Source organism: Chaetodon auriga, chromosome 13 (genome assembly GCF_051107435.1).
Source record: "Chaetodon auriga isolate fChaAug3 chromosome 13, fChaAug3.hap1, whole genome shotgun sequence".
Taxonomy (NCBI): domain Eukaryota; kingdom Metazoa; phylum Chordata; class Actinopteri; order Chaetodontiformes; family Chaetodontidae; genus Chaetodon; species Chaetodon auriga.
In genome coordinates this window covers 15056070-15200248 of record NC_135086.1, presented here as the reverse complement: position 1 = coordinate 15200248, position 144179 = coordinate 15056070, and the positions used below count along the sequence as shown (strand labels likewise).

The window sequence follows — 144179 nt, the reverse complement described above, 5'->3', positions numbered from 1 at the left end:
ACGAATTCTTGTCTTTTTGTTATATGATGAAAGCTCAGATTCCACTGTTTTTGATGTAATGATAGCACCAGAATATTTATTGAAGGATGCAGGATTTGCTTTTAGATTCCTTTGAAACCTGAGTGATGGAGTCAGAAGACTCCAGAAGAGAGAATTAAGTTAGAAAAGTGATGGTGTGTTTGACAGCTTAGCACTGCAACTCTATAACCTGCACACATTCATACAAAAAGACACTGAGGCTGCATCAGGTTATGTTGGTAAATAACTGTAAGAGCTCCTTTTTCTCAGTAGGGGGCAGTGTTTATTAGCTCTTACCTCTTGTCATGGACTGATTTTTTAGAAATGAGTTTTTTGCAGGGCTTAACACTGAGCTGGTTGAAGGACATCTTCAGCTACAGAGGCAAGCTTAACAAATACACAGGAAAATGTGATGGCCAAATATATTTAATGCAGAACATCTGAAGTCTGATACGTACAGATAAATATTACTTTGAGTCCAGGGCAGGGTTGTTGATGAGGAGCTGTGAAAATGTGTGTGAATGCATGTGACTATACAGGCTCAAAGATGGCATTCAGAGAGACTGCTGGTGCAGTTAAAAGAAATGCGCACTGGACAGTTGCATTACATTTTGGATATCAACAAGGTCGACATAACTGCAAAACAGCGAACCAGCTAAAGCGCGCTGTGATGTAAATGCATGAAAAGCAGGTTCACCCACTGCTGCATGACAAGCGGGTGTAGATTTCCAAAGGTGCTGGTTGGGCCATGTGAGAAAGTCATGCATGATTAGTTTAACCTCTGAGTCACAGAGAAGTCTGTGATCTGCTACCACCTGACCTGTGGGTTCAGGGCACAAGCAGAGAATGAACACTATCGTATTTCTGTGGTCGCAACAAATACCAAGGGAATATTAGAGGATTGAATTATTTGTGGGGATCGGGGCTGCGCCTCCTGAGACGAGGGTCACAATGAGGTTCTGCCGAGACATCGCTGATGTGTCGATGGCAGCAGGGACATTCACGCGTTGGCTCGGAGTCTTCCAGTGGAGCGATGGTTTCTCCATGCCTGCATGTTTTCATATAAGCATCTTGTCTCAAGGTTATTACACCAAAGAGGCTTTTTCGATTTTTCTTCTGGAATTTGGAAAAAAAATAAAACATGACAGCCGGACTAGCCGGTGCACGTCTTTTAAAGTAAGATACTTGTTTCCTTTTCCACATCATATGGTTACATTACACGGGTGTGTAATGTTCCTTCAGACACAGGCCCAATTACACTTCTACTAAGATTGTTAAGGTCCTTTATAGCCTTGCTGCAAAAGGAGAGAAAGAAAAAAAGAGGAATGGGCCACCCTCCAGAACTGCCTTTTATACCAGGTTGATTAGCATGCTGGGTTGTTTAAATTGCCTCCTGGAGGGCTGACGTGAAATCGAACAATATCCTCTGGCTTTAGAGACTAGCCCCATAGCTTCTCATTTATTTTTATGCAGAGTTAGGACAGACCTTGGCACTACTCCACTGAGGAAGCTGAGCCCGGGGAGGCCAGGTCCGGGTAGGTCAGGACAAATCAATTAATATCAGCTCAATAAAAGTTCTTGGCTCTCTCTGGGCCATACTTTACTGTGACAGTGCAACCTGGGTGCCCACCACAATTATGTGGATAAATTGTTAAGTGTGGTTGAGGCATTATAATGAAATAATATCCCCTTTCCTATCTCTATAAAAGACCTCCATTAAGGCCTGATTTGTCTTTGGACCCTGCTTTTATGAGAAGCGATAGCAGAGCATTGTTTGTCATTGTTATTATTATACTATATTAAACAAGGTTTCTCTCCTGGGTGATGATGTTTATGACTGTGTGTTTGGTTCCAGCTCAACCTTCATGCTTTTATTTTTCTGCTAACATTTGATCATCATGTAAAATTCAAGTGTGCCCAAGGCAGAAAGATTATTACACCCATGGTGGCAACCAACACAGTGGAAACACTTATTAATGTACTACTTATATAGCTATAAATGCTACAAAGGGGACAGATAAAATAGGTGTAGGGTAAAAGATTGAAAGTTGTTCGACTGTCCTCTCTGAACCAAAAATGAGCTCAATCGTCAGAAATATCTCCAATAACCTGATCTGATCATTGTTGAGATTTATACTGCTGTCATGCTGTCATAACGCCACTAATGAGGAACTTAATTAGAGGATGTTATCTGCTGTTTGAATAGTGTTTGAACAACACAGGGTCTGTCAAACTGCACCACTGTTGCCATGTTCATATTTGGCGAACGCAATATAAACACTGGTTTTCAGACCCCCGGGCTGAGTGAAGGTGTGCGCAGCGGCAGCCATGTTTGCGTGAGTCTCACGGTGGATTCTTTAACATCAGGACAGCTAATTACGATGTCTCAGACATCTCCTTGTTGCCTAACAGGAGCTTGGGATTCGGCCACATCTTTGTGCCTGCACAATTTCTCTATCACACAACATCTTGGCAATAATTTCCCTGTGAAACATCAATTGTTAAGTCAATAAGTAAATATTTTCCTTTGCATGGCCAGGAAAAATCTTGGAGTACTCACATGTTTTCGTTATGGTTTCTCTTGGGCATTTGCTTTGGAGACGGCTGTCATCGTTGCGGTAGTGACACGGAACCTGGTTTAAGTTGAACTTTGTATCTAAACAGTATCGGTACACAGCTTAGCATGAAATGGAGACAAACAATATGTGGTGTAAAACAAAAAACGGACTACCTCTTTTTACCAGACATTAGAAAACAACAATCTGACTGCAGGAGCATAATGTATGTTGTTTTAGGGATGTCAGTGGCCGTTGTTTGTTGCACCACTTTGGCCCAGACTGAAATACCATGAAATGCTGCAGCCTGCTGACATTCATAGTCCCCAACAAATCCTAATGACTTGAGTGACCCCTTGATTTTTCCTGTAGCGTCACCAGAAGCTTGACATTTCTATTCTTTGTTGACATACTGTATGCCCTTACAGCTAATGGATGGATTGCCATGAAATTTGGTTCAGACATTCAGATAAAGGCCTACTTACTTACACCTGCAAAACAACATGTCATTGTAAGCATGTTAGCTGACATTAGCATTGATCTCAAAGCACTGCTTTGCTTATGTAGTTACAGCCTCACAAAGCTGCAAGATTCTGAGCTCTTCAAGTACTTTACTTTCATATGCACAGCAATTATAGTGAAGAAGTCATTGGCAATTGAATTCCTGTGCTATTAGTCAAGAAAATCATTCATTTCTAATTGCTAAAAGTCCTGCAAAGGACGGAGTCTTTTGAGACAAACACAATTGATGGAGACACATTTGTATCTTTGATTTACATACAGTTTTTTCTCTTGCAATGAGCACCACTCATCATCTGGTTTCACGCTCTTGTGTCGAAAACAACCAGAACCATGTGACGCTATTTGTCAAAGATAAGCTCCACACAAGTTGTTGAGCACTCTTGACTTTGCATAGGCAAAGCTGTCACAAAAGCTTGTGTTTTCCATTTGTTCACATTTTTTAACTGCTCGGTAACCATAATTAACTTTAGAGTTGAAAAAGTATGCATAGGCCTTTTCAACAATTGGAAATATATCCTTTCAGCACCATGGACAGACAGTTTCTGAGAACCCACAGAGGGAATTGCTCTGTTTTTGTTTTCTGTTGTCATGTGCATGTGTTTCTGTAAATACTTTTCTCAACAGCCGAGCCACTCAGTTCAGAGCTTTGTCAGTTCTTTATTCGAACAAGCTGCCTGTCAATGTGCCACGCTGACGTATCTGCGCTTGTGCACTTGCAGAACCTGACACAATTCTCTTGCAGCAAAATGGAAAACACTCGCAGCACACCGCCTGCCTCGCGTTGTCTGATGGGAAGATTAAAGCCAATCCAAACAAAATTCACTCTCGTCAGCTCTGGGTTGGTCGATGATGAGACCACCAGAGGGGAACAGCTCGCTCAACGATGTCATCAGATCACATTATCATTGATCTCAGTCTCCCGCTCTCCTGTCTGTCTTTGCCTTCCTGAGTCTGCCCTGTGCTGTCAGTAACGTTTCTCATTGTGCGCTGTTACCTCTCATCTACTGAGTGTGATACAAAATCATGATGTCTTCATCAGAATAGCATTCTGCACAGAGATGCACTTAAAGCTGTTTTTTGTCTCAGGTTTTGAATAGAGTCACCTTTACTTGATTCTAATTTTCAACAACCCCTGTTAACAATGACATTGAATACTGTGTTGGAACCACAGATCGAGCTGACTGTTGCCAGTCTGCTGGTCTATTTATTGTCCTCACACTTAAATGATGCCATGGCTTTCTGCCACAATCATAGAGCCCCTGTGTGTATTCACTTATACTAAGGAGCACTGTTCACAGCAATTAGGTTAATTCAAAAGCCTTTAAGCATAACTTCTACAACCAGGAAAAGGCTAGATTTTTACAGCACGGCAGCAGGTAAAGGCTAAAGGTTTGATATGGAGGTCACCCACATTTAAACTGTGTCTTGGTTAATTAGTTTATCAGAGTCCTCACTATAATAAATCCTTGTTGAGCAATTAAGATCTGACCCAAATGACAAGAAATCCATTTTGAACTGCCATTATGTGAATGGAAATGATGAGAGTCACATGCTTTTCAGTTTTTCAGTTAAAGCACATGTCCAAAATGACAATAAATGGAGTCAAAATCAGTTTCAGTATTCAGTGAAAAAACAGTGAAAATAACAAATGAATAACTGCATTAAATGTGTTTCTTTTAGTAAAAGAGATCCAGAATTTTGTGGACAATTGTGGCTATTTAAGATTTTTATGAAAATTAGATGTTACCAAAACAAGATGTACAACACTCTGTCTGGTTCTGTTGTGGTTGATGTGGCGTCCAAATGCTCTCCATATGTCTGGCAACTCCGCTGACCCCTGTTACTTAAACACTGCCAGGGTGGATGTGCTCCATACTCAGCCAATGCGGGGTGAAGTTGTTGTTTTACTTTACATGACTATCACAGCAGTAAAAAATTCCAATGAAACCTAAAAGGGAGATATAGATCTTCTACTATGGCTTGTCTAAATTTGGGAGAGAGGAAGCTCGCCACTGATTCAAATATTATTGGCAGCAGAGGACTTTTTATGTACTCCATAACGATGCATAGGTATATGAGGGGAAAAAAAACCCCTGCTGTTAAAGCTCACTCTGTGAGACAGAGGGTTACTGTGAGTGAAAGCAAGTGTTACAGCCAATGTTATAATTGTTTATTTGTGTCTGTTCAGCGTGATGGCAGCGTGTCACTTCTGTTTCCCGGATCTGTCTGTGCAGGAATGATTCATGCGGACACCACCGCAGATTGTGCTGGTGATTAACCAAAATAGCCCTGGCATGCAGCGTTGTACATGCGTAGAGGGGTGCATGTGCGTCGTCGTTCGTGCACAAATGTTTGTTCATGTGTCTGTGTGCACATGAAACATGGCTGCTAGTGTGGGCGCATTCCTGCCTTCATGTGCATGTAGTCTGGGATCTGGCGAGTTCCTCTCCACCCATGGTGGGCCTCTCTCAGCCAGATGGATGGTCTCAGCCAGTGTCAGAGAGGTGACAGCTGGCTGGCCTGGCCTCTCCTGGCCAAGGGTCTGGATCCTGTCCTCTGACAGCTCCTGACAGCTCCTGATGGGTGACACGTCTACCGCGCCCCCCCACCCATGAGCTTGCATCATGGAAACTCCTGGTTTACTGAGAAATCAATGATGTCTCACAGCATGCTTTAATGAAATGTAAATGATATGAGCCACACCCTGGTGAGATGACGCCTGAACTCATAAGAGCTCTAAAGGAAGTAGCCACCCTACTGACGATTGAATAATTAGGCTTTTTCAATGGCTGTAAAACATGCTTTACAGAGGAAAAGAGTAATAGCTGCTCCGCTCCAAGCTGAAATAAGACAACTGGTCATGTTTCATACTGAAAAGCTAAGAACTCATGTACCATGTCAAAAACCTCATTAGGTAAGCTACACAAGCTGTCAAAAGAATCTCTCATGAAAGTCATAAATTAGATTAAGCTACTTCTTTTAGTTCACATAACACCCAGCTCTCCCTCCTGGCTCTCCCGTTCTCCCGCTCTCGCTCTTAAGTGGCCGCAACATCACAGTCATCTCGTTAGAGAGGCTGGAGGTCTAAGTTGCAGCGACCTGGGGAGTGGTGGCTGGAACTCGGGGACTGTGTGCAGGGACTTTGCGATGTGTGTGAGTCATTATTTTCAGCTTCCATGCAGCACGCTGCAGGTTTCAGCAGGACAGGGATGGGGCTATGCTAAACCAAGCCCGCTGGGTTGTGTGTTAATGAGACAGCTCTGCAGGGATGAGAAGAACACACACGGAGCAACTCAGGAGACGTCTGCTGGCCTCCCAAAGGTAATTCCCTTAAATGAAAAGCAGACTGCATGCTAGTCATTGTTGCATTAAGGGGGTGAGGATGAATAGTGACGGGGTTGTATTTCAACACACCTCCCCATGCTCTTATTATGGGGCTGAGATGAGTGGAGGCAGGGGTACCTTGTTCAGACACTCCCTGCCGATGCTCTTTCTTACCCAATTATCCTTGACTAGAATGACTTGTGTAACACTGGCTGTGTCACGCAGCTTTGGAATGGATGTTTTATCCTATCAAGGCCTTTTCATTTTTCAGATTAAGAGTCTCTCTTGCTTCCAACCAAGGACGCCAACAGGACTGAAGTACATCTGGGAGACATTAGAGACACATGGAAGAGGCTCATTTAAGGCTCTTGTTAGCTCACCTGGCGCCTTAAGTAGGACCATTAATATTGATCTACTTAAAATATGAACAACCTCGCTTCACACGTGTCTGTTCGGTGAGAAACACAGTGTCCCTCAGTGTGCACCAGCATGTCAGTTCCAGACTTGCATCAGCCATCGCTATCAAACTGGCCCAAGCTGTGATTCGGAGCTAATAGGCTTTCCAGATGTTCTCCCTTGTATTTCATTGAATCCAACACCTCTGCAGGCCACTGTCCAGCCGTAAATCACAGCCTGCGTGCTGCATGAGGAGAATGAGGGGATGTGGCTTGATGCATAAGTCACATGCTTGATTCATGAGCTCACTGTGAATATCTTCAGGACACAAGCGAAACAATTAACTGTTACCTTAACCCCGAGGCCACAAAGTCTCTTAAAGGGATTTAGTATCCCCTTTATAAGCTCTGAAGCCCCAGCTCAAAGCCGTGGGGACAGCAGAGCTTTATAAGAATGATTTGGTTTTATGTGGTATTCTTGGATGACAGTCCACCACGAGTCACTGTGCAGCGTTAGCAACAGTTCACGGCTTTATTTGGTCCTGCGAGCGAGCTTCAGTTCCAACTGTCTGAGATTAGTCGGGTTGAACAGATGTCTGATAAAATGCTCTGCTCTCATCCGTCTAATGTAAATGTACTGTGTGACCAAGGTTGTTATTAATCTCTATAAAGCATCAGGCGATGTTTACCTTCTGCTAGTTGAGCCAGAATCAGGTCCTGGTAAGAATTACATCTATACATCATGTGGGCTGATCATTTGTCTGTAAACACAGTTTTCCTCCATCCTTTTGTGCCTAATTGAATTCCCCAGTGTGCAATTTGTTGATCCTCCTTAGCCGTGCTATCTAATAAGCATCTTAACCTTGAGCTGCGTTCGTTCATCTGAAATGTTACGAATCCATACAGAGAACAAATCGCACAAACTCAAGATGCTTATATTTCACTCTGAGTTTTCTCTCCAGCTGCCTTTTGATTACTGAGGCCTTTGGAAAATCATGCCATTTTATATCTTTCTCCTTCCTAAAGGGATCTCGTCTCCATCCCACTGTTTTTACCCTTTACAAATGGCCCTTGGCGTGTCTGAAGTCTTCTAATGTGCAATCCATCTGCTCTTTGGCTCATATGGAGGAAATGAGCAGATCCGTAATCTTTACCTGTGCCGGCAAGTTGATCTGACACGGCGACGAGTACGATCGATCTGGTGTTAGGGTTTATCTTTCCAGGAGATTTTTTGTTTTTTCTTGCTGAGATATCTCAGTGGAATCACGGGGTGAAAAAAAATAAATAAAAAATTCATAAATTTGCCTCCACTATCTGAGCTCTCCAATATCATGAATCATCAAACATTAAAAAAATGCCGCCACAGACGCAAAAGTTTATGATCCGTCACTCGCACGCTGTTAGACATTTCCCAAATACTTCCCCACCCTTCACGTGTGTCTGTGTGTGAATTTGAAGTCATGTATAACTGTGTGAATATTTTCATACCCCGAATTCTCCTCCTTCCTTGACATCCTCACTTTTGTGGCCTCAGTCTCAGCTGAAGAAACTAAAATTATACGGTATGTGAAAGGTAAAAGTGCAAGTTTTGGCAAAATATTGGCACTTTGTTAGTTTCATGACTGTCCTGCCCAAAGGCCTGATGCTCACAGGCTGCGTGAAGTCCTGAGGTCATTTTGTCTGAATAAGACTGTCTTAGCTGGAAAAGACTTTAGTGTAAATCAGTTGCTAAGAAACATATGTAGTGCTGTCCAATCAAAAGCCATCTAGTGTGTAAACAGGAAGTCATAAGTTGTAACATCCAAAACAGTTGTGAGAGGACATGCAATATATTAAATGTGTTTATCCCTTAGCAATATTAGCATACAACATTATGAACGCCAGTAACAGCAGGCAGTTAGTGTGTCTAAATATTAGTAACAGATCACACTAGATAGACACGAATGATGCATAAATCCTCGCTTAGTAAACCAGAGTTATATGAAGGCTAAGTCTGATCCCCCGAAGATTTGGTGCAGCGGCCTGCAGGTCTCCACAGTGACAGCTAGAAGCCTGGCACTGTGGCCTCCAGAGAGCTGCCTCTTCTAAGCCAATAATAAAACCCAGAGCAGCTGCTCCGACTGTCATAAGATCATCCTGTTATTTATTCTATAGCCTACAAATTACTTTCATATGTTTGGCGCTGCCTTGCCCCCCAGGTTAAAGCTCTCATCCAAGCCCGAGGAGGGATACGGAGAGGACCGTTGGCAGAGTGATAGATCTCAGCTGTAGCCACTCCACCGTTGTCTCTCGTTTCCCGTCCACACCTCGCAGCGAGGTCCGCACGCCGAGAGAAATGAGTTCCAGAGACTTCCATGTGAAATGCTGGGCCGATTCTTGGCCTGTTTGCGATCACACCTTCAGATTCAGATTAAAGTCAAATCAGAAGTAACTCGAGCGAGCACCTTCACATGGCAAACCATTACGATCAATGTCATTTGTCTGAGTTGAGCTGCCTGTTGCGATGGGAAGCAGAGAGGGTGACGAATTGTTTTGTTTCCGTATCAAAGCAGAGCTCTTAGTTTGAGGGCGACTGTACATCGACAACATGTGGTGAAGGGTTTGACTGATAAATGAAGAAACTAATTAGAGGAAGTCGTCCTGTGGTGCTACAAGGCGGCTGGAGCTCCAGGTCTGGACGTCATGTCACCAGGTTTACAGTTCAGGCCTGTCAGGATGCTCTGTGGTTGGGTGAGGTGCTGGACAGCCTGACGTTATGCCCTTCCCGGCACCCTTCATGTGAGAAGATGAAGCATGCAACAGCTATTCTCTTTCATCACAGACCTTGTAACTGTCAGCACCCAAACTGCTGTCGACATGACATGCAAACGAAGGTGAATCTAAACAAAAATAGGTCATAATCTGGATTCCATTACAAGACACACAGCGGCCTCCTGCCACAGTTACTGTTTAGTATCTGGGCTGTGCTGTTGCTCCACTTACGTAGCTTTGGCTGAAGTGGAAGATCTGTTTATAACCTTTAATATACTGTACAAAGGTCATTTGTAGGAAATAAATCATAATCTTAACTTTGGTAATGTACCAATTCAAAGGTAGCAAATGTTAATGACACCATGAACAATAGCACAGACTGGAAACCAGCAAAAACAAACACTTTTATTTCACTTCCGAGTTGAGTTCCAGGAAAATTTTATGACACCTCAGGTCACTGGCACAGTCTGCTAGTGAACTTTTCATATTTAATAAAATACATTGATAGCAAAAAACCATTCAGGAAAAAAGAGCTGGTGCACATTTCTGCCTTAAAGTCTGGCCTGCTCTCCTGGGAATGGTATATCCACGTGTTCCTATCCTTGACATTCTCCTTTGCTTTTTAACAAGCTGGCAGAGACACATAAAGCCCTCATCGTCTATCCAGAGAACAAGGTTGATGCAACTCTTCTGAGCAGGTTCTCAGAGGAATTCTCCTCCCCCCAGATGCAAATGCAGACTGGAGGAAAAATAAATCATAAGGTAACCATCATATCATGCACAGTGGCTTTAAAAAGATTTGAAATGTCCACAAGCTGTGTGGCTTCAGACTAACCAGGCATACTTGCTGTTATCATGAAGCAACTATCCACTAAATGGATGCTAATCTGTGTTCTGCTGTATCAAGTATCACCAAATCCTGAAGTTGCTTTTGTTCTTTCATGTTTTGAAGCTCGTTTCCTCATCCGAACATAATTCATAAACGTTGTACTGACTAGGATGTAATGATTAAGATAAACACTTTGATGGTTTGCTTTTGTTTTGAAATATGGATCTATTATAAATGGGCTCCTGACAAACAAACACATGCCTGGCTTCCCCCAGACGTCCTCAGAGGCTTGCAAAGCTTAGACAGAAACAATGCCACAGCGATCATGAAAGGGAATAGCAAATCCTCTGCATGTCATGTGCTCTCACCATGTCCATCAGCTTGAAAGAGCTGCTTTAAAAGGGGTGGACAAAATATACATATCCCTGGATTTGACATGGAATTATTTGAACCTCCGCAGGGCCATAAATCCACCCTCTCCTAATCCTGCGGTGACTTGTAAACAGTCTGCTGCTCACATGACGTACCTCAAACCCACTCAAGTATTTTTCAGCGTCTTTCAATATGTCACGCTTTTATAATCTGCCTCTATGTAATTCCGACGTAAAGTCAACAAATTGTGGTGGTTCTCCCACGGGCGGTGCCAGAGGGGTGGACAGAGGTGCCACCGCCCCCTCAAAATCTGACTGCCCTGCCCATGCTGCCCCCATCCTACCCAAACACACACACACACACACACACACACACACACACACACACACACACACACACACACACGCACACACCAGAGTCAAGTAGTTGGTTTAAAAGTTTCATGGATGGACTACTGAATGGGCTTAAGGGGTACTGGAGCAGGATCCCTGGACCAGAACCTCTGCATGAAGTGACTACTAACATTTGTTGTTGTCCATCAAACAACTAAAGAATCACGAAACCAGACTCAAAATGACTAAAACACTGCAAATTTAAAACAAGTTTACATACAAAATGGCAAAAAATATACATATAATGACCAAACTGATTCTTCTAAATTGTTTATTGTTTCAATTGTATTCTGTATTGTATTATGTATATTGTTTATTTTATATTTTTTGCACTATTTAACTTATTGTTCAGGTCCTTTTCTCCTATGCTGGTACACTGAGTGCAGTGTTTAAACTGGAGTCAAACTCCTTGTATGCGCACTCATGCTTGGCCAATGAAGCCAGTTCTGACTGATTCTGATAGAAACTTTACATTTGAGTCTCAACACATTTTTCCTAATTTTACAAAACTGTGGCCTAGTCCAGCCTCTCCATTCAAAAGTTCCTAACCCGCCCCTGGTCTCTCACAAAAACATGTGTTCAGAGCTGCTTTGAGAGGTGATTGCATGCTGTGTGGCGTCCAGACTCCTTGGCCCTGACCTTGGCTCCATTCATTTGAATCAGAAAGAGCTTTTCACTGGATGGCGTTGTAGTCGCAGAGGAGCTGGACTCCGCTCTCCTCTCTCTCTTTGCTTGGACTTAACAATAGCTCTGTGCCAGGGGACAGATATTCTTTTTTACTGCAAACCTTATATAAGCTGGGATAAATGATTTTCTCGAAGAAGTTAACGTATGTCTGACTTTTAGGATTTGATCTGAAGCACATGTGGAGCACACCTACGATTGTAATGCCGTAGTTGTAAAGTGAAACAATGCATGATGTGTTTTTTTTTTTGTGCGGTCACAGATAGAGATGTCATCTTTCCAGTAACCTACTGAATTCCTTTTGTCTCCAGCTCTGTTGATTTTCAAAAAGCCTCCGTCTCCATGACAGACGGATCGACAGAAATGTCTGCGTCTGTCGTTTAGATGTGACGAAAGCACAGTGTCACTTCAGGCATGCCCTTTTTCTGCGAGAGTCCAAGGCTCGGATCAGCTGCACCGTACGCTTCTTCCTCAATATATTGCACAGGCGTCATAGCGCAGGCCCCTCTGCCCTCATAAACACATCCAGAAGGGAGTGATTATTTCTCAAGATGTGGAGATGGAGGACTTGCCAGTTCATGCCTCTTTATGAGTGTTTTGGCATGATGGCCTGTTCCGCTTCACAATGCTTTTGTTCCTCTTGTTAGAAGAGATGCTTAACCAAACCACCCTGTGGGCCATGTGTCTCTGTCACCTTGAGCTCAGCGACGGGCTTGAGAGAAACAGCACTGTGGCTTTCCATGTTTGTGTCTCTCTCTAATGAAATGCACTGTATCAAGTGTCCCCAAATTAGTAACAGTTTTGCAGGTCATAAAACATGGCATCTCCTTTAATCCACAGTGACACGACCGTGCCCGCATTCTCTCATGTTGCAACATCAGGAATGCATTTTCATCTAATATGGGGCTTCTTAGCCATGTTCATGCATTTTTGAGGAGACCAATTTGTCCCCAGATTGTGAAATTTGAAGATGTAATAAATCAGGAGTGTGGGCTTTGGAAAAGGATAAAAAAAATATGTGCTCAGTCATAAGAAAGTTTTTTATTTTTCCGTTCTTGGATAGGACCTCTGAAAAGGTGCCAAGAAGCAAGTTTGTCATTAGAAAGGCACAGATAAGCTTCAGTTCTTAAAGCTGTAACGTCTTACTTCATCTTCTTCCCTTCTGATCTGCACTCAGTGATCAAATCTAATTATCCTAATGCTTCCTACCCAACACAAGAAAAATGTCATATCTTTTTATGAAGCATTATTTCTGATTATTCATCCATACACATACCTCCGATTCAAATCATGCTCTGGTGGAGGAAAGGGAAATTTGAACAGCTGCAATTGACAGCAGGGAAAACTCCATTTCCTGATGAAGCGCATATGATGTGACTGAAAGCTCAAAAACAGCCACTACTAAATGGACCTTGTGGTAGAATAACGTCGGGGAACAGCTTACGCTTTGAATAGTACAAGGGTTTTCTATTTTCCATTCATGAAGTTGAAGAAAAACATCAGCAGTGTAGGATGAAAAACATATAAGAAATCCATCAAATTATAGTATTTATTTGAAGTAGCCCAGTGTTTATTCCTCCTTTGTTTATTTCCTGCTTTACTCACTGTACTGCAGTGTAGTCTCTCCAGAGTCTGGAGTCAACAAGACTGAATAATGAAATCATCACTACTCCTCAAAGAGCAACTCATCTCCTGAATACCTATCATTTTAATTATATTGTAGAAATACTACTGGCTCTTTTCCCAGACCTATACGTACAAAATCAGTCACACAAGATTGGGCTTGGCAAATGTTTATTTTCCCAAAAACTAAATGGGACCCTGGGGATATTATGCTTCATTCCACTTTGTCTCTCACTTCAAAGACACTGCTGGGAATCAACTGACATATTTGACTGAGCCCACTGGTCCTACGAGCAACTGCAAGACACAGAACTTATTATATAACATATTCGTCAGGGGTATTGCTGGATAATTTTCAATTCTTGAAAGCGTTCTCTATCAAAATTAATAGAACAAATCCCTACAACCCAACAAGCAATAAAAACATCATTTCTGATTGTACTTAGGGATCTTTATTTCCCGTGGCCAAGAATTATCCCTTCGCATCAACATCAGGAAGGAATGCGCTGGCTTCATACCTACAGACCTCATAAATTAAAATGTGTAGACAAATTATACACAATGGCAAAAAAAAAAAAAAAAAAGAGACGACAGAAATGTGAGCTGTGTATTTAACAGCATGCTGTTTGACTCTCTGGCTTTATAACAGGGCTTTTATTATTGAGCTGCTTCCCGGTACTCCTCAAACAAACTCTCACACTCGCTTAATTAAATCCTCGATTGAAAATGTGTTTGTGGAAAGAAAGAAGATATTCCGTGCAGAAAACACTTTTGCAGACAATTCACGGCCCTTTGTTTTCCCAAAGACGGCTGCGCTCACTCCAACCCAGATTGTGTCTGTGTTTGTTGGCGTCTAAGTGGGTGAATTTATTTCCAGCAGGCTTTTTTAAAATTTCTTGTCAGTGACTTGCAAGGCTGTGGTGGATTTTTTACACTGCTGTGAGCTGACACTCAGAAGGAGACCCAGCTCATACGAGCAATTAAATTACTCAAGGCATCCAGGATTCCATACCTGACACTGTGGTGGGATTTTATAACACTAATGAGGCATCCTTCTTACCCTGGTCAGGAGGTATTCTTTGGAAAAGGTTGCATTCTTGGTTTGTTGTCAGCTTTCATCGCCTCTAATGATTCATGTTTCCAGAATGGTTGTTTTTGAGAGCTGCCTTATACTCGCACCTTATTTTGCAGGACACATGCTGGACATTACTGTCTGACTTCTTTCAAAATGATTTCTCTCGCCCGTCTCTCTAGCAGGTTACTCTTTGTCTTAGCTTACATTGAGCTGTAAATGATTTGGATGTCGTCACATGCTAATGCAGACTAAAATAATTGTTTAAAGCCACTTGATTTGAAGTTTAAACGCATTCCTCCTGTATTATCATAGCGGGGGTTTGTTCCAAGAATGAAAAGCCACAGACTAAATCACGCATTATGCTGCTTTCTTGCACATGTTTCATGGTTTGGGATCGTTTTGCAGACAGGGGAGCCCACGACAGTCTGTGATGTAGTAGCAACGGGCCTGTTATGATTGACACATTTCAAGTGGGGTTTTGTGGGACTGGAAGACCATGAGTGCATTAGGAGTGGAGACATGGCGCCAAAGGCAACACCTGTAATATGAGTTGCATGTTTCGAACGAAGTAGCATTGCAGTCACTTTCAATCTGCGCCCTGCAAGAAAAGCGAGCACAGCGGCCAGTTAAATCCAGAGAAATTTAAATCGACTCTGTCATTCATGTTTCTGGTGATTTTTATTTACCAAAACAGTGAGACGATGGGAAATTTGTCTTTTCATTCCATGCATTTAGGCTTGTCTTCAGAGGCCAAATGCTCTCCTTTAGGTGGAGCCCAGTGGAGCAGAGAGCAGGAATGCAGGAGGGATGGTAGCTCTGAGAGTGTATTTACTGTAATGAGAAGCAGACAGGAGGAACTCTGAGCTGCTATTGTTGCACACAGGTTTGCTTTGGATTCCTGTCTCACCCCTGCAGGCTACAGACCCATGAATATTTAAATAGGAAAGGGACTTCCTCTAAACATCAATCAAAACCCTATCTATTCAATTACTGGCCTCAGATCTGAGATGTTCAACAGCGGCTTCAGATGGGAAGAAATTCTGCCCGTGGCAATGCCCGTGAATATACCAACCATGTGGACAATGAGTCAATTAAAAACAGCCCCTCTGTGAGTGGCAGACCTTCAAGGGAGGAAGGTCGCTGGATATTTGTTCAGTGACACTGCACTTGGTAGAAATTCATAAGAAGTTTCAGTCAATTGAAAGAGGATCAGAATACAGCAGAAAAATTGCAGTAAAGAAATATAATCCCTCTTTCTTGTGAAAAAAAAAAAAAAAAAACTTCCCCAGTATGAAAGATTAACTCAATTCAATATTTTCTCATAAAGTATGTTGAATAGGCTCAAATTCAAAGGCACTTTCTCTCTCTGAACACATTTCATCCTTGATAAATGCCAGAGGCTAACACTATTTCTTTTGTATGAAAAGAGCAAGCGAAAAGCAGCAGAGAACGAGTGTGTGGGTGTGTGTGAGAGAGTGGGAGGGGTGGACGGAGATGGGATCAGATACACAAACGGCAACCAAAAAAACAGAAAAAACAGGAGGGGAAAAAAGAAGCGGTGAGAAAGAAAAACAACGGCTTTGGACACCTGTTCAAAGGCATTCTAGCAGGCCTTTGCCATGAGAAAAAGATGACTCACACTGGCAGAGGATCAGTTGATTGGAGGTGTGTCATTTAGCAGCTCCGACGTCTCTGTCAGTGAGTGATTGCACACAACAGACCCCTGATCTTTTTTAACCACAACAACAACAACGGCTCAGCCTGCAGAGAAGCCGTGCTTGACACAAACCTATCCTCCGCTAACAAGAGCCAGACACATCAGCCAGAGTGCTATTCTTGGCAGCCAGCGCTGGTCCTCTATGAAAGACAGATCATGCAGCAAGGCCAGAGGACTACTAGAGGGATTTTGCAGCAACCACTACAGTGGTTAGTTAATATAATGTTTGCTTTTTGTATTATCTTTACATACTGTGGCTTCCTCTTCTTGATTTGGTCGCATTAATTGAGTTAATCAAAGATCACAGTGTTGTGCCCTGCAGCAAAGGCTTGATTTAGTCTCATGAACAGAAACAGAGGATTTCATAAAACAAGAAGATGAGAGTGCTGAAACACCGCATGAATTAAACACTGTACTTTGATTAAAGGAATAGGGATGTACGCCTATTTGCTTTCATGCAGAGTTAGATGAGAGGATCAGTGGAACTCTTGTGTTTCTATGCTAAATTAAGCTGCAGCCAGGAGATTGTTAGCTTAGCTTAGCTCGAAGGCTGAAAGCAGGGAGAAAGTGCCAGGTTGGCTCTGTCCAAAGGTAACGAAAGCTGCCAACAAGCACCTCTGAAGCTTACAAATGAACATGTTATGTCCCGTTTGTTTAATCCTCACAAAAACCAGAGTGTTAAAACAACAAGTTGTGGTTAGAGGCTTTATGCAAATAAAGATTAGTATTATGCTAAGCTAATCATCTGCTGGCAGTAGCTTCAAAGTTAGCGTACAGACATGAGGACTCTATCAATGTTCTTATCTAACTCTTGGCAAGAAAGCACATTTCCCAAAAAGTGGAACTATTCGCTTTTTTCGGGTGATGTCTCTGCTGATGTGGGCAATGGATTTATGTCTCCAAAATACTAAAAAATATACTTTTGAGGTTGTAAAATGCACTCATGAAAGCTCATATTGTAAGTGTTCATCACCTGGATAATGGTTTTGAGTGTATAGTGCATTAGTGTGATTGGAGCCTAACCTATAGACACTGTGATACATAATTCTGCAATTTCTGCATCAATTTATGGCATTATTTCTTTCCCAAAAGTAACATGAGGTTGACTTTGTTGGAAACAAAGCATAATAAGATTGCTTTTACTTAAGATTAATTGAAACACAATCCAGAAAGCCACTAAAAAGATGATGGTAAAATATTGTCAGAGCTGAAAAGAATCTGCAACGCATTAAGAGCCTTGCTTGGAGGAGCAGATGAAAGGCGCTGCCCTTATATTAAAAGAACTGCTGGGGAGGTGAAGGATTCTCCTCAGGAGAAATCAAAAACACTCTTTTCCCACTGGCGCACTGACAGTAACTCACCGGGCTGTCAATCCATTTTAATCAAATTACTGTGATGTTTCAAACAGTCTATTTTAAAACTGGAATGACATAAGTCTGAGAGACTGCTAGTTTCACATTATGAAAGCTGTTTTCAATCAGATCTGCACAATATTTCATTGTCTTTGGAGCTTTGCTTTAAAGGACTGTGAATATGAGAAGAGATGAACACAGAGATGAGCTGAGGGGGATCTTTGGCAACATCAGACAGCCGCCGACGTGAGAAGAGAGAACGCTGAGAGACACGGCACAAATCACACGAAGCAGTAGATTGTCTCTGAATTGAAAAGAGGAAAACGTTTGTTTGTTTAGCGCATATGGCTCTTACAGGAACCATGTGGTTTTTCAGGAATCCTGACAGCTGATGTTTCATAAAACAGAGTCTCGTGTGTGGAGTAATTAAACATCAAGCAGTTAAAAAACCCCAAATATGCTGCTGCAGCCGTCAGATGTCAGTGTGAAGGAATGGAGAGTGAACTGAGCCTGGAACATGCGCTCTAGGTGTCTGTCATCAGCGATGAAAAGCAGATTGTCTCAAAAAAAAGTATCAGATAAGTAGCTGATAATGTCATTTATCCCAATGGTGGGACGTGGTTAACAGCCACTTACCATCAAAGCGCGGAAAAAGAGAGATCATCCGTCGTTTAGCCGTGCTGTGCAAACCTTCCTAACATGAATACCATATGTTTTTTTCTCCTCCTGAGTGTCATAAACGTGTTGCAGGCTGCACGGGCACAGCGGCCTGCCCTGACACTGAATCACAGGAATCCCTCGGCTCACCTAAATCTTCGGTCCGCTCAACACCTCAACACAAACGGAACTGTTTATGTTGCAAACAGCCTCCAAAAAGCATACTCGCAACGCTGCATTGAGACAAGGGATTTATGATCAAGATGTCACTGTTCTGTTTCACACGTTGATCCTCCCATTGTCCCGCTGCAGACATCCCTGCTATCCTTTACTATGCGTCACTGTGCTGAAAATTTGGACTCTGACGAATGCTTCGGTGGTGTGGCTGAGATATAGACCATCATGCTCTGCTCGCCATCGCCCTCGCCCTCTGAGGCAAACAAGACACAGGAAATGGTCAGCCATCACTGAGGTCATAAATTGAAGTTATGAGAGGATGAGAAGTGCCTTGAAATGTGCATTATGTGGTGATAAGGTGCACTTTTTTTTAATGGTTTTTAATGCCTTTGTTAAGGATTATAACTCTTTAATGGTTGTGCCTTATAGATCAGTAGTAACACATAATAATAATAAGAAGAATATTTAACGCCAGAGTTGAAGACTTATTGGAACGTTTTTAAAAAGCTGTTAACCTTAATGACTGTTGTAGCAGCATAACTGTCGAATGAATGGCTTATTCGTAAGTGAGTAAGTATTAAATGGTTATTCTGCCATAAAAGTCCAAGTTTGAGGGTCTCTCTATGGATTCTTTTGATCCATGACCTGAATGAATGAGAATCTTCAGAGACACATTTCAGGGCTTTTTCTTTTTTAAATTATATTTTTGGACCTTTTAATGCCATTCTTGGATAAATGACAGCAGAGACATTACAGGAAATGAGGAGAGCGTGATACGGTGAATGACAATATATGTATACATTGACAGCCAGAAGCAAAACAGGGACTTTAAAGTTCATGTTAATAATAAAGAGTGGTGCTATGAATTTATATGTATACAGGCCTACCCGTGTAAAAGTATGATTTCTTTCACACCCAAAACCATCATCCATGTCTTTTTTTTTAATTTTTGATCCTTTGCTGGACATTACTGACAAAGCCAAACTATGAAGTGAAGCAGGTCGAACTCTCTCTCGGTGCGGTTGGCGTTCGTATGGCGAGAGACACCGATGACCAGAGAGCGAGAGTGTTTGACTCTGACCAGCCAGGCCCTCTGTTTGACATCATGTTTTTTTAACGAGAGCCAGCTGCATGCAACATCAGCATTCAACTTCATACCAGCATCAAAAAAAAAACAAAAAAAAAAACATGAAAGTTAGTGCTTTAAACATGTCCAGATTCCTTTGTACGCCACGGGCAGAACTAGCCTGCTCGTCAGCATTACAATCAATGGTGCCTGTGATCATCAACGGTGGAAATGAGCTCTTAGCTTTGGAGCACACACACACACACACACACACACACACACACAGAGGCAGGATGAAATACTGCGTATTCATTATATAAACATTGTGGTTTGCTGAGCCATGTGCTGGCTTTGTTTTTAATGTATTTAGATCATCATCTTCATACAAAATGAAAACAAAAAATCATATTATCCTGGTGCTAATTTATCTGTGGAGTCAATTGCTGTCCCGTGTTTTCGGGGCCCCGTAAAAGCTTTTGCCTCTATAGCTGCAGTGATTGCACGTATAAGCTGTTCTTTTACAGTGTAATCAATTTCATGCTCCCTTTTCAGCTCATGCCTCATTTTGGTTTTCTCAGGACAACAAATGGATTTAACAGAAATTTGGAAAAACATCCCGATGGCTTCACGGTGAGGAATAATTACCTCTGATGCCCTCTTTGTTTATGTAAACAAATGGTTCATTTATCATTTTGGGTATGAACCAGATGTGAATCAATAGCAGTCCTTCCAATATGAAGAGAGAACGCAGACAGACGTATGGATGGACTGTTTAAATGACCGTCTGTGCCAGTTAAGATGGACACAGAGCAGATATTCCTCAGAGAAATCTCAAATTGAAATGTGCAGCTGTGCTTGAGCTGAAGTAAGAATCAGACTTTTTGTTTAATATAAAAAGAGCAAGATGAAATATGTGGATTTTAATCAGAAAAAGAGCCCGCCGAACACACTTTTCACTGCTCTTTTCTCTGTCACGCAAGTTTCTTTCGACATGGCGAGGAAGCAGAGGCACTGAAGCGTAGTGTTTACACATCACATTATGTCTGTCATAATTTCCACTTGTTCTGTAACTGCCACTTTGGATGGCACATGCATCATCTTATTAACACCTCTGAATTAGCGCTCAGAGCTGGAGATGTGTTTACAGTCTCTGACTCTGCGTCCGCCTTGTGGAGTCTTCAGCGGCAGGAAAAGCGGAGGAAGCTCTGTTCTCCCCTGACAATATCTATTTCAACATCCTCTGTGTGGATTCCATCTGAACTCAACCCCTGACCCCTTCCCTTGTCCCTGAGCGTGGGTCCTGCCCTCACGCTGCCGTCCATCCTCCTGGGTACATGCTGACCTTTGAACTCTGCCTCGCCTCTGAGGCCCGGCTACCGACCCCGCACACCGACTTCACAGGAGAGGAGAACACAAGACGGAAAGTTGCCCCTCATCACTAGTCACGCCTGAGGGTATACGGCGTTGTAGAAAAGCAGACACCACACAGCGATCCCACCTTAAAAGTATCGGCTGTTGTATTTTGAGTTATGACCTATAAATTGTGCCATTAAGAGCACAGTTTACCTCAACACACTCAACACTCGTGTAACACTGGATTGACCACGGTGAATAGTTGATGGCAAACTTCCTAACTTCATTAATTACGAGTGGGTCACTTGGGTCAACATCTGTTTATTCTCAGGAAGGAGCATTAAGGGGATTAACACTAATCAGAGGGGATTATAAACAGCTATTACCCAGCTGGATGGCACTTTCCTGCCCCATCTCTTCACTTTGTAGGCCTGTGGAGAAGGATGTTTGGTTTGAAGGATGTTTGGTTTGGAAAGAGGGGCCTGGACACTGATTCCTCTGCTGATGTTGTCTTTGTAAACACAAACATGCTAAACCTGTATGCTTACCTTTGACCCAAACTCCAAAGAATGGCCTTTGAACAAAGTGTGTTTCAGGTCAGGTGAAGGGTCAGTGTTTGCACGATGTTTCATACTGAAGGTGAATTCGTTGTGAGGATCAGCAGAAGACTTCATACCTCATTAGATATTCTGCCTATGGTTTTATATGCTGAGCAGGTTATGGGGTAAATCTGTACAATCCAATGCGACAGCTCTGATAAAATGTTTAGATTTGCTGATGGTTGTTTCAGAGAGGTGTTGATTGAACTGTATGGTCATTTTTGAGGCTATAGATAGCATTGTTGTTGTACTGCATTATACATGTACATGTACACACTGAACTTAGGTGCGGTTTTAGGTACGTGTCCTTTAGCTGAACATTCCAGTTTCATGCCAGCTTTAAACCTCTGCTCCTCTGCATTTCAGCAGGAAACATTGTACTCTTTACATTCATGTGGCAGCTTGCAATTACTAGTTACTTTGCAGATTAAATGCAATACATATGAAAATACAGCATGAAGCATTGTTGTAGATCAAATAATGGTATTATACATATTATATATCATACAACAAGAAGCTGCAATCTTAGATGATGATGATGATGATGATGATGATTATTATTATTATTATTATTATTATTATTATTATTATTATTGTTGTTGTTGTTGCTGTTGTAGCTTTTTTTTTTTTTTACTTTTCATACTTTAAGTACATTTTGCTGATTATGAATCTGTACTTTTACCTGAGTAAAAGCTTTCATGCATGACTTTCACTTGTAATAGAGTATTTTACGATGTGGTATTGATACTTTTAGGATCAGTACTGGCAGTACATCCTCCAGTACTGATCCTACAGTACCACTGAGAGGCGATTTAATATTTTACCTCCCTCAGCACGCCTCTCTATAATAGTCCAATATATCTCTGCTGCAGCTGCCACAAAGTGACCACAGAGCTGCCTCAACAGCTCGCTGACACGGTGTCAACACAAATGAACATTATCAGGCCTGAGAGCTGTTGTGCTGGACTTCATTTGATTGCACAGGTGTACCTTGTAAGCTGGTAACTTTGTTTATATGAGGTAACTCTGTCTTGGTATTATTATAGCAGCTCAGCCACGGACTTGTACAACCCACAATGGCACATCTTCCATTTCATCCAAAATATACACGAAAGAGAGCTTTTCCAGGCGCAGAGACGAGGAAATCAAGTTCCCCCGTGGAGCCACATGAGCAAAGGAAATTGTTGCTAAAATGAAAGGCAGAGAAAATAAACACAGCATCTGTCTGTCTGTGGATGTTTTCATTTCTACGTCCTGATAGCGCTGCTTTAGAATCACAGCACACACATATGCTTATCAAGCTTTACACTTCGCCAACGTTTATAGGACAAGAAACGAATACTAAGCTTGTCATCAGCGTTGTAGCTCGTACAATGTGTGGCATACATGTTCTCAGGTCTGTTCATGTGTTCTGGTCTTCATTAGACTTAGACTGAACATCTTTGCGGCCTGACAGAGAGATCCTTTCATGTGTCCCCTGCCTGGTCCCACTCACCAGAGCCTAAGCAGAAACATGCCACTGCCCAGGGCAAGGTCAGATTTCTCACCATACCACAGCATTAAAGCAACATTGCTTTCCTAATGGAGGGGGGAAAACACTCTGGTTATTTTTCATCAATCTCACAGACAATATATTCCATCTCATCATATTGAAGGAGTACCAGAGCAAATGGATGTTCTCCATGTGGTAGTAATCTGGAGCGAATGTCTGGCTCTGCTCGATGATCTCACTGACCTGAAACTCACATGAGAGTACAATTTCAAATTGTTCAGGTTACGATAAGTGTCATCGGAAAAGGGAAAGTAAAGTCCATCCATTTTTTTGCCTCATCCTTCAAAGCCACGCTACGGGTAGGATTAGACTGATCGTCAAAACCTAACTTGAACCCGTCCTGTAACGTCACAGTTGCTCTGTCAACTATCACAGCATGACCATAAAAGTGGTTTAAATTTGATAAATGCTGATGCACGGCTCATTGCGATGTTTATCTGCAGGATGGGTGCGAAGGGGTCAGAGGAAATGTGTGGGAGAACAAACAGTCCATCTTTGTTGCATTTCACTCAATGGACTCCCTGTGTTATTCTCATAAAAACGAGGCCTAATGTCAGCCAGAAGACGGGTAAATATTTACCCGACCGGGATTATTCAAAGAGACAAATTAATTTTCAGAAATGTGTTAAAATATGAAAGCAATATCCCCCGCCTGACTCTCACAAAAGGGACGTAATGTCATGCAAAGTGAATAAGCCCTCAGTGGCCTTGTACCATCAGAGACAAAGCTTTTGTACTGACGACTGGCCTATTATTTAGTTGTTGCATTTTTTTTCCCTTTCTTTTATGTCCCCGGAGACTTGGACGTCTTGCAACATGCCTCAAAAGAGGCTAGAGGCCCTTTTGTTTTGAGGTTTTCACACTTGAGGGCCATGGTATTTGGTGTGTGTAGAGAGGGACTGTGACAGCCTGAAAGGGAGAGGGGCTGGGCTGGCTCACACAGAAAGGAGCCTTGGCTAAACACTGGCCCCGCTCCTAGAAAAGAGAGAGGGATTAGCGTGCACAGACCAAGAGGAACTAATCTCCTGTGACATAATAGAACTGTACATAAACAACATCCCTGAGAAGTGAGTGGCGAAGCATTGACTGACTGAAGAGGCTGAGTGTGTGAAAACGAGGGCTCGCTGCATGCGGAAAATGGTGATGAGAGCACAGACTTCAAATCTAAACATCTGGGCAGCAGCAAACATTGCTCAACACACACAAATATACAAACACTGCACCCATTTCACAGAGACACAAACAACACAGTGCATGATTTATCATTTTTCATCTGACACTGACATATTTGCAATGCTGAATTGACATTGATTAACCTCCAACAGCCGATTGGGAAACGATGACTTTGCGAGTGGAACACTAGAATAACATTTGCCTATTTGGTGACTCTAATTTTCCTTAAGTGTATCAGAGGTGAGGCAAATTAGAATTGCAATTTCAAACAAGACGATGGCTCAGGGGGAAAGAAGAAACTCATGAAAATGCATCAGTCTGAGGCTGGGAAGCAAACTGCTCCAGTTGGAGAAGAACAATTCAAATTCATCAATTACCATTTTCTTGTCTTTCTTGTCATAGTAAACTGCTAACTGAGACACTATTTGATTTCTGTTTGTGTGCATCCTCCACTGCACACATTTCTGTGGACCGAATTAATTCTACAGTTGTTTGTTTTTTTTTGTTCTTTTTTATCTGAACTGAATCTATGCTGTCAGTTTCATTTGAAGTCCAGAATAGCAGGTTTGGATATCAAGCACAGTTGTGGGAAGTGAATGAGTGAATCAACAACTGATGAAGATACTGACATTCATTAATGCAGTGCACTGGAAGGTAAATGCACTTAAAGTCACTTTGGTCGAAAATGTTTGCAAAATGAACTGAAATGTAGTGACGATCGTGTGTCAGTCAGCACGTCTGTGGTGCAAATAAACCTCTGTGTCACTGAATCCTGGATACACATGATGAAATACATCAGCCGTGCACTATTAAATACTATCCTGCGCGCACTCCTTTCAGGATTATGGTATGTGTGCTAAAAAAAAAAAAAAAGGTTTTAATCTAATGCACACAAATAACTCAGCTTGCGGTTTTTACACAAAAATCACACACTCTGCACACACAGGCTCAGCTCTCACAGTGTCACTCTTAACTTTATTTTCTTGTAAACATTTCCACTTTTCATTTTACGAGGGTGAAAGGCTGCTGAGCAGAGGAGGGATTTAATGCTTTTCAAACACACAACTGCTCTGAGAAGCAGAGCATTGCGTTGAGGGGTGCACAACCTCAGCGATGGTAAATTCACCCGGGCTGGTGAGCTAGATGACCTGTTTATTTGGACTTGCAGAGCGCATGTCTCGGGCTCCTGGGCCCATCAGTGAATATGCTGTACACAGTCTGCCATGACAGGTCTTACAGCCAAAATAAGCAACAGTAACTGCCAAAGAGTTGAGCACGGGGAGGGGAAGCATGTCTATTTACTGCTCATAGAAGCTTCAATTACACAAACAGCAAAGGGAACTGGTTAAGGATTATTTTATTACTTAGCATTTTGTACAGTTTCTACCATGGAAAAATAACATGTAACATAAGACTGTATTTACAATTCCATTTTTACAAAATGTCTTTACAAGATTTTCTGACGGTTCAAAAACTTGAGACTAGAACACACAAAAACATACACATTCACACACATCCAAACCAAACTTTGTAATACACACATAAATAAATATAGACATTCACTGACTGCGCCACGACAAAGATTTCTACAGCCAAGAACATGTACAATTCATCATTTCCACACAAGTTATAATTTCAGTAATAAACATTACATATTACTCCCAATATAATTCTTTGTTAATCTGTTAATGAAATATTGCTAATATACTGAAAAGAGGTAACACAGACATTATTTCATGCCAACAGAATGCTAACGGTTGTCATGCAAAACCATTACGAGCTTTCAATTTGAAGCAAGTAATTCATTTACAGTTCAAAAATCAAATGTACTACATGCAACATACTATGTGAAATATTCTGGGTTAGACAACAATGACTTTAGTTACATTATCCATCAGTACTGACTGTATGCCTAAGCGCCTCTTTAATGGGTAACACAAAATAAATAGATGAATTTCAACTTTTCTTTCTCCTTGAATAAGCAATTGTTTTACAGTTCTGACACTTCCTGCCATCCATGTTCAATCATCTTCAATCAAGTTGTCAACATAATTGTTTTTCTTTAAACCATGAACTAATTGCTTGCCATTAATCATGTGATTAAGTCCGATCGAAATTTTGTTGCTGCGTACAATGACAGCCGGATCGCAACCATTTTTAGGACTTCCTTATTTTTGCATTTCAAAACTTCCTGGTGAGTTGGGGAAGGGGGGGGGGGGGGGGGGGCGTGCTGGGAAGCTGTGTGCTAACCAATGCAGAATATGAGACCGTGCGGCATAAATTTCACGGTACAAACCGACCCGTCCGGTGACATGTATCAGTCAGGAGGGAGGGTTTAAGAAGGAACAGCTGACATGTTGTGGAGCCAGGAGAGGATGGACCCATATTTCACGAGCAGGGGTGGGGAGGGGTCAGTTCATGGTCTGGTGCGCTGTGTTTCTGTTTGGTTCCACACATTCCTTCCCTGACAGACAGGAGCAGAGAGCCACGGGTACTTCTCCCTGTTGGGTTTGCTTCTACTTGCAACTCAGTGTCTCTCTACTGATGGCTTCTGGTGGTGAGAGTGATGCTGCCGGAGTCTGGGTCCTGGGAAAAGAAAGAGCTCTGTCAGATGCCACGTCAGAGATTTGGGTCTTAGCAATAGCTGTTTTTCAAACAATATAAATGGGCTCGTTTTGCTACTTGCTGTGGCTGCTGATACATAGCAGGGATTAACCTGTTATCTAGGTCATAAACACTTTTTACATCCTCTCCTTCTGCTGAGCCCAACACTCACACACAGTGTTCAATGGGTGTTTTCTGGAAAAAATATGCTGCCTAACAAAGTAATGTGGCGGAAGCACAGCATCTTTTCTTGCTGATTTTTTGGCTTAGGGGCAACGGAACCAAGCTATAAACACAACATTGACATATTATCCTCTCATGAAGTTGTATTCTGAATTTGTTGGCAAGCAGTTGCCTATTTTACACATCGAGCAGATGCAGCATGTATTTAAAGTCATGCTTTTGGCAACCTGTTGCGTGTAAGATCAATATTCATGAATGTAAGATCAATATTCACTCTCCTTTTACGTTCACTTTGCTCTCCAAAGATTCATGAGGAAAATATCCGACTCTTTCACTGTTAAATGCTCCATTATGTTCACACCAGCTAGCATTTGGTGTGAGACAGATAGCGTACATGCTATAGCATCTGGACACGATGCTTATGAGAGCAGTGAGAGTGAAACAAAATAGTAAGTTGCCATCTGGAAAACCAAAATGGTGAGCTGAAAGATGGCAAAACACTCTGTAGAACTGAGGGGATCTGCTGTAATTCTCTGCGGGTTCATCACTTTGAGCAACCACTTTCACACACAAGTACACATGTGATCCGTCGTTGTTATTAAAATATATATTCATCATACTTTAAGGTACGGTTTTAACACATCATATCTCATTTGTTTAAGTGTAAAAATCTGCAGTTTTACAGGGTGTGTGTGTGCCAGGCTATTTCTTGGCTCTGAGAAGTTGCCAGGCAACATGTTAATTAGTGAGCTTTCACACATAGTTCCCGGTAAATTACTGGGGCAACCTTTCAGGCTCTGCCAGTGATTTTCACATGCAGCTACATTCAGGAACATTTCTGCTTTGCACCTTTTCACACATGGCATGGCAATGCCAGAACAGATGGAGCAAGACACAGTCCAGCAGATGGTGGTAATACAACCCTTGTGGATGCCAACCGCCATAAAACTCAAGAGAAGAAGAAGAAGATGAAGCAAGGCTGGATGTATGCGCATACGACGAAGACGCCGTTTTTGTCTATTGCAAATACATTTTTTAAATCCAGCTCTTGAACTGAGCCAATGAACATACAAGCCGTTATTCCTCAACATGTCAACATGACATAGCAACAGGTGACAGCAACTTACGGTGTTGAATGACTGGTAAAATGTTCGGGGTCTGGAAGGTCTTGACAGTGGCAGGACCCTCTCCTCCGGTTGTTATGACCTGCACCTCCAGCCTGTAGTAGGTGGACGGCCGCAGGTTGGACACGACAAGCAAGTTATGATCCTGCCAAGTGAGGGGGGGGAGAGCAGCAGAAGACATGCAATCAGTTGAAATACGACAGAGCGTGCCATTGGATTTGAAAGGGCTTGAATTTGAATGGGCTGTAAACCAGGGGAGTATCAACTGCATAGCTGTCTGTGCACAAGCCACAGACAAAAACAAAGACTTTGTTTTCATAAGGCTTGCTGTCTCTCTTTCTCGCTGCCAGCTTGATAAAGTGTGCGGTGGGTGGTTTTATTTATAGACAAGCTCCAGAGGCTGGGAGGTGCAGATAGGCGGAACGTGTTGTTGATGGAGCAGATTATGTCAAAGAGCGGCATTTTCAGAGCTCTCACGGAGGATGAAAGAGGAAGACGTGAAGGCAGATGAAAAGGTAGAGGAGGAGAACTTCAAGCAGGACACAACACTTCCTCAGATCTATCCCTGTGTCTGTCTGCACACCACCGCTTATCACAAGATTCATGCAAAGAGGCCACAACAGTCTTATCCTCAAATCACCCTCACCTCTGACAGATGCTGTGAAATGAAAAGCTGAAGATAGAACATACTGTCCTACTGCAAGGGACAGTTTACTGACTATAAATGACAGAGCCTGGTCCCTGTGGTGGAAACATGTTCTATCTGCAGCATTTGAAAACTACCTTTAATCCGTGACTCTCGGAATGAAGACAGACTTACTGGAGGCAGAATCTGGGACTGGGAGATGATGCTGTTGGGCAGGCTGTTTTGCCGGCTTTCAGTGGTGATCTCAGCCCAGGTGACCTGGAAGCCCGTGATTCGCTGATTTGGAGCCACCCTGGACACACGCCACAGGAAGTTGCCGGTGATGTTTCCCTCGTTGATGGAGAAAGAGGCCGTCAGGTTCTCTGGCTTTGCCAAAACCTTCGGAAGCCCCGTAGCTGTTGGGAGAAAGGTGGTCTCAGTCGGGGGCATTGATATTCAACATTTTGGGATATACCGTTGGCATATTTGTTTTCTCGCTGAGAGTTACCACCAATTTCCACCTGTCGATGACCCGTAAGACAGAGCTGATCGCTGCCATTCTATTCAATGAGTGCATTTCCACTGGGTGTGTAGTGTCTCCTTTTCAGAAGTGTTTACTAGTGAGCTTTAGAGGTGTCGGTATGTGGATTTTGTTAACTGTTTCCCCTGTTTCTGGTCTTTGTGCTAAGCTAAGCTAACTGGCTGCTGGCTGTGCTCAGACATGAGAGTGGTGACTCCTTTTTTTCATCCGACTCTTGGCAAGAATACGACTATTTCCCAAAATGTGGAACTCAGGATGATCATCGTGATTATAAGTCCCTACGGTGTCAGATTACTGTGTCTACACTAATACAGATGGATCTTAAAATGCCCTTTACGCGTCAAACAGCTTAACACTCACCTCCCTCCCCTGGGCAGGGGATGTGTTTGTGAGTCTTGCTCCGGATGGTAGCGCAGGATGGGGTGAGGAAGGTGGTGCTCTCGTCCTTGGAGCGTCTCTTGGACTTGAGCATGTGAACGGTGACTTTGTACTTGCAGGAGAACAGCAGGCCTGGGAGGTTGATGTAGTTCTCCTGAGCCAAGAAACACATTATTCAGCCCTGATGACTTTGACATGTCACCGAGGTCAGGTCCCATGGAGCTTCAGAGATAATTAAATACACAGCGCCGGGGCAGATCACTTTCCTGCTAAGGCCTCAGGAACATGCCCCACATTACAGGACCACTTTGAACACTCACATGGTCGGGGTTAGACCACTATTCCTCTATTCAACTTACAATAGAAATGATTTTTTTATCGCTTCCACATGTGGCAAAACACAAGAAGATCTTAATTAAGAAGCAGCAACCAAAGTGAATTCATGTGTAATTTTAAAAGAGAATGGCCTGCAAATCCACATTATTGAATTCTGTGCCGCGGTCTTACACTTCACACTCATTTCAAACTTTAATCATCTATTGATCTGACCAAAAAAAATGGCTTTCTCATCTCTTATCGAGGAAACAAAAAAAAAAAATCACGCTGACTAGTGGATTTAGATTTTGCATTTGTAATAAAGAGGTTCTACATTAAGAGGCAGTCCCTTGAGGGAGGGTGTGTGTATATTCTCTGTGATATGGAACAGCTTTGATTAAAAGTGAATGAGGCGCTGTGCTCACATGAAAGCACAAGCCTGGAATCCTTCCCAGTGATCTATAGAAAGTGGATGTATATTCCCTAGCAACTGGAGCGCCAGTCCCCAAAGAATGTGTTGATTGCCAAGCCTCTGCCATCCTGTATCAGCCTGAGCCCCAACAGTTAACCCCCCCACCCCCAGACTCTCCCCCACAGACCCTCCTGCACCCTAAAAGAAAGCCCCATGCAGGAGCACGGCTTGGGCCGTTGGAGGTGAATGATCCTCCATTCCGGGAAACATTGTTTAAGTAAATGCGTTTTATTGGCCAACACACCACATGCCTGACCACATGACTGACTCATAATATTCAAAACAACAGCCAGCGATTTGCCCAGTGCAAATCCAACTCAACAGGGCTTCAGCTCACTCAGTGGAGTGGTTTTCTTTAGCCGAGCTGTCTTTTCTAAGCGTCAGACAAAAGGTTAGGCACGTGCTTTGCATAGCACAGAGCTGCTGATCGAGCCACAGCTCTGCGCGCTGCACTCTGTGATCGGACCCTCAGTTGGACGGCGCAGGAGACTAACCTGCGTGACGGATTTCTCTGGTCCTCGGGTCTCGTTGTGGCTGCAGTACTCCGGCATCCACTGGACATGGTAGCGACTCACGGAGGGGTCTGAAACAAGGGGAGGATGAGATGAGAGAATGTCGCACAACTCAGCATTCACATATTTCACTTCTTTACATTTTTATGTAAAAACACTCCATTACAAGAGCACGTCCAGTATCGTATGGGAATATTATGAGCCACAAGTACTGAAGTGGTAAACAAAGTACTCAAGAAACAGCAGAATCTGCATCAGTGTTTCACAGTTGCAGTTGTCATTGTATTGATTTCTACTTCATGTAATATTTGATTCATTCACAAAGTAAAAGTTACTGGTTCAAGGTTGAGTTCGAGTTAATTATTAATAAAGATATTGCTTAGTTTAATCACTGGTGGAGGCAATTCTACTTACTTTATATCCTGTTGACTAGTTTAACCTAGCTAACAGTATATTAGAATCATGTATTCATAAGAACATCAGAGTTTTACCTGTGAAATCTTCACAGGTAACTCAGACACAGCAAACTCATAAGTAACAAGCAGCTCTAGCATATCTGAAACCGAATGGTTGGTGGTTGAATCCCTGAGCTCGTCCTCTACATGTTAAAGTGTCTTTTAGTGAGACGTCAAACTGCTCTAGATGTATGTGTCCATAAAAGTTTAACTGGCTTTAAACAGATTAATACAGCGGTCAAATAAATGTAGTTGAGCACAGAGAAGAACACTTCTGCTCCTCTATCTCCTGAAATGTGGAGAGGTTTAAGTATAAAGTAGCCTTAGATAAATTAAAACTGTAATTTAGTACAGTACTTGAGTAAATGTGCTTAGGTATGACAGCACTGCACTCATTGAACATCGATATCAAAAGACAATCCGACAGGCTGAAATGATTAACTGATGGCTATCTCACAGATTGCAACACTCCCTATCTGAGATCACTATTTCCATCATTGATGATCGTGATAACTTGTGTCTCTGAAAATAGAAAGAAACCACTTCCTTCTTTGTCTTTGCATTAGTTTATTAACATGCTTTTCCTGTTTCCTTTTGTCCGCTTAAGGCTCAATTCCCAAAACAAACTTTCCTGCTTCAACTTTAAGGATTTGCATTCTCATCAGTAGCGTGGCAGCCTTGGTCACGCTGGGACACAGCGACTCTCTACTGTACAGTAGCCCCCCCATGAGCTCATCAGCAGTGTTTATCCGCCCATCACCCTCATCTTATGTTACTAGATTTATTATTCATTCCACTGTGTCGCTTGGATATGTGAAATACTTCTCCGATTAATAATTGAGTTATGCTACGTTCGCCCCTCGGCGCGGGGCCTGGGTTGTAGTGGGGAGATAAAAGGGGTCCTTTGAAGGCTTAGACACAGATCTGGCACTAGGAGCCCCTGAGGTCTTTGGAAGCAGAAGAGAGGAATTACAGGGAACCAGGAAATCGGGAAAAAATAAACAAGATATGCTTAGCCGGGTCTGACGGAGAGGGGAAGTGGTATGTAAAACAAGAAACGGGACATGGAAATCAGGTAGAGAACAGAGCCTCAGCGGTGTTCGATAAATCATGACTGGAAGCGAGCCTAAGAAGTGCCGCCACCGTCGGACTGCTCTCTATTGTCTGGGTGGTGTTCAGACAGTGATATATTATCTGAGCTGGTGTACAGTAAGGCTCTCTTTCGTCTGCTGGAGACTACCCAGAGGTCAGGCTGCTTTGGATCACAGAGACAATGACTGAGAGTTTAATCACGGTTCGGTTAACCTGTCCCTTTTGTCCGTCACACAAACCAGATGTCCAGAGACTCCAACTCTCCAGGCCATCTGCATGTCTGTATGTTTACAGTAGTGGAAGCCAGATTGCCAAGAGTCAAAACCCCGGTCATCCCTCAGACTAATGAGTGGCAGTAGCACATACACATACTGCAGAGCAGCGCTGCAAACAAGAGGCAGAAAAAGAGGCTGGACCAGGATTAACTCTGCTCTGCAACACTATGATCCCCCAGCTATGCTTGATCCCCGTCAGCATCACTCAGCTCTGAGTCCAGGCCAACCTCGCTAACAGCCCTGGGCCAACTCCATCTTCCCCTTCTCTCTCACTCTGATTCAGCAGTTGGTGTCTCACCAGGCCTCTCCTTCAGCCAGGGTTTGCATTCTTGACTCTAAGATGTGGAGTTTGGCTGAGGCGATGACATATATTAGTAACATAACATAGACCAGTGAATGGGACTTGACAGGTTACCCTGAGAGCATGGCTTTCAAGGTTTCCATATTTCCACTCTGGTATTAACAGAAGGGCTGGGGAATGGACGCTGCTGGGACAGGCATTCCTATAGGCTTTAACCCCTTGCGGTGCTTCAACCCATGACCATTTCTGTTCCCTATGACATCAGGTCTTGTAAAACAAAATGGGCTGCTAATGCGAGGGTGAGGATCTATTAAATACAGCTGTCAATAAATCCCATCGCACGGCGAAGCTCTGTGTGTTTATTGTTCTTTACTAAACAGTGGCTGCACTCTACCCGTCTGTGCGCAGGTTTGCTCCAATTTGCTCGAGCGTTCATATTTCCCAGCTCCCACAAAGACACACTGTTTCATTTATTTCATTTGCACCATCTGATATCACATCTATAAAGGGAATCACCCATTGTTTGAGTGACTGAGAATCAGTCATAACACTTTATTACAATGTGCATGAGTCATAGTGATTGATGGGCATAATGGAGTGCTAATTGGATTCAAACAAAGCTATAATTCAATACAGTAGAGTGCATACCTCCCCGGTTCTTCCAGTAGACACGGACCTGCAGCTGGCCATCCTGGTAGAAGGGCGTGCCTACCTCTAGAGGGCCAGAAGGGCGTTTGGCCAGGGTCGAACCAAGAGGGGATATCTCCTCCTTCTTTGACTTGAGCACTGATTTTACTGGGAAGAGAATGAAGAAATGTTTGCTGCTGTAGCTAAGACACAACAGTGACTGTGTTGTGGCAAACTCTCCAGCATGGAAACAGAAACACAATTATTTCTTTGTAAGATCACAGCAGTTACAACACGTTCTTTATGCATAAGTGTGGTGTAACTTCATGGGTACACACAGTGCTAACACTGCCAAGGTTAGAGGTTCAATTCCCTTCAGAGCCACACATGCTTAAAATGTACACACTCATAGCACTGAGGTTTGGTCTGTGTTTCCAGAACACACAGGAGCCCCGAATGAATGCAGATGTGCCGTCTGCGTACCTTGGCCATTCCTGCTTTTTACAATTCTCACGATGATTGTTTGCCTGAAGAATTTAGGAAAACTTAACTCTCAAGGAATACAAACAAACAAGAAGAATGTTGGATTCTGCTAGGTGGGTTCAGCTAATCCCATGTGGATCAGCAACAACAAAACTGCAGCTCCATCAGGTTTTTGTTTGATTTCAGGTCATGCATGACCCTGCATGTGACTCTTATGGGCACCTTCCATGCCTGGGAAGCATACTGTAGTATATACATATATATATATACATACATACATACATACAATAGCTGTTGAGAAATATCCCTCAAAAGACACAAATTTAACTTCATGGTGGCGCTACAGGAAAAGTCAGGGGATCATCAAATCAAATTTTGTGCCAATGCATTAAGGAGATGTTGAGATATTTGACTGGATAAATGAAATCTTTGACCTGCAGGTGGCGCTGGATGAAAAGCTGGAGGATCACCGAAGTAATTACAATTCTGAGATCTTTTTCTTTCGGGCCCAAAATAGAGGACTGACATTGCCATATAGTGACTACAAAACAGAAAAGGTCTGACAGCTGAACGACCAACAGAAGCACCAGTGTTTACCTGACTCATTATTCTGGGTGGTGCTGAAGTGGAGAGAAGCCTTGGAGCTCTTCAGGCGCACCTGTCCCCAGTATGTGACGGCCTGCAGCTCCACAGTGTAACTGCTGTTTTGTTGCAGCCCCTCCAGATCCACCCAGCTCTGAGCCTGCAACAACAGAAAACACTTGCATGTTGGCATTTCTGTGTTACCACACTGTCACTTGAGACCCCTTCCAAAGCCCTGTCCCAGTCACAGTTCCAGCTCAGCTCAGCCTGGGCCAACCCGGGTCTGTGGGAAAGCCCTGCTTATTAAGAACACATGTGGAGCTGAGGAAGGTATCATGGAGAGGAGATAGCCTTCAGGGCCCCGCGAGGGAGCCATGTTATCAGAGCCTCCCAGGGCTTCCTCACTGTGTTTGACTTGCAGCATTCCACCATCAGCGTGAGCTTGATGAGTTCTTGTTATTGACTGTGTGTGTTTTGACATTCCTCTACCAGCAGGCTGCTTTCAAAGCCCCGAGGTGCCAAAGTGGAAACCAGTAGTACGTGTGTCAATAGGTGTCTGGTGTCTCCCACCTCTTTCTCCTCTGCGTTACATCTGCTATGCATTTCATAAGCTAATTCAGGAGAAGACTCTGCAGAGGTGTGTGTGGACTGTCTAGACAATCTGTCTTTCTGCTCTTCGCAGATACTGCACCACAGGTACGTCAGGTCACGTGTTACCGGATATATTGTGCAAATGGCTCACTAAACTGTGAAATGCCAAATTCATTCAGTTATTCATAACACAGTCTGTGATTTGTTTATCAGTGTCTTGTCATCTGATTTATCTATAAAGTCAATTCAATTTATGTGTGTCTATGGGCCTATTGCTTCAATGTCACAATCCAATTAATGCTTGCCTGCATAATTGTGCAATTTTCGGTGTGAAAAAAAGTAATACTGTTAAAATATTAGTCTGCGGCTTTCCGAGCCAGCAAGTCTAACTTTGTTAGCTCTTAGTTTGACTGATTGTTTAGACTTTTATAACCAAATTACGTTTATCTTTCTTTGTGATTGTAAGTGGGTCTATGTGACATCCCAGACAAAGGGCCATAAAAACTCTACTTTCTGGTTGAGCCAAATAGTTGAGAGTGTTCCAGTATGCAAACTGTTCCAAGGAATTAACTGTGTGCTATTTTCCTTTAAACATGATATTTATGTCATTATTAGAGAGAGTTTCTTGGAAGTCTTCAGCCTTTTTGTCCTGTTTTTACTGAGTCTCCCTTTGGTCTAAATGCACTCTGTGCATTTGTGTAAAAGATAATAACAGGATAGGAATTGTGAGTGTCGTTATATAACCACTTGACTTTGGAACTGCTGAGATCTATGTTAAAAATAAGACAACTAAATAAATAAATAAATAAACCAATGTAGCACTTCAGAAACAGCTGAATTACACAATCAAAAACTGAGTAGGAGAAAGTGTAAGCTCCAAAATACCAACTGCAAACAAAAAAAAAAGAAAACTGAACAACACAAACTGGGATATTTAAGAAACACGGACCTTGAAATTTGATTTATTGCTATAAAAAGGTCTATTTATCACTCTTAATATGTTTCCTTTCAAAGCTAAACAGAGCGTTTTAAGGGTTCTTTCATCAGTATAAGGAATTAAAACAATGAAGAACACATTGTCTCAATCTGTGTGTGATTGATAGCCTTGCAAGTATATATAAATAAATGCAACTACTATGCCATGCTTATCCCGTTTTTCCACTGCAGGGCTGCATGGATATTTACATTGATGCGTTGAGACTAAAGGGGAAGATGCTGAGCTAATCCTGTGCAAGACTCTGTACTTTAAGAGAGTGGAAAAAGGCGAGAAAAAGAAAGAACAGATCACCAAGACAGGGAGAGAAGATTACCCCGTTGGTGGTCTTTCTCCTTTTCTTCTTGGATGGCACCATGGACTTGGTGGGCACAGTCCAGCTCCAGAACACTTTGTAGTGATGTATGGGGATATCGGACTCCTCTGGCAGGGTCCAGTTGAGACGAGCTGTCACCAGGCCTTCGTCGCCCAGCGTCACGTTGGTGACACGCAAACTGGCAGGGCTGGGAGGCGGGGAAGGATCTGGAGACATAGCAACAACATGAAGCAACACTGTCAGCGGTTCAATTTTTAGTGCATCTGCAGACGTTTAGAGAGGAAGACAAAGGGCCTCTGCTTCTTGTATGTGACAAATATCAGGCCAAGGCGGTTTTGTTGTAAGCATAATCTCAGGTTGAACGTATTACGGGCCAAGACACCTTTCAACACTTGAGGGTCAGCACTGCAGTTGAGGAGGGGGACCAGTATGACACTGTGTAAAGTAATTAGTCCTCCACTGACAATCTGCCATGAGATGTTATGACAGGTGTCATGTCACGTCTATGACAGCGTTCGGCAGGACCGAGAGCGCGGGTCAGGGGTTAACAAACACATGCTGCTCACTTTGGCTCCACACTCAACATTCCTGTACTCTAACTAATGTGTGTGTGTGTGTGTCCAGAGTGAAGCTGGGTCTGAAAGTATCCGTGTGTGCTGTGACCCAGCCTGCTGCCGGCTGCTGATGTCAGCCTGGTGCAGGAGGAGAGCCATATGCCCGACGCCAGGGCAGAGGGAAAAGCCCTTTAATGAGAAAATGATTCACGCCACAGCTCAGTTGGCTCTCCTTCTCCCCTGCCCTCTCCGACCTGAAAACATTTAATCTAATCCAAAAACACAACCGGACACATTCTTTCTCCATTCTGGTGCTCCATACCAGCCAATGTGGGCCGCTCAAGATAAATAAGCAGTCGGTTCCTACAAATTGCCCTAACAAAGTATAGTAGTGCAAAATTGCAATCAGATGATATGGCCGTGCTATATAAATAACAATGGCATGACAGAATGGCCAGGAGCTCATCAAATTCGTGACAGCTCCCATCAATCTATCAACGTTCTGGCACTGATTGGCCTGATTGGAGATCGGTTTCCATCCCTGAAGCTGAATCCTTTTCCCACCTGGTGTCTGACTCTGCCTGACAGCCATCCAGAACGCTCTGGGGAGCAAATGTATGACGAAGGCTTGACAGGACAGGTCAGCGCGCATGCACACACACACACACACAAATACACTCACCAGCACCACCACACACATGCTAAAAAGACAGGTTTTTAACATTTGGCAGAACTTGGAAAGTACTTAGGATGTCTGCCAGCGTTCCACTACCAAACAGCTTCATACATATTAATCAATAAAGAACACAGTTTTGGTAAAGTGTGCCGACATGCCCTGCGCAATGTATAGAAAAAATGAAAAGTGATCCACACAAGGCAGAAACTGTTCTACATGGTATGCGACTGTGTACAGCCGAAGCGGTGGGCACACAGCTCTGCCTCCGCATGTCAAACAAACACACTGTCAAGATTAAATCAGATCCAGATCACATTCAATCGAGACACAATATTATATTCACAAACCTGTAATGCCTGGGAACCGCACAACAATTGGCCGTTGCTTTAACAAATGCCATCTGCAGCGCAGCACTGTGATTTAGTGTCATTCAACACTGACCGTGTAGGGCAGAAGAGTGGAGCGGCAACACAAGATGCCATCAGAGCTCGTTCGCTAATCTGTGGCAAAGATCTGAAGCGGCCTTGGTTACGTCACCCCCTCTGGGAGCAAGACAGCACTTGCGTTCATTTGAAACCTGCAATATCCTGACTAATTCAGACGTATTACATTTTATATGACTGTAAAGAGGGGGAAACCCCTCCTTTGAAGACATAAATGAAGATCTGGTTGCAGCACAGAAAAGAAATGTTCTGCGCACCCAGTCCCTCCTCATTACTCGAATTCTACTTGGCATAAATTACCCGTTCCACTTAGCTCACTGGGTAAATGTGTGGGAACACTTATTTACAATTCAAGTTAACAAGGTAAGCAAAAGAGTTCAAAGGCTTAATGCCTGAATATATTTTGAAATAAACACGTCTGAGCAGTGTCTGTCATAAGTGTTAACTGTACGTTTACGGGCATATTTCAGTCATAATCAGTTTGCGGCTGCTTTATGGAGTCATGGGGTTGAACAGCTTAAGAGTGGATCACACAAAAAGGTAAACATGACTTGAGCTCTCACTACAAATCTGCCTTTTAATCCTCTAAAGAGATGAAAGGTGCAAAGCGCAGAGGAATAAAAGTAACATTTTTTACAACAGTTTCTTTGAGTCAGAGATAACGAGCGCTTGGCTGAATGTTCAGCACATACACTTTGTTTGCATGATCAGATAAGAAGTCACATCAGGTTTTAAAACTCTTTCCCAAAGGCTCCACCTGTTCCAAGGTCTTAACCATAACAAATGGAGGGCAATGGGTGTCAAACAGGAACTCAGTCACAAAGCAAGGCCACACACACACACGCAGAAGTGCATAGACACACACACACACACAGACCGACCTCTGGAGGAGCGGAAGTGTTTGCTGGGTGCAGTGAAGCCGCGGGTCCCGTGGACATTGACTGCAGCAACTCTGAACTGGTACCATCTGCTGGCTCTGATGTCGGCCAGTTGGACGCGCTCCTCTGCAGTCTGCGGGACAGATGGGGGGGGGGGGGGAGTAAACCACAGGGGTCAGGGTTCACGTAGGGTCACATCCCCGTGCGAGTTTGCTGCCACATCAGTCATCTGTGTGTTTCTTTTCGCCAAACTTTCAAAGACACTGCAGCTGTGAGGAATGTGCAACCGCGTGCAACAGTCTGTCAGCGCATTGCGGCACTTTCACAGCTGTAGCATGTGGCACGCTGGGACACGTGAAGCTGAAATGTCTTAGTGACACAAACGTCTGATCAAAAGAGACACTCACATACCAACATCTGATGGCAGCTGAAGACTTTTCCTCTTACTGACACGCTGCAGTATCCTGCATGTACAGTGTGCTGACTCCTACCTGCGCCACGGTCTGCCACTCTGTGGCGTCGTCCTCGCTCGGGTGGATGCCATAATTCCAGCGGCGCTGCACCACATAGAGGACGGGCTCCACAGAAATGTTGAACTTGGAGGACCAGCGGATCTCCAGCTGACCCGACGGCTGCTCCAAGAACACCAGCTCTTTCCTCGGCTTCAGGGGGACTCCTAAAAGTGCACGCAAGGAAGACGATACCGTGAGAGGAGTTAATATCACCACTGTGTGGAACCTTGTAGGTGAACGTCCAACATGAAATTTGTTGTTTTCCTTTCTTGGGTGGAAAGTGAAATGACACCATCAGAGTTGGACAGATGCAGATTTGAAAATGAGACATGAGCTCACCGCAATAGACTTAATACATGCTGCGGGTCAACAGCATCATCTTTCTACTGTGACAGATTGTGATATTTCCTGGCGAGAGTGATGTGTTTTAGTTGCTGCGCTTCTTAGCAATGACACACGTAGTTTATATCTAGGTATGTGAGATGGCATGCGGAACGTCTCCCTCTTTTTTGTGGACACAAAATACACCAGTGTAAACATACACACTTACATGTTAAGTTCATCTCCATCACTGCGCTTCACATTCAGCCTTTCAAGACGAAGCCGATGTGGCCATGTGCAATAAATTAGAGATTTATTAAGCGCAGGACTGGGCCAAATGCTCAGCCAAGTAAGACTGACTCTCTCAAGTGAATTTATTGCAGTGGAGACATAGTGAGTTGTTGATTGAGCGTCGGGCATAGTGATAATGAGATGGAGATTGGAAAAGCAAGTTTGGAAGTACAGGAGAAGGCTGAATACATCCCGCAGTTCTCAATAAATCAGCCAGCACTTCAGACCATTATGTTGGACCTGTGTCGCTGCTGAGCGGCCCACCACTGCTTAGCATTTATCAACAGCATCAACACACGCTCAAGGCTACTGCGCTTCATGTTGGTAAACAACATAATCAAGACTGTGTTTTGTATGCAGAGCATTTCATCTACTTCTATTCAGTCCTGATGCAGGGCATGCTAAAGTGATTGATTGATGCATACAAAATCGCGTAAGATGGAGGAGGGTCCTTGAGCCACATGCATATGGAGTCAGTATTTTGTTTTGTCCCGCTGATAACAGCTTTCTGCATACTAACAGCTGGGGGTCATTGTGCTGTGGTTTCACAGCTCCACAGCCGAGTGTGCGCGCGGGATGGTGTGTGTGCGCGAACGAACGTGTCACATTTCCTGCGCAATAACCAACACCAAGGTAACCACAGCATTCCTCTTCTCCCTCTGCCTTAGCTCATCTTCCCACAAAGTCACACAGGCACTCCTGCAAATCACAAACCACACACACACACACACACACACACAACATCATTCTTCAGCAATATGCAGGAGGGCAGCGAATACACTTTCTCTCAGCTTGCTCTTTCCAAAGATAACTTTTGGGCCAGTTTTGGTCCAAGAATCATACAGCGTTCATTTTTCAATGGCCGCACACTTACTCCAAGCCATGATGTAACCGCTGCTGAGGCACGATCAAGAGTACGGCGTCCATTCATGTCTTAATCATGCCAGCAATTACACTCGCAGGAATATAATTCTCAAAACTCACGCACATACTGTCATAATGATTGCTCTAATTACAGGGGGTTGGGGGAAAACACTGCAAATACTGCTCGCAGCACAGGGATTTACCGTAAACTAGGGGTGGCTGATGGACCGGTGCGCTATCTGACTTGTTGCGACAGTGTGAGGATGACTCTCAATGAATCTAATTTCATTCTGACATCTACATTTTTCACATTGTTTGTTCTAACCACCAGCCAGGCCCTCTGCCAGGCTCGCTCACAGTATAGTGCAGAACTGTGCGCTGCTTTTGATCATAACAAGTTGGGTTGCATCACATGTGGTGTTATTTCTTCCAAGGAATGGAGAAAATGAGAGAGCGAGAGAGGAAGATATGAAAATGAAAGACACAGAATAGCCTGATAAGGCACTTATTACATACATGCACGGCTTATTTTATCTTATTTTATCACCGCAAATAGACTGTGGTTGGTGTGTAACAGCACCGGGCTCTATTGATGTAAGAAAAAAAGAAGACGAAGCTTCGCTACACATCAAAAGCCCAGTGGGGGTCCAGTGTTTCAGACGTCCTTAAGTTTTTCTCTATCATGGACATACACATGGGCTGGGGACCCCAACCTGAGGATACACACACATCTGAGAGTGATCTCAGTGGGGGGAAACGCTCCATTTCTCCCCGCTTGTGTTTGCTAATGGCTTCCAGCATCATGGCTCATCATGGCAGAGCCTACACACTCTCACACACACACACACACACACACACACACACACACACACTGGTGCACACATAGAAACAATTACGCTCTCAAACCATGAGCAGCTAATTAGACCTTTAACACTGAGGACTAGGACAGGAATTCCATCCAGACTTTCACCAAAAAGCTCGGTGTAATTCAGTGTAAATGCAGTGCTGACGGCGACCCATCATGCTCAGTGTTTGGACTAAATCAACGGGCCCGCTGCTTGATTTGAAGGTCTCACGGCGCGGTGAATGGTTTGCATTGACTGGGTCACTGTATTGAAATTTTCAAGGTTACGCCTGCTTTCATCTTTCCCCCGATTAACGCGCTGCTCACCTTTTGAGCGTGACATCCACCATGAAGTCCCTCAGGATTTTTTCAAAATCAAATATAAACGCTAACATGCTCTTGTGTGTGTGCACAAGCTCAGACTCAAAATCACATGCTCTCGCCTCACTCAGCTAAATCCCGTACACAGAGTAAAACACGCTTGCGCATGCTACAGTGTGATTCAAAGCACACACAGCTACAGTCTATCACTGCTGCGGTTCAAAGCTTGATTTCAACTCATCTTCCACTGGTCTCACTTCAACATCTCCCCAATGTTATGGCCCCAGGCTGCCAGCAATTGTGTGCTGATGGTGTATATAATGTAGTTCCAGCTCCCATCTCCAAGTTCAGAGGCTCTTGGTTGTCTCACTAAACGACTCAGCACCCTCAGAACATCAGGCCGCCTTGGGCAGCGTTATTAAACTATTTTACTGGAGCAAAGATTCTTGGGTACATCTGTGTCTGCGAAACCCTCGAGCTAATCCAGCAAATTCAAGGCTGGAGATTTATTCCAATTTACAACAGAAACAGCATGAGGGATGTGTGGGTGAAGTACAATACACAGAGATGGAATAAAGATTTATGATTCTCAGCCAGTTGTCAAAAATTGTCCAAGATAATCTGCAATTTGCGTCATTGAGATTTAAAATTAATGTTTCACAGAGAGGGATTAATTGGTTCAACACTATTTATGAAAATTATGCAAACTGTAACAGTTGATCACATTAAAACATGATGTTTGCTTTGGATCATTACCAGATATGAAACGTCATTTACTGAACAGGATAAATAGAGAGGGAGGGAGGATCCATGATTCAGCTGACGAACCGTGTTAATTTGCTCTCTTGTAAACAGCACTGAGAAATAATTAAATAAGGAGGACGAGAAGCTGAGCGCACGGACAATTAGGCAACTTTATCAGTGCGCACAGTCCAACTCTTAGACACTTTGAACATCCTCATCTGTCAGCCTCCCTTCTTCCTCTCATTAATATGATGTTTCTAATGTGTGTTTGACATCGTAGTTTTGCAGCGCACTTCCATTTACCTGCCACAGACTTTTTTGGCCACTTAAACAAGTTCTAAACACCACATCAGCACTGTTCAAGTAATACAGTAATACATGATATGGCGAACTTGTTAGCAAACAGTTGCTTATTTAAGCATCCATCTTATCATTGAATTGGTGTTTCTGTCCACCTGGTGACCATCAGTATAATATTGACTCTCCTTTAGCTCTGTCTTTGGTCTGCTACGTGCTAACCTGTGTTCAACAGCCTGTCATTAACTGTGTCTAGCTGCAGTTTGGTGCTGAGCGGGTAGCGTACAGTAAATGTTTAGAGCTCTTTTGCTGCCTGCTGCGGCTGATAAGGATGCTATGAGAGCAGTGAGAGGGAACCAGCAGCTAAACAATGAGCAGAAACTCGCTGCACAGCCGAGGGCAGCTGCAGATTCAGGTGACAATTCTCCTCAGGGTCATCTCTACAAGCGACCCCTTTCAGATTGTCACACTGTTTTCAGATTTTCATTTGATATGTTGTTATGATAGGAATATAGATTGTAGCTGCTTTGAGGTAGTTCCTCTATCTCTCTTGATTACTTGATTCAATCTCTTAAACTCCACGAACCTGCCGGTGGCTCAGCCATTAAGAACTGTGGCTCCTGTGCAGCCAAATTTTCTTCAGACACTGAACTTCATTTAAAATTCTAGTTAAGATCCCAAAGTTTTCAAAGATTGCAAATAAATCAGGCTGAATTTTAGGGATAGTCCTCGAGGTCTGAACATTTCATTCAGTTCAGACATCATACACCTTCAATAAGGACTTGGAGAAAGTTGATATAGAATATATGGGGTAACATCTCTCTCTGATTTTATGAAAACAAGGGCTTTAAGATTATATAAAATGTATACTGATGATGATACATTGAGACATCACGAACTTCACTATTATTGTTTATGAGATTAACAGCATATATATTAATGTAGTGTTTCTTATTCTAAATTAAATGCAACACAGTAACATAGGAAAGATTTATGAAATCAAAGCCTGTTTTTGGTACCATTTAGTGTTTTCAGGAATAGTTACTCAGTGCATTTACATTCTGAAATCACCTCTCTGTGTAGTAGTTTTCGCTGCCTGTGGCGGAGTCTGCCATTCCCCCACTCAATTCAAATTGCCTTCACGAGGGACTCCCATGAAACGATGCATGTATGTAATCCACCATTCATTTTATCTCATTGATAACAGCCTCTCTGTTTGCTGTTAAGTGTCCTACCGGTGCCGATTCACATTAAAAGCCTTCAACTGGCGAAACATGGGAGTCTTTTACTGTGAAGCTATCACAGGAAATCCAAAGTATTTGTCCCCAAAGTAAGAGCCGACAGCTTATGTTCATCAGCCGCATCTGCAGAACAACAATCAGATTTAACTGCTGTAGGGAGCCAAAGTCCAGTGGATGAAGAGCTGCAGGCTGCAAATCTCAAATTCTTCAGCGAGGTAACCAACTCCTCCTTCCCTGTAGTTACATGGAAAACTACTTACATGAGCTTGTTTGGCTGCACTTCAAACATATGCTCTTCTGATGTATTTCTGTGTTTGCATTAGTAATCATTAAACCGTGCAGGTACCACCAGTGACCATGGGTGTCGCTAAATCAACCAGGACTAAAATCTTCAGGATTAAAACTTTCAAAAACAATTGCTGCTGCAAATCATGTAGGGCAAGTTAGGCCTTCAGCATTACCTTTGTAGAGGTTCTTAGGCAGCTGGCAGGTGTGGCCACAGCCGTTGGAGCAGCACTTTTTCACAGCTGAACACTCTCCATCCTCCTCACAGCTCTCCACGCAGGCTGCTGCAAAGCCGCTGGCCTTCTCTGGGGCAGGACAGTCGCCTTGCTTCACTCCCTCCACTGACTTCAGGAACTCGCAGCTCGTAAGACACTCGTAGTGCTTCTTGGGAAAGAGGGGCTAAGGGAGTAGGAGGAGGATGAAAAGGAGAAGGAGGAGGAGGAGGAGAGGAAAAATATATGTCAGATTACTTTATAGGACCAACCTGCCTGGCTGCAAACAGGCAGCTCAGTGAGCTAACAGGGAGCTGTCCTGTTTACATTTCAGCTCATGACTCACTGGAGCGGCGAGGACATTAAACAGCTTTGATTCAGCCTCACAGAGAGTGTCATTACAGTGCAGAGAGCCTTACTTCACACTCCTCTCAAACTTTCCTCTCATTGAATTTTCCCACAAAGTATGCAAAGCTCAAACACTTGTGTCTAAGGCGACCACGGTATTTGTGGTAGTGACATACCTCGCATAAATCCTGGCACTGGTTTTCCTTCAGGTCCCAGGATTCCTTGCAGGGCTCCAGGCACTGTGAAAAGGAGAAGGGTGTCAGTTCTTCAAAGAGCCAGCCACATCAAAGAGCCACTGCTGTGGAGATGGTGCTTTCTGTGCTCGGGCCCTGGCTGTCTGACAGGCACTTCACTCAGCCGCTATCCGCGCACCTTCACAACAAGCAGTCACGCCTCTTTTCGCTACAGACGCCCGGCATACCTTCAAAGGACATAAACAATCTTCTACAAAAGCAAACACGGGGCAAAGGGCTTGTCAGTTATGAGGCACCCCTTGTGCTGTGTCTAGAAATCTCCTGATGCTTGGGTGTACCCTGGCAGATTCCTTCTTCATGCCTCAACACTACCAGCCTCCCATACTGTCTATTCTCTCATGCTGTTGCTTCTCCCGCTCATGTCTGGGCCTGATACACTCTGGCACTGGCACCAAACTCCCCTCTCTTTACCAAGCTGAAACAGAGAGCACTTAATAAATGATACGCTTGGTTTAATGTTCTTGGGATTCCCTTTTTTAACACGTGGAACAAATTTACTGAATGCTTGGCACAGGCATAGGCAAGTCATTTCGCCAAACATAATGGGATGATAAAATTTAAAATGAAAGTTTACCAATCGAGTAAAAATCCTCCTGCTTTAAACACTACACCCCAAATGAATCAAATTCAATAAAATGTAATGCAACACAAAAGCTCGTGCATGTCGAATAGAATCAGGCAGATGCTGCCGCACGAGGGGGACTGTTCGGATAGAGGCGAGGGTCTTCCACGCTCCTGTTGCTGGCCACTCAGAGCTGGTGTGAAAGAGAAGAGCAAGCTCAGTCAAACCACTGCCAGGCTGCTTCTGTGCTGCACTGGGAGCTGCCCAAACCACACCAACCAGAGACCTGCCAAAGTCACTCATTCAGCTCCATTTAATTTAAACTCCTGCACCGGCTACAGTACTAAGGCAAGGCAAAGCAGTAAATTTTCAACAAATTTGCCTACATTCCTCATCTGGGACAGTCCAATATGTTCAGTGAGTGGGAGAGGGAGGTACGATAGAAGAGATATGGAGGTCTGCCATCAGTGGAGGTCCACTTTCGGCCAGAGTAAGAGGCTCCTGAAAGAAGATCATCAGTACAATATGCAGTGTTACGTAAGGTACACTACAGAGGAGTGGTTAAATGAGGGCGCCTACTGTAGAGAGTGTATTTAACACAGAGTTGATGTAAGAAATTTCACATCTCAGTCACAGGGCCGGGATTGTATTTATGACTTTAATTCGCTCATTAGCCAACTCTGTCATTATTATGCCATTGCCAGTGAAAAGTTTATTTGCTTTTTATGGAGTGTGGTGTACGGGCGCATGATGAAACGTAAACCTTGCTTCTGGAGGAACACGCTGCAATCAGGACCATGCACCCGCCTGCCAGCACTCAATTACACTCAGCCTCGGCGCTCTGCCTTGCCCAGCCTCGTCTCAAGCAACCGACAAGTCCTGTGTGGACAGTGTGTTGAGTGTTCAACAGCCGGCTCCAGAGGGCGGGAGGGAAGGTATTTTCTTAATTACTTCATAGCAATATAGATATCTCTCTTGTGATGATATAAAATACAACATGCCAAAGGGAAAATTGGACACCTTGGCAGGAAAGCGCGTAGTTATGACAGCTGAGAGCTCCAAAAGAAACTAATGTGGTTTCTCCAGAGCTGATCAGGTGAAACCACTGCAACACCTCAGAGATTTAAGATGACATATGAGCTCAATTGCACTGTCCAACTTCTGCCTCACCGTCCAGAGAGTCTGTGCAGTTTTATCATCATCTGCTATTAATAATATGGTGACCTTACATCATTAATTCTGTTCTCAATTGTGTCCTCTGAGAGGAGAGCCTGCGGCGAAGACGGGCAGTAGCAGCTACCTCAGCATCTCCGCCTCGCACAAGCACCGCGCTGGAACAATGAGGTGTTGAGGCAATAACTGTGTGCTGCACCAGTGTCTAAAGGACATTCTGCCAGTAGACGCACATGTTAAAGCCCCCAAATCCCTTCTACAAATCACTGAACATACACACATAAGCCGAGGGATCAAGCTCATTTTACTCATTGAAAGATCTTGTGTGCACGGACTGAATGCATTCCATGGGCTTTTCTTGAGGATGAATCTTTTTCTGGTTCAGCACAATCGCGACTATACAAGTGAAAATAGACTCATCGCTACCTCGAGATGCTCGGGCTTGCATGCCAAGCAGCATGAATTAACACAGCACACTGCGTACCAAGGATATTGCAACACAGATCAGAATGCTGGCTGTGTGTTTAGTGTTGTCTCACCCTCCAAGTCGCAGTTTTTTCTGTTTTGCTCTTCAGGGCAAAAGTTCTCAGCTAACAAAAACTGCTGAATTCTTGTAAGGAAGTTGTATTGAAAGAAATGTTTTAATCAGGACGTTTTTTTTGCTGAACGAGCGGATTTCTTGTAAACGGTGCTCTTAAAAAAAGATAAGCGTTTGTGTGGAGGCAGTGAGAGCTCCCTGCAGGTGTGCTGAAAACTGACAATCTGTCAGCGTTGCTCCCCAGCCACACCCACAACCTGACATTTAAGTAGGGAAGAGGAGGACCGACGACAGATGTCTTGCCAAAGCAAATAGGACGGCTGTATATAATTACAAAGGTGCTCTCATCAATCAAGCGCCTGATTCCTATTTACACAGTTTGGTGCTCAATCTAAACCATAGTACTGATGCCGCCAAAAGAATGCCTGGGAGAGTGCCATAACATGTTTTCTATAAGCTCTTGTGCAACTTTTTTTTTTTTTTCGTATGGGGGTGTGGGGTGCCAGCTCCACCCGATCACATGCAGATACACACCCTCATCTTCTTGAAACATTTAGTTCTGCTTTCCCATGTTGAAATGTTAAAAAAAATGTTGTATTGGCCTTTGCCCATAAGCATTGTAACACTAATTGCTAATTATAACAAACCAAAAAAATGCTAACTCTCTTCCAAACCATGTTTGAGACTTCCCATATGCATGAATGGCACATAAAACTGACACTATCCTCCTAATGGGATCACATCAGGAGATATCTGTGGTCTCACAGTTAGTATTAGTGGGTCCCCTTTGAGGCTTGGAGGCCTCAAACATTTGCACATCTTGTACTGTCGATAGCTACGCTAGTGTTTGACTTCTGAGATCTAATCTGGGAAAACACACCATGGAACTGGAGCAGAGAACATAATTGAGCTGGACATAGTGTATCTGCTGGGTTTGAGTGCCAATGTCTGGGTCTCCCTCAAGCAAATCTCTCCAGCTGGCAACACAGCTACCATCTGTTTGAATAGCGCAAGGAATGCATGTAATTATCCTATGTGATGTTAACATATTTCTGGACAAATTTCACCGAAAAAGACACAAATGGTTTTACTCTGAGAGGTAAACAAGAGCATGGGGTTGTTTCTATGGACTTGAGCTCTTAGTCTTAACAAAAGCATGTGATTTCCCCTTTGTCCTCTTATCTTCCTGCCCAACAGTGACACATTCTGCATGGTTAAGTAGGAACATCCATAGCGGTCTTTCACTCCCCATTTCACGCTGTAATAAAACGCAGCAGTTGTTACTCTGGGGGACCCTGAAAGGCATTCTGTGGGGCCGATGAGAGAGTCAGGCTGAATGGCAGCCAATGCCACAGCCCATCTTCACTTTGTCAGGGCTGGGACGAGGCGGAGAGGAGGTGGAGGGAGTGAAGAGGGGGAACCCGGGGGAGGAGAGGGAAGGGAAGGGAGAGAGACGGGGGGTCGGTTGCTGAGCACAGAACTGCCTTTCTCCATCGTAGGAGCATGGTTATCTCCACCCATTGTGAAAAAGGCTTGCCGGAGTGAGTGACTGGAATAACATAAATGATTAAAAAAGTGCAGATATAAAATGTCGCTGAAGTGTTTTGTTTTAGTTAATGAAGCATGAACTGCTACCAGTCGAGACTGCCCCGGGCTCAACAATACACAGTGTATACAAAATAAAAGACAGGCTATAATTCATGCTGATGCAGATGACACACGTTTGTGCAGACGTGGGGAAATGAGTGAGACAGCTACGACTGATCCTCTTATTTTGTAAATGAAACTGAGCAGACGCAAACCTGTGCTTTCCCTGCATCTACACAGTCACCTCCTGTTATCCCAAAAGCTTGGAGATGACATCTGGGAGGCGAACGCATCGATCCTGGCGCTGGCGGTCAGTGGAGAGCTCGAGTGGGGCCAACAGATATTTACAAGGTGCCTTTGCTGCCCCTTGGGATGGAGCAGCTGCTTTCTGTTTCTCTGGGAGACTCGCATATGGGGGAATCTCTGCTGTTGATCATACACATCGTAAATCTCACCTCCAATCTCATTGAGTTATAGCTATTTTCTGCTGCCCTGGCGCTTTTCACACTCCCGCTGACCTGACTCAATTATTCCAGCGGCTCGCAGCTCTCTGCTCATATCTATCGACCCATCCAGGAGCAAGGCTCCGGGCTCTGCTCTCTGCTGTACTGAAACAGGCACTTGCTCCACGTATTCACTCACTTCTCACTCTATTTCACTTTCATTTGGCTGTCGTCTCCCGTCGACTTCCCCAGGTTTTTTATCTGCCTTTCATTCTCGCTCACTCAAACCATGTCCGCTCTAATCCAGATATATTTTAAAACTCATCTCTTTCTCTCTGTTTCGGCCTTCCATCTGCACTAAGCCAGCATGATCACACTCAGAGAGTGGATGTTTTCCAAAACTCTCTCCAAAGTAGATAGATTTCAAAACATCAGGCTCACGTTGCAGCTCAGACAAAGAATGGGCTTTTTATCGTGTGATATATCTTTCGCAAACACGGCCAATGCACTTTCACTTGCCAGCAATGTTATGAGGCCATGTTTCTGTATCCTCAAACTCTTCTTTTTTGTGTGTATGTGTGTTTTCCAAGCCTGTGGCCAAGCACACAATACAGGTGATGTCACTGACACATGTTTTGTGTCTGATGAATGACAACTGCGCAAGTGGAAAAAAAAGTCATTTAATGAAATATGCCAATCACAGACTGTAGAAAAAAATGGGTTCTCAAGAGACATTTTGCAGCCTGGATTTGAGTTGACCGTTTTTTGCAATCTTGGCAGTTGCTGGACGCAGGAAGTCGAGATTTGGTCAAAGTGGAGGAAGGGCTGAGCTGAGGTGGGACATGGAAGCAGCAGTGCAGCCATGTCTGGCTGTGTGCAAGCAAGCAGTCACACCCCACATACCTTTGGCATTTCATCAAAGACAAGGATTTTTTTTCAATGGAGGTGCTCATCTTTGGTACTAATGATGGCTAGAAGAGTTTCATTCCCTTTTGAAGCACTCCAACAAGCCAGTTACCCAACACTGTCTATGCAGAAAGCACTGCATTGCCCTTATACATGTTACTATTACAGACAGCTCTGAATAGCACACACCAGCTTATACAGTACTCTAAAGCCCATTTCTTTCGAAATTAATGGTGATTTCAAACAATGAAATGCTGCTGCACCACCACCACAAATATAAAACAAGAAGAAAAAGTAGAGATTTCACAGTTTTTCCAGTTCTTTCGGCATTCAGCGTGAATGGGTACGATTTAGAGAGCAATCTAAAACACTAAGATGAATGAAAAACTTAAGATGTAAACAATATTTTCAGATTTATCTGCAACACAGCCTGCCCGTCACTCGTTCCCTTTCTCACCCTCAGTGCTCAGTGGAAAGCCACACAGAGGGCCATTACTCTTGATGATTTCCCTCTTTCCTCCCCATTCTCATTCATGGCGCAGGCCTCGCTTCAGGCTGCCGTACAGGATCCAAAGTCAGCTTGATTTCCATTCAAAATTTATGTCTATTTTTGTAAACACAAAACGAGTAGCACGCCTAAAATCTTTGTAGTTGCCTTCCAGATGATGCCCACAGAGACGATGACTACAGGTTAACCGGGCTGAAGCATATTTCATCAAGTGCTGGAGCTGTGATCTGAATGAGTGTAAAATCATATGTTAGCGAGGCTTTCCAATATGTCTCTGACGTGCCATTAAGTTTCACAGGACTGTAAAAAATCTAGCGAGTAAATCAGGAAGAAGATATCCCCATCCTGAGCAGTTATAAAGTCTAGACACACTATTTCCTCGGCCTTACGTATAGAGTGTTCAGTCCATGAGATGTTGTGTATTTAATTTCTGCACTGCTGTAAATCAGCACAGGTGTGCCTTGAGCAGACAGTGGGGTGGATCAGGTAGATCAAAAAGATCAACGGCATGCTGACCTGGGGTGCACGTCTGCAACTCTACACGCAGTGCTCTCACATGGCGTGCTCATTAATATGAAATGAGGCTTTCCAACGAGCGGAGGGCAACATTTACCAGAGAGGAAAAATGGAAAAAGGGGAATTTAGGAATCGTACAAGAGCTGTTGGAATTATTCCCAGTTGATGTTGATGTTTTCATTTGCAGCTTAAACTAACAGAAAGAGCAGTGTGAGTCAATGTAAGTGCATCTTAGATATTTGTACAGAGTCTTGCTCTGACATATATATATATATATGTTTATACCGCAGCAGTTGCTGTGGGATTTTAAATTCTGTAATTACAGAGCGCCTCTGCACACTAACAGCAAATGGCTCGCAGTGTCAGAGGAGGATTGCTGTATTCAGGGCCAGAGAAGACAACAATTACATCTTGTTGGTGCTCCTGCACTTCATTTGCTCTCACTGCTGAAGTCCTGCCGGTACATAATGCCTCTGCCTGCACAGGTAATCGACATTATGTGTGCGGAGCAAATTGGTGGCTGTCTGCTCCTCCGTCTCCCTACAGGCGCAGGTATCCAAACTGTATGGAAATTCAGCATTAGGTGCAGTAGATGCCTATCATCCCTGTATCTGTTCATCACCTCTGTCATAGCCAGTCTGAGGAAGGACAAGCTGTCCTGCCAATACCCTGCAGCACCTGAGACATGCAAAGTATGTTTTGACCATATCTGCTAGAAAATATTGGTTGAAAACAGAATGAGATACAAGGCTGCCAGCGACTTGCACCATTTGTACTATCATAGCAACCGATAAACACTTCACTGCAAGTAATACAAGATACAGTTATCATAACAATGCTAATTAATGCAGACTCATGTTGATGCAGACGTCTTCCAATTACTCGTAGACGAGTAATGACGCACTTTCCAAATCTCCAAGTGTTTTACGGCTCTGAGAGGGACGTACACTGTGAGCGCTGCCAGTGTCATAACTCCTTCATATTTACAACCAACTAAAACACTGTAGTATTCCAGCTCTGGTGGGGTGAACTGAAATGTATACGGCCCGACGCTTTCTATTTCGTTTCTCAAACCGCCGGCCTCGTAGACGGTGAGTAACCTAGCAGGTGGTGTCACAGACATTCTTTGAGCATCACTTTAATTATTAATTTAAATGCAGTTGAGGGTGCAGACAACAAAGAGCTGAAAAGAAATAGCTTGGCAGAAAGTGAGAAGAAAAAGAGGAGGAGCAGGAGGGGCAGTGCATGAATTATACATTTACCCCACAATCAGAGGTGCCTGCCTTATTTATGAGCATAAAGCCCACACAGCTTAGCCAGAAGTGTGCTTTTGTCTGCTGTGGAATGCAATAGCAGTTCGCTTAATACTTAATGACTCTGAAGTTTCACCCACACACTCCGGTGACCCCCTCCTCTGCGAGGGCTCCTTCTCTTACAGGTCCTCTGCCATCTCATGTTGTTATGTTCTGCGGCGACAAGAGTCAGAAATACAGTTGCTGTAACTAGAGCCTCAGTTATCACCTACCTCTGGGCTCAGTTTACATTTCATGACAATTAGACTCAACAGGATGCATCCATCACGCGGGGTCAGATTGGCGATAAAGAGGCCAGTCGTGATGTGGCATGGGAAAACCAAAGCCCTCTCCACCGCCACAACTGCCCGACACATGATTTACTGTATTGACTCCCACACCATGACGCTGAATAATGTTATGACGACAGTCGCATGGGAGCGGAGTTGAAAACGGGATCGCACGATAAAACACTTCCTCAACGCCGAAGCCCTTTACTCAAATTGTCCATGGACTTGATTTACAGCGACGATAAAGAGGTCGCATTTTCCACGCAGAAGATGAAAAATGCATTTCTGTCATGGCGCCGTCAGTCACTGCAGATCGAGGAGATTATAAACAAGATAAAGGAGGTCGGGCCCGGCCGGCTTGTCCCTACAGTGACCACTCAAGCCGTCTCAATCCCTCCTCATCTCCAATGAAATGAGACCTGGAGATTCTGTCAATGTAGGCCAACAACATGTAGAACACGACACGCCGTTGAGGGGAGCAAAGCCGACCTAATCCCGTGCTGCAGCCACATTCCACCACTATCTCCGCTTGTTTATTGAAACACTTGAAATTCACTAATCCTACTTGCCCTCTCCAGCCTCCACTGACAGCTCCTTACACCGGCCGTTCTTTCCAGTCTTCAACTGCAGCACATTGCACACAGCAACAGTGATATAATGCGCTCTATCGGCTTGAGGTGATGATTGATCTCTCTTTTATTTTATTTCTAAAGCTGAGAACAAAGACTTCACAAAGAGAGGGCAAATCTGGCGGAGCTGAGTGGGAATTTTGGATTTATATCGATGCAGAAAACAAACAAAAGGGCCAAAAAAAAGGCAGTTTTCTTAATTTCTGATTCATGTGCAGTCTGGAAATCTGGAGTCTGGAGTCAGAGGTTAAGAGAGCTGTCGATCACTGAGTCTTTGACACAAATTCTGCTTCTCCGTCATCCTGAAACTGTCTCACACGATCTTTGGGATTTATCTGCAGGGTGCAGCAGCTTTGAGTGAAGCTGGGATAAATTGATAAGCCCACATCTACTAAGTACATCAGCTTTAAGATTCTTACATTCTAATCTTCCCTTTCGTCAATGTGACGGTTGGCGCGATTACTTCTGTAACGACATGTTAGCCTGCATCATAAACAAAGCCGCAGGATCATTTCCTGCTTTAGCACCTCTCAGCACGTGAGGCTGGGAGGGAAAGTCAACATGAAGGTGTGCTTTCATCTATGATATTCAACCGATCCATCCTCAGAATGAGAATAAACACTTGGATGACAGCAGATTGTCTCAGCGTGGCTGGTCATTATTGCTAAAAGAGGATTTCACAGCAGCTTTGATTACATTAATCCTTCAAGAGAATAAAATCCCTTCTGACAGGGAGAACATGTGAATCCAGGCTATCTGCGAGTGGTTGATTATCTCCGGAAATAAATCGCTACTATTTAAAAGGCCCCTGTGCTCTGTGGGATCAATAAAAACACAGGTCGGTATGAGGAGGTGAGATGGAGGATTTCCTGGTGTTCATCACTCACATACTGAACAGAAAGCTGCTTTAGATGTGAGCTTTCACTGCTGAGGAAGTCTAAACTGCCTCCTCTCCTATGGCCACTTCTTTTTTTTTTTTTTTGCTGTGGGGGGTTTTCATTCTGTGCCACCCACCATGTGAATAATGAGCTCCACAGATAGCAGCCAATGAAGCGACCCCCCCTTTAGCCAATGAAACTTAACAACCATGTCCAGATCAGGTCCTTCCTGCTGGGACTGACCAGCCCCGCTTCACACTCCTCCGCCACCCACACACACACAAACACTCACACTGCCTCAAACTATACAGAACACAAGAGGAAGGGCCACAGAGATGACTTGCTTCACACATGCTTCACACACTCTCAGAGTTCTTCCGGATATATATGTGAAATTAGAAAATCAATTAAGTCAGACTGGCAAGGAGTGTTTCTCTCTGCTTAGCAGCTACACTGACAGGCAGTCCAGACATGCTGCCCACTTGAGGATTGATTTCTAGTCCGGCTTGCTTTGAGGTGTTGCTGCTGGTAATGGGGCTAACACAGGGAGGTGAGACCAACGTCTGGCCTCAACATGACCAAAAGGTGCTTTGAAGTCTGTCTAAGCGCCTAACAATCCCAGCCATGCCCACCCATAAACCTGCACAAGCAGCAACCCACTTCATCACATCTTTTCAGTGCGCCTTAAAATATACTACCTACCGCCAAAGGAGAGATGGCCACACAAAAGACTTGCAAACTGCACCGTCACACCCTCGAAGCTTCAAGCGAAAGTGATATTTGCCCAGAAAGGCCGAAGAATGAGGCTGTGCTTCGGATTCAATATTTATTGGTGCAGCTGACCCTGAAAAGAGAACTAAAAGGGAAGTTTGACCATTTTATTTTGCCGTGAGAAAATGTGGGGGTTGGTACGGGTGGTGGGAGGCCTGACAGTGGGCTCTGAAAGACACTTCTGAATGAGACATAGTTGCATTCCAGCGATTGTTATTCAGGCAAACCGCTCCAAAGCTTCAAACATGTGAAGATAGGGCGCATGTCATCCAAAAGAGCAAACACTTCTTCGTCTTGTGTTGGTATGTGCAGCTCAGGGTGTGATTGGTAAGAAAAGAGCCACCTGGGACATGTGAGACATCCGTGAAAGACATGCACGGCTCACAGCCGTCAAATGGGGATCAGACAACGTTACTTTCGCAAGCTTTTCCCTCTGGAAACTCTGGATAACTAAAAAGGGCAGGGACCTGGCTGATTCCGAGAGGTCGACACCCCCCTGCTCAGAGATGTAATATTAATGACATTTTAATTCTCCTCTGCTCATTGTTACAATTGTTACTTTCATCCTCAGGAACTATAAGCGGTGGACACGTTCCAAGGACACACCGCAGGCCAACTTATCCAGGCATGATGCAAATGTCCTTTCTTCCCCTCCTTCCCTGAGAGGAGTTTGAGTAATGAAGCGCACTGCTTTGTTGCAGACCGGCATTTAGCTGCCTTAAGTCAATCCCAGCATTTGATTTTGAGCCTGGATCACACCCATGGGGGAAAGCAAACCCTGCTAATATCAGCCATGCTCTGAATGTGGAAAGCTTCTTGGCTGCTTCTGCGCCCTCTCCCATGCACACGCACAAAATCTATTTTCTTTGCACCGGCAAGAAAAGAGACACCCTGGAGTTTTTTAAACTTTCAGGGAACGCATCCAAACTACTCAAGTGGGGGAGCTCTAACAGTAGGGAGACAAAATGACAATGGCTCATAGAAAATGCTGCCGCTGTCTGTTCTCCTGGCGTCCCCCCGGCTGAATGGAGTTTGTCTGCTGGTCCAGCGGTATGGCATGATAATGACTCCCTGGCTCTCCAAATGCCACCTCGCCGTGCTCTGAAGAGCGGGGCAAGCAGGTTAATTACCATGACAATGGGGACACTGAGAGCGGGGGCCGACTCTGGACAACGCATTCGAGATGACCGCGATGACTTTCTCATCACAAATGGAAACAGGAGGCTTTGATTTCCTAAAACGTAGACAGATGGACGGGGTCAGAGCATCTTTGTCTAAGTTATTAGGCAGCCCGTCCTAGCATTTTCCTCACAGGCAGGGAGCCCTCTGTTGCTCTTTAACAGAGCTCTGGGTGGACAAACCTTCTGCCCTAACGCACTCCCCGGGAGCCACTGCCTTTGTCTCTCTGTTTGAGTGTGCGCTGTTCATGAAGTGAAGAGGCTAATCAGCGGCTGTAGAGCTATTCACAGGGAACCACTGTACAGCATGGGCCCATTTGGTACAATTGTTAAGAGTGGCCACAATGGCTCCATGTTTTGACACACTACACACAGGCACTGAGTGTGCACTCAAGTCATTGATGTGGATATGAAGTGCGGCGATGTTTGCTACCAAAATATTGACTTCTGGCCGCAAATTAAACCTCAGCGCCGTCCCCTGGCCCGCAGCCTGAATGGCTGAACCAAAACCTGGGACACAATTAAATTAATTAAATTCAGAGAGCCCTTGAAACTATTTGGACAAGCAGAGCAGCAGAGCAGAGCAATGCAGTAATACAGCAGTAACACAAGCACATCATTATTTTTAGTGGGCTTACATCAAATCCAGTCTCATTTATTTACAGCCTACAAGTAGGGTTAAGAAGTGCTAACTGACATGCTTGTTACAGCGCGGAGCTCAAGAAGTCCACTGAAGAGTTTTTGGACATTTGCAGAGTTTCTGCAATGTTAGCTGGTTGATTATGAAAACAGTATGCTGTGCCTGGACTAACAGCCAGCAAAAGCCTTTTTCAAACAGAAAGCTCTGCCGAATGACTGGGGAACGACTGGTGCCAAGAGCCAATGTTGGCCATCACAGTGGAAAGGAGAGAAACAAGTTTCACAGCATTATGGTGAAAACAAGGGAGGTTTGCCTTCTTAAGTGCCTACACATTAACTTTTAACTTGTCACTGAGGGTTTAAAATAATGCAAATGACATTTTCTTTGGCACACTTTTTGTTTTGGGGACAATCAGACCAACTTAAACTGTGCTTTGCCTCGAGATGCTTAAATTACCACACTGAGTTCAATGATAGAACTTAATCATTTGAAGTAATACAACAGAACAACATCTCGAAATTTACACACAGATTATGACACACTCACTCAGGCAGAACGTGTTGTAAACATGTGCTAATGTGGGGAAGGGAGTGTAACCTATGCAAGCGCAGATGCATTAGAAAGCACAAAGCACAATAGCTCCGCTGTATCCCAGACAAATGCAAATTGCCAAGGAAACAATTTGAAATTCAAAAAAGGAATTTAGAAAATCAAACACAAAGGCTCATTTAGGCAGCTGATAGGAGACACTGATTGTGATTAATATGTACACCAAAAGTAAGGCAGTGTTAAGCAAGCATGAGAGAAAAAAAAAAAAAAAAAAAAAAAAAGCAACCCATCTGCATTTTCCTGAATTTCCATTTAATCACCGTCACTGCAGTGATTTGCCCGAACTCTCAGCATGCATTCCCCTATAAGCACAACAAAGTCTGTGGACTGTGGAAAAAACAATAAATACATACAGGCCATACATGTAATATGTCATCACCTGGGCAATAACATACCTCCTGTATTTTATTTAGACAATGAATACGTGCTGCCTGTGTCCTATTTTGAGTCCTCATGGGTACAAGCAATAAATCCTGGTTTCACGGACCGTGTGTGAGGAGATGAGAGCCTTGGACAGCTACAGAAAGCATTGTTCAGATTTCTACTTGGAGCGGCCTTTGCTAGCGTATCATCCTTATTATTTCAGCCCCATAGTGTTCGCTGTCTACAGTCTATACGGCACGTCTCAGAGGGCCTTGTCAACAGCTCCAGGAGAGTCTGATAGAGTATGTCAGCGCCATCTTTTTCGAAGGAGCCTGTCAACACCAGCTTTGTATCAACCCTCTTTGGGACAGGGCACAAAACACAAACAAGCCCTGCGGGAGACGTACCGTAATGCATCCGACTGAAATTCCACATGGCGAGAGTGGGAAAAACAATAACGCTTTGCTTTTCTTAATTGACAGGCATTTAACCTCTTCAAATCTTATTTCATTGGATCTCATTTACAAGAGCGAATGAGTATCAATGAAAGCAGGACTAGCTGAAGAGAAAAGAGCTTTTTTCATGAAAGACTATGTCAACAGCGCCCGAAGGCTCCCTTCCTGCAGGCATGACAAAACTAGTCCTGTCGTGACTCGTGCACTTTGTGTTGTATTATCCTCTGATAATGAGGCATATATGCGGCATGCCTCTTACTCATGAAAGAAGTGAAACCACACTACCTTGGAGCACTGCTTGTGATTCTGGCACCACACCAAGGATCCATTATTCTGGAAAAGAGAAGGAAAAATATCATCAGAAGATGCTGTTGAAAATTCATCGAATGAATGTGCAGCTTTGACCCTCTCTCCTCCTATCACATTACATCTTAATGCCACCTTCCTAAAGTCACTGCCTTTGTGAGTAACAATAATGCTAACAGTAGACAAAAATTCAAAGGCGGTCTTTGAGTCAGCTTTGTGTGCATGTAACCTCAGCAGGAAAGTGAGGTCGCCGGCACCAGGGCCAGGGCAAACCTCTGGTCAGATGCAGCAGAGCATGGTGACCTCAGGGCCTGTTTGATCTCTCAACAGACATCCCCAAGGCCACTGAGGTGGGAGCTGATGTCAGCACTCCTGCGCAGACTGCAGATACTGCCAATTTCCTCTAATTGCTGTGGAAGTGCCACCTTCTGCGCTCCGACGAGGCAACCATTTGGTCCTAATAGTGCTGTGCATTTATAAACCCTCTACGTGTAAATATGAGAGTTGTGCAGCGAAGGACCAGCGGAGGTAAATGGCTTGTGCAAGTGGTCATTTCCTGAATTCCATTAGGGTGGAGAATTATGCTGTCATCCTTTGCAAACATAATGGTGCTTGGATGGCAAGTGCAAGGCTAGTGCTTCATAATGAAAGACCAGTTGATCAACATGAAAGAGATGAAATGTTTGAATGCGACATGAATAAGAAAAAGGCCAATGTTTAAAACAGTTGCTTTTTTACACATCTGGCAGACACGGGGCAGCATTAGCATGAATGTGGAGTCGAGTGTCTGGCCACTTGATGAATGTAAGGCCAATATTCAGTTTTCTTTTAGCTGTTTTGGGGGAAATACTTGGCTCTTTACCTGCTAAATGCTCCACTGTGTTCACCAGCTAACCGCTAACTCTGTTTGTCTGCTGCTTGGTGAATACAGTCCGGTTTCACTGAAAACAACGCTATAGGAGTGGTGAGAGTGAAGCAAAACAGTTGATTTGCATGTTGTAAAACCAACTGGCTGAATGATGCTAAATCGCACAGAGCTAAGGGGAACTTGTCGCTTTTGTTTTCTACACCTCTGGAATTGTGATTAAAAACCTAATACATATATTCTCAATGGAGGCTCTGCGTTTCATTCATGGAATCCATCCCAGTTGATGACCTGGATCGTAGCTTCCCTTTTAGAAGTTCCCTGCACTTCTTAATGAAAGCAATGAAATGGTAGGATACAGCCAAACTTTAGGGGTCTGAAGGCAAAAAGTCTGCTTAAGTTCAATGTCAAGTTCAAAGCCTGTTCTCACAATGTAATCCAGAAGAAATTTCCCATGAGACCTTAGGAGAGAACTTATCATTAAAGGGTTTAATTTGACATCCAGTACCAGTAAGTGCTTTGCTTTTAGTGTCAAGGATAATGGTCAAATGGCTTCAAAGGAATCCATGATTGTATGGTCATGTCTTAGGAGAATCTCTTCGACAAAAAACTGCAGATAAGGATGAAAAATATATGAGTCTGAGCGCCAAGGAGACTAGGAATAGTTGTTTGATTTTGGACCAAATGAAGTGGAAATGAGTGCTAACTTGGCTGAGGAGTTTGGGCTGCATCAGCAAGTTTTCGGCCCTGTAGTAGAGCACCTTTAATCTTTTCGGAAGAATGTTGATTGAAATATGAATTATTCCTCACTGGTACATCATTTTGCAGCGTATCAAATGATTAAAATCCTTGTGGAGTTTGCTAACTTCCAAAAAATTATCAATCCAACCAAGCCAAACCTCCTGGTAGCCCGCTGTAAATAAAACCTTGACATTTACACTGGCAGCTGATGCACCAGGACAATTTATACAGATTGTCACAACTCTAGACCATGTCCTAAATCATCAATCCTGTTTTTGACACCTTTCTTCGCCCATCCATCAATGGCAACGGGGCCGGATCCACAGAGGAGCTAATTTTGCTGTGTGACAGCATCCCTGCAGCAGAGAAGCTCAGCAGGATGTTGCCCCAGCTGTCCAGGCCTGACCCCACCATGTCAGGGACCAACGGGGGAATAATTATAGGTCAGGACTTCATCCCTCTGACTCACCATGACATTCCTCTGCAGTCTGAACATTATGCAGTGCTGAGGACTGTCAAGGACTCCAGTGAATGAACGCTTTCCAGATATCTTCCGGAGTTACTGGGGTCAAGGAGAGTGGCCCAGACAGTGGTCTACGAGTGCGTGGCTACGGCGAACTCGCTGCTTTGTTAGTGACACTGGCGGAGTCATTCGAACAGAGAATTTATCACAGAGGTACATGATGGCTGTTGTCAGCAGAGAAGTCAGAGCAGGTGGCCAGGGGCGTGTTGTATTGTCTAGACAACTGAGAGGAACATGGACAAAACCCCTTTTATCTGTGAGGACAGCATTCCACCTTTAGAAAATGGAAATCCTTTGTTTCCTCTGAGCCTCCGATTTGGATTAAATGGATGTGAGTTTTCTATGATGAATCGCTTTTGAATTGTATTCAGTCTTGTCTGTATGTTTTCCAGCGTTGAACTACTTGAGAATACAGCTGGGTTTATGAGACCTTGTACATGTCTGACCCAGCTAACAGGAGACAGGACTTCAAAGGACAGACTGGTGTCTCTGTGTGTCCTTTGACAGCCTCGGGCAACACCAAAATAACTGATCCTTAAGGGCACATATGCAGCACTAAAATAAAGGGCCTCAAGATTTAGGCTTTGACTTGAGTGGGTGTGAGGGCTGTGGTCATTCTACTCATCAATTATTCACTTTATATGAATTATTTGACAGGGGCTCTGAAAGTGAGCTAATGTGTTCAGCGCACATCCAATGTTAACATAAAAGGGTGTTTCAGAAATCTCAAACAACACTGGCGCAAAGTTGTCTCCACTTATGGAATGAGGGCTATTTGTCAAATGAGGTAGCTGAGGGTGTAGCAGCGCTGGAGATTTACAGACAGGACTGTCATGGTTTAAAAGCATTTACAGAGAGGTGAGGCCAAGCTACATAGACCCCTATTCATCCGCTGTCTTCACTAATGAAAAACTCCACACATGAGACGAGCACTGGCTGAGGTTTGATTCCACCACACGTTATTTAATATCAAAGGCAAAAACAAGGGGACACGGAAAAACTACTTTCCAATGTTTTTCCTTCCCTTCGCTTAAAACACAAATCTCTCAAGTAAGATGCTTAGACTTTACTGTGCAGCACATTAGAAAAGAATGACTGAATTTAAAATGTTCGATTTTTATTGCTTTGAATGTAATAACAAGACCTCATGGACACACCTTGTTTTTGGCTTCACAGATCCCCACATAAATAATCCACTACAAGGCTGATGCTTTCAGAATACATTATTGCACAGGGCTCCCAGCTCGCTCTTAATATTTTAAAGTGTCCGAGGCTAATATTTATGGTTGGGTGTTCCCCTCTGTCTATTGTACCGGGGTGACAAGTTCCCCAAATGTAGAGTAAAATGTCAATAAATCTGTATTTGGAAATACTATTACATCAATAAATCTACAGTTGCTATAAATCTGACAAGCAATGGACGACCCGTGGGTTTCCCAACTCCACAACTCTGTGCTTGTTTCCATTTCACACTAATTCATAATTGCCGCAATTAAAACAAAGTCTCTGATTTGTCCAATGATTCAGCCACATAAAAAGGAAGGCCGTGTGGGTGTTCACAACATCTGCAAGTGCTAAATTCTCCAAGTATCCTTCCAGTATTCACAGAATGTTCGTATTAAAAGCTGATATGAAAAACAGGGTTTTTAAATTCCAGCTGCAGAACGTGTTAAGAAGACAAATTGTCTCTTGCACCATAACCAAAATAAGTAGTGGTCCATATAGATTACTAGATATTGAGTAGACATAGTAAAATATTGAGAAACAGTAGGCAAAAGTCACCACTTTGACATACAGCCCAGACATTTCATTTCCATTAAAATGGAAAGTGTTGTGTGTCTTGGTTTCCCTATCAGGTATTAAATGACCCCTGAAGGATGTCCGAGTTGAACTCAGAGGTCTGTCGTCTCAATCATGGAAGTGGAGCTCCAAGTCGCCCGCCGGCCCGTCGCTGTAATAAGATCTGCCGGAGGAAGCAGATCCACCTGTAGGTTGTGCTGACTGAGCATGCTCAAGTGTTGTGGCAACAGTACATTAGAGCTTATCACATTTAGCACAATTAGGCGCCGGCGTTTAGCAGGAAGGTGACCTCGGCGGAGCAGTGTCGGTAGCTCAGTGTGTATCCTCCACATGCCTAGGAGGTGTGATGCTGGCATTTATTGGCAGGGCCAGGGGGTAGAGGGCAGGAGGGGGGGTGGCGGGTGGGGGGGCATATGTTTTTGCAGCTGACCAGACCCCCCATTTTCACATGAAAGGACTGTTGAGAACACAGTGCATAAGACAGTCCTTGCAGATTATCAACAATTGCCTTCTATTCTTAGACCCACAAGCTTGCTCCAGCAACCTTGCTTATCTCTAACCACAAAAATGCCCCTCTCTTTAGACAAATACCTCCCCTCTCATTTTCCCCTCAGTGAATAACGCTGCCTCAGACTCTGAGGCTCTGCAGCCAATTATATAGACTATTAGCTGTTCATTAGAGGTGAGACTTCCATCACTTCTTTGACTTCTTAGTCAGCTGGTGACTAATTTCATTCCCAAACTTTGCAACCGGGGGCAGCAATATACCCTTAGAGCCTCCTGCTTTGCCAAGTTATGAATTAAGAAACACTGTTTTCAATCTGTGCCCTTTGGAAGCAAAACACTGCTTTTTTTTCTACCAGGATGTTAATTCCAGTTAACCACATTCATTCTTCACCCCAGGTGTATATTCTCCTTTAATAAAATTGATAGAATTAACTGCAGTTGGTCTCTGTGTCCCATCCAGAGCCGCCACACTGGATCAATAAGTGCTTTCAGAGTAAAGTTAATTGGTGACAAAGAAACAAGCCGCACACTCTGTTGATTCACTGCCTAATTACAAATTTACCTTACTCCACAATGTTTCCTGACAATCAGGGATTCATTAATGCACCTTGAGAAAGACAAGCCTTGCAAATGCAAATGAGGTGAGCACAAAAGGCGGTCACCAGATAGATAGCTGGTGAAAAGGAGCAGAGGGGAGAAGGATCAGTGACCGGTCCTTTTCTCAAGAGTCCTGGGAGGGAACAGTGTGTCCGGTGAAGGGTGAAAAACAACTTCTGACACCACATACCAAATCAGCCAAAGAATACAGCTGATTTATAGTAGCTTCAAACAGGGTCTGCATCACAGCAGCATGTCTCGTGGGGACACGAGTGTAAAACCCCACCTAAATGAATAAGAGGTAGTGGAGCACAGACTGCCTTTAGCAGGAAAAAGCAGTATATAGAGTCATAACAGGAGTTGAGTGCATCACATTTGTACTAACAGATGTCTCATTTTCCAGCAAATATGAAGAAGTAAATAGAAACCGGCTCCACTGAAAGGCGTCCTTCATGGCTCACTATCAAAAATAATGCAGTGTGTTCATTGGATTTTTAAGGGTCCCACTCTTCACACTCAGGCGACCGGTGACACAGGCTGCTGGAGGCTATGTAGCAACTTTGCATTCAACTCAAACCTTCACACAGATGCTCTTATCTGCAACTGGTGCTCCTGTTTCGGCGACACAAAGGTCTAATTTCCTTGTCAGTGACAAATCCTGACAGAACACAAAGTCTTCCAGCACCATCGGTGACCTGCTGCTGTCTGCTCACAACGGACTCAATACAAAACAGGTTCGACAGGCACACATCCATTCATTAAATCACACAGCACCGCGTTTATTTCTCATTTCAACACATGGCCAGAAGTTTGGCGAGTGTGCGGCCACATGCGCGTACCTGAGAGTGCTTGAAGAACGCAGAGATGCGAGTGATGTGCAGACTGAGGCATCTCGAGGCGCATCTTGCTCGGTAAATACTGGCAGTGAAGAAAGAGTCGTCCTGCTTCCTCGCGCACACACTTCCCGGACTCATTAACGCTGTAATCCACAAACACAGGGTCACACACACGTTCAGGCTCCTGGAAAACATGGTCCCGCGGCTGTGTATTTTAATCCCTCCACGGATCGGACAATACTGCGTGCGGGCTCCGCCGGAGAAACTAAAGAAACTTCAATTATACACTGGGGAGGAGTCACGGCCTCACGTGCGCTGCGATTGGACGCTCGCGCGGTGACTGACAGGCGCGAGGAGCGTTAAAGCAGGTAGACTGCTGCATAGAGCCGCACGCTGTTCGCACAGCGCGAGCAGGTTGATCGGAGAGCAGGCTCACAAACAGGAGGAAATGGGTGTATGAATGGAAATCAGTGTATAATCAGAGTTTGGAGAGCAATCTCAACCTGTGATGGAACGAGGGTAGAAATTGAAGCTGATAAATGATTATTATGTTAATTACATTTTAATCTGCATAACATCACTCCAGCACCTTGCTGTGTAGTACAGGATTTACACTTTTAATGTGCAGTGATTCGTTACTGGGCACATTATCCACTGTCTCTATTAGTCTGTTAGTCTCTATTCTCAGACATGTGCTATTCTAATGTATTGTTGAGAATGGGTTTTTGTTGTACTTGTGACATACATACGTCCCTGTGTCTATCTATGTATTTGTCAACTATAATAAGTATAACTATTACTACTAACTATATAAGCAGGAAGTGGAAGATAACTGATCTGATTATATTCTGTCTCTGGAAAAAAATCTGCATTACAAGTAAAGGATACAGCAGCAAGGAAGTACTGCACGATGTAGTATTTCAAGTATTTCTCATCCATGAAGTTGGGGGACTCATAAGGTAGGCAGGTTAAAGGAAGGGTGGTCAGAATCAAAGCAGCAGAGACCAAGACGTCCTCATCTTAAGCCCAATACAGTGTGGACATCCTACATTTCCTATTATGCAACATGATGGCAGTAAAAAGTAAAGTCCAGTCACAGATAACCTCTCATGATGTCATCAGGGTCAGGTTTTTTTGTTTGTTTGTTTTGTTTTGCTCAAACTTAGGAAAACTTCCCCCAGAGCCACAGAAGATTGCTTCCTTCCTTCCTTTCTTCCTTTCATTTATTCATTCATTATTTGGTAGTGCACCAGCTTTTCCCTTTTACCAAAATGCCCCAACAATATACCCAAGCATCATGCACAATGGAAATCCAGGTACACACCTGTCGAAGTATGAGTAGGAGGCTTAGACCCACAGCCATTTACTGATGACACAATTCATCAGAAATGTGGAGAAGCCAGCTTTTCTGCATCAAACTCTCACATATGGCCTTGGTGGAGCTTGCCAACATCCCAGGGAAGCCCTTTCCTTTAGCTCTCACCTCCCAGTTTAACAGTAGCTTGGAAAAACAATTCTACTTGGAAAACTATTAAAACCATCCTTCCTAAATTCCTCAAGATGGACTCCCAACTTCTGGCATCATTTCATAGCCTCAGGTATGGAGAAAATATGACATGTAGGAAAAGCTTGAAATCCTTGCTATTTATTGGTGTTAAAGAGTCAGTATTTAATTAGAAAGATCCCTCAAGGGGTTTACAAGACACTCCTGCTTTTGTCAGCTCATGGAGTACTTCCCTGAACCCCATTACAGCAGCAGCATAATGAACTTTTATAGGTGTTGCTCTTAAACTGTGCGCAGAGTGGGAGTGAACACACACTCACACACACCATCATTAGGTTTGGTTAAAGTCGCCATCTTGCTGGGGGCCAGTTGCAGACTGTGCCAAAGAGATCGACCCTTGCCCCTCCACTGAAACGGTAATGTGCCCATATTAGCACATCCTGAACAGCATAAACAGTTTCTACGACGGGGATCGTGAAAATCAAACCAACGATTCCCATCAGACACATATTCCCATGTCAGTCACGAATGCACAGCATCCTGCTCGGTGAGAGTAAGCAGACCACTGGAACAAGAGGAATGGCCTGTTCCAGCCACGTGAAAGCATGGCTGTGCATCATACAAATTATCTCACAGCTCCCTAATGATAAGATGGGTCTGCGTTCGTTTCCCTGGTGGTCTCAGACATACAATGTAACTTGGGGTGAGAGATCCCTTGCTACTCTTAAAACATTTAAACGCGGATGTCTGTGTACCTTAAAAACAGTATAATGGCTTAATTTGTTGGCTTATTACAGCCATGTGTGGTGGGGGGTTTTATGGTGTGCAGTGAAGGAAACACACTGTCTGTGTGCGGTCCTGATGTCTCCTGCAGCCTGTGGGACACGCATCCCTCCGACGCCATGCTTTCATTGACTGGGAAAAGCCTCTGCCAATTGTTAAATCAGACTATAAAGATATCTAGAGAAGGCGTGCTCATCTGACTGGATTTCATCTCTAACTCACGTCACTGCACTAATTCACACCTTTATTTACAGTCAGTCACCATTAACAACATGTGTTTACCTATGTAAATAGTCCTGCATGTACATAAACTGACTCATTACCCAATAAAACATGTGCGTAACAAAGCATACGGTTCTCAGATTGGCACACCCAGTCTTTTTGACTTCGTGTGACTGGTTTTTGAAGATATATTGCTCACATCTGCAGACAATAACTGATATTTGAACAACAAACAAGTGACTCAGTGCTGCTTTTTAAATTATGTTATAACATTTAGCCTACATTTGAAGCTCAATACGTCCCTTCTTTCAAAATGACATCAGCAACATTAGTGTAAAACAGCTAACCTGAGCTGATAGTATATACTATTTTTTGTTTACATGCAGTCATCATCAATACGTTGGGGGTTGCAGCCCAAAAGCTGGAAAAACATGGGATTCTCTCACATGATGTGACAAAAGGCATCTCAAAAGACAACACCCCAGTATCGGTTTTCAGCCTGCATACTCCTGAGAAAGAAGGTGTGTGTGGCGATCAAACACTTTGGTGCAGAAGCATCTTTGATCCTTAAAGGTGCAGGTGGACTCATAGTTCACAGCTTTGATGGGAGGCCACCCGGATCAGAGGAGAGAGCTTTTGTTGCGAACACTAGCAAACAAAAGAGAAGATTAGTTCAGACGAACAGCAGAGGCGGGATTCCCACACAGATCATTTATGTATTATGAACTGGGAGTATGGTAATAATGTGGATGTCAGAGTCAATTTCTATAAAAATTTGGTGGGCTTCTAAATTAAATAGAATGAAACAGGTATTAACAGGCCAACAGTACATTAAGAAATGTCTCACAGAATAAACAGGCACACAGATATTTCAAACTGTGTTGCACAGGTAAGATTTTATAGTAGTGTTTTCGCAGGTTTATCACAGGACAGGACAGGTTGATACCCGCTGATAGACGAGACAGAAAGTTCAAAGATCTCCCATTTGATGACTGAAAACAGTGAGTGTATAATTCCACAATACCTGACATTATCACTGCTTAATCTGCAGAGGCTGTGACTTAATGTGAATTAAATTTCCTGAGTGATATTAATACTGAGAAAATGGCTTCAGGCAAATTGGCAGCCAACGTTTAATAAAAAAAACAAAAAAAAAACACAAGGTCTATCTCTAAGAACAAGCTACAACAATGACATCATTGCAACAGATATCTTCTACAATATCATCCACCAGGTAGAGGCGGAAAAACACTGAAATCTTGCCTAAACACTCACAGGAGCAACGTTTGATTAAACACCTTTCATCACATGCCAAGTTGAGAAATTGCTATTCTTTCCTTTTGTTCCATTTTACCAAGTCAAATAACATGCTATGGCAAGACAGAATTTCAGTAGCAGGCTTCAAATGAAGGCAGTATATTAAAAAGTTCAGTCAGCGTCTGTCATATTCCTGTCATTTCATTTGAGATAACCGGGGCAAGGCCATTTGCACGGCACGCATGTTCATTTTTCCTTTCCTTTAGCAGGTTTTTTTTGTTTACTGAGTATTGATATGTAAGCCACGGGGAGGATACTTTAAAGGAAACGCTGCGTGCATCTCTGCAGATGATTTACATTATGCTTCATAGTTTGGATTTGGCTTTGCTCTGTGATGCTGCTCTTTGGAGTTATGCCTTCGTGCATGCGATGCCTGTGCACTGCTGTCCTCTCAGGTGAACCGTGAGTGGATGGTTCTGTCTTGGAGCTAATGATATATAGTATGTGGAAAATCTCTAAATAGGCTGTCTCACTGATAAAAAAAAAAAAACCCTTCAGCTCTACAGTCCCTCTTTTGTCGATTCATATTTTCAAGTCTATTCACTCCTAGCGTGTCAAGAATTTCTAACATTCCCTGTGAAAATATTTGTCTTCTATACGAGGATGGAAAAACCGACTTGGCTTGGAGGGCTTCTACATAGATGTCCTGCATGAAATATTATTTTCTTCTTTCACTACATCCCCCAACAATGCAGCGTTGTGCAATGGCGGAGGGGTGATAGTCCAGTACAAGCCGTTATTCACATATAAGCCACCCACTCAGAGGTAAAATCACATTTCTGTGTCAGCTTGGACAGTGATGGTTGACTGACAGCTGAGTATCCCTCAGTGGTTGTTAGCAGATAAAAATAAACGCACCCTTTTACCAAGTGTGCTGGTGTTTATTTTCAGATTGGATATAATAGACAAAGAGGAGATGGGAGGGGGGGTGAGAAGTGAAACAGCACTGATTTAAACTCACCTATTGACAGCATCAAGACAGAAAACGTGTTATCCAAACGAGCATGAGCTTGGTTTATTAATAGCTCATGTACCATTTTGTACCACTAGATGGCAATGTGTCCACAGACAAATCTTCAGTCCAGACAGGCGCTTTGACACCTCTCCCTCTCTCTTTCTCTCTCTGCTTTTCTCACATTATTTTCCAGGAGATGATCCAGCATTAATACCCAACAATGGGGAATTTATCAGGAGGATTTTGTTCTCTCGTCTGAGGCAAACAATTATCAGATATGATGGAAAAAAGAACACATTTTGAAACTCAATGTAATCTCTCTTTCCCTGTGTGTGTCACGCACATACATGCACTTACATTGACACACTCAAAGCACTTTACACACACAGACACACACACACACAGCTCTTACATGGTGAAGCAGGATTTATCCATGTTTTATAACCTAATTTGGTAGGTAAATGTTAACAGGTGGTAATGTTATCTGAATCTTTTCATTTTACATGTCGGATCATGAGGTGCCTGACATCTCCATGTGAATGACTTTTATTGGGAAGTGTGATAACGCTGTTTGTTCTTTCCTGCCTGTTATACAATCCCATGGCTCACAGCCACATGTAAATCTCCATGCTTCTTTTTGTCATCGTCATTTATTTCCAGGGGGAACAAGGAGAACCATGACAGCCTTGTTCAAATGTCATCTCCTGAACTTGGAGGTCAGGAGAGTGATTATGTAGAGTGACATGTCACAACGTTGTATTGGGTGTCTAGCAGAGTGGAGGCCCATTACGCAGCATTATGTTGCTATGACAAAGCAGGAGGCTGAAATCAGTGATCCACTGCAAAGCAGATATGCCCATCCCCCAGCCTCGAAGCTAACAATACAATGTCACTGGGAGATCACAGCTCCTGTGAGATTCTCCTGGCTACAAATCATACAGTAGGAATGCTCTAAAACGCCCTCGGGCTGTACACTGAAATAACCCTGCCCTATATTGTCAGTAAAGCTCACCAGACTGGTTTCTATAGGTGTATTTTCAAAATGCAGTCAAAGAGACACTCAGCTGTAACCTCAGGTAAACAAATAGGGGTAGACACTGTTGAGCTGACCCTGGCATGGTCATTTTAACTTCCCGATAAAAAGTAAGACACATTAGTGTAATGCATCGAAGTGGATGGTTTGCATTAAAACAGGGAGATGATTTTAGATTTTTTGTGGGCATAAAGGATTTATTGGACACCTCTGCCATCATGCCTAATTAAAGTACTAATTGAATACATTGCAATACCTTGCAGGACTATTTTCAATAATGCATATCATCTCAAGATTGCAACTCACACAATGGTCTCCATGGAAACCCAACCAAGATGTTTCCAACCATCTAACTTCAACATCAGCATGAACCATTTTTAACACACTGTCTTGATATGTCCGAATTATATGATGTAAAAGACGGATTTCTGAGGATAGTTTGTAGTTTAGTCCAAATCATAGAACAGGCTCAAAAAAGTGGTCTGGCTTTTCTACGTGCATAAAACATTATTGATAAAAGGAATAGTTTTATTTGCCTTCTTTCTGACAGTTAGATGGAAGAAATTGATACCACTGTAAGCAAATATGTAGTGGGGGCCAGCAGCCAGTTAGCTTAGCTTAGTAATAAGACTGGAAACAGCTAGCCTGGCTCTGTCCAAATGGAACACAATCAGCCTAGCAGCACCTCTGACGCTCATAATTTGACATGTTATATCTTGTTTAATACGTACAAAAACTGAAGTGTATGAATGTCAGTTCACAGCTTTACAGGTCTATTTCAGCAAGAAGTGGCTGACATGCAGCCAGTATTTTATACAGATAAAACAAACAAGATATAAAATGTTCTCTAAATGAGCTTTGGAAGTGCTTGTGTGCTTTGCTACCTTTAGACAGAGTTAGGCTAGTTGTTTCTTCCAGTATTTACTCTAAGCTAACTGGTACTGTATACATACTGTATTTACCATTCATACGTAAAAGTGGTATCAATCTTCTTATCTAACTCTGTGCAAGGTAACAAATATCCTAAAATAAACACACTGTGATACACACTTCTGTTAATGTCCATCCACGGGCCTTCTCATTTAAAGCATTTTAGCATCTAATAACCAGTAAAAAGTACTAATCAACTGACCTATTCAAAGCTTGACAGGGATTTCAAAAACTGTATAATCAAAGGCTTTAAATGTCACTGTAATAAAAAAAAAGCATTGTAAAGTCAGCTGCCATCATGCTGGAGGGGGAGGAAAGGGAAGGCGAGTCTGTTAGATGCCCAGGTCACCAACCTTTGACCTCTGTCCTCGACCCTTGAATCTCTGACATCTGTCTGCTTTTCCCGCCTTCTCTCCCTCCCCCTGTTCTTTCAAAGGAATTTGACTATGGCTGAGGGGGGGTTTCCTAAAGTGGCATGTTTTTTTAAACACTCAGATGCTTTTGAGAAAATGATCACCACTTGCTGAGCAAGTGCAAAATATAAACAGGATGTTTGCAGCAGCTCACATACTGTATAGTTCACCGGAGCTCTACTTTCCACTACAACTGCTACATCTATTTTTCTTTGCTAATGTGAAAACAAAACATTTGCGCCCAAAAAGAGAATTTTTTCATTTTCTTTTATTCTGCCTTGGTTTGTCTGGAATAGATCTGCAGGCTATGACATAACAGTATAGGCAACCACAGGGAGCTTTCTGCATGTTTAGCCAGTGTAGATGGTTGCAGAGGGGGAGGGGAAGAAGACAGTGGGGGTGGTGTTGTACAGTGAGTACACAAGGCTTGCTTTTTCTCTCTAATGCCACAAGCCCATATGTGCATACACACACACACACACACACACACACATGCACACGCTCACATGCAAACACACAAATAGTGAAGCCTTTTCCAGACTAGCTCTGATGGCCTGGCCCCCATGCTCCTGTTCTCTTTATAATGTAAATAAAGGAGCGGGGTTTAGGGAACTAAATCCAATATGTCAATGGACACCAGCGCGCAGTGAGGAATAGATACCCAACTGGATATTCCCCCTGCTACAGACTGAGCTTTCCACACACTTCCCCGGCCTGATAACGACACAACAAGAGTCGTGTGACTCGCGCCACCCTTCCCCCACCCATACATATTACCATTGCGCCTCAGTGCTGTCTAGAAAGGTCATGTGACCCTCATCAGCTTCCCGGGTTGGGGGATGGGAGGCAGATTGAACCTGTTCTTTGTTAGGAGGTCAGCCCCAGCTCTATGGCAGGAAGCGTTCCTACCATACAGCATGTAATAGAAGTGCAGAAGGCAGTGTGGAGGGTTTGGAGGCGTCTGACTTGTGTTTTTCAGCATTCACGCAGCAGAGAGCAGGCAAGCATGACTTACACAGCGCAGCGCTCAGGTTTGCATGACAAATGCAGCCCTTGTGGTTTTAATATGGCATGAGCCTGATGTAACAGAAAGAAAATGAAGTGAACCACTTCTAGGCCGGGTCTCTGTTTATATTAGCATGGGCTCGAATGTGTGGATACAGTTACTATAAGCATGGTGTTAGAACTGCTGTGTGTGTGGGGAGAGGCAGCTCGAGGGTTTATGCTGGAGGAGAAAAAATCAAGCAGCAATATTTGGTTATTTAATAAATTAAAGCAAACATGGAGAGGCAGTATTCCATCAACCAGCTACAAAGCTGCAGAGGAAGCCTTCATAATTTAAGTCAATTTCTCTAGTATTTGCAGATGATGTCCTTCTGGCGTCTAATGACTGTAACCTCCGGCAGTTTGCAGAGTGACGGTTGGGATGTCGAGTCTACTGACTGAAACAACAAGACTGAAAACTAGTCTTTTATGTGCAACCCAGATGCCAAAAAAGTTGGGACACTTTGGGACAGAACCTCTCTACCCTCCTTGCTTGTGAACGACTGAGCTAGGATGTTCCTTTCATACCCAATCATGATACTATCACCTGTTACCAATGAACCTGTTTACCTGTGGAATGTTCCAAACAGGTGTTTTTGGAGCATTCCACATCTATCCCAGTCTTTTGTTGCTCCTGTCCTAACCAAAAGTGAACATTGATTTCCCCAAACCTTGACCCTCTCAGTGAAGTAACGTATATAACTAACATACTTAATTTACCTAAGCTTTATTTTGAAAGTGTAACCAGTCCTTGCTAACCTGACATTGTATATCTATTGCTGGTAACTTAACTGTGGAGCCCTGCATGTTGAAAAAAATTATGCTAGACGTGTACCCAGAGCCTTAAAAGGTGACAAGGAGGATGCTGTTTTAAGGAAGCTCAACATGCTTCTTTGTCAGTGACACTTTCACAAGCGGTGACTCAGTATTGACCTTTAGATCAGACACACTGATAAAAATAATGATGATAATTTATGTTAACATTTGCTAATATCCATTGTTCAATCTTACTTCTTTTTTTTTTTACTGTGCTTATATATGTTTGTACTGTGTTACATATTTTCCACCATGCAATTGTACAAAAACCCTGTGTTTTATTATCCATATCTTACTCATGTGCAATTCAAAATTTTCTGTTGTGAAACTGAGCCATCCTTCCTGCTCTCTGTAACAACTTCATTTCCTCAGTGTGTGATCAATAGAATTCTATCGTATCTTTTCTTATCTTCATTGGTATTCATCTGTTTATTAGTCGCCTTGTGTTCCAGTCACTTCATGAACACTAACTACAAACAGTGCAAATGTATTTATCAAGGCTAAATTCTAAAACCCAGATCATATTTTCACTATTATTCAACATTCGATCCAGGTCGAGACCTTTTGCACCGCTGTCTTGCAGTTCAACCATTGTGAAAACTGCAGTTCTTACACTGTAATGCATCACAACTGAATTGTGAACTGAGTATCCTTTGCAGGGCTTTTCAGTGTGGAATAATGGCACTTCTTTAAAAGAGTCTTAAATATAGAATCTGAATGAACTTTAGCATACAAAATTTGAAATCATCACCATCAAACCAGAATACAGAAGTACCTTGAGAGATGACAGGCAAAATATTGACTGAGGAACACTCAGCGTGTTTTAAAATGCAGATGGGTCAGATAGTGTCGGATGTATGAATGGATAAAATTTCTTATTTGTCATTTTCTGGAAATGAGATCTCTCACTTTCTCACTGATATCTATATAACAATTTACTGTCAAGAAAGGGCTCAGAAACTGTTTTTTTGGCAGGCTGGAGAGCTGAGCTAATACAGCCATTTATCTGCTTTCATCAAATATGGATTGCTCTGGAGGACAGCTCTGAGTGGACTCTTTGTAGCATATGGTCCTACAACATCTGCACATCTGCACATCAGAGACTGACTGACAACTGCATGTCCTCTGTGAATTGTGTGCGTGTTTATTTTCTTTCATTCAGAACGTAATGGCTGAAAGTGGCTAGATGTAAGTGCCCCGTGTGATGATTCTGGTCCACATAAAAATATAGACAGAACAAAATATGACAACAATGCCCTGCAATGGGCAAAGCCTTGAAGTGCTCCAACAATTTTTTCCTACCTGCTGTAGTTTATTCCTCAGTGCCACAGACCCACATTGGGTAATAAAACAACATCACTGAGCCATATTGTTGCTCTGGGTGATATGTACCTTCATTATGATGAACACGGCCCCGCAGTTTACGTGAGTTATGCCTCCATACATCATCTTGGTGCTATAAATACCCAGCAGAGCATCAAATTTATATTAATCCACAGCTGAAAATCATCTCCAATAAATACACTGAATACTCATGGTTGAGGAGTGTTTGCTAAATAAGCTGTACTAGGAAAATAAACATAAAAAAAGTATTATGAATATTTTTTTTGACCTGCTTTAAAAATGTAGGTCTTCAGTTGGAATCAAAGGGCCAAAGACAAGGTAAGGAAGTAGGCAAGACTTAGATAAAGAAAGAATAATTCATGGGATAGAAAAAGACACAGCAGGGGCCTTAACAATTAAGTTTTAGAACACAAATAAAACATGTAAACACCGCTAAGCAGTACTTGCTTGGTCTTGATCACAGGCACAGTGTTCGTCTGAGTGTGGCTCAGACTGCATATTTCTGCCTGAACCTGAAACCCGACAGGCATTCTGTCCAAACCCGATCAGTACCCAATTGGCTACTATTCTAACCAAACTACCTTTACTGGGGATCTAGCACACTGCCCCTTGACGCCAATGCTGCTCCTTCTTTGGCCTCTGCACCAGTGCCAGCTGTGGCTGGAGGCATTATGTTTTCAGGTTGTCTGCCCATCCATCTGTTCGTCCGTCCATCCGTCCCATTCTCATGAATGCAATATATTGGTAATGCCTTCAGGGAATTTCTTCAAATTTGGCACAAACCCACCTTGAAACTGTGGTGACTGTATAGGTTTTCTTTGCTGCCAGGTTGAATAAATGCATGAAGCGTCCACATTTTACAATTCTAGGTGCAAATATACATGTTGTATATGTGCATGTTGTATAACAGAAAAATACAAGACTGTAATTGAATATGCATGTAAAGATTGTAACAATAAATAATATCTCAGTGGAAAATGTGTTTTACATTAACCCAAAATTCTAAATGACCTCCTTGATTTCTAGACATTTTTGCTTAATATCAACCAGTCCCACATGCAGCAGCTTAGCCATGTACTGTACCTGTGACCTGTAGAGACATAACAGCCCGAGGAAGAATTAGATAATGACTGTGGCCCAAGATATAAGTAAAAGGGAGATCCTTTGTCCACAGAGAGTTTATCGGCTGTTAACTTACTTCCTCAAATGAAAAATCACTGTAATAATCCTGTCATATTCCAATGGGATCTTCCCTTGCTGTGCTACTCATTACTGACCTTAATGATCTCATCACATCTTCAAATATCTCTTATCTACTTTAGTATGAAGGTGAGAAAGTAATATCATTTAAGTCCCACATGTTTAGCTTTTTATACCTCCACGCTGGCGACAGCCATGGCTGCAGGCATTATGTTTTTGGGTTGGCCATCCATATGTCTGTCTTGAGGGACCTCCTCGAGGGAATTTCTTCAAATTTAGCAAAAAATGTTCACATGTCTCAAGGATGAACTGATTAAATTTTGATGGTCAAAGGTCAAAGATCACTACGACCAAACAGAATACATTTTGGGTATTAGTCCTATCCTAATTATGACAAACTTTCAGACAACTGTCTCATAGGTAAAATTATGACATTTTAAAACACTTTTCTGGCCGATATTCAACCCCATAACTCAGAAACAGAAGGGGAGATCGTGATCATATTTCACATTTGGTCAGATGCTGAAATGGTGACACTAATCTTGAAAAATAGTCTCTAAATGAAGACAGTATGTTTCTCACTGGAAAGTATTCACTGGAATCATACATGTCAATATAGTAATAACCATCTGGTCAAAAAAGACACTTAATATCTTTTATTAAATTCCATCAAAGTCTTCACGGCATATCTGAGTCTGGACAGACATGGACATAATCTGTGACTTGACTGGCTGGCAGAGGCATATACAATCGTGAGGCAGTAATTCTAGTTTAAGTTTTGCTGTCATGTATTGATAATCATAGGCTTTCCTTTAAGGTTTCCCTATAGTCTAATGTTGCAGTTTATAATTTTCAAACTGTACATTATAATCAGGGCTTTAGCCATGATTTTAGAAAAACTGAGGTCACGGACACAACCCACACCCCTCTTGGAAATTTTATAACAGATGCTAAAAAAGTCTCTCAAATAGATTGTTAATGTTCTAGCTACTTTGTTAGCTATGGAATAATTGTAAATGTTTTCTCTCGACAAGAAGGTCTAAACACTTCTCGACATTGCCAGGGAAAATAAAATGAATAGACCGACCCAATCCTATATTTCTTTGTTTGTGCTCGCCTGAAAGTAATCCAAATTAAGCATTCTGAGCCTAAAAAACACCCAAATCAGCCTGTAAAATACAAATCATATGAACATCTTGTAATGAAGAATATTAACTCTTCATCGCTGGTTAACAAAACCACTAAATTGTGGGAAAAATACAGCAGACATGACCTCAGTATCCCAGTCAGCAGCTATGGCCCTATTTACAGTCGGATACTATGCTGTCATCTTTTACCTGCCTAACTACATTTACAAACCTTTTTTTTTTTTTTCCTTGGATACATAATTGTAAGCGCACATATTTGTACTCCATTGCTATGCAACATAAGGCACACAGTACAATACAATGCAACTGGAACTGGAGCAGTTGTGGCTTCAGCACGGAATATATGATGCGCACATACTGCCGTATATACGGTAACCAAAGGAATGTGTCACACCAGTGTAGAGCCGTAATGATGTCAACTTGTTATTTACTTTCCAAATCTGAATGACTGAGCAAGGCGAAAGGAGAATTAATCAACCGCTGTGTGACCAGGCAGGCGAAAAAGAGCAGAGCGTGGGGGAGGGGAAGTAGCTCAGAGGCCAGATAGGCAACATGCTAGACTGTAGCCTGTGAAACTCAGCCTACTGCCTATACTAAAAACAAAATATCACAGAAATAATACACTTTAGCGCGGTTTTTCGACAGTGTGCTATCTTCACATACGCTGTGTGACCACATGTGTATTTTCGGTCAAATGAATGCCACGCTCAGCTCCATTTTACGTACATGTTTAAGATACATGAATAAAGTATCTATCTATGTATCTAGAGCAAACATACAGTAGCTTCGTGGGCTCACAGCCGTTGAAACAGTCATGACGACAAGAAGCGTTTATCTCTTAATGTAAGATGTCCTCCCCCCGCACAGATAGCCAGTTTACACACTGACACTGTAGCATGCAGTCTAGCAAATTAGGGCCGTGAGATTCACAAGATATAAAACTATTAGTGACCTAATTAATTAACCTAAACACTCGGTCGTGTTTTCATTATTCATGTTTAAGGTCAGTTAGCCTTCATCCCCCACTACCCCTCTCTCTCCCATTCTCTGTCTCCGTCTCTCTCCCGCTGCCGATCAGCGCCTGCTGCTGTCTCTTTATGTTACTGTTCTCAGTGAACGGAGAAACTCCACACAGCACCCTGCAGCCTCAGCCACACAAACTCGGGGTTTATTTTAACTTTAACGCCAGTTGTAAGTGTGTCTGAGCGAATACGCTTTGTTAGCTCACCGAATTAGCCGACAGTGAGTCATACGAGGCAGCGGTCGGAACTTGAAATATGACGATAGGCAAAATGGGAGGAAAGTCGTTGCTAGCTTGCTGAAGTTGGAGGTTCTCCTTGTGGAAGAGGAAGAGGTGGCGGCGGACACCACGAGTTCACTCTCACAATAAAAGGTAAGCTTGTAAAAAGTCGAGTGGCATGGCTTTAGTCTGCTCTGCATTCAGGTGCTTCTGTGTTTACGTGTGGGTTAAACGCGAAGAGGATAATGACTTTCAGAAATTGGTGATTATGGCGCTGGTTGTGAGGTTTGCCGGCATAGCTTCGTCACCCCTTGACTCCACACGTGTGTTGAAATTCCTGCTTGTGTCTTTTAATTTTCTTTCTGTCGGTGTTTGTTAGCCCAACAACCCACTTTTCTTGATGCTGTGCCTTTTCCCACACTCGCATCAAACCGTAGTAGCTGAGCTGGGGGGCTAGTTCAGAAATATAATAAGTTTAAGAGGTTGAAGGTTGTCCCATTTTAGTGAATTATCAGGATATCATGACTCCACCACGTTAAGTTGCACCAGTGCCGGTTCAGGCATTTTGTTCAAGCTGAAATATGAATGATACATATTTATAATGCCATGCAGACTTAGGAAGCGTGTGTGTGTGTGTGTGTGTGTGTTGGTGTGCGCGCGCGTGAGAGAGACACACACACACTCACTCACTCACTCACTGACTCACACACACATATTCAACTGTACTAGACATTGCCACCAGTTTTCAAGGGACAGTTCATGTTACTGTACAGCTACAGTGTTGTCCTGTTTCCTGCCTCTGTGTCAGTTCTAGCTGTTTTAAAGCACTACAGACACACAAAAGAAACCCTGCTAAAAATGAGGCTGGAGGATCTCGTATGTGTAAAAGCATTCTTGGCAATAAAGCTTTTTCTGATTCTGATCCTGATTCTGATTCTGTTGATTTCACATTTCCACAGAACATTTGAATCAAATCAGTCTACTTTTTTCTGGAAAGGGTAAGAAATGTTGCGTGACCTATATTTTCTTCTTATTTTCCAGTTAGCAGGACCTGGCTGTGCCCTGTAGTTGATGGAATAATGGGATAGAGCATGTACAGGCACAGTTAAGATGTCTCGCCTAACCTCTGAGCATCAAAGTGTTCATTATCGCTATTAAAGCAAGACATGAGAGGGATCGGGATGGAAATGACTGCAAACACACACTGATGTTTGAATGCTGTCTTAACCTGATTCTGCTTCAATGGCCCAAATAATTGATGCCAAAGTGATGCCCCCATTTTCTTGCTGACCCACTGGCTGCTGTATGTTGTATGTTCACAATATCAGTCAGTGATGTTTGGATATGAAGAATCCTTTTGGCGAGAACATACTGACTGGACTTTATTTGATGTTTTGACTTTTGGGGTTTTTTTTGAATTGTAAGTCATTGGTCGCCACTGGATGACACATGGTTCTCTTAACTAATATCATTACTTAAGTGATACCACAAATGCCGTGTTCATACATATAACGAAAGACTATGTGTGTATGGGCTGTTGAATAATTAATAATCGTTTCATATTTGGTGAGTCTTTCAAAAATGTAGTAAGTGGACTTTTGAGTCAAGGTTATTAACCATGTTTCAATCGACATACTTGTGTGAATATTTTGGGTTATGGCAATAGAAAAGGTTGATAGAAATGGCAAAATTCGAAAAAGAATTCCCCCAATTTTGCCACAAGTTTTTACGCCAATTTGAGGTGGTTTTCGCCTTTTCCAAAAAAGCGCCAATATGCTTAATGGGAGATGGAAACACCTTTTCTGAATAAGTTCTGATGTAGCAAACATTTAACTTCCATGACCGATTGGTTGTTTCCAGTCCGAGAGAAGAAGATGAAGCTCGTACTGCTGTCGAAAAATTCCTCAAGACCTCTCTCCATTTTCCCTGATAGATGGCCAAAGTTTTGTTTCTTCCCCTTCTTCTTCGAGGTATATTGGCGGTTAGCAAACAACTGATTTTGTTTCCAGTTTGTGACCTCTTCTTCTTCTACTCTGTTTATTACAGCCATGCAACATAGTCTATACTGCCAGTTTTTGTTGAAACTATGCTATGCGTAGCCTAGTTTACGTGCGCAAAACCAGTTGATGGAAACGTTCCATCAATGTTTTTTCTTCTCTTTTTGTGCGATATTTCAAAAGTTTGCGTCAAATTTGTTTGACAATGAGGTGGAAACAGGCTATAGATACATTATCGTTTTAAGATTATCATTGGTTTCAATCGAAAAATGTTCTTGTTAACATTGTGATTTTGATTTCAGCCACACTGCCTTGCCAGCGTGTTGACCTGTTTTGTTAACCGAGTCAAATATTTGCAGCCAACCCTAATTGCAGTGGTTACAGAAACAGGTTTAGTGCCACCTATTTAAAGAACAATAGGAGCTTTATAATGTCTCAATTGCACGTTTCAGTCAGCTTTACGTTTTCCACTTATTGATCCCTAAATATGTTAGTGTCATTGTCTTACTACCTCATTACTACCTCTTACTCATTGCTCTAGAAGCTGTCTTCATTTTTAAAGAGTGAGTATCTGAAAGTTTTTTCAGTGCCTCATTGACTAGAATTATTTCTAGTTAAGATTTTGTTCATCTGGTGTTTCACGAGGTGCACACAGTTACCTTTACTGAGTACTGGGAGCACATAAATGAATAATGTTGTTGGCTCACAGGTTATTGTCTGCCTGCCTCTTGCTCAGTGACAGGATTTGAGATGAGACTTATTGTCTTTGGTTTCAGTGCTGTATGCGGTCTAGGCGCAGAAAAAGTGGGTGGGCTACAATATGTGAAGAATCTGAATTCATTCATCTGACGATTTGTAGTCTATTCTATTTGCCTCTCAATAGATTTTTGATAAGTCATTCAAATGTAGCTTCTAAAGACTCAGTGAACCGAGGCACAGAAGAGACAACACCAAATCCAAGGTACATTGACTGTGTGTTCAAAACAGAAATGTATCCTCTGCTCATAAGTAGGGCAAGGAAGTCCCTGAGAAAGCCCATGTCAGCCTTGTGGTGCTGTAAAGCTCTGTATCGGGCTGTCCAAATATTTCTGTAGCAGTATTTATTTATGATAGGCCAGGGGGGAGGTGAGCCATTCTCTCCCTCCAAGAGAGACATACAGTGTGCATGGGCTACTAGCCAACTGGCAGACCAGTGGTTACTCTGAAACAACGCCCATACAAGTACTGGCTAGTTCAAGGCCATAGTTATTTATTTGGATTTATTTTGGATTTGTTTATTGTTGCATGAGCTCGTGTCTGTTGTGCCTTAACTCTGTCCTTGTGTGTATTTAAATTATATGTGGGAGGAAACCACATGCCTTTAAGGGTGTGTTAAATGTTCAACTGTTGCAATGTCTAATAGTTAATCAGTTCTATTTCTATTGTGTCTCAACCTGTCATAGCTAATTACTCAGCGTCCCTCTTTAAACACTTGACATGAATTGTTAATGGCCTGTGTTCACTTTTTAGCTCACATGTGTTTGTGTGAGGTTATGCTATGTCAATAGACACGAAACAAATTTTGTCAGTCTGTACAAACAGGCAGACTAACTCTTAATATTGACAGCAACTAACATAGAACAAGATTATGACCCATGTTGCCATCATTCTGGTGTAGTGTGTTCTGAGCCTGTTCAAGTAGCACTATTACTACTGGTGAATAACTGTTGAGGAAGTTGTGCAAGCACTTGCATGCCAGAGCGAGAAACTTCTTTACCAAGGAGAATGTTTTTTTTGTCACTGCCTCCTGATTCAGCAGTTGATAATGCACTCGTTCATCTTTTGTGCTGATGATTCAATCAGAAGACATACAAAGTCTAATATGGAAGTGCTCTGTCGGTCAGTTGCCTAACATTGTCTGTGGAGAAAATGAATGAGACTAATACTTTCAGAACTGGGGGAGACCAATCCAGCTCCTCCTTCTGAGCAACTTGTAGGACAGATATGTTCTCATGATGCTTAATTCTTCTATGGATATTTGAACATTGATTTTGAGGCACTGCTGTAGTATTTTTTGCAATATTTCTATATTAGTAATGCACAGATCACGGTTGCGTCTGGATGGGGCAGATTAACATTCCGGTTGATAGTGGATGGATTGCGGGCAGGTGAAATAATGCATCATTAACCAGGAAAATATTAACTACATTTTCTAAAATGCTGACATATTTTAAGTGCATCTCCCAAGTAAGAGAGATGCTGTGTGCATTTTTGCACGAGAAACAGCATTGTAACTTCATTGATTATTGAAATCTCCTGACATGCCGACAGGGTCACTCAGGATTTAATGTTAACTAATGTTCTGTTTTCTTCTACACATCCAAAAGGCCACACACACAATTCAGGTTCATACAGTGGAATTGCTTGGAGTAAAGCAGCCGTAAATCCTGAGATCTGCTGCAGTTATCGCATCTTCTTGCCTTTGAGCGTGGGCGTACGGCTATAAAACAAACAAAATAAAACTCACCAAAATCTTCTTGGTTCATCTTTCCATTGAATCACAAACTCTAGTTTGAGTGAAATAAACTCTTAGTTCACTGAGAGGAGTGAGACAGAGAGTGTACATCAGGAAAGCAGTGGGGGGAAAAACAGCATGTAGAGCCAGAATATTTTCTATCTAATTCAGGAATTATTTTCACCGGACATGATGACCAGAGAGATTTAAATATGCCGCACTTCAGCAGATTTTCCGGGTAAAAAACTGGATAACGGTCACTCTGTTATGCATGTTTGGGTTAATGAGCTTCTATCTACACGCAGTTTGTGACTCTTTTTATTATCATGGTTAAGTTATAGAGCTACATAAAGCTTTAGGTGCTGAACCTGAGACAAAAGCTGACAAAGCGCTGTGAAACAGAAGCGCAGAAACAGCACACTAGCTCCAACAAATCTAAGCTCTGAGATTTGTAAGATTTGTAGAATATAATGATCTGCTGATCTGCTTTTGTAGTTTACCTTTATTGATAGTCTACATTCAGCAAAAAAAAAAAATCCATAAACAAACAATGTATGTATGAGTGAATGAATGTATGGGTCCAGCCCTATTGGATTTACAGGATTTTTGCATGAATGTGATGAAGTATCATTTATAATGTGTCATTTGTTGAACAGAATGGGTTGGCTTCTTTCACACGTTCAACAGCGAGAGTGGAGAAAAAGTTTGACTGTAAAAGCCCAAATTTGGTGACCTGGATGGCAGGATAATCAGAAGTGTAAACCAGGGATAAAATGGATGATTTTGCAAAAACATACTTCAATCATATATATTACTGCAGGAATTTACATTACATCACGTTATTTTTAAAGCATGATTTGGGCATCGACACTGATATGCATAATTGGTCAATAGTAAAAAATAGAACAGGCCTGTTTGACAACATTGCCTGTTTTGGTGTGTGTTTGCAGCACTTTTTAATGCTTACCATGCAATCTTCAAGTTTCTGCTACTGGTGTTTTCCAGTGTTTCCCAAAGTAGCCCTCCTAATGAGGATGTCTCCTGTCTGTGCAATTGGTGCAATTCTCAATGTGTTTTGTCATCAATTATTTTGCTAATATTTGTCAAACACTGAAGGCGACTCTCCACTCTCTACTTGGCAGGACACAGCCTCTCAGCACAGACACATACATTCACATAGAGCATGTGGAGAGGGGACTGATACAGACAGACGGCATGTTTCTCTACCATCAAGCTTGCATTGTTTTCAGGCAGAAGCTAGTAGTCGTAAATGTACACGCATGGCCAATCCCAACCTGTTCATCAAAACTTTTATTAGAGTCAAAAACTGTAATGAAAATAACCACCTGGACTTAAATAACTAGTTCTGTTTAGCCGATAAGTTCGGCTTCAGGCATCATTCAATGTAACGAAACAGACATTGCAGTCCCACGCTTGTATGGAAGTCAGTCATTTCTTTTGAAAGGCATGGAAGACATTATAGAGAAGAGGTCTTTCAAGGACTTGTATTCTTAATGTACTCATAGTTTATGTGCGTATAGCTTTGACCAGTCAGTCAGTGCCAAGGGTATGGTGTTTCAGGAAAACTGTGAATTGTGGCTTTGAGCGCACTGTTACGGAAACGAAACGGCCATCTGTTGACTGCCAGTGAAAGTTTCGTGTTTGCTGCTGCATAGTTTTCTCTAATTTCCTTCTCCTTGTCGTTTGAAACTTGTCAACGTCTAACCGCAGTCTGGCCCTTCTAGTAGTCAACATGTGCGTGTACCAGAAGTCAAGGTGCTTTCATGGTGCATTCATCTAATCCAGATAGTATGAAGACAGGTTTACCCATCTACACACTTATAGTTGCATATAATTACGCAAGGAGTTGATGAATAATTTCTTTAAATCATATTTCTATACATGTACTCTGTCTTTACCAGGGTGCTGTGAAAGGCTGCATAGCAATATAGTTTCTAATTACAAAAGATTAATGGTGTATTTATTGCCTCCCAAGAAGACTATATTTTAGGCCCATTAATAAGATAGCAGCAGGGTTTCTTAAAAATATTTCAGTATAATTTGGCCACGAAAGAAGGGAATATACTTCAGTAAAAGCCTCTGTCAGGTGTTAGAAGGAAGGAGAGAAACATTCAGAAAGATGTCCAAACTTATTCCATATATGAATAGCTTAGCAGGATGGGCACTGTGTGAGGACACACACACACACACACACACACACACTACGAAGCCAAATCTTAGCTGTGTAGTCTTGGTGTCGTACTGTGTAAATACTAGGTAAAGAAACAGTCAAGGGATGGCTTAGAATGAAGATCAGTTTCAGCTCACTTGTCTGCCTTGTTTGTTTGACCCTAATGTCAGATGGAAGGAAAGCTCAAGGAGAGTGGGGGGTATTTAGGGTGGCATGAGCAGCTGTTGACAGAGAAGCAAGATCCTCTGGTCACCATAGCAACACTTGTATTGCCCACACTGGTGTGTCTCTGTGTTTACAGCTTATTTGTGCAATTCTCATCTTGCAGAAAAAAAAAAGAATAGCCAGGCTTAGGCCTCTGTGTTGACTGTTACAATGTCAAGGATACTTAATTCTTAATTCTCTAACTATTGAATGAATGCAGAAATATAGATTTACTCCACCAAATAAAATGGATGAAAGGGTAAATTCTGCCTTTTTTTTTTTCCTCTCAGTAGAATGGTGCTCAGAGAAAAGCTTGTTCACACGACGTGTTCCCGTAAAAATGGAATAGCTTCAGTGCCTGTGGAGACGCTGGTAGAGACAATGGTTGCATCTACAATGTCAGCACAGCCAGAGGACAACCAAATGTTCTCTCCGATATTCAGCTTATTGCTTTTGATCAGATGTACGCATCATGTGCTCTCTGTTTTCAGACGTAAGACACAGAACTTGTGGCTCTTTATCGTATGCAGCATGAAATACAAAGTATGCACTGGCCTAGATTTGAAGCCACCTCATTTTACAAACGTGTCATTGTTGCACAGTGAAGTGTGTTATATAAAAAAGAATATGACAAGTTGTCCATTCAGTTTATTGATGTGTCAAGATGGAGCAATTAACTGTTTTGTACAAATTTGCATCTATATATGCAGTGATATGAATGCAAGGTCAGAGTACTGAATGAAGGGATGCTGTATGTATGAGGTCTTGTTTCATGTTGAATGTCTGTTCAGCTGCCTCTGCTTTGTTCTTTTGAAGAGCGTTTGGAAAGATGGCGATTTTATTCTGTATATGTGTGTGCTGCACTGAGCATCAAAAGAGCTTTCTGTGTCCCAGAATCTCCTCCACGCAACATATTTACTTGCCACCCACCCCCACACATCCATATACACATGCATACCCTACAGCGACTGGTTCCTTGTGTACATGCACACATGAAACCAGGTTATGAAGATTAATGCAGAAAATCAAAGTGTTGACATGCCATGCTATAACCTAGTTACTGTAGAATCTGTCTGTACATGTAGCTGGTCAATAATCACCCCCCGCCCCCCCACCCTGTGCTACATCTTTTAAGGCCATCATATTCAAGACTTGAAAATCTATGCAACAAGTCCTCATATTTGCATGAAAAAATGGGTCATCTCTCTCTGTCAAAATGGCCAAGGTGACCATCCTAAAAATCTACAACTGAACTGTCAGTACTTCAGTTGCATTGTGGGTAATATAAGTGCCGGGTTTAGACAAAGAAAGAGACAGTGTTTTTGGTTCTGCTGCATTGATTTGGATGTTTGGTTTTTTCCAACTTTCCAAGAGTGCAATGCAAAATCTGTGGAGTACTTTTAAAGACTAAAACTACCTGGTTTACAGGGTGTTCCGACCAAAAATATCAGTATGAGTTATGTCAATATCAGAATAAAAGATTTGCATCTGTGTGCATGTTGCTACAGGTACAGGATGAAATACTGTCTAGGAGGACTAGTTGGAAGAATGCATCAATTAGTTTTAGGCTTACAAGATGCTACTGCCCTGCACAGCGGTTAATAATTCTGTGGTGTGGGAGCTGCAATGTAAAACGTCTCATTTGCACAAATTTTTAATTTCATTTGTAGTCTTGACTCTTGATTTAATTATTTGGAATAGAGGAATGCTCCGCTGCAAGTAATGGTGTGTCCTTTTGTCCCTCTCTTGGTAGTTTTCTGTAAAAGATTATAAAGATTTTACTCTTTCTGCAGTCTGACAATGGTTCTTTTGTTTCCGTTTTCATTGCATCACTATAATTGTTAGGGATGTTTTGTTCCTTTTATGTATGCAATGTATTGTCCACATCAATAGGAAAAACAGCCCAGGAGTTCTCTTCTTTGAACAATGTCAGACTGCTGATAGCCTTCGGTTTCTACAGAGAATACTAAATGATACCAACAGGCAAGTGGGAGTTGTCATTTTTATTTGATGCTAATGGGTTCAGCATGAGGGTGGATCTGAGGTCCTGACGCTCCTGATTAGAAGTCATCATGATGAATCCTTCCAGTGATCCTTGCTGTCTGTCACCATCCCCCACTCGTTCCCCAGGGAGACAATACAGTTGATGGTGATGCCTGGGAATGTGCAATTTTCTATTTAAGATGAAAATGCACACCTAATACTCTAACCCCGATGACTTTTTCTTTCATTGCTAACAGCTGAAAGAACCAGTAGGTCGGGCCTACTGGTTCCACTGGTTGCCAGCCATATGAGTGCTTGTGCACGGAGAGCCAGCAGTCTGTAGGTTTTCATTCCATGTGATCACCTCAGCAGGCAATTTCACGTACGACTTCTTCCCCTCTACTTAAACGAGTGTTAATCAGTGGGTAGAGGCTTTGCTTGGAATGAAAGCCTGCAGACTGTTGTCTCTCATGGCACACGGTTGGCCACCCCTGGTAAACATTAGAAGTGTTGACACCCATAGGAAGCGTGGGAGAAGTGTTTCCCCTGGAGACTGAAGGCTTCCATCCCCCACCGTTTGCCGACCTACATTGGCTGTCGCTAAGTGACTCATTGGGAGAGGCAAAGAATAATGCACAAATGGTTGTTGTGATTACCTGTGTGGAGATCATTATTTATCACCATGCTCCCATTCCACCATCCCCCTCTCCGATTCCCCTCCCCCACGCTCTGTCTCACTCCCCTCCCCCCTCAAGACTGCAGCCCAACCAGAAGCTTCAAAGGCGGGTTTTACTCAGCAGAGCAGTTCAAGAGAAAATGGCTGCTGTTTCCAGGTCTTGTTTGCACATCTGTCAGGGGTGACTGTTCAGGAGAAAATGGGGTCCCGGGTGTGCTGGTTTTCAACATCATTCTTTTCAAACCCTGCATGTGCAGGAGATGGCTGGTTGTGTAGTTCTCATCGCTCTATTATTTTTGCATTCAAATGTTTATGTTGAGAGAGCACTTTGCACTATTTGATTTCAGTGAGAGATAAATGCTTTTACGTGACAAGCACTATTTAGAAGCCTGTTCAACATATTATATCCAGAGGCATGTTTGTTTGACCCATGGCAGCAGAAAAGTATTACAAATGTTGCTTGAATTGGCTGTCAGTCCCCCCAAAAAGAACTGCTCTCTGCTGTTCCAATCATTAATTCATTATTTTTTATCTCTATATATAGAGTATCAGTGATATATCTCTGAGATCTATTTTAAGACAGGTTAGATCAGGTTAATTCTGTAAACGTCTCTTTGTACATTAGCTACAGTGAAAAAGCCTTAGGGTTAAGCAAGTCACCGAAGTGGTTCACGGTGAATGATAAATTATGTTCCCAGCATGTTCTGTCCTCTTTCTACAAATCCACATTCATCCTTAGATATTGCTATCATGAAAATATTAATGTATCTTAATTAGACACCATTTCCTCTCTTTTGACTATAAATGACATCCAGCCCGAATTTACAGCTGTGTGGTGAAAGCAGCGTGTCAGCAAAAGCTGCGGTCTTGTGTCAGTTTCTACATTGGCAGCATTCAGCCACAGTATAGCCACAGCACAGGCAGATGTGACAGTGCTTACAGCCCAACACACAATCTATGTATCCTGGTAGTTACACAAGTAAGCCGGAAGAAAATATGACTTGAAGTCTGAAAATGTGCTTTAGGCTGTAGTTGTGTGAGTGAAGTCTGTGTTGCTGCATAGCTCGTGTAGACAGATTTGATTAGAGCTTAAATGTGTTTGTCAGATGTGAAAACGGAAAAACTCATCTGAAACATGGTTGTTACAGTATGAAAGCCCTCTTGACTCTGAATGATGAGTGTCTGAAAAGGTTGTGATGTAGTTTACTTTGTAAAGTAATTGCAGTAATAACGCAGTAAACATCCTACAGTTAACCCTAATGAGCCTGATGACCACAGCAGGGGCTCTCATCATTGACCTGTCAGGGTTTCCATTTGTCTGTCCTATCTGTAGTTTCCTTTCTGCAGTCATCGGCATGGGTTTGGAAATGTTAACACCATTAGAAATGTTTTGTAAGGTGTTTGTGTAAGTTGCCAGTGCATGCACAGTAAACTTAATATTGGGTATGACATGCTTTCAAACACTTGTTACTCAACTGGAATTTAGAGACCAAAAATGAAAACATTTAAAGCTAGACAAGTGTAAGAGAATTTATAGCTAAACAACACGTTTAAATGCTCCAACAACTGTTAATTGTTCCCGTTTTGTTTTTGCTCTTGTTTTCATCTTTGTTTCTGGGTTTGGAGAATGGGTTTGTTGCAACAGTGTTTTGTCACACCAAGAAAAAATGCTCTTTTCTAAGTGTTGTTATTAATGTGTGATTGACAACTCATTATTCTAATCCCCTAGTTGAGAGACAACTAACACTGCAACAACTATCAAAGCAGAGACCTGTTCATTTGGTAGGATCATTCAACATGAAGCATGAGAGGAGGAAAAATGGGGAAAAGAGAGGGAATAAAACAGATTTATTTGTATGCAGTACCAGGTTCAGCCAGAAATTGGTAGAAAACAAACTGGGGTACTAAACAAAATGTACTGCAGAGTGTGACATGGCGACTCCATAGTTGGAATTTTGTGGGTGAGTTCTTTCAAATGAATCATGGATTGACACGTTTTGCTGTTATAGCTTTAGCACTGGGAGGTCGAGTAACGTCAAACAGCTTGTCGGCTGAGTTATATTAAAACATCCCTCTTTGCCTCAAATACACACAGAGGGAGAATAATACCTTGTTTGGCCACTAATGGGAATGGATTTGGTGCATATGTAACCTATAATCTAGTCTCGTTCCTCAGATGTGCTGATACTCTGTCAGCGTTGAGCACTAACACACTTTTAATTTTGTTTCCTGTTGGGTTGAAGGGGGCAAAGTGGCTCTGTAGTAAATCCAGGTTGAGGTTTTCTCCGTTGTTTTCAGGGTCTTTATTTGCATCTTACCAAAGTGCCTCCCCAGCCCATCTGGACATCTGGACTTCTGGACATTTAAGTGTTATTTGATGTGTTTGCACAGAAAATCACATGTATAGATCCACCCAGTAGCCAGTTTCTTTAGGCTCATGGTGGTATGCCTAAATAAACCTAATATGACTTAGAATGTTTATTTATTGTTCCCAATTTGGGAAATTATTCTGTTGCAGTAGCAATTTAAGCATACAAACACAAAATATATACAACAATTGTTTAAAAATGTAACACAATGTTTAAACAAGAATAACAGCAGTTTTTTAAAAATACAGTGTAATCAAACAGTTCTGCGACAAATCTTATCTTTGTAAATTTTAAAGTCCTTTTTTTGTTGAAACAGTTTGTTTTAAAGAGGTGTTACTTCAAGTGTAGGATCATTCTAGAGGCTTCAGTTTGTGGTGCTGTTGAATTGTATTGCATCCCACTGAGAGGTGTCTCATTTTGTCCACACTATCACTGAGGGGTACACTAATTATTAGAAACATCTCTCAGTTTAACATGATTCTGAATCAAGTTTCCTATACCTTTTTGAGATGTAACATCACATCATTACAATTACCATAATTAAGGATTTGTGGTTTTATATATGAGTTTCAATGCTGTATCTACGGTATGTGTGTCTGCCTTCTACATGGTAGATTTGTGCTGTGTAAACAGTGTTTTTCTAGTAGCTCATAAGCAAATGTTTTTGTTTGTTAGCTTTTTTTTTTTTTTTTTTTTTTTTTCCTGTGTGATGTCTTTCTTTTTTCCGAGGCATCGTATCTTCAGATTTTTACTCCACTTATCACTTCAGTGGATAAACCCTTGAGCCAGGTTAGCATTTTGTCTGGTTTTCCGGAAGCCTCATTGTTTGGTCAAAGGAGGCTTAGATGCCTAGGGAGTTGTGTAATGGATGGTGGTATCATGGGCCCATCTGATAGAGGGATTATTGCGTCTGTCTTGCACCGATGGGACACTAGCCCCTCCAGGCTGCCTGTTAATTACGTTTCCAGTTGTTTGGTATGTAGCTGTAGCAGCCTTGGGAGCAGTTGCTGCCTTGCTTTGATGTGGCTACCCCGTCCTTGTCTTGTATGTAAACTGAAGAGAAACATGGCGGCAGTGGTCAAATCAGGCCACGGTGACTGAGGCAGCTTAGTGTTGTTGTGTTTGCTGGCAGAACAGAGCATCAAGCATTTGTTTGTTGATGTAAATGACAATGAAAATCTAGTAAACAGCGAGATAAATTAAAGATTTGTTTATAATCTGTTCTGTTTTTGCAGTTATTCAGAATGTTGTTTTTTTTTTTTTTTTACTCCAGGTATAATTTAAACGTTACCTGTATATGAAGCTGCTAATTTATGAGTGGGTCCCCGCTTTTTTGACTCATGCACACACACACGTGGACACATATGCACACTTGTAAGGCCGTGGGTGACAGGCCCGGCAATGGTTTCACACTATTTCACTGACTTAAAACTGGCTGTAATGCAGCAAGAAACAGAAATGTGCCAGCAAAGGCAGTGGAGAAAACTGCAAGCTAGAAAACATGGTTGGTCACACATTAGTGGAAGCTAATGTGTGATATCTTTGCCCATTCTGCCTATATGTGACAATGGTAATGAGTATAATGATAACGCTGCATGTGTTCGCACCAAACCACCAGGACTTTGGTATGCCCTCCAAACCGAAGACTTCCAGTTGTTGCATTTACAAAATTTTAACGTCTGGTTTCCCCTGAGCATTGATAGCAGAGGTGCTGTTCATATCCTGACTTGGCAGCAGTTAATCATAAGTTATTATTTGTGACCATTAGTTTCTGATTGGAGTTCATTCTACTGAAATAATTGTTCACAACAAAGCTGGACCTTGAAGCTCACAGCTAGCTTGATAGAGAAGGGAATTTATAGTTTATGCCCCAAAAAAATCCAGTATCAGTTGGTCTCTAGTATCAGTGAATGCAGAAAGAACTTTTATTTGTTTACAACAAAACTCCACAGGGCACCTTTTAATAGCACCTTTTTGTGTTAGAAAATATAAAAGAAACGTCATTTTGTGGCTGCAGCAATTGCAGAGGTTGTTATAATTCCAGCCCCTTAGCATGTCTGCTGTGGTACAATAAAGGCAGACTCCATCTGAAAGAATATACCAAGGTGAAAGAGTGAATAATTCATGTTGAGTAACATGTTCAACCCCTCTGGCTGTATGCCGACTGGTAATTGGGACAACACCATCCTCTGTCTATTTTGCTCGATCTCTCTTGTTGCTATGCTACCAAAGGGGAACTTGAGTGGGCCTGGACAGTGTTTGGAATGAAAGTTGGACAGCCAGGCATGCAGTCTTCATACCTGACACCACCCCCCTTTATTTCACTTTGTGTTCTCTGCAAAATATCAGTCCCTTCATCTCCTAGTGGGAGAGCAGGAATGGTTCTAGTGATATAGTTTATAGTTTGTCATGACTTGTTCTCGGGTTGCAGTTTGTTTCTTTCCTTAAGCATTTTTTCCAAACCATAACCTGCTTATAGACCATTCTTTCTTTTTATATGTACTGTACATCTGTATGTTTACATTGTATGTGTGGGTTTATAAGCAATGTTGTTGTAGCTCCATTTACCCTGTTTTTGTTCAGCTTATGCATGAGCCAGTGGTAAATTATGAACCCCACAGTATTCTTGCGGTATTCGTCAGCCTGAGGACAAAAACATGATGGAATTAAAAATGTAATTGCCTTTTTGTTTCTTCTGCTCCCCTCAGTTTTGAGACAATCTCAATTGAAATGTTAGCATAAGCTCTGTTAAACACCACTGTTTGTTGAAAATAACTCAGAAGCCAAGGTCAGGCTGGCTGCTATGAATAATTTGCCTCTTGCTCTCTTCTGTAATTCACTAAATGGGCAGTAGACAGGCATTTAATATCCTTACTGCTTTATCAGGGTTCTTTCCATCTAGATGGCTGGCCAGGTCACTAATGGGAAGCACCATTGAGTCCTCAGTGAAAGCCAAATGGATATAGACACTCCCATTAGGCTCGAGAAGAGAGTCTAGAAATACTTGCGTTTAGTACCTATACATGGATTCACAGGTTAAGTGACCCAGCCATTGACATTGTCAAAGGAAGGAATCATGCAATGGGCAAGACAAGAGAGAGCAGTTACTAACAGAGGCGGAGTGTTAGGGCTGTCCTGTGTGTGTGCCTGTTAAAATATGTCTTTGCATAACTGCATCATTAAACAGGGACTGGAACAGATTTTGTACAGTGTGCAGAATTTGCATCTATGTTTATTGGAATGTGATAGAGATATATTTATGATGATGGACAGAAAGGCTTAAGAATATGTCACACTAGATGACAGACTGAAATGTTCATCTCAACCCCCATTTTTGATTCTTTTTTCAGGAGTGAACCCAGCCTTCCAACATACCTCCTCCCTTTCATTGGGCTAAGATGAGTATTACCAGTGACGAAGTGAACTTCTTGGTCTACAGATACCTCCAAGAATCAGGTTAGGCCTACCAGTATTTGCTCAACACACTGACACTATGTTATGCTGGGAAGAGATGTATGTACTTGCCGGTATTTATTTCAGTGTTGCAGGGTTTTGCTAACTGTGCACATCTTTTTTTGACCATTGTCTAGAAAATGCGCTAATCACACATAAGCAATTTTCTGAAGACAAAGCACATAATATACTATTTTTTTTAATGTTATGCATGGTTACTTAATGTGGGTGCACCTTAGATATCAACATGCTATTCACTCTGCAAAAGGATTTGGATCAATGATTGAAATCCTAGCTGCGTTTTTTTTATTACTGCTCATTGAGACGTCTTCTGAATCTGACAGAATGCAAGCTACTCGCTGCTTTGAGAGGTCAACACTGACATTGGCGTGACGTATTATACTCTCAAATGCCATACTTGTTATGCCATTCGGTTTTTGTATTCGATTACTGTTAGCTTTGTTTGGATCAGACAAGACTTTTCTTTGAATATTTGTGTTGTGTTTGTGCACATCTTGTGCTTGGCACTCTCCCCTTAATGAATGTGAATGGTGTTTTGTTTTCAGGTTTCTCCCACTCAGCATTCACCTTTGGCATTGAGAGCCACATCAGCCAGTCCAACATCAATGGAACATTAGTGCCCCCTGCAGCCCTCATCTCCATCCTGCAGAAAGGGCTTCAGTATGTGGAGGCAGAAATCAGCATCAATGAGGTGAGGACAGGGGCCGCTGTGACTGACTCCCACAGAGGTTTTTATTGCTTCATGATACAAAGACAGTCCTTGATGTCTATGACAACACACCAGGTTAACTGCAAATGCCTATGCTGGAAGAAACACCTCATAATGGTCATACAGTAGAAGAATGCCAATTAGGAAGCACTCTTCACTTCTTTAATTGATCATTAGCAGGGAATATTACAAGTCAGTCAGTAACAACCACACCGCCTTATGATGTGTTACTAACTGCTGTTGCTCTGACAGGATGGTACAGTCTTCGATGGTCGGCCGATCGAGTCGCTGTCGCTCATTGACGCAGTCATGCCAGATGTGGTGCAGACGCGGCAGCAGGCCTTCCGTGACAAGTTGGCCCAGCAGCAGGCGGCCTGTACCATAGCAGCTTCGACCTCTGGAAACCAGTCCAACGCATCAAAGAATGGAGAGGCCACTGTCAACGGCGAGGAGAACGGCACTCACAACATGAGTAAGCTGAGATTCCAAACTATGTGTGAACCAATTATCTCCCAGTCGGAACTGACATAGTCTCTGTAAGATGGTTATGTGATCAAGAGGGCTTAAAAGAAAGGGACAAGCAGACAAGTCTGTCTTCCATGTAAGTTTCTAGATTTGCTGCTCATAAGAAATCTTTATTTTTATTGAATATCAAAAAAATTATAAAGAAGCTTCCTGCCAAAAACGGTCAAGAATGAGCATTGAAATGAGTACGCTCTCAAGTTCAAAATAAAATGGCTGATTTCTTATTTGTCATCACCATATTTAGTTTCTTTACACCAAACCCACATTATCATGGCCATGGCAGAATTTTAAAGTTGACTGTTAGTAATGCACAGTTTTGACTCGTAATGGAGCATGCACCAACTCCATTAATGTTTCAGAAGACTGTTCTGCACTATTGCACAAATCTGTATGTGGAACAGGAACGAGAATTCAAAGACATGGCAGGCTGGAGTTTGTCTTCCTGTGCAGTGTTTTGACTCTGTGCTCTCATAAAGAAGCAGTGTACTACTTATACCAAATCATCAGCTTTTCTACTACAGCTGACCTGTCAGAATTATGGCACAGAGAAACAACAGCCTTGTGGTTTTCACAGAATGTGATATCGTTAGCAGCTTTGCAGCTTCCTCTGTGAGTGAAACCAGAGAGGTGTAGATCAGGTGGAGCTTTAGACGAGGGGAAGAGGAGTGGATGTTTGTGTCAGTACACCACCTAGAAATTTAATTTGGAGGTGTGGATGGCATCAGGAAGAGTCGGATGTGAGAAAAGGTTTCACTGTCTTAGGATACAGGGAAGCTTTCAAATACTCTTAAGGATAGATCTTTTACTGCAGCTGGGTTCTTATTTACTCTGATAATTGTGTGCACTCCAAGTGGGTCAGTATTTTCAGACTGAGATGAATAAAAATAGCACTGGCATATATCAGCAGAAACACATTATTGATTTTCTTTGATGTCTTCCTGTTATTTAAAGGTAACACTTCACTTCCTTAAAGGGATAGTTTGGGTTTTTGAAGTGGGGGTGTGTGAGGTAGTTATCCATAATCAGTGACTGACAGTAGATTGTGGTCAGCGTGGACACTAGACAATGTACTGCTGTGGATTGTGACGGCAAGAAAACCTATTTTGGCCACTTAGAAAATGCCCACCTAAAGACATCAATACCAGTATTAGTGTAGGCTATCTTTAGAATATTCCCTCTGCTTTACATTGCCGTCAAACAGCCCTTTCCAGCCCTTCCTCAAAGCTACCAGACTCCTTTGACAAAAACAGTCATTTTACCTTGCAGAACACAGATTCTCTGGTCTGCCGCTGGCTCGATTAGTTAGTTTGTGTCTGTTAGTTTGGATCTGAACTAATGTGTGAAAGCACCAAAGTCACACAATAACACAAGCAAACTAACCAATCAAGGCAGATGTAGACCAGCAACCCCCATGTTCTGAGAGGTAAAATTACTTTTTTCGTTAAAGGAGTCTGGTGGCTTTGAAGAGATGCTAACAGCTTCAGATCCCCATCAAATCGGCCTGTCTGACTCAAGCTAAAGCAGTGAAAATATTCTAAATATAGCTTACACTTAAACCTTTTTTTAACGTTTTGCTGCTGCCCCCATCCACAGCAGTGCATTACTTTGGTTATGTGCCAGTATGTGTGTTTGCATGCGTGTGTTGGTGCATATATAAATATGTGTGTCTCCATCTGTGTTTGCGCCTTCCCACTCTCCTCAGATAACCACAGTGAGCCCATGGAGATGGATGTAGACGTGGAGATACCAGCTAGTAAAGCCACAGTGCTACGAGGCCACGAGTCTGAAGTGTTCATCTGTGCCTGGAACCCTGTCAGTGATCTGCTGGCCTCAGGGTGAGTCTCTGTCTGTGCTCAAACAGATCTTAGTTCATGCTGGATGAGTCATACTATATTATATGCACGCTTTGGCTTTTATTTTGGAAGATATATGGCTTCATAAGATCCATCGCTGACAGCTTGTATTGCAACAATCCTTTGACCCCCTCCTGCTGCGCTGGTATTTTGTTCAGCTCGGGGGATTCCACCGCGAGGATCTGGAACCTGAACGAGAATAATAACTCCAGCTCCACCCAGCTGGTGCTGCGCCACTGTATCAGAGAAGGTGGCCAGGATGTCCCCAGCAACAAGGACGTCACCTCACTGGACTGGAATGTAGGTTCCTGGTGATCCGTCCTCATCTGTCCTCTTCTACTTGTACCATATGGTGAATAGACTGTGCATCTGATGACGGTTAAGTGACAGATCTGTTTTGGTTTTTTTTTTTCCATGCAACAGAGCGACGGCACTCTGCTGGCAACCGGCTCGTATGATGGATTTGCCAGGATATGGACAAAGGATGGTATGTCCTCCATCATTGCAGCATGGTGTAGCTTCCTTCGCCATTAGGTTTATGCCATTGTTATTGAATAATGCATCTGTGACAATTTTTTTGAAGATGTTTTCTAACAGAAATGGATATGGCTCTTATCCATTAGGGAATCTGGCAAGCACCTTGGGGCAGCACAAAGGGCCCATATTTGCACTCAAGTGGAACAAGAAGGGGAACTCTATTCTCAGTGCTGGTGTAGATAAGGTATGCCATAGATTTAATGTATCTTAATAACCTCCTCATGTTTTTTTCTTTCTGTATGAGTTGCAGTGCTTGAAATGAACTTTTTTGATCACCGGCTGAAGTGTACATCTGTAACATATCATTTTTCTGGTATCCATAAACTACCATACATATGGCAATGCTATCAGTAGATCTTCTGTTCTGGATTAACTGCAGATACAGAGAGAGAGAGCCATAAAAATTAATTATGTCTTGCATATTTTTTCACATTATTCACCAGTTGCATATAACTTGGTTGGTCTTTATTTCAGGCCTGAACAGTCCTTTATGTTTTAAAAAAAAAACTTTTCTTTATGTTTTTATCATTTTTCTTCTGTATCTTCTTTATAATGATGCATTCAGAGATGCTGCTTTCATAGTTTAAAATGCTCGATTTCATTTTCCAGACGACAATCATTTGGGATGCACACACAGGAGAAGCCAAGCAGCAGTTCCCTTTCCACTCAGGTAACGCGCGTCCACTCTGTATCCACAACAATAAAAGCTTATCACTGTAGATAATGAATAGGATGCAGACTGTTTTCTGCTCAGCCGTGTATGTACTGTGGGCTCATAAACATCCCCAGCCCTTAATGCATCCTGTGCATTCACACACTCCACAGCTCCAGCACTGGATGTTGACTGGCAGAACAACACCACCTTTGCCTCCTGCAGCACAGACATGTGCATCCACGTGTGTCGCCTTGGCAGCGACCGGCCCCTCAAGACCTTCCAGGGCCACACGGTAAACACCTTTTTGCGCGTCGCTCCTCTGACCTTACACCACGCGTACTCCCTTGACAGTCACACTAACGAGTTTGCTGTTTCGCAGAATGAAGTTAATGCCATTAAGTGGGATCCATCGGGTATGCTGCTCGCCTCCTGCTCAGATGACATGACCTTAAAGGTAGGGCTGGTCCTCAGTCTTAGAGGTTAGGGACAACAAACCTGAGCGGCGGATTTGTATTCAGTGATATTTTTCCGTCGCTGTTTCCTTTGCACACAGATTTGGAGTATGAAGCAGGAGTCCTGTGTCCACGACCTCCAAGCTCATAGTAAAGAGATCTACACTATCAAGTGGAGCCCCACAGGCCCCGGCACTAACAACCCCAACTCCAACATCATGCTCGCAAGGTGGGAAATCTCTCACACGTAACTCACATTCAGTACCGTACAGGGTAGCCATCCATGTTGCTCAATTTTAAGATAAGTTTGTGTGCTCTGAACATACTGTGTATGTGTGTGTGTGTGTGTGTGTGTGTGTGTGTGTGTGTGTGTGTGTGCGTGCGTGTGTGTGTGTGCATGTTGGAATGGGACGCTTGTTATACCCTGGCACTCAGGAGAAGCCATGTTCCAGACTAAATCCCAGTGCTAGTTATTGTCAGTGGCCCACAACCCTAAACCCTGACCCAGATGTGCACACGTGTGTAAATGTGCTAGTTCAAATACCACAGGAATTTACAGTCCTTCCCGACAGCCCAGCATACCTGCTTATGATTCACATTAGAAATAAAACTGCCATCACTGCCAGCGTTTGGAAGGAACTTCATAATGTTAAGTAAATGCCACCGTTGAACCGTACGTGTGAAGTACATTTTTTATTGACTTCAGTTTTGCTTCCTACATAATATCCTTCTGAGTTCACTTTCATTTGTTGCCAAGGGCACCCATAGGAGATAAGACCTGCCTATTTATACCTTGGTGAAGATGATGTGTTAATTAAAATCAGCCTCCTTTGGATCACTGTTTCTTTTCAACAGTGTTTCAGTTTCAGAGTCACAGATGCATGCCGTTAATCACTTTAAAAAAAAAGTCACACTTTTTTTAATGCATACTATCAAAGTGTGACCTTTTTTGTGTAGTTTTTCTCCTGAAAGAAGCAGTGATTAATGATATTTTATATTGTTGTGTGACATATTAGCACGGTGAAGTTGCTGAGGACAGGATGTTCTGATGCCAAAAAAGAACACGTGATGACAGTCTGTAGCGTCTAACGATGTGTTAATGCTGTTTATGAGCTTGTTCACTGCATCATAAATCCTTGGAAATAATGAACTATGATGCTGAAACGCATCCTGCAGGCACTATACAAAGTTGTTGAATTGTTCTTTTATGTGACAAATACATAAAAATGATCCATTTAGATGAGTCCTTGGTGCTGCCCTCATGTCTGATCTGTGCCCTCCTTGTCTGTTCCACACCCATAGCGCCTCTTTCGACTCGACAGTGCGACTGTGGGATGTTGAGCGAGGGGTTTGTATTCACACGCTGACCAAGCACCAGGAACCTGTGTACAGTGTGGCCTACAGCCCCGACGGCAAGCACCTGGCGAGCGGCTCCTTTGATAAATGTGTCCACATTTGGAACACCACGGTGAGAAGAATCACAACGCAGAAGAATCATTGTGATTGCCATGTCTTGATGGAGTTGCTCATTCATTTGTTTGCACTGTTGTTTCAGACTGGAGCCTTGGTGCACAGCTACAGGGGTACTGGTGGTATTTTCGAGGTGTGCTGGAACAGCACTGGGGACAAAGTTGGTGCCAGTGCGTCAGACGGCTCGGTAAGCCCGGCCATTGGATTGATGAAGAAGTCTTTTCGCAACTGCTTTTATTTACTTTTTTGGTTTGTTGCAGATGAAATTAGCAGAGAAAACATTTTAGTTGTACTATAAGAACAGTAAATAAAACATATTTTTAATGCCACGTAATTCTTTACCCTCTAGGTATGTGTTCTTGATCTCCGAAAATAGCGGACTGGAGACTTGGACGATGAATCCTGGAATGTGCAGCAAATTGCCTTCTTCTGACATCAGCAAACAAACTGTCGTTGTTCGAGAGGAGCTGTAAGGTGGAGTGAAACAAAGCGTCTCACAGGAGGAAAACCAGTTTACTGCAGCAGCTGCCGAGGAGCCAACACCATCTGACTTCAGTGCACCTTACAGTTTGTTGATGTGTGTTTTACGATACGCCTGTTTGAAACACAATGGAATCTGGTTGAGAGATCCCCAAGACTGGACTGAATCCAACTCCCTGGGTGCATCCATGTTTTAAAAGGTTTCTAATGAGGAAGTGCTGTGATCCCTCCGGGCCACTGGTCCAGCTGTTATCGGGTTGAAAGGGTGGAAACACAAAGATGAGTTTTATATAAAGAGAAAAGTGTTAATGAGACACACGTGTTTTGGCTGTGAAAGGCAACAAATAATGAGAGAAAGGTTGTGGTTTAAGAATTCCTCTGAGCAAATGTTACTTCATGTCCAAGTGAACTAACCGGGGGACGTGATAGATGTAACATCGATCCTGAAGCACTGGTATTGTCTGTGGACAGGGTGCTGAACTTTCTTCTCAGTGGAGAATAGTCTGTTTCAAGAGTACTTCTTGCTTCTTTTTTTTTTGTCTATTTTCCACAGATGGACTTTTGAAAGTCAAAATTGAATGTGCCGCTACAAGGTTAGTTCCTAGCTCACGTTTAACATCAGGTCAACAAAAGGAAAATCTGCCAAGAAACAGTCCTAACCTCCTAAAATGACCTGCTCAATTCACTCGAGATTAGAAAAATGTCATTTTGTGGACAAGATGTGAAAAGTGTGGTTTACAAAGAGAATTGTCTCCCTTTTTGGATGTAAATTTCAGAATGTAAAGATATGTAAATTAGATTAATACACAGACTTATATACTGTGTATATATGTTTATATACAGTACACTTTATTGCCATCCTTTAGGGCTCATTAATGGCTAGAGCTGTCACATCTTCGCTGACAATACATGACGAGACCTCATTTGAAATGAAGTGCATGTCTCATCAGCTTCTTTTAATACAGTCTTTTTCAACTGGGCCAATCACATCCGACGCATCAAGTGATTTTTGTTTTTCGGCGAGTCGCATATGGCGTTGACACATATGCGCCAAGCAGCTTTACTTTCCACTGTCGTTCCCTGAAAGCCATGGAAGAAATGAGCACCTCATTCACCTGCATTCAGGGAAATCTCTGGTCAACAATACGGGAGGGAACAGTCACCACAGTCCTTTTAGTTTCTGCTTTAACTTTGTGTCGTATGTGGAACGGGGTATCACAGGATCAACGTTAGGAGTGTCATGCAGGGAAAGGAGAAGGACACAGCTTAATCAGCATTACCATGGTTACTCTTTGGCACTTTCCTCTGAACGATCTACTGAAAATTCAGAGCACATTTTGGCCAGAAAGTCGAGGTCAAGCAAAAGTCCTGCTGTTGCTAAGAAAAACCAACCAAACAAATAAAGAGCTATGATTGGTCCTGTTAATTCCCACCCAGCGCTGCCGCCTGATCAGATTTGGTCAGATTTGAAAGCCTCAGCAGTGCGTAGTAAGTCTGCCTCCACCCGCTTACAGGCATCTCATGTAAACAGACAGTATCTTCAAATCTAACTCGCCACCACTTTGATTTGCCTTTTTTTCTGGTTCCTTTCCCTTTCAGTCAACTTCTGCTCGAGCAATGTGAAGTGCACTTTTTCTAATGGGTGGTTCAGCAAATGTTCAGGTTTTGCTGAAAGTGAAGGGCCAATGTTTTTAGTTTTCTCTTTTCCCCCTCTGTTTTTTTTAATGTCACAATTGGATGTTAATGGGGTGGTTCATTGTTTTTCTGACTTTTTCATTTCAGAGCCATTATTGTCTGTGTCAGACTGAGTTTGGGCTGTGGGTTGGTGGCCATTCTTGGCATGCTAAGGAGCCCAGTATGGAATAAGTGCTGTGACAGCTAATATCTCTCTTGCATCCTGGTCCAGGGTGCGGTCACCTGTTTCCAAGACAAAACGTTGAAGTCATTCAGTGTCTCAAATAAATCACTCTATTTTGATATCAGAAACCATGACGACTGTGTCTTGAATTGAGTGTTTTCTTAGCTCAGGAGTATTTTGTTTGAAATAGCTATGCAGCCCTTTGCAACCACTCAAAAGACATTAAGAAAGTTTCACCAACAAAACCTTAAGAAATATTAGGTAATTTAATATAAAATGTGTGCAAAAATACAAGATGGACAGCACGTATACAGTAACTACAATACATTCTGGTTGGCTTTGGGAGCTTAATAGCAAGAGTGCTTATCACACAACCTGTGCACATCTAGTTCAGTGAATTTAATGGGAGAAGTCTTTCCTCAAGCACGTAAGGCACTTGAAAAAGTCAGCCTGTGGGTTATTAATAAGAAAATGTCATGTTTGTTCTGTTGACTGACTGCTACAAGACACGCTGCAGCAGCTTTGGGGCTGTTCAGCCGCTGTACAGTTGATGTAACACTACACCGTGCTGCAGACAGATTTAAAAAGCTTAGGAGGAAATAAAAGGCTTGGAATCAAGAATTAGACTTATTCTGACATACCAACTAATGAAGTCTCATGACCGGTTAATATCTGAGAAATCTCATCGACACACTAAACGCTAAAAGGAGACAATCTAAAACAAAAGAACAGTGTCACACAGGGGACGTGGTAGAGGGAGGCGGGTTGTTGATCACCCCAGCTAGTGCCTCACAGAGTTCTCCAAGGATTCTCCATCAGCGTCTACATCCTCATAGTCTCGTAGCTCGCTGGAAATGTGGATTTCAACTGTACTAGACTCTGAACCTAGCAAGACAAAATAGGGGTAGATTACTGGGTGTTACTGCACATGACACGCTTGTCTACTGAGATATTCATTTATCGCTCCATCACAAATGCGTGCACTCATCCACAAATGTATTTTGGGAATATGTACCCTGAAAATGTACAGAATTTTTTAGAATCCAGGCATATTGAATGAAAAACAGAGGGCTATATGAATGAATAAAAACATAAATCCTTTAAAAGATTAGCTTTATTTCTAAAGACTTGTCATTTCAGAGACACTGAATGGTGACACAAAACACTTTGTACAGTATCCACATGGCGCACAAACACAACTACAAAAATTGTATAAAATGGTATAAAATGCTTTACAATAAAAATCATCCCAAAATACATTTAAAAGTATCTCAACAGGACTTTTTCAGAGCAGACATTTCTCGTCATAGTCGGAAAATCACAGGTTTTACTAGAATAATAATAATATTAACGATGGCTCTTTTTTTTTTTTATTCAAGTGTCCCAGTGAGCCATGACAGTAGTGAGCCAGCGTGCACAATACCAGGACCCTGAAACGGAAGCAGCTAAATGGAATTCAGCCACTGTTCATTTTAACATGTACACCAGTGCTTTTCCTACAGTGACATGTCAAAATGTCCTGTGTGTAAAATCCCTATGTCATCACTCAGTGTTACTAGAATGAAAGTATAAATATCTGTAAATTCACATCAGTGTTCAAACTACACTCAGCACACACACACACACACACACATACACACACAGCACAGCAAAGTTCTGGGTTTTATCAGAATGTCAGGAGCAAGGCATTGCTCTCTGCGTGTCATCCTAATATAAATCAGTGATGACACTTAGCTCTGTGTAATAACTGGGCATCTTTAAGAGAATTTGCATACATTACGAGGTTGTACACTAAACGAGCATGTCGTGCCACGCTGGATTAACAAACACATGCAGAATTGTAGCCATGCTGTTTTCATCTGTTTATTATTATTTTTAAAAAAAGTGGAACTTTCTGTGCAATGTGGTTTCATGCTACCGTACTGTTCAGTACACCATAGATCAAAGCTGACAGTTCTGCGGCGCGTTCCATGACACTACATGCTTCACTGTTGCGTCGGCTACAACACTGCTTTAAAAGGTATTTTACCATTAAAAATTCATCACAGAGAGCTGTTTTTTTGGCCACTGAAGTTAATTTAACCACAATGATAAAAACCTTTCCTCTGTGGATGATGTCATACCATAATGGTATCATCCCCCCCCCCCAAAAAAGGAAGAAAAAAAACCCATATACTTCAGATAGAGGAGGCATTCCAGCCGCTGTGGCATCAGGAGACACCGTGTACCACACAGGATGCTGGTGAGCAGTGTGTCAGCTTTAAAGCTTCACCAGCCCTGATATACAGGCGAGGTGTTACTGCCACTGAAAGCCCAATTACCTTCTGAGAGGACACTGATGCCGTCTGAGTGCTGCTGTCCGTTGCCCATCATGTTCTTCTTGGCTTCCTGGACATGACTCTGGTAGAGCAGAGCCGTTCCCACAATGGGATTATGGCTTGCTGCGTTAGGCACTGAAGTAGAAACCGAGTCCCAGGCCAGCTCCCTCCTCCGCTGCAGGCTGAGGTCAACATCGAAGCCTGTCCAGCCGTGAAAGGCCAGGGTGTTGAGGAAAGCTTGCATGGGGTTCAGGATACCCTGAAAAGTAAAAATACAAAATAATTCAAGGTGTTATACACGGATAAAACGGCAGTTTCCTCACTGTGCTGACCTTTTTTTAACCCACCATGATAAACCATGTGATGAGGGCTGCGTTTCTGATATTCCTGAAACTGCTGTCATTGATGTCAGTCTGCATCTCCAGGAAGAAGAGGAGGCTCTCATTGATGATGTTGGGCACCCAGCTAAACATCAGTGGAAAAGACAATATGTCTCAGTAAGACTTTGAACTTTTACTTATATTAACAAGAAAAGAAGAGCAGCTGTAAATTAATACAAGTTTTTTATCAAATGAATACGGAGCTAACGTCCATCTTAAATTATGCTCAAATAGCTGCGGAAAATAATGATTACTTATTTTGATTTAATCTGAGGATGAGCACATGAGTTTTCATTTGTTTGTCTGGTGAGAGTCACGTTACTGCAAGAGACACCACAGCAAGACGGCTCTGTTAGAAATAATCTGTGATACACACATTTCGTTTTATGTGTGGTCCTTTAAAGACGTACCGCCACATTTTGGGAAATATGCTTATTAAAATACCAAAGTGTAAAAACAGCATGTTGTGGTTTTACGGGAGCTTGTGTGCGGCATCATTTCCTGGCTGGCTGCAGTAACTTCCTCTTCCCTTGTCACTGTGAGGTTGCCAGGCAACCAGCAAACTAAGACGGCAGGAATTTACTGAGTCGGGCCAAGAAATAGTCTGGACCACAAAATGTTTTTGCATTTTTCATGCAGATTAAACCAAAGTAATTAGTAAGCTTTAGAGGAACTGGCAGGTGAATTTCATTACCTTTGGACAGAGAAAGGCCATGTCACTTGATTGCAGTCTTCATGCTAAGCTAAGCTAACTGACTACTGGCTGGCATGTAATGGACCCACCAATCCACTAGAGGACAGTGTGTCAGTGTCATTTTGGACCAGTGTCCACCAGTGTTTTAAATGATACAGCTCAGTTCTTTTGCTTTGAAGATTCAGTCTGTCAGGTGCTTGGACGGGGTGCGTGGATCTTCTCAGCGCAGGCGATGACTGTGTCAGCACAGCTGGTCCACTTTTGTGTGCCACTGGTGGTGTCTCAGCTGGTGCGGCACAGGCTGGATCTTCTTCATCTGTCTGTTCTTGCTCAGGAAGCTCTTTCCATTCCCAGGATTCAACCATCCTCTGTTCTGACGGTGTAGGATCTTGGACTCACTGGGTGGCTTTCTAGCTCCAGTTGTTGGAATCTTGGAGTCTCCCTGTGTCATGTCTAACCAGCCATTGAGCAGCTGTTTGACTATGTGGACTCCTTTCATATAGAGGGCTTGATGTCACATGTTGAAAGTCATACTCTTCAGCAAACCTTTGGACCTCTTTGCAGCTGTAGCATGGTCCAATGGCATGGTAGACGATCTGGGGGATTCCATGTCTTGCAAAGATTGACTTCATGGCTCTGATCACACAGGTCACGACAGCTCCATTTACCTGCAATGACACTGTTCACTTGTCCTGCTCGGCTCTGACAAGGTGGACCGGTGGGTCTATTACATGCTTCGGAGTGACACCAAATACAGTCTATTTTCTCACCTAACTCTCACCTTGCAGCAAATCAAATAAGTATACTTCCCAAAATGTCAAACAATTCCTTTAAGTTTATCCCTCTGATAAAAAAAATGGTAACATACCAAATAAAGAACACCAGCATTATTTTAAAGAAGCGTATTTTTATCTCATTGGCCAGCCGTCTCTCATTTTCTGTGTAGATTCCTTGGCGTCCTTTTAGTAAAGATGTCACTAGGTTGGAAGGACGAGAGAGGTGGTTATTTAAGCCCACGTGGATGCGTAAGACAGCCTTTGAAGTAGACAGATTTGAGAGCAGGAAACTCACCAGCGGATATGGTCCGATTAAAGAAGACAGGATTCGCCACGAGGACGAGCAGCATCGGTGCGTACGTGGTGACATAGTGAGGGATAGCATGCTGGAGGCCTTGCTCACAACTGCACGAAAAGGCAACAAAATTAGCATTGGAAATCAGATGCTGACAGATGTGCTATCCTGTGGGGACAGCATGGCCAATCAACAGGGAAGTTCACTGCAACACAAACCTGTCGAGGTTTGGTTACATCTCCTTACATACATTCTGATCACTTCTGATACGACCAGCAAATGCTGAAAGGTGCTTGAAGGTGTGTCTAAAGGAACAACGAAGGGTCTTACTCTGAGATGGATGGGTAGTAGAGCATGGCCACTCCTTCAACGCACAACAGCACAGCCAGACCCCACGTAATCATGTGGTAGAGGATAATGGTGCTGGTGGGGAGAGAAACAGGTCATGAGACTGAGCTCACAACACATGCCGCAGCTCTTTATCTTGAGGATGACTTTTTTTTTTCTTTGCAGGCAACAAAAGTAGTACACATTGGGGGAGGGGAGCATGCTGGCGGCCCATTGAAACACAAGACGCGTATTAAAGAGATCTGACATTTTATAGCAATGTCAGACCACTTTCATTACAACAAACTTCAAACTGGTGTCACGCGGGGTTTGCAAATGGAGCACTGAATGAGAAAGCATCAACTCTACAGTAGACAGTGAAGCAAAGTGAGAGGAGGATTTTTTTTTTTTTACACATTGACGGCTCAGTTTAAGGCTTCATCTTGTTCCTGTATGACAAGATGTTAAGGTGATAATGAGTTGTAGATGGAAGGTGAGGCTCAGAGCACCTGATTCCTGCAGATGTTTTCACCACCAGGAAGACGTCGACAGCATAACAAAAGGTCCACCAAAAAGACGCACTGAAAAACAGCTGGATCCACATCTGTAACACATAGACACAATATTCTGACTATGCAGGTCATAACTGTAGTAATTCTCATAGCAAGAAGTATTTATGTAACTGTGCCTTCTTTTTGAGGTTTTTTGAGTTGACCGTTCACATGCTTGTTCATCAGGCTGTTAAATGAATCATCACTTTAATCCATGGAATCTGGATTTTTCAGCATCACGCATGACCGTATCGTCCCTCTCTTGTCCTCATCTGTCAGGCTCAACACTCACACGAAGCCTTAGCTGACCTGGTGTGTCTTTGTCAAAGAGGGTCGTACATACCGCGCTGCCGACACAGAAGACCTCTGGCCAGACATCAGTGCTGTTGGCCACCGAGATGTGGTCAATGATGTTTGGCAGGCCCAGCCACACTGATGACCTTACGATGATACCTGGGAGAGCAAAACAACACGCGGTCTCCAATTGTAACTGTTGAGCAAATTAGACAAGTCCTGCTTTGCCAGCAAGAGGAGGGGAACAAACAGAAGAGGGAAAATGAACAGAGGATGTGAAACTGAAGCTCTTTTTAATTAGGTATTATTAAGTACATTTATTAATTAGATTCACCCATGGAATCCTTTTAATAGCAGCTTTATATCATGGAAATATGAACTGCCTCCAGGTGTGTTTTATAAGGGTGTTTCCACTTCCTACGACTTCACCGTGGAATGGAAAAAGGGGAGCTCTCCCACAATCTTAATGTGATGCAGACTGCACGCTGTTGTGTACTTTATTGGAAATTGCGCTTCGAGCTGTTCCTTTGCAGCGGTGAGTGAATCTCGCTGGGCACTAAGCACACGGGCAAGCATGACCTCATCTGCCTTCACCAAGTGCACAAGCGAAGCCACGAATGGACAGTTGAAGTGTACCATGCAGAGCAACGGTGTGGATGTGCAACTATTGCTTTAAGAACAATGCTGCATTCAAATCAACATATGCCAACAGAAAAAAAAAAAAGGTTTGCAGTTGTTGTTATGAGTCATTTCATTCCTCACATGAGAGGATCGTGATTCATGTTTGTCTTTTATAATAAACTCTCAGAACAGAAACTTTTAAATAGGCTTCATCTACTCTGCACGAACTTGATGTGAGCTGAGATTTTTAAGTTTGTAATCCAGATTTGTGGTATTTTACAGCCTAGTTTAGTGACTGGAATTGTTGCGAAAGCTCACGTGGGATAAATCTATAAAGAAACATTCTATTTCCTTCTTTTTTGGCAGATAAATCCTATTTTTCATAGTAATCTGTGTTTTATGTGTGCGGATAACGCAGGTCAGATAAGCTAATGTGGTGCAACAAAAGGGTTAAAAACAAAACATTTGCGTGCGTAATTGGATCCAGCAAGCAATAGCACCTTGTGAAAAACTACTCGCCCTTTTCTTTGTTTGTCTGAGCGGTAATAAAAAGAAGAAGAAAAAAAAAAGGAGGCCTGTGCCAGCAGTGTGTTCTTTACCTGCACACCCCAGTATGTCACACACACTGATGATGAACAATATCCGGGAGGAAGACGCGGGCCTTGGCAGCGGATATTGTCCGAGTCTTCTGTATCCTTTGCGCTTCGGAAGAAGTTGTAAAACAGCAAATAAGAGGCTGAGAGCCGCGCTTCCCAAACTCAACGCCCCGAACAGGACGGGCTGGAAGGTGACCACAAACTCGGTCGCCGCGTCTCGGTTCGGGCAGCAGAAAGTCTCCAGCCGGGGGGATGCCATGACGCACTGGAGGAGACGGACAGGAGAGGAGGGAGGCAGAGGGAGACAAAGACGTGCGCTACGGTGTCAGGAGAAAGAAGAAAAAGACAGAAGAAAAGGAGAGGAAATGATTGGGTACATGACCCAAGTCTCTGAGAAATCACGGGGTTGAATCATCATGTGCTTCCATTTAATCCCTGCAGTTGTAGCTTAACTGTGCCACAATGCAAGAGAGCCGACAAAGGACTGTTGTGTGATAGAATGTGGTTTAAGTCTGGTGAGTTCAGCAGCTACTGTATATGTTGATTCCTTCATTCATGCGCAGTATTTTGCTGCTCTTGGCCTGTACAGGATTAAAATACACTCAAGTCAGAATTATAAGAGGGGATTTTGATGTGATAGAAGTTATTCTTCCAATGAGGGAAAATTATTGGGCTAATGCAAGCACTGCTGATTTATTACAACCCATTAAGATACACACAGGAAGTCAATAGGACAACCTCAGATGGACGCCACTGACCTACACATTGACAAATCACAATAACAATAACAGCATGAAATAAAAAGAAAACACATCTTGGATATACAGCACTGTGCAAAAGTTTTAAGCAGGTGTGAAAAAATGCTGTAAACTATGGATGCTTTCAAAATGTAAATGATAATTGTTTATTTTCTATCAATTTACAAAATGCAAAGTAAGGGAAGAAAAGAAAAATCAAATCAATATTTGGTGCTACTGCCCTTTGCCTTCAAACCATCAGGTGTATGATCAACCAGTTATACCAAACAGGTGCTAATGATCATCAGTTTCACATGTAGGTCACCGACAAAGACCACGCCACAAAGATACAGATTTACAGTCAGTTAATATGTCTTGGAGTGAAGGAGAGCAGGGATGATGAAGAAGGATGCACTAGTATGTAGGGATGAAAGGAGGGATGAAAGAATGATGGTGGGGAGGTGAAGGGATGAGGAATGGTAGGATGAGGGGTGAGGTTAAAGTGGGTGAAAGGGGAAGGAAGGAGGGGACGAAAGAATGGACGGGTGACTCTGGGTCTTGGATGTACGGGGTGCGATGTTAGATTGGTGTTGGCTGCTGGTTTGTTGATGAGAGGACACCGGGGAAGGTAGAGACTCAGGGTGGGGCAGCTGTCTCTTCTGATGTCCTTGGGTTCCAGTTCAGGACCAAAGGAACTTCGAAATGAGAGCTGTGCGTGGCCGTTTCTGATGTCTCTCAATTGTTCATCAGTTTGGGTCCCGGAAGTGATGATACGGCCCTCACAGAGGCCTGATCTCAACGTCATGGAGTCTGTCTGGGATTACACTTTTGAAAGCATTCTTAGTTTACAGCATTTTTTCACACCTGCCTAAAACTTTTGCACGTCACTGTACAACTTTGTAAGTGTAGACACTGCTCTGTTTTAACACCATCAATCACTAAATGAATCAATAGCTTATCCTTCACAAAAACACACAGCATGCGTCATATATTCAAAGTGGAAATGAGTCAAAACAAACATGCTTAAACAAAAAAGGAATAAATCAACAAGGACCAAACGCAGCAGCACCCACATGATAACCTTGGAGGCAGATGCAGTGACCACTGAATGGTCTCTATCGAGCACTTGTGCTATTTGTGTGTCATGCTTTAGTGATAACAGAATTGGACTCGTGTGTAGTATTTCACGCGGATTGTAGCATAGAAGATCACATGTTCTGCATTGATAAGCAGAACAAACAAGTCAGATAAGTCAGTTCAAAAAGATGTCAAAGACTGACTGTTCGACTGACTTTAAGTTTTTATCCACCATGCAAAGTTTCGTGTCGGTCATAGAAAATAACTGATTTGCACATCTAATTTTGATTCAGAAGGATCAATCGCGTCCAGCAGTCTCTTTGTTGAGGCAGTCATGAAAAGGCCTAACCTGTGAGACAAGAAATTAGAAAGTAAATGCACAAAAAGAAATTTGAATCCATCCAGAGTAAAGCAGGCTCAGTCCCATAATTAGATTCATGATAAGAAGGATGACATTTGGTGCACTTTGCTTGCATATGTTAGCTGAATCTTGCACCAGGATTAAGAGCCTATACTTGAAATAATTCCCCCTCTCAGTATGCATTGCAGCAGACGTTCACCACGTCCAGATACAGGAGAGGTCATGGCAGCTGCTGGATCTGCCAGCTTGGACGGAGATCTGAGGAAACGGGTGGACATTTGAAGCAGATTTATTTGGGAAACAAAGCATCAAGGGCTTTCATTATTCAGTACTACAGAGAGGGCATTCATTGAGTTTGTACAATGGCATTCTAATCCATATGCACCTTCTCTGATGGGGCACAAAGTCAATTGTATGGCAAGCTTGCAGCCTGCTGCCAGCGATTAACAGCACCCTGAGGAATACAGTTAATACTGACTCGCCGTTTAAACGTCTGCTCTCTGTTGCTGCCCTCTGCCGGTCTGCACGCAGTGTGACTGCAGCTCCCAAAACACAATAGACTGCTACTGTTCATCTGGGAATAGCTGTGTGTGAAAAGGTTGAGCTGCTACCATTACATGTTGCTGTGTGATATAGGAGCTTAAATCAGTAATCGCAGAGGTGTAGCTCATGTCACAGCTGCTAGCTTCAAGTCCAACCGGATTTATTTCATCATCTGGATGCAGATGTCAGTCAGAGGTGAGGTTCAGTCTTTTATTCAGAGACACTGAGGCTGAGCATGTTCCTGTTGTTGGGCGTTGAACCCTGATTTTTGACTCACAGGAGGGTCAGCCCTGATTATTAGGCCACACGTTTACATTCTGTTAAGTTTAGAAAATAAGTGGATTTTCTGTTTCTACAAAGCAAGCTGTGAAATCCTTTAATTGAGGTCGCATTTATCTACATGGAATTAAGAGAAATTTCATCCTCGTTTAAGAAAAGCAAGAATCCTAATTTTGTCACGAAGGCTCAATTTATTGAACGGCATTTAACAGCAAACTGCATTTTGCATCAAATATGCACTGTGACGGTGATGAGATGTAGTGGTGATAAAGACATAAAGATGATCCCCTGCAGACAAATTGAAATACATAATTATTTGTACAAGACATTAAGAGGGATCAAAAAATTGTTTATGTGCAAAACTATGAAGTTACAAGACAACAATAAAGATAAAGTGGCAGAAAGAAAGTCAGAAATTATGAATATATGAATATTTGTGTGTTTCACAACTTTAACCATGCGATATGAGACACACTTTCTCCTTCACTGAAAAGAGGTTTCAACTGGGTCCAAACTAGTAGTGATGTCACAAAATCATTTAGAAACAAACTCTGATTTAAGGCGAGCGCAGAGAAACTTTTCTCCTTCAGCAGATGAATGTGAAAACAGCCTTCTGGTGTCAAACTCTGCACGAACGTCACTCTGCATAATGAAGGTCAAACATCCGCGTGAGACAACACTAAGCAAAACACATTTCTGAGCGACGGGGGGACTTAAAGTATCTGGAAGCAGAAAATGCAACGTGTCTGCAGCGACAGCCACGTCAATGTCATCGCTGTGGCGCATAAAAGAAGCCGATTTTGTCAAGTGATTGAAAGCATAACAACTACTTTTTTATAAAATGACAGTTTTTCATGAAACTCTCGCCAAGGACATAAAATTGAAAAAAACACCTAAGAAGAGTTTATCAATGCAAAAAAAAGGACTGCTGTGTTGTTCTGAATCAGGCGCAAAGGGAAAGAATATAAACAGAGTTTATATCTTTATGGCCTATTCATTTAAACCAATCATTACATAATGCATTTACAATGCACCAGAACTTTACACATGTAGACTCATTTCCCTTCATTTTACCCGCCCTTAACACCACCCATCTCCTGCTGGAGAGGATGGGTGTGGATGTAAAGTGTCAAATTACACACAAAATTACAGACCTGCTCAACAGGCCCCTCTCCCGCTCCCTCCCTCTGCACCTTCATTGGTCGAGAGCCACCCGCTACATTCAACCAGCCTGTTTTCCTGCATGGCAAATGCTTTGTCTGAGAGGAAATGACATCACAGCAAACAGACCTGCAACAAATATGCCGACGGCAGATGAGGAACAAACGTCTTCCAGATGGGTTTAGACGTGAGTTGGACACAGTTCTTTTTATCTAAAAAACTATGAGGCGAAACAAGCAGGCCCTGACACAGCCTGTGGGACGGTCACTGTGAAGTATGGCTGCTGAACCCGGAGAGACTCTGCGAGACTCCACATGTCAAAGTGGGACTGTTGTGTTTTTCTCGAACCCTTTGATGAGCGGTGAGTAGCTGCTGGCGGTGCATGTGCTCACCGCAGCTGGAGCACATTCACTGCTTTCAAGTTTCACCATGTCACTTGAACGCATATTTCTGTCATTTGAAAAGTGCGATAAGTTGTGAGTGGCTGCTGTTTTTCGATGTCTGTACCTAGATGTTGAATCAGACTGGTCTCCAATTCATGATGCTGCATTCAACGGGCGTGTCTTCGCTCTGCAAAGACTCATTGCACAGGTAAACCTATTAGAATGCATCAAGGAAAGATTTTGCTGTCTGAAAATCATCATATGTGTGGAAACGCCCACATGTTCATTACTGAAATATGAAATATTTCATAATCCAACATCATATAAACCATCAATGATTTGCTGTTGGTACTTTATTTTGGAGCAAATGTGCATCTTCAGTATCTCACTTGTGTATTGTTCACAGGGTGCAGGTGTGAATCTGAGCACTCTGGATCAGGTTTCCCCCCTCCATGGAGCGTGTATGCAGGGCCATGTGGCTTGCACAAAGCTTCTGATGGAAAATGGGGCAAATGTAAGTAAGGCTCCTGTCTGGTTACGCTTATTTTGGTGAATATAACTAAATTCAAGACGATTCAAAGCGAGGACAGTGTGTTTGTGAAATTCCTACATCCTGCCCTGGTCTAGTCAGGAGGCGAGCAAATCAATTACTGCTGGGTTTAACTTTGTGCTGCTGCTGCATGTGAGTAAGAGATTAACCAAACACACATACAAACGAGCATGCAGACACACGCATGCACGACAACACAGTAACAAACATAAATCTGCAGATGCAAAGTCTGACTGGTCAAAGCGTCACAGTGCACTGCAATAAAGGCTCATAACATCTCATCACTGCTTCTTATTTGTTACATTAAATTAGTAATGCTCACATGATGCACTCACTATAAAAAACATCATTGCTTTTGCCTGATTTGATTATTATTCTGACTTTTAATCAAATGATTTTTGTCAAAAATATACCTACCCATGTCAGGTGAACAGTTCAACAGTGAATGGACAAACTCCCCTGTCAGAAGCTTGCGCCCGGGGCCATGTGACCTGCGTATCGCTGCTCCTGCAGCACGGAGCAACTCCCTCAGGGACCAGCCAGACCAGCTCTCCAATCCACAGGGCTGCAGCAGAAGGTTAGAGGTCGCATACCACTGCATACGCACGGGTAATCTATGCTGAACCAGTGTAGCCAGTCACTGCAAAAATGCACAAAGAGTGCCAAAACATCAGAAAAGCACATCAGAGAAATGTATAATGTATTAAAACACAGTCTGTGTTGTTGTAGCCTACAAAGTAAAACGATTGCATATTCTTTGCCAGGTTTCCAAGCGCGAGCACATTTCAAAGCACATCCTTTCAAATGCATCGCTTCTCATTGTGATGATTCTGGCAACTCTGTCTAGGTCACGCAGAGTGCATCGAGCCTCTTGTTCAGCAGGGTGCAGATGTGGATCAGTATATCCACCAACCGGGTTTCCCTCTCCACGTTGCCTGCTCCAATCAGCATCTGAGTACTGTGAGGAAACTGCTTCAGCTCGGTAAGAATAACTAGTGTTAGCAGTGTTTTAGGTTGACGGGGGGGGGCTTTAACTAATGACAGATGGTCACATGGCGTCAAAAATGTAATACTAAGTACTAAATAAGTAGTAATACTTGTATTTGAGTGTTTATTGCTGCTCAGAAAATGTCATACTTTTTACTCTACTACATTTATTTGACATTTGTAGTTATCAGGAAGTAAATAGATTAAGATTTTACATTCAAAACATGTGAGTTTATAAAATATGATGCATTGGTCCTGATTACCTGTGTGTAAAACAGTAAAACTTAGCTCCACCTTCACCCACAACAGTAAAATATTACTTACACACAAATGTATCAGCAATATAATAATCCAATAATATAATTTATGATAGCACAACACTCACAGGAGACTGCATTATGAGTACTTTTATTTACTTCAAGTATATTGTGCTGATAATATTCACATACTTTCACTTCGGTGACATTTCCAATTCATGACCTATACTTGTAATGAAATATTTTTATGTTGCAGTGTTGCTACTTTTACTTTAAGATCTGAACACTTCCTCTGCCACTGCAGAAGCATCACATGTAATTTGCTGATCACCTGTTTTGTATGTAAGTGTATGTGGGATGAAAAGTATGAAAGTACTTCAAAATTCTACTTAAATAAAGTAGTTGTGTAAATGCACTGTTTCCCTGAGTAAAATCCAGGCTGTGTTTTACACAAAGTCTACATAAAGATTTTTTGGGCTCGCTGATTCATGACTTCAGTAAATGCAGTCTGGCTAAGAAATGGCCCAGAGTCTTTTATGTGAGCAATAAAGAGGATAAATGGTGCTCTGCTGCTGAAGACAAGCGTTAACTGAGCTGTCAGAGACTGTCCTCGTGCACCAGTTAGGCTCTGTAATCTGAGGCTCATACCTCATTAGTCTCTGCTCTCCTTCAGGTGCCAGTGTGAACAGCAGTGTGTCCAGTGACAGTGTGTGTGGTGACTCGCCGCTGCACATCGCTGCTCGTCTGTGCAGCCCCGACTTGGTGTCCATCCTGCTTGACCACGGGGCCAACTGCTCCCTCAGGAACTCCGAGGGCAAACGTCCAGTGGACCTCGCACCTCCCAACAGCCTGGTGGAGACGCTGCTGAGACAAGCAGGAGGTATTCAAGCCAAAGCATCCAAGTAGCCCGACTGTGGGGATTCTCATGACATTAATCAGAACGTCTCTCTATCACGGCTCCCGCCTCTCCCATGATGCCTGTCCAGGAGTGCCTCCTCTCATGCAGCTGTGCCGGCTGCACATCAGGAAATCTGCGGGCAAGCGGCGGCTGGGTGGGATTCACGACCTCCACCTTCCCACTGAGGTGAAGAAGTATCTTCTCTACCAATCAGACCCAGAGGGCGAGCGAGCGCGCTCAGTAACTCAGACTTTCAATGAGCATTTCACTTCTGGGTCAGCAGGGGGCGCACTTGCATAATCTTGGTAGTGATAAGACCTCATCATGGCTCATGATTGTGAGTGATTAACTGTAATTTGTGAAAGTCCTCTGGAAGCTGATTCTCAAGATCAGTCTGGTCTTGGAGCAAGTTTCTGTCATTAAACATTCATTAACAATGAGTCATTATTAAAAGGATAAAATGTTACAGAAGGGATGTTAAATAAAGAAACATATTGAAATAACTTTTTTTTTTTTAATTACACAAGGCTCCACCTTTAGCGAACCTCATATTTTTTGTTAGGGCGATTTTTTTTTCTTTTTTTGATGCTGCTGTGTTGAGATTTTTTCTTTTTAGACCTTCAGTACATTAACACATACTTTCAGACCAAATCTTCATGCCGTCCCTGCAGAGCGCCTGGAGATTATTTAGCGTCTTTGATCTTTGCAGTTCACACAGTAAAATTTGTCCAAAAGGGAGCAAAAAAAAAAATTCCAGATCAGCTGATGACAGATAAGCCAGCTCCAGTTTAGCCAGTACAAAGAGTCCCTGACAGTGAAAACAAGCTGAATACATGTCAGCAGAGGAGCTGGATTACCCTGACATGATCAATTACGCAAATGTGGTTTTCTACACTATAACTCCTCTGACTACATGACGCACAATTTCTTGATTATTTCAATTTAAAGCCCTCAGATAATTCAGACTGGATGGGAAGTAGATCAGGGGGCCTTTGTGTTTTATCTGTCATATGTAGCTGAACGGTTGTTACATTTTCCAGTGATTTCAAGCATGGTCTAGAGTCTAGATAAGCATGAGTCAGCATCCAGTGCACACAAACCACCAGAGAGTTGAGCCGCTGAGAATGTGTTCCTTTTGATTGAAAAGCAACAAAGAAGCATTATTAAATACATGCATCGTTGTATAATTTGCCTGCAGACATGCATGTATGGTGTGAGGAGACGTGCCTGTAAAATCTGTCCTGTTTTTGAACTCACCATTAAAACAAGGAATCTAACGCTGTTTGTGCTTATACACAGGGCGTGTTGAGATACCATGCACAGTACCAGAACCACCAAAAGTTAATTAGTGGAATAAATTGCCTTCTTAATACATTTGAGGCCATCAGTTGTGCTGTACTGCAGTAAATAGTCCTATCCGACTACTGTAGTAATCCATACTATGGCAAGAATTGCTGAATCTCAAAAACCATCAAACACTGTGATGAAACTGGCTCTCATGAGGAGCCGCCCAGGAAAAAAAGGACCAAGTTCATTCCAGTTAGCGACCTCAGATATCACCAATAAACAGCACCTCAGATTAAAGCACTCATAAATGGTTCACAGAGTTCAAGAAGCAGACACATCTCTCATCAACCGCCGGGAGGAGACTGAGTGAATCAGGCCTTCATGGTCAAACTGCTGAAGAGAAACCGCAAATGAAGGAGAAAAACAACAAGAAGGGAGATGTTTGCGCCGAGAAGCACGGAGTAGACGTTAGACCAGTGGAAATCTGTACTTTGGTCTGACGAGGGTCTATGTGAGAGACAACGTGAATGGATGCTATCTGCATGTGTGGTTCCCACCCTGCCTTATTACTTACCATAATAACCTGAGAGAGGGCACTGCAGCATAGATGGAGCACTTATCTATACATCTTTATTCCCATTCAGTCAGATGACAGAAACCAAAAATTCATGTCTTATTTAGGTCACTGAGTTCTTTCCATTGCCCTAATCTAGTTTTTACGATTTGCCAGCTGATTTCATGGTAATCATCTGTTTATCCACTGCCTGAAGCGGCAACATGCAATGCAAAATAGATCCATCGCTTCTTCTTGATTCTCTCAATAGTTTTTTCCACACGAGCCGCATAAATGGAGTGTGAGCGAGGCATCTTCGGCAACGTTTCCAAAGCTCCTCGCAGTCTGTCAGCTGTCACCGCCCTCACTCAAAGCTCTCCAAGGGCTCGCTGACCTCTGACCCGTGTTTGTGTCTGTGCATACAGCCAATAAGTGGGGCTGACAGACCCCAGGAGGGGCAGCAGAAAACACGTTTCAGATAGATAGAAAGGCTGGAGAAACAGTGGAGACCGAGCATATTATTAGCTTTGATTTCACTAGGTTATTTACAGAGATGATGAAAAAGGCAGTGTGTGGCGAAGGACTTCAGCATCAACATCCTCTCCATGGTGACAAGAGCAACAGTTGCTCAGCTCACCCACACCATTATTACATGCAGCACTCATTAATCCCGCCGTCCCAGTTTGCCCCTTGCCGCACATTGAACCGGGTTTCGATTGAACTGTGTTTAATGTTAAATCAATACTGTGGAGGACACGCTCACACACAGCATCCACCGCCTGTAATGAGTGAAATATAGACGATCTGGTGAGACGTGTCTGTCTGGTAATCAGTGTCGAATGACCGCCCAAATGATGTTCCACTACCACAGCCGTGTTGGCGTCACTGGTGGCGCTGGCGCGTTTTGCACAGCCTCACAGCAGAGCACCTGAACGACTTCCCCGCTTCAGTCAGGTACTGTGCGCCACTTAGATGCACTTAAAATCAACCCACCTATGTGTGATACCAAAGCTTTTACTTTTATTCTCTAGAGGTAATCGCTCCATTAACCCCCATCCCTTTTCTTTAGTGCATTAGGCACTTTCCACCCAAAACGGCGCAAAGTGGAAGCGCGTAATGCAAGTTTTACACCCAGCGCACACGCTCGCTTAAAACCTCCCACAAACAGCTATTAATGGAGAGGGTTCTCCACGCAGGTGGAGCCATACGAAGGGTTACGGCAAAAATGGAGCGAGTTGCAAGATGAGCAGCACAATGCAATCTGCAGGGAATAAACATTTTGTGGCGACCAAATCGGCCCAGTGTTTATAATCAACGCAGGATTAGTTTACTCGTTATTGCCTGAGTCGCTCTAATCATCCCCCTCGCATGCGAGCAGCCGCCACCTCCTGCGGACGAGCTGCTAATGTTGATGCAAGACGAACCCTGTGTGCACACATCTAATAACCCAGTTGCGATCGTTCCGTGTGCGACGGCTCACGTCCTGATTGCTCCGAGCTGGATCTTGTTATAGATATCAGTGCTCGCTACATAGCTACAAGTGGGTTGTGCCACGTCCTTGTACTTGCCAGTAATTGCTTTGGTATTTTTAGTTTGCCGGTGTCGGGGTAATTAAAACAAATAGGAGAGATAGTGGAGACCGAGATCTCCTGTGGCTCCTTGGTCTGAGTGTTCAGAGGTTTTAGTGAGGTCAGGCACCGCAGTGTTTTCAATTAGACACCTCTGTACTAATGAAGGTTTATTAAAGTGTGAATGCTTATGCATAACAGGGCTGCTGAGTAACAGAAACGTCTACATCTCAGGATGAGGGCAGGGGGAGATGCGCTTTTATCTCCGCCTGACCTGAATGTACAAGTAGGAAAAGCACAATAATATTCAACACAATCATGTAAATTGACAAAAGATGTTTATTTTAAATTCTGTAGATTTATACAATATAAAAAAATTACACGATCCCAAAAATAACTGACATCTACAATAAATACACTTTTATTTTTCCATGATCAGTCTTAAAAAATAACGTTATTGATTTGATGCGTCATTGTTAAAAATGTCTCTGTTGTCTTTACTCTCAAATGCCTGAAAAGAGACAAGTACGATCTCTTCCTACAGTTAAGTCCTCAACAACTCACGTGTCTCTAAAGTCAGCCACCTCACCGCCATGACAGCAGCCTGTGAGAAGGGCGGGGGAGGGGAGGGGTGAGTTCAGGACGACCCCCCCACACCCCATCCCTCAGGTGGTTGACTGTGGCTCTGCTGGAACCGTCTGTGTGTCTGGTGGTCCGCAGATGCAGGCGGAAGGAGCTGTGGCAGGTCAGGATGGCTGCTGGGAAGTCCCCAGCAGGAAGAGACACAGCAGGTTCAGCACCACCAGGACCAGCACCAGCAAGGTGAGAACCTTCTGCAGCCACAGACACGTGTTCAGCTTCTGCTCCAGCCGGGAGTTGCAGGCCATCATTCGCATGAGCTGCTGTGATAAAAAAAAAAAAAAATGTGTTCACTGACCTGCTTTGTCGATCTAAACATAATGAATCAAAGGAACAATAATCAGGCTCTCAGAGATGTACAGTGATTTAAAGGAGCTTGACATTTTGAAAATTACGCTTATTCGGTTTCTTGCTAAGAGTTAGATGAGACGGTGCTGCACGCAGCCGCCCACACCCACAGAGGTCAGTACGGAAACCGACCCCTTACCCACAATTAAGCCGCAAAGCTGCTGCTGTTACTCTCACAGTCTCTGATCACCACAAATTTCTCCCACATGTCTGACTTGCAGTGCAGGAGAAGATTGATGCCACTCTCACTTCTATGTGTTAAGTATGGAGCTGGAGCAGGGAGGCAGTTAGCTTTTCTTAACATACAGACTAAAGGTAAGGGGAAACGACCGGCCTGGCTTTCTGCCTATCAGCACCTCTAGAAATGTGTTTTCTTGCTGCATTTCAGGAATGCAAAAACAAGAATTTGTGATTTTAAGGAGAGATAAGTGCTAAACCTAGTTCCTGGTGAAAAACAATGGAGTGCAGAGTCTTATCGTCATGTGGTCGTGAGGCAATCAGCACAGAGGTGACACTGAAGTGCTGAGCGGGTGCTTAAACTATTGTTCATCAAGAAACAGTTACAGCACATCACCAAAAAACACACACTGATTTTTACATTAAGAAGTGCTGAAAAGTGTATTTTTTAAAACTGTAGCCAGGCAGTCTGACTGCATCCCTGCTCCAGCTCCATAGTTAATACACAGAAATAAGAGTGTAAAAAAACCTGAAGCTGTTCTTACACTCAAACTACATGTTATAATCAATCATATGAAGCTAAAGTTATCACCCAGTGCCTGAGTGTTCAGTTTTGGAATACGCAGTAAAAACACAAAAAATGTCATCTCACCGCTGTGTTTAGTTCCTGCTGCCCGCCGGCCCCCGTCTCCACGGGGCTGTCCCTGAGAAGACTCACTGCGGGTTTAACGCTCTCCAGAACATGACAGCGCAATCTGTGGAAAAGTCACAACCTAATGAGCAGAGGCCATCAGGGTGATGTGCAGCCTACGTGTCTCCTCTAACAACTGTAATGACAACGGCGTGGCAACAGATCATCACCAAGAGCGTGCAAATCATTTCACATACTGACTGACGTGCACAGACGCTCACCTGTGTTCCATGACCTTAGCTTTCGGCACTTCTTTCCAGAACTGCGCAAGTTCTTGTGATCCGGCATTATCCATCTCGGCGGCCATGACCAAAAATCTGTCCTGTGGAGAGGCTTGAGAACCTGCACAAAGACAGCAAAACAGTTCAAGCAAGTCAGTGCAATGTTGCTGTTTGTGGGTCTTAAATCCTTGATGGACTTCTATGTGAAAATATTGATATGAGTCTCATTACATAAAAACAGAAGTAGGACGACACACACACTATGTTCAGAACATTTAGTGCTAGACATGACTGTATTTAAAAAAAACAAAAAACACCACGGCATAAAAGCCAGACAGAAAAAAAGCTACCCTGAAATAGGCAGTGCTGATTCCTCTGAGTTATATGCAGCACACCGTAACCTACAGCTGACATTTAAGCACTTTGAAGGCCACAAAATGGTTAACTCGCACAGCACTGTCAGTTGTCTGATGGTTTGTTTGGGGGAGATGATTCTTTCATCACTCCTGAAATATGTATGTCAGCCAAAGAAAAGTGGTTTCCGGCACTTTGGGAAGGTAAGAGACTGAACCGTTTGATTATTCTGAAGTTCAACACTTCATGTGCTGTGAGTAGAGTAGAGTGCAGAGCAAAAGTGCAGTACCTCCATGTAAGGACACCACTATGTCTATGGAAGCTCCTGGTTCACAGTGGCTGCTACTGGGCTTCACTCTGTACTTCTCAGGTGCTGTGGTCCGCACCTGTGGAGACACCAGAGGCCTTGTTAGACTATGAAAAGTCAGAAAATAGGGGAAAAGGGCCACCATAATTTCCAGTAGCTCATGTTGACATATTCAAAATGCTTCTTTTGTCTGGCAAATGGTCTACATTCACTTAATGATATAACAGCAAAAATCAGCAAATCCGCACATCGTGTGAAACACACGCCGCACGCAAGCATGTGTGCGCCTTCACACTCACCTTGAAGGCCACTTGATTTTTTGTTACATTGCTCAGAATAATGAGGCTTTTTTTCTCTGTCTCCCCAGAACCAAAGCTGAGCTCCTCTGCAGGGCTACAAGGAGAGAGAGAGAGAGAGAAAGAAAAAAAACACACACTGTGAAACAGGAACTACATGAGAAAGCCGTCTGTGTGGAAACCAGAAGCTCTGGTCTTAAAAATAGAAGGATTTTGTGCTATAAAGTGTCTATTTGTCAAAGGGAGTTTCCCTTTGTTTCCCAGAATGCTTTGTTGTTTCTTTCTTATGTGTCTTATTAACACAGACTGGGCTGCTTCAATTCCCATGCCTCGCCGTCTGTGCGTCACCATTATCCTGGGACTTTTAGCTTGTCCTGCCACCACCTTCCATCACCAATTATCTGCTTCAGCTTAGGTCTTTCCTGAAGGATACAGCAGCAGTATTTTACATCGGAAAATTAAAAGCACACTTCTCAAATACAGGATTTCTGTCTAGCACGTACAATCGAGATATGGTCAAAAATCAATCAAGTGGCAGGGGAAGGAGAGATAGAGGAAACAAAACATGCGCTGTAGTCATGGGCACACAGTGTGTTGTTAGTGCCAACAGCACCAGCATCTAAATGGGCTGGAGTGACATTTGCAGGTGTGTTTGCTCGCCGTTTAATGTGCTGCAGCTGACCAGCTAGCTAATTAGCTATCTAGACTGCAAACTGACGTGAGCAGCGCACTTCTCCCCCCGTGAATGTTTGTTTGGTGGCTTATTTCAACAAGTTACGGTGCAGGACAAGACGTGTTCATGTTTGTAAGTCAGATAAGAAGGAGGCTTTAGCGGAAAAGCTAATGTGGGTTGTCGTTCAAAGTCTGTGGCTTTTGTGTTGTGAAACAGGATGTTGTTAGCGTGACCGTCGGAACATGATAGACAGCTGATGTTACTCCTGCAGATATGCTGTAGTGAAGCAAGATGTCCGTCTATGTGGTTGGAGAGCTAACTGTGTTCTCACAAATTAATGCAAAAAAAGTAAAAAACTTAAATTTATCTCTTTTGGTTTCTGATTTTGGAGAACACGTTTAATTTCAGCCGGACTTTAAGCAGGACAGGGCTCTGGTCACGCATCAAAGCTGTGAACTCTAGAGTCCGAGCGAATCTGTGGACTGAAATCTAGGGATGAGGCACTTCGCCTCGTTCTCTGACGCTCGCTGTTTTTGTGCTCTTCTCGCCAAGTTCGCAACAGTCTAACTTGGCTATAAATAGTACGTGATTTGATGAATTCAGCCTCAGTGAACACTGAACACTTACTTCATTGGGGACTTTAACTTTGCCAAGAAGAAGCTAGCAAATGGATTAGAATATTTGCTTCATATGTATAAAGCTTCCCGTTGATGCAGCTTGGCTATGTTTCATGGACTAAAACTGCTAAGAACAAAGATATAGTTTTTTCTTTTTCATGCCTTCATGTGCTCTTCTCCCCAGTAAAACAGCTGTAGAGTCTGCCGCCCGCTGGAGCTCAGAGTGAGTCTTCAGGCTCTGGAAAACCTTTGGCAAACACAAGATCAAAGCCCCCTACTCCTCTCTAAAGCCCACAGCCTCGAATTAAGGCTAACACAGCTCAGAAACATAATTGCATTTAAGGCTCATTTAAATCTGTTTATCACTATAATTCACAGCCCAGAGCTGTCAAAATCCTCACATCAAAGCCATTTCTCTGCAAAAAACAGAACTCAACGGACATTATTCATGAAAATGAGGGCTAATATCATATAGTGTGCGTATGCAAGTCTTCACTGGAGGACCAACCAGAGCATTGTGTTATTGCCGTGCACCACATTTGAAGTCGATACCACCTTTGCAATTCAATGAACGCTCAATTAAAACATGTTTGATGACACGTGCAAGAGGTGACGCGTGCTCCTTTCTTAAAGTTCAATTGATCATTGACCACTGTCTCTCACTGAACAATTGATTGGTAGTATCCTTAATTCCTGCCCACATGTGACCAGATCAATTGGGCTGTGAAGGCACAAACACATCAATAATGACTTCAGGCCTTCAGCCAATAGGCGGAGAACATTTCTGTCAATATTACATGGCAATTATAGTCTGTCTTTATGCATATGGCTCCTGAATACACATAGACTCATTTGCCACTTTGCTAGGTACACCAAGCTAAAACATTATGCAGTAATACAACATCTTACCTACGTGTATGTTATAATGTTGAGGTTTTGTTGTTTTAGTTAGCTGTACCTAATAAACTGGCAAGTGAATGTACATTTGGTCTGGACTGCAATGCGTACACAAACAACACTTGTTAGATACAGGTCGTGAACTGTCTTTATGCAAATCATTTGGTAACCATGGCGAAACGCAGCCTCTTCTGCGTACTTTGGGAATTCATTAAAAGGTGGAAGAGTTATTCTGGAGAGACTGTTGATTGACTCCTTCTTCAAAATAAGATTACATGTTACAGAGTCTGGGATGCATACAAAAAAACAAACAAACAAACAAAAAGACTTAGAACTTAAATTAGTTATTTGATGCTATGAAAAAGGGGTGGTAACATAATGACACCAGTGCAAGACGGCAGCATCCATATCTGGGATATTATACCCTCACTTTTGTGCCGTGGGATGAAGCAGAGACACGTCGTCGATCTGTATTTACAGTCACTGGTGTGCACACAGAAGGGACAGCTAGCGGACCATGAGCAAATATCTCAACCCACCTTTCAGTCCATTACAAAGTGTGTGACACAGTATTACTCTGAGTAATACAATGACCCAAGATGACAGTCAAAACCATCCAATCAATGAGTTACTTTTTTGTTATAAAAAGCCAGTGTGAGCACAAACCGGACCAGAACTTAAAAGGCAGCCATTTCTCTCCCCCTTGGTCGGGACCAAATGAACTAAACTACAGGTGTGAAGGCAACCTGAGGAGTCAACAGCGATGGTAGCGGCTCTGTGAGGCTGTGCTTACAGCAGGCACAGTGGTGCTTTGAGCTAGATGCTAATGTCAACATGCTACATTTTGACCTGATGGTGCTGATAGATGAAGAGTCAGGGGATCACCAAAGTTATTACAACTCATCCCGATGGGGGGGGGGGGGGGGGGGGGGGGTCATCATTGTCTGTACTAACTTTCATGGCAATTGATGCAACAAAGGATTCCATGCAAGAGACATTTCACTAAAAGCCAAAAATATCAAGGCAATGGGACTCATTCTCTGGAACCTCCTCTGGAATTTCCTTGCGATCGCCTGGGCGACACTGCTAGCAAGACTAAAAAGAGCATCTAATGGAAATTTGCATGCTCCTAAAAACTTCTGTGATGCACCATTTGGCAAACATCCATGTAAACAAAACACAAACTAAACTAACTGCAATGTGACCACGATCAGCTGGAGGTGAAGCACAGACTCATCGGCTGATGACACGGTGGAGGGGTGTGTGAGCAGGATGACCTACCTAACATCCAGCAGAGGGCCTTTGAAGGTGGTCTGTGGCTTCCTGGCTCCTCTGGTCCTGGTGTTGCTGTCTACTTTATCATTGTCCTCTGCCCTCAAGCTGTCTTCCAGGAAATTCACCTGAAACAACAAAGACCACTTAATTAGAAAAGACACTCAGAATACTGATAATCATGTGACCCTTATCTGGCTCCTTTGTGAAAGCGAAATGTTTGACCCTTGACCTTCATGTGGAGAATGCTATCAGTTAATGAAGCTCCTGACGTTCATTTGTCATGATTAATAAATGGTTCTTGTGAAATAAAGGCGAGGTGTTACGTTATCAAAATAGAATCTTCCTTGAAAAATGTATTTTTTCCTTTTCCTGAGAAACCCCTGTGATGATTCTTGACCCTTGTTCCTAGTTGGCTCCAAAATGAGCAACAAGGAACAACAAGCAGCAAGTCTACTGGAGAGCGGCATGACAAAAACCTCCCCGCAAACTCATGACTCTTAACAAAACAAAGAACCTTGAACGAAAGTAAATCAACCACAGCAGAAGTCATAGTATCACTCAAGGACAGTTTCACTTCAGCAAAACATCCACAAACTTTGACCCAAATCATCAGCAGACAGATCAGAAGACCCTACAACAGCTGACAGGATAGAAATTGTGAAGCGTCTGTGGACACTATAAATAAAGCACGTGACTTGGGGAAATGGATGCTTTCACAGTGCTGCTGGCACCACATATTTTATAAAAACAGATGGTGAGAGTGAGCATATCATGGGAGGAAAGGAGGGAAGGGGCCAAAGGTGAGTGGGCTCTGCATGTGATGGGAACATTTGTGAGTCAGAGGGGAAGTGTGTCATTTGCTGCGATAAGCAACAAACCATGTCATCTTAATTAAACGGCCGACTGTCATGCAACTGCCACAATGAAGACATCAAGAGATAATCAGCTGCTGATGAAATGTCTCCATTTATTTGTCATTTTAAAGAGCAAGCTCAACACAATTAGGTAATAGTGTGACTAGAAGAAAGCAAAACATGCTCAGGCATTAATAAAAAAAAAAAAAAAGAAACTTTGAAATTGTAGGATTAGAACACAGGTTTTAGAATTAAAAGTACAGTGTTTCGGTGAGAATAGCATTGGCGCTGCTTTTGCCATATGCTCATACAAAATTCTGCTATAGAGTAACAGAGAACCAAATAAATTTATTTTAAGAAACAAATGCAAAAAACCTCCCACTTACACTATAATATTCATGCACAAAGAAATAAATAGATCATTATAAAAGGCATCTAAAATGAGAGAACGCAATTTCTACACATTGTGTGTAAAATATGAAATTCCCAGACAAAGAAATCATTGAAGATTTTATAGTATGCTAAATGGAAAAATTAGTGAAATGCTCATTAGAAAAGGTACCTATTCATCATACAGTACATATTAAGGCATAAAACAAGGTATTAAACTAGCAGTCTCCAGAGTCACAGACCTGGTAAAGGACAATGTTAGAGGACAAGGCACAGGAGGTTTCTGTAAAAAAGTTCCCTCGAAAGCAAGCGTGGTTAAAGATGTAGTGCTAAAGGTTAATAACTTAGGCGGCGGTAACAAAATGGTGATTACATTTAGTAGTTTTAAATCTGAATTTCGAAGATAAAATTCTTAACGGGCAGCAGTGACAGTGCCAGCTGTTCTGTTGGAGCTGATCATAATGTGAAACGGGTCTCGCTTGGTTCAGTGTTTACATGATATTGTGCAAAAGGTAGGCTACACCATTTAGCCTACATCCCTTGAGAACAAAGGCAGAAATGTTGTTGTCTTTGAACAGTGCAGTACAATTTAGAGGGTCAAATTGAAATGTGAGGTCCAGGACAGGTCACGGGGTGAACATGTCCAGGGGAGTGACGACATCAGTCGACTGTGAAGGAGGCGCACTCACGATAATTTGGAGTCACGTGAGTGCACCTGCCTTCCCAGCCTGTAGAAATCTTCCGGGCTGTGAGCTCCTTGTGTGGGTGTGATCCTAACACTGCCTTACCACCTCCAGCCCTTGTTTCAAAACAGAGAGAAAGGCAATTAGCTTCCTGAAGCCGCCGTGTTGTCAGCGCAGAGCTGCCTGGAACCCAGAAGAATTCAAGTTGGAATGGGTGGTGGTAGTTTGGGGAGGGTGGGGGTTTGTTTATTTGGACGTGGAAGGAATGTGTTCAGACGGCCTTGAAGAGCCCACATGCTGGTCTATTAACACAGTGCCACAGGTCTAGTCACAGCACAGGCGACCACAGATGAGGTTTAATTCATAATGCCTGATGAAATGAGTTCCCTCTGTGCGAGCAGAGTGCCGGAGATTTGAAAACATACCAAGAGAAAGTGAAGACACTGCAACTCCAAAATAATTCCCCTAAGCTCTCATATTAAATCTTACCACCTCTCTCTCTCTTAACCTTGACTTTCTTGATACTGTGTTTGTTTTAGATACTCCTTTTTTGGCAAACATCCTACAGTATAACAGCAAAGCCTTGGATGATTGCGCTCTTGGCCAAAGGGTGGGGTTTGCACAGTTTGTGAACTTCAGAATTAGTGTGTAACCTTCATCGTACCAGAGGTCACATGAATATCAATTAACAGTCATTTGAATTACTAAACAATCCACCCTTCAAGGTTGGCATTTCTAAAAAAAAAAAAAAAAACACCCTCCTCTCACCTTGGATATTTCCCTCGGGAGCATTTTGATTGACGTCAGACATATCCACACATAAACTCACTAAAGAGTTGTTTAACTAGTTTCTCTGGCTAACCTGAAGAGTATCTCATCCTCTCCCACAGCGCTGACTCAAATGTTTTGATATTCAACACCTCAGAGGCTTGTAGTGCTTGTTAAAACAAAGCTATGGGGTTTTAGTACCTGGAGATGAAACTAAGCCACGAGCGCTCTAATCGGTCGCTCCGGACCCTTTCTGTGGGGTTAGTTTCTCTGGGAACGTTCATGCCCCTCGCACCAAAAGTATGCCGCAAAGAACGTGAGGTGATGTAATTTTTAGATTTTACAGTAAGAACGTTAACAAACCCGAACTCGTGCCCGTCGATTACTGAGACTAACAATGGACTGATTTGCATATCTCTGCTTTGTAAATTTAAATCTGTTGTGCATGACCAATGTGGTGTTTATTAACAATGGGAGCACTATTTGTTTGTTGGGGCTTAGGAGGCTCATGGGAGCAGCTTCGGGTGATGCAGCACCGCTACGTCTCTCCGGCTGATATAGTTTGTGTCTTATAGGCAGCAAAACCTCTCAACAGCTTCTATAAACGACAGCACAGTTATGTCCTAGTCCACACATCAAAAGTAGGTTAAGCCCAAGTCTGCTGCTCCCTACTGCGACAGCAAAACAACAAGATATCTGTAAATAAACAGCTGCAACATTAAATCACTACAACATACATACAAGTTTTCAATAGTCATTCCCTGATGCCGGGCATATCCTGAGATGGCCTCATTTAATGCCCCCCTTCTATTTCCATGCAGGCTTTCTCTGCATGCTGCAAGCTTGAAAAGAAGCTAAATAGATTATGAAGCGAGGGCTGGATTGTCCTGTAGGGAGTGATGTGACATAAGCTGCAACCTGGACTGCAAGTAGGTAAAATTTGGTGACACCACAGTGAGAGGGATGTTGACGGTGGCTGTAGACATATTCAAGATGAAGCCTGCGGGGCGTGTCAGTGATGGCGTTTGGCGGGAACGGGAATCTAGCCACAGCAGGGAAGAGCTTAAATAACTGACTTGACAACCTCTGTGGATCATACGAGGAGCTGAGAGGATGAGAGAAGCAGAGTGCTGACTGTGATGCGGGGGCTTTGTTGGCCAAAGACATTAGGAGTCACCTTCACTGAGACAATGAGCAAGAGCTTAATGTCGTCCAAATCGGGCCATTACTTGCCACTTAATTCACAGTTGTCCCCACAGAGTGGTCTGATTACATGCTGTAAGCTCAGGCTCATCTTAAAGAAAGAGAGCGAAAGAAGAAACTGGAGGAATCTGTGACCATAGAACATCTGATGAGTAGCTGAATGTCACATCTACACAGTAAGAGGTGAACACTGCCTGAAACACCAGAAATCTGAATTTATCATGACTCAATCACTCTCAGCTAATGTTACACATGACAGCAGCTACACTGATGACAACAGAAACACTGGTCCTGCTAACTAGATTAGTTTTAACACATTTATATGCCAGTTTTATTTAAAAATATAACACTTACTCATCTATATTCAGATAGACAAAGAGATCAAATTAACAGACCCCCGCATATTTCTACTGAGTCCTGCCAAAGTGGAGAATTACACAACACACAGGGAGCAGTCCTGCCTTATACTGTAGGGAAAAGAAATGGTGAAGACATGTTTTCATGTGGGTCAAGGGTTTTTTTTTAGCACTTCTACATTCTGAAAGGCCTGATATTAACTACATATGTAGAAAGCTGAAAGATAATGTACCTTTTTGGGCTTTGCCGCAACCTCAGAGTTGAAGCTGGACTCAAGTGCATCTTTGCTCTCCATTTCACCCTCTTTGCTCTCCGTCTCGTCCTCGCTAACAATAGGCCCGTTGTCACAAATGGGCGTTTGGAAATCGTCATCAGGAAGAGGTGGGTAGCTGTACTTGAAGGGGTCCTGGAATGTAGCCAGAAAAGCGTGTACATCAATTTAAATGGCTCATTATTCAGTCATCAAAGACGTTCAGTATGAATGTCCTAGAAAGTCCCATGATTTGCAGATAAATAAATATAAAAATCAGGCGTATGTAGGGGGAATTCTGTTAGCTACTGTTGCTGTCAACAGCTGTGACCCGACAAACCTGATCAACATCTCTTTCAGTGTGGGGAGTGTCAACAACCACAAAAAACTGCACATTACTAATATTAACGACTTGACTACAGTGCAAACACTGCTCAGGATAGCAAATATATTTCTTACAATGGTATATATTCAGAATTTGTTTCATATGATTAAAGCTTGCATAACATAATGGCTGCATCATCATTAAAATATGATCCGACCGTCGGACAGACATTGATTTAATAAGGCTAGTTTGGAAATTTGGAATATAACACATAAAGCAAGACATAATAACATACCGTTCCACCCATGTGAGGTGGCAGGTACTCAGGGTCTATGAATGTCTGGATCTCAGATTTTGATGCAAACTTGAGCTTGCTGATGGCCTCGGGACCCAACCATGACTTGACAATCTTCCATGCAGCTAAAAGAGAGACAGGCTTATGCTCAAGATGTCAGTAATCACATTTTATTTAGATGAGTTAGCAACAGACATAAAAGTATACAAGTTTGTATGGAGTTCTCACCATTCATGATCCAAGGCATATCCACAATGATCATTTTGGCTGAAATGATGCAAAAGTAGAAAGTTTGTCAGTGAGAACTGTGTTCAAAAATCCACAGGTTTACTATTAATGAATGAATATAACATGTGGATAAATGTTTGTTGTGCTTTTATAACAAAGTTTATTACTTACCTAAAAACTTTGGATAATATACTTTGAAGCAATTGATAACGTATTTCACAAACTCCATGTCCTGAAAGGCAAAGTCAAACAAAAAATGGACATAAAAAGCGGAACCACACAAAGGGCTTCAACTATAAAAGACGCTTTATGGATTTCCAGCAGGGAGAATGTTTGTTCACTCTTAACCACCTCTAGATCTGCAGTGACCCACTTATCAGAAAAGGAAAATTCATTATAAATTCCTCTACACAATCCACCGCTCAATCCCTCTCAAATGGTACGTGTGAGAAAGACTTGCAGATGTGATTTCATCATGTTTTCAACGTGCTGTTATATGGTGTTTTGTCACCATTGATTGCACCACCTAGATCTCACAATTTTTATCATTTCAAGGCCACAATCTTCCTAAGAACGAGTAAAAAAAAAAAAAAAAGAGTTCATAGTAGATGGCTTAGACTGAAATGCATTTTCTCCAAATAAATAATAAAGGGCTCCTGATTCAAACTGGTGATTAAGTTACGCTTTAGATTGCGACTGATAGAAAATCTAATCATGGCTAAGAGATAAAATTCGTACTCTAAATCTCATCTACAAAGCACATATCCAGGTGAAAAGTTCTGCCCCGTGTTATACATTTTTGAGGAATAAATATTCATCTTAATGTTAATCAGGATCATCAAACAAACAGCTGATATGTCAATAGATACAGGCCTGCTACCTTGGCAAGGCTCCATAATTGGCTAGAAGCCTCATTGCTATGCAGGAGACTCACTCCCGAGCCTTAATGAGATCATACAGACTACCCTTGCTCGAGCTCGTACTGTGGTTCAACAAGCCTCAATAAGGCTGCTTTCCAAACTGATCTCCTAATCCACTCGTTTCATATTTGAGCTGCACAGCTATTTATTCTTTATGCCTTGCTTGTGTTGGTTTATTTGTATTTAATTGAGCCATTTCTCCTGAAGAGGGCCCAGCCAATGAAATACTCTCGCTGACAGAGAGCTTCATCAAGGAGCTAACGCATGCGACACAGTGAGTCTTGCGGATTAGACAGTCCACTCGAACTGACCAACGGGATTTAAAGGTTACTTTAATCTCCAAAGTGTAAAAACCACTGAAGAGCACCAGTCCCTGCAAGACCACAGCTCAAATGGCAAGAAATGTGAGGCTACTAAACAGCATTTAAATGACAGTCACAGCGAGAAAATGGTGTTTTTCTGATGTAAGAGTGAAGCTTATTTAACAGGAAGGCAATTTTTTTTCAGGAACGGAGGACATAACGACAAGACATTAAGATAAATTAAAACTTGGATAACAGCATGACACATAAATTAAAAAAAAGAAGTGTTTCCCTTGAAACACCATCATCATGGACTTACTATGTTGCTGAGGCCAGACTCTGCCATGTCAAACACAACAGTGAGTGGCATCCCAGGTTCTTTCTTTGCGTACCGCTCCAGCCAGAAAGCAACGTACTTCTTCTTGTCCAAGATTGTTTTTGTATCCTTCACGTGTAGCTTTACTTTGAACCAGACTAAAAACAATAAACAGAAAATAAGAATGATGATTTTAAGTGATAGAGGTTTTGTATGTGTGTAGAATTTCAGCGACGGATAAGCACTTTTAATGGAACAGATATTTTGTCTAACAGTTAAAGGCTAATTTGTGAATGTATAATAATAGAGTTTATTTTAAGTAGGTCTGTCATAGAACAGGTACGTACAGAGTTTGTTGCCCTCTTTGTCATAGCCGTGGAGGTAGACAGCGCCAGTCTCAAACATCCATCTGGGAATGCTGCTCTCAGTGAGATCTGAAAAACACAAGCAGACACAAATTACACAGTTAACTGTTATGTGTTATAATCTACAATATATACAGAACATGGCACTGTAAGCAAAGGGCTATGGTTGACTGTAAGGTTTCTACAAATATTCTAGACTATTTCCATCCTTAATTTAACTATTGAAAAGGCAGAAAATACCTTAAATTTAAAAATGTTCATTGTTTTTCATAACCATCATTTTCATCATGTCCATACTCAGCAAAGCCAATTCGTTCTATTCCTGGAGATGAGTCACCATAAGCACAAACATCACTGAAACTGGTCTTCAAGAACCTACATGTATAAAACATAGATGTAGGTATGTATGTATGTATGTATAAAACATACATGTAGGTGAAACATGGCGGGACATCTGTATTCTCCAGTGTTCTAAGAGGAAGTATTTCACTTACCACAACTACAGTTTTACAGGACTTATTCCAGTTTCCCCAAAACCGAAAACTGCTTGAATTCACAGAAAATAACACACTTGTCATCAGCTTTGGTCAATAGACGAATAAAAGAACTAAAAATATTTGACCCCTGGATCCTAATGACTTGAATAAATCAGATTTCCTAAAAACAGCTGTTTGACAAATTGAATTTGCTGGATTAAGGACTAACAAACAGTAACGTCAAATTCCTCAGACAACAGAAACAGCGGGGATTGTTCTCGGGGGTAGCCTATGCATGGAGATACGTGTGTTTAACACACAATGACACTCTGTCTGGGTTCATCCCAGAGCAGCACAAAGACAACCACTGATCTGTGTTGCAAGCTTGCAAACATCGAAATATCACAATGTCAACAGTTCTACTTTTAGGTTGACTGGATATTGAACTTCAATAGTTCTTTGCAACTATCAAAAAGACTAATGTACCAGAAGCTGACATTTAATGACGGTCAGATTCATTATCTTGTTTACTTACTCTCTGATCATGCAATTCATGATTTAAATCACTATTTTATTTAGGGCAAAGCTCCTGGAGGACTGCTTCTGTTTTAACAAGTCTTCCTGTTTGAGAACTTTGGCATCTTTTGTTAAATGAAAAGATGTTTTTGTAGAAAAACATGATACATTTTGTCAATGTAAAAAAATATTATTTTGGCAGCCATTTAGTATCAAAAAGGAGGCTGTCCAGCCTTACTTTTAGGTGTTGTGAAATTGTGCGTATCACATTACAAACTCTTCGGCGTGGTTTCTTACCGTTCAGACCAAGCTCTTTTCTCCACTGAAGACTTTCATCTATCATTTTCAAGGCATCCTCAACAACAAACAGTCTCCATGTCAGGTAGCCTTCCACCAGAGCATCATCACGTTGAAGCCTCTCCACATCTCTGGAGTCATATTTTTCTGCTGACTCTGTAAACATAACCCAAAGGCTCAATCACATGACGGTCAAATTAAAAAAAGATATGGCACAAGGTCTCACTTTCGATCAGACTGAATTTTTATGCTATTAAAACCATAAAGATCCTGTTGTGCTGTGTACTCAAACAGAGCCCACCTGGAGGCCATAATGTCATACCCACAGACTGTATTAGTCTAAACTAACATGTGGCCATACAGACCTAACGTTAGCTAGTTATTCTGTTGGAGCTTATCTGGGCTCTGAGCATTTAGGCCATGATGTAATCAACATAACACAGTAAAGTAACCGCTAACTATAACTAGTAGACAGTTAAGTTACAATAACAGGATATTTCGAGCAAGCCTCTGTAACCAATTAGAAAGTGGTTGCTCAGAAAGTGGTTGCTCAGAAAGCAAGTCAATGTCAGCTTATCCACAATAACTGTGTTACCTTGAAGGAACTCATTCTGAAATCTCTGTCTTGTCTCCTCGATTTTCTTCTCAATATCCTGTCAAAAGAGTTCGTTCAGGTTAGACATGTCCTTCGTTTCAACAGACTAAATAGTGAAATATCTCAGACGCTTTCTAACGGTAGTTCACGATACCTGCGCTCCTTCGTATTGTCCGACTTCAGCCATATTCAACTGTCCCCGAGTTTCCTTCTCTGTTTCCTTGTTGAGCTAGCTAGTTAGCTAACGTTTAGCCAGATGAATCAGTGCAAAGTGCGAAACTGACGTCCCGTCGTTGCCATTTTGGTTCCAACCGTGGCCACACCTCTCCGTGTGTTGTTTGTTTGTTTGGCCTGAAAGCAGGGGGAGTGTTGACTTGTATTCAAGATCACAAGAGAGGTGTCCTCATTCACACACTTGATTCGTTCAAGTGCAACTAGCGAGCTTATCACTTTAGCTTGATGTCGTCAACTCACTACTGTTTACCAACTCACACCCACAATGCACTTCGGCTGACAGGAAGCGTTTGATTTCAGTTGGCGCGCCGCTAGCGCTGTGTGACACTCGGAGTGAAAGGTTGAGTACGGCTAAATGTCTCTTTCACCATTAAGTTCAGCTAGTAGTCGTCCACTTGTATATCTTAGTCAGACTTCTGTCATAAAAGTTACTGGTCCCAACTAAATAAAAAGGTTAACTCCAAATGTCGATAAGGAGGAAGCGAAACTGGTAGGCACTTCTATTACATAATGAATAAACTTTTCTCGGGAGATTTTAACCAAAATCCTCACCGGCTGTCCGTCTCTGGAAAGATAGTCGTATTTAAGTGTAAACGAGCTTCGGCAACAGACGAGAGCGAAAGAAGTGAGCTAATTTTCTGCAGCCTCTCATTTGAACGACGCGACAACGCGTTCCTGAAGGCAGCTGATGGATCGGCTGTCATCAGCGGGAGAAGACCGTCGCACGTGGACGTTGTGAAATGCAAATGTGCCATAAATGTTCAGAGGAGACTCATCGCACCGTTTGTTTTAGTGACAAAGAGGAGAGAGAATGGAGAGGGCTTCCAGTATAGTCTGCTCACACTGAGCAGCTCAAACGTACTGGAGCCCTGCATTGAGTTTAAACTCCCTTATCAACTAAGGGAGAACGTGTCAATCCTCCAGGGCCCCACAGTGTTGTGGAGCCACGCAGGTTATGTCTACTATACATCTCTGCAGGCAGGAGAGGTGAGACAGATACCCCTTCACTTGTCTCACATTGTTGTTGGAGAACTTCCCCTCCTCAAAGACCAGATATTTATTCTCGGACTGCAAAAACTTTCAGAACAGTGCTCGGACAATCAATCCACAAGCCAAACCCTGGGTTATTTTGTTGAGAGTGGACACGTGTTTGATGGCGCTGTGATTCTGCCTCATCCCTATGTTTGCATCACACGGTGCATCTCGGTGCTCTCAGCTGAAAGAGTGGACGGTGATGGGATGCTGAAATCTGCTGTGGTTGCAGCAACATCTAATCAGCAGCTCGTTCATTTTGAGAATGGCGTGGTGAAAGACGTGTGTCAGCTTCCCTTTGAGCAACCTGAGAATATTCAGGTGGTCAACACAGGAAGAAGTGGCTGCCTGTTTGCCATATCCTTTCAGCAGGGCCATGTGTGCGCTGTATGGAAGGAAACATTTCAGGTATGTCGACATGGGGTTTCAGTATCCATGCTCTGTATTTTCCACAGCTCTAATGTCGTTCGCTTTAAGACTGCATTGTTAAACTCTCTTTTTCAGATAGCCTCTTGCTGGTCAGACGTCAGCTCGCTCCACGTGGATGACTTCTTGGGATGTGGATCAGACCAGATGCTGTTGGTTTTTAAGGATCACGGCGCAGCAGGACAGCCGTTGGAAAGCTTCCTCCTAACTGACCTCTGTGGCATTTCATATGCTGTAAGGCATCGTCTTCCATCACACACACTATGCTAGTTCACAGTTACATTTATTCATGGCAGAAGTTACTGATAGAAAATCCATGTTTTTAGCGCTGCCAGGACAATGAAGCACCAAAAGCATCACCTTCTCCGCCAGAGAACTATCTCCTCACTCTTCAAGCGTTAGAGTCCAGACTACAGGTGAGCTTTGACGAACTATTACAGCAGCGGTTCGTCATTTGTCTCCAATATATACAATCGAATGTGATCTCTCGTTCAGAGTGGATTGAGCGTGCTGCAGGAGCTTCAAAGAGAAGTGAGAGTTAAGGAAAGAGTTCTGCGGCAGTCAGTCCAAGCCCTCACTGATGCGGTCTCGGAAAGAGAAACTACTGTCACGCAACCTGAGCAGGTATGCAGTATTCATTTTCAGAAGGATGAGAAATGCTGGAATTTAAACGTATTCAACTTCTTTTTTCTATAAAACTGTGAGTTGTGTTATTGCTAATCCCCCACCCCCCCACCCCCCCAGTCGTTAGGGTTTGCTCCAGCACTTGTCACTCATGTTGATAAGTGGTCATATTTAAAATGGCACCTCACATGAGGCAGTCAGCGTTCCTAATGCTGCCACTGGCATTGAGGAAGCAAGAGCAAATTACAGCCAATGAAAACAAATGCCACAAATGTTTCCTCGTCTCTTGGCTTTGCTGCTCACGGTGTCATTTCGTTTTTGAAAATTTGTTTCGTGCCGTGTTCATAAACCTCACCTTGAAAGCTTCAACCCACCTACATGAAGGCTTTACTGATACAACAAACACCCACAGCAAGTGTTGTGTATGGCCGAAGAGTAACAGACGAGACACGTTTCAAATCCTAGGAATGACAATGCTGCATTTTGACAGAACTGATCACCGCAACAACTCTTTGTTTTTAAAGAGCATTTAAAAAGTCCATTACATGTGTGCCCAATGAGCCATTGTTCAAACTGAAATGTCTGACATAAACTGCTATAACCGTCAATGCTGTCACACACTTGTCATTACTGATTATAGTCTTTGCACTTTCTGTCCAGGAAGGCCTTATTGCTCTGTGGGACTCTGATGATGAGTCAAAGGAAGAAGCCTCAGATGACAGGACACAAGACATGCCAGCAGTGTCTTCAAAACCTCAAGTTGACAAGCTGTGGCATCGTATCGCTGAGGACCGAATGATTGTGGGAGTGATACTAACTGCTGACAGCTCTGTGTAAACATGATTTTGTGTTATAATTGAAGTGGATTGTGTATATTTTCTGTGTGTGCGGCCTTCCCAAATATGGGACTCGACATTATCCAAACACTTTTCTTTGCTCGTCCAGTCGATGTCTCGTCTGGCATAATGACTTCATCTGGTTGAGTGGATGCATGTGTGTGCGGTAAAGATATGGGCAAAATTAATATGCACTCCTAAGCGAGAAGTACTACTGCCCAGCTGTCAGAGCGCATCATTGCCGTCTGATAAGATTTGTCAGAACTTAAACATTATGCCGCCTTTTGTTGAAGGTGATCGCTCGTGTTGAGTAAATCACATCTGTGAGGTGAAATTTGGACTTGTCTTCAAAGAACTTCAGAGTCAATTGATTAAGTCAATGGTGAAGTCTTGTAAAGAAACCTAATCTGTGTCAACAAATAACATGAACTGATTAAGGATGGGTGTCTTTTCCTCTGATTGCTCCCAATTTCATCTGAATTTCGCTAAGGCGGATGAAAGGTGGCTAGGTGGTCACTATTGCAACACATTTTTAATTACTCAAGATCAGGTTCTTCCATCCACCTGTGTCTTTTTTAAAATTTGAGAACATGTGGAGGAAACCTGCTTCTGGCACTGATTGCCTCAAGAGCCCATACTAGCCCATGTTGGTTTGATTGGCACTCTCATCCAGCTGATGTAATTTCACCACCTCGGAGAAATCGGTGTTGTTAATCGGTTCACGAGCACTCACACTTTCATTCACACACACACACTTTGTATTTCCGTATCTGATTTCCAGCCTGATTACCTGCTGTCCATGCGATATCTGATCATTAGTGATGTGTTATTTTTGTTCCAGACCGGTGACCAGTGTGAGCTTATCCATCCTGACAGAGACGGGCCAGAGCTCAACGCCCGCAGTCATCCAAACCCAGAGCCAAGTGTTCTGGCTCCCTGCACCCTGCTCCTCATCATCATCCGCCTCCTCCTCCTCCTCTGCCTCCACGTTCCCGGAGCCCGCAGCCAAAAGAAGCAAGCAGCACAATGATCTCAACACGTACAGACTGGCTGTGACTGCTGTGACCAGGCTGACACCTCTGTTGAACTCTGGCTGTGTCAAGTGCTGTGTCATGCTCCATTACGTCCAGAGCCGAGATGCTTTTGCCCTTGTGAGCAACCCAACACCAGCTTTCCTGCATTGTGGTCAATTTGCTCTAGACATCTGCAGTGACTTCCAAACCCAACTGTTGAAAAACCCTGAAATCAAAACAGGTAAAAATCACAAATGCCCACAACTCTAGATTTGATTTTTGACACATGGATGTTCATGATTGTCTTCTTTTTGTGTCCAGATGAGGTTAAAGAGGACCTGCTGAGTCTGATGGCAGTGCTGGACCACTGGGTCTTCCACATAAACTCTCCCGATCACAGCTTAGGTGATATAAATGGCTGGATTCAGAAAAGAGTGGGTTGTAAGAGGATAGAAGTGAGCCCACAGTATCTACTGTTAAATTCTTCAGGACCATCTGCTCTCATGCTGCTGCGCTGGCATCAGATAACCCCTTTCCAGGGGGAACTGTCTGTCCACTCCAGGTAAATCATTTTCATTTGCAGAGACCAGTAAGATGGCTGTATTACTGACCTCAGAGTTGTAGGTTGTGATGGTTTGGATAGTATTGGGTTTAGGCCATTATCATTTGATCAATTCATAAAGTAAAAGTGTGTATTTTTCATCTTTACGTTAAAGGGGCCTTGTGTTTACATGTAGTGTTACTTACCAAAACATATTGTGTGTATCCAAGAGATGAAACAAGGATAATGAATCCAATCTAAAACTCTTTTAGTACTGCTTTTGTTGGTGCATTACAGCTGCCTGTAGATCAGTGGAATAATGTGAAACCATTGACAGGAGTGTGTATTGCATCACCCACGTGTGTGTTGGGGCATCTCATGTATCGATATAAGTAATTTCATATGCAGATCACAATGAATATATCATGATATAGCTCATTTTCTGTACATTCAGTCTCCACATGGAAATCCCTACGCCTGATTACATTTTGAATTATGTACTCGATAAATAAAAGGTAATTACTCATATTAGATTATTTTCCCCTTTTATTTAGATACTTTATACAAATATTCATTAGAGAATGTAACAAAGTATAAAATATTATTGTATGAAATATCAAAAGGTTAGTAGAAAACACCTTTGAACTGTAGTTGCAAACAAAATAAATATAGGTCTAAAATGTGAACATGGTCAAAATAAGAAAACCAAACACCTTTAACAGTAGAGCTGTTTGAATTGTAGAAGGAAACTCTCCTGTTCAGAATTATGTCCATGTTTGTTTGTGTTGCCTTCATGCAGATGTCCTGCCTGCGTCTGTACCACGCGGAAGAATGCAAACGATAGAGCATAGTACCAAACGATAGCACCAGCGTGCGCGTGCATGTGCACAAGAACAAATAAAATGGGGACCCACTCTGCTCCATAGCACCGCTAAAGGTCAAAAACTGCACATAGTACCTCTTTAATAAGTCTTAATTTGACCTTTTATATTCGGCTGTCTTAATGCCATTTTCATGCTTTTATGAAGAACCTCCGTTGGTTTGCATAATTTCCAATATAATATGCTGCTAATTTGATAGTCATGTTCTGTGTATTTGAACTCGACTACGAGGGACCCTTGAATTATTCAGTTTTATTTAGAGGACTAAGAACCAAGGAAGGTAGCTCCACAAGTAGAAGTGGCCACTGCTCAGTTAATATTAATGGCTTCAAAGTAGAGAAGGCTTTGAAGTTAACGCAGATGCACGTCGGTGTGCTGTTCTACTGAATATCAAAGTGATTGTCACTTTAAGTGCTCTGCTTGCCAGAGAAATTCTACAGATAATCTCTGAACAGGTCGGTGGGTGTGAAGCAGCAGAGAAATCACAAACATTGATAAAAGAGGACATCAGTAAAAATGTATGATTGTATGATAACATGTGAATTGTGGCTCTGTTGTCCCTTTGCAGCCAGTTACAGATGCTCCAGCTCCTGGACGCTCTCTTGGCTTTCCTCCCTGTGTCCTGCTCTGTCCAGCCTGTCAGAGGTACAAGAGGGCAGGACACAGCTCAAATATTTTCTTTGGCATTGGAGAAAGAGGTGATGTCACTCCGCAACTGTGCGTCATTGCTGCTTTGTACAGAAGAGGAGGAGGAGGAGGGGAGGAAGAGCCTCGAACACGAGGAGACCCCTGAACCAGCCTCTGCAAAGGGGCTCCAGAGATGTAGAGAGGTGTGGCAGCAGGAGGTGGAGAGGAGTAGGATGAGGTTGAGCCCCCTGGTGGATGTGGGGCGGTATCGTAGGCTGACCCGAAGCATGTTTGAAGCCCAGCTCGACGGGGACTTGGCAGCTCTCCTGGACATTCAGAGAACTTTGGAGAGCTAATATGCTGCACATGCAACATGGTTATTGTTGGAAATCCCATCGCCAAGTCTGTTTCCTGGGCAAGCAGCGAGCATCAGTGGGAGAAAGAAACATAATATTATGTGTTAATCACTAAAAGGCAAGTGCATCATGTATGCGCTGCACCTTTCGCCTGGACTGAGATCTCCCCTCGGTGCTGGCTTGAACTGTGTGTGTCTGCTCTCTCTCAGACAGCCTCTAGGGGATTATATCTGCCGAGTGTCTGTTGCTGTGTGGAGCCTCAGCCTATTTCTATTGGATCACCTCCTGGGTTTCGCAGCCTTAATCTGATACTGATGTGATGCCTCTCATTCTTCTGTTCATGCCTCTTTAGAACCAAAAACCCTCTTTAATGTTCGCTGCTGCGTGCTCTTCAGTAGGCGACAGAGACCGCTTTCATCCCAGAGTGGGAAACTGTTTGTGTTATGAATAAAGACAACAGATGATGGTAGAGCAAGGGGTTATACATCTGCTCAGTGGCTGGAAGTTGACTGAAAGCTTTTAGTGGTACTTTCGCCTCATGGTTCAGTTATTTTCCTGTGAAACGATGTAATTCAGAAAGTCCTTGGATGCCGTCGCTCCTGTGATGCTGCACAGGCTGTCAGCGCTGCTAGTTAAAACACCATCAGCCCAAGTAAACATCAGACCCACTTTAAAAGGACTTGGGCTTTGCTGGGTAGATAAGCTCAGTGGCGGCTTGACCAGGAGTGTTTGCTGAAATGGCTGGTGAGGTTTTTTTTTTTTCCTCCCAGTGGGGGCTGAAAAACGAGGATGTGCATTTTGTTTGTTCCCAGAGCTGCTCCATGTGTTTGGAGCACTCAGTCTGAGGAGAGATAAACTCCCCCTCCTTTACACCTTTAATGTCTCTGCTTCATTGCAGCTTCCTCTGGACTTGCTGCCACAGGAGTCCCCCAAAACCATCAAAGTTTCCTGTTTTCATGAATGATCCCTAATGTGTTGCTTTATGACGGTAATACGGCTGCAGGTTAATGACATGTCACTGATCTATCTATGTATGTCATGTTTGAATGGAAATAAAGCTCCAGCCACCATGCAAGTTGATCACAAACTTTTTTCCTTTATTCCCTCACTGGTCACTTTTTCTCTGGCTGCAACCCCCCCCCCCCCCCCCCCTCACACACACACCCGTCACCTCGAGCCTCGAAGAAAAACTGTGAAATGTGTACAGTAAATAACACCAGTAAATGGATCACATGTGAAAACGAAAATTCAATTTTACTGGTGTTCCCTTAAAGCTCTGACTGCCACCCAGAGTAAAATATATGGTTTGTCATCCCATTATTGCCTGTTAACTTCTATTAACTCTGAGTGG

General features: G+C 42.8%; 6 protein-coding genes across 7 annotated transcripts; 3 read left to right on the top strand and 3 right to left on the bottom strand.

Moving 5' to 3' along the window:
* Positions 1-25526: 25526 nt before the first annotated feature.
* anos1 (anosmin 1) lies at positions 25527-65515 on the bottom strand. Its single transcript, XM_076747355.1, has 14 exons — positions 65258-65515; positions 59365-59412; positions 45664-45726; positions 45104-45326; positions 39699-39883; positions 39211-39340; positions 36657-36862; positions 34771-34915; positions 33712-33858; positions 30923-31011; positions 29624-29795; positions 28918-29138; positions 28101-28242; positions 25527-26772 (listed from the first exon to the last, which is right to left on the bottom strand). The coding sequence occupies exons 1-14, from the start codon at positions 65447-65449 to the stop codon at positions 26714-26716; spliced, it is 2022 nt and encodes a 673-aa protein (XP_076603470.1). The 5' UTR covers positions 65450-65515; the 3' UTR covers positions 25527-26713.
* A 13545-nt stretch (positions 65516-79060) lies between these two features.
* Positions 79061-103261, top strand: tbl1x (transducin beta like 1 X-linked). Its single transcript, XM_076747104.1, has 15 exons — positions 79061-79356; positions 94468-94573; positions 95137-95282; positions 95553-95772; positions 97528-97660; positions 97837-97978; positions 98102-98165; positions 98302-98399; positions 98825-98885; positions 99041-99162; positions 99250-99324; positions 99424-99551; positions 100625-100790; positions 100878-100979; positions 101142-103261. Exons 2-15 carry the CDS (start codon positions 94516-94518, stop codon positions 101166-101168), a joined length of 1542 nt encoding a protein of 513 aa, XP_076603219.1. The 5' UTR covers positions 79061-79356; positions 94468-94515; the 3' UTR covers positions 101169-103261.
* A 118-nt stretch (positions 103262-103379) lies between these two features.
* On the bottom strand, positions 103380-110331 carry gpr143 (G protein-coupled receptor 143). The gene is made up of 9 exons (XM_076747105.1): positions 109986-110331; positions 108815-108924; positions 108430-108524; positions 107924-108016; positions 107594-107703; positions 107391-107499; positions 105796-105913; positions 105452-105707; positions 103380-104015 (listed from the first exon to the last, which is right to left on the bottom strand). Exons 1-9 carry the CDS (start codon positions 110239-110241, stop codon positions 103912-103914), a joined length of 1251 nt encoding a protein of 416 aa, XP_076603220.1. The 5' UTR covers positions 110242-110331; the 3' UTR covers positions 103380-103911.
* A 4044-nt stretch (positions 110332-114375) lies between these two features.
* LOC143330822 (ankyrin repeat and SOCS box protein 9-like) lies at positions 114376-117515 on the top strand. Its single transcript, XM_076747582.1, has 7 exons — positions 114376-114501; positions 114652-114731; positions 114930-115037; positions 115500-115650; positions 115921-116055; positions 116991-117197; positions 117304-117515. Exons 1-7 carry the CDS (start codon positions 114417-114419, stop codon positions 117513-117515), a joined length of 978 nt encoding a protein of 325 aa, XP_076603697.1. The 5' UTR covers positions 114376-114416.
* Positions 117516-120944: 3429 nt separating this feature from the next.
* mospd2 (motile sperm domain containing 2) lies at positions 120945-136738 on the bottom strand. 2 transcript variants are annotated; one of them, XM_076747278.1, is made up of 15 exons: positions 136413-136738; positions 136259-136316; positions 135664-135819; positions 134357-134443; positions 134013-134167; positions 132643-132703; positions 132472-132510; positions 132244-132368; positions 131606-131779; positions 127125-127243; positions 123660-123753; positions 123343-123439; positions 122700-122820; positions 122440-122542; positions 120945-121525 (listed from the first exon to the last, which is right to left on the bottom strand). In XM_076747278.1, exons 1-15 carry the CDS (start codon positions 136443-136445, stop codon positions 121370-121372), a joined length of 1578 nt encoding a protein of 525 aa, XP_076603393.1. In that variant the 5' UTR covers positions 136446-136738; the 3' UTR covers positions 120945-121369. The 2 variants fall into 2 exon arrangements, with proteins under 2 accessions (XP_076603393.1, XP_076603394.1); XM_076747279.1 differs by having other exon boundaries at positions 120945-121522.
* Positions 136739-137002: 264 nt separating this feature from the next.
* Positions 137003-143605, top strand: fancb (FA complementation group B). Its single transcript, XM_076747246.1, has 8 exons — positions 137003-137932; positions 138029-138184; positions 138277-138366; positions 138446-138574; positions 139235-139407; positions 140252-140664; positions 140745-140985; positions 142414-143605. Exons 1-8 carry the CDS (start codon positions 137003-137005, stop codon positions 142826-142828), a joined length of 2547 nt encoding a protein of 848 aa, XP_076603361.1. The 3' UTR covers positions 142829-143605.
* The last annotated feature ends 574 nt before the right edge of the window (positions 143606-144179 follow it).

Excerpts from the sequence above, each read along its gene's own strand:
- gpr143 (XM_076747105.1), bottom strand. The coding sequence starts at position 110,241 with ATGGCATCCCCCCGGCTGGAGACTTTCTGCTGCCCGAACCGAGACGCG. Across the intron at positions 108,925-109,985 it reads TGACATACTGGGGTGTGCAG|GTATCATCGTAAGGTCATCA; the intron begins GTAAAGAACACA and ends TTGCTCTCCCAG. Across the intron at positions 104,016-105,451 it reads CATCAGTGTCCTCTCAGAAG|GTTCAGAGTCTAGTACAGTT; the intron begins GTAATTGGGCTT and ends TTGTCTTGCTAG.
- mospd2 (XM_076747278.1), bottom strand. The coding sequence starts at position 136,445 with ATGGCTGAAGTCGGACAATACGAAGGAGCGCAG. Across the intron at positions 132,369-132,471 it reads TATGCCTTGGATCATGAATG|CTGCATGGAAGATTGTCAAG; the intron begins GTGAGAACTCCA and ends TCTCTCTTTTAG. Across the intron at positions 121,526-122,439 it reads AGCAGGAACTAAACACAGCG|CAGCTCATGCGAATGATGGC; the intron begins GTGAGATGACAT and ends TTTTTATCACAG.
- fancb (XM_076747246.1), top strand. The coding sequence starts at position 137,003 with ATGAATAAACTTTTCTCGGGAGATTTTAACCAAAATCCTCACCGGCTG. Across the intron at positions 137,933-138,028 it reads TATGGAAGGAAACATTTCAG|ATAGCCTCTTGCTGGTCAGA; the intron begins GTATGTCGACAT and ends TCTCTTTTTCAG. Across the intron at positions 140,665-140,744 it reads AAACCCTGAAATCAAAACAG|ATGAGGTTAAAGAGGACCTG; the intron begins GTAAAAATCACA and ends TTTTGTGTCCAG.
- LOC143330822 (XM_076747582.1), top strand. The coding sequence starts at position 114,417 with ATGGCTGCTGAACCCGGAGAGACTCTGCGAGACTCCACATGTCAAAGT. Across the intron at positions 114,732-114,929 it reads TGCAAAGACTCATTGCACAG|GGTGCAGGTGTGAATCTGAG; the intron begins GTAAACCTATTA and ends TATTGTTCACAG. Across the intron at positions 115,038-115,499 it reads TGATGGAAAATGGGGCAAAT|GTGAACAGTTCAACAGTGAA; the intron begins GTAAGTAAGGCT and ends TACCCATGTCAG.
- tbl1x (XM_076747104.1), top strand. The coding sequence starts at position 94,516 with ATGAGTATTACCAGTGACGAAGTGAACTTCTTGGTCTACAGATACCTC. Across the intron at positions 95,283-95,552 it reads CAGAAATCAGCATCAATGAG|GATGGTACAGTCTTCGATGG; the intron begins GTGAGGACAGGG and ends TTGCTCTGACAG. Across the intron at positions 99,552-100,624 it reads TCCAACATCATGCTCGCAAG|CGCCTCTTTCGACTCGACAG; the intron begins GTGGGAAATCTC and ends CCACACCCATAG.
- anos1 (XM_076747355.1), bottom strand. The coding sequence starts at position 65,449 with ATGTTTTCCAGGAGCCTGAACGTGTGTGTGACCCTGTGTTTGTGGATT. Across the intron at positions 36,863-39,210 it reads ACACTTCCGCTCCTCCAGAG|ATCCTTCCCCGCCTCCCAGC; the intron begins GTCGGTCTGTGT and ends CTATGTCTCCAG. Across the intron at positions 26,773-28,100 it reads TTTACCAGTCATTCAACACC|GACCCAGACTCCGGCAGCAT; the intron begins GTAAGTTGCTGT and ends TTCTTTTCCCAG.